Here is a 144,179-nt window from a genome sequence, read left to right as displayed (position 1 = left end):
GAAAACAATCTTTAGAATCCTATCTATATTTGTTGTTTGGTATCTAGGCATTATGTGTATGGTTTTTATTTGTACAACTTTGCTTAGTCATTCTATTTGGCACTATAATATATGGGTCAGGTTCAAGGGCCATGTGAGAAAACATGTAAGAAAACTTTCGGCGGTAAATAAAATTTTAAAATATGGGTTAGAAATTTTAGATTGAGCTGATTTTTTGTGAGGATGATCTCTATGATGGGAAGATCATCCAAAAAAAAAAAAATCAGCCCAATCTGAAACTTCTAACCCCATTAAAAGTGATTTAGAATGTGGACCGTCGATTTTTTTTCAATTTTTATCACTAATTTGTAAATCACTTTTGATGGATTTAGAGGTTTCTGATTGAGCTGATTTTTTGTGAGGATGATCTTCTCATCATAGTGACCATCCTTGCAAAAAATCAGCTCAATCCAAAACCTCTAACCCTTATTTTGAAAAACGAAAGTTTTCTTACATGTTTTCTCACATGGCCCTTGAACTTGACCCATAATATATATATATTGCTTTGATAAATTTGTTAGCCCTGCAATTTTGCTATTACTTATGATAAATTGACTGATTGAATGATTCTACAAAGTGAAAGTCGGTGAACTCCTCACTTCCAGTTGAAGCTTGTAGAAATGGAGTATTGTGGCATGACTAGGTAGTTAACCTGAACTCAATTCAGAAACTGTGGTGTTGTCTTGTATTTAAGTCAATTCCTACACTAAGATGAAGATACGCAGATGGAAAGTTCCTTCTTATTTCTATTTCTTTATTTAGGACTGTCTGCTCGACCTCCTGATTTGTTTTTTTCCCTACTTTTCAGGTACCCACCATTCGATGCAACTTCAAATCGGCACAAATAACAATTAATATTGGTTGTAAGTTTGTACATTTTTGTCAAGTTGTGTTATATGAAGATCTAAAAGAATGTGGTCTTAGGTAGTAGAATGCATGAACCTTAAACTGAATATATAACTTCATATTCAATTGAACTGCAAATCTAGATCAGCTTTGATGAGCACACTTGGGACAACATATCTTCATCAACAAAGCAATTGATTTCCAATCTCCTAACTGTGGATCCTCATAGGCGACCAACTGCACAAGAGGTAGGGTATGATTACTTCCTGAGTAAAATATACAAAATAAAGACTCAAAAGTCCGATAAAGTGTACAACACGCTTCATTTGGATTACTTAAAAATATTCAAGGAATAAGACAAACATAAATGAATCATCAACTTAGAAATCTCAATTGATTATTTGACTGACCATGTTTTAAGTCTACTTATATGTTTTACAACTCAGAGTAGTACTTGTAACAATATGGTAATGAATTCTGTCTGCAAACAGTTCCTCCTGTATCCTTGGGTCATAGGGGATTTAGCAAAGCAGGACCTCATGGATGTTGAAATCGTTTCTCAACTGCAGAGTTCCAATGCTCGTCGTAAATTCCGTACTACAGTTTTCTTGAGAACAAAAAAGCTAAAGACTCTGCTTGGCCCCCATGACCTTACTCCCCGAGGAATTCGAAAAGTTGAGGATGCATTTCAAGAAAATGTGAGTTAACTCCCTCGTTACACTTTTCCATTCTTCCTCAGGTTCTTGTATCATATGTAGACCAAACCTTGGTGTTTAGGTAAGGCACCAAATCTCAAGTTTCTTATTATAATTATCAAAATCTTGTAAATGCTATCAGTTTGTATAAGTTTTAGGTTTTATTTAAAATTTACAGTTTAAAACTATTTTATATTCTTATTCAATTACTAAGATTTGTACTTGTTTGTTATAGATTTTGGCAATGCTAACCAATGATGAGAAATATGTATGTTATGCTCAAGAAATGGCATTAGGTGAGTTGCAGTATTACCTTATCACTTTTAATTTGTTGACCTTTCATATGTTCTATTTCCCATGGTAAATTTTGAAGGAATTTGTGTAATATGCATCAATTCCTTGAAATTGTAAATTTTACATGTATGCATTTAATATCATATATTTACAAGAAAATTTGGGCATATGTGTTTGTACTTGGTTCATGTGTTGGATGCATTTTGGATAGATGTGTACTCATAGCTTGATGAGTCTACACTAACACTTTATTTGATTTGCATATATGTTTCTCTATTGAAAATTACTACTCTAGTAGGAATCGATTTGCATTACAACCTTACGCTCACATATCAGATTTTTTATATGACTTCTATAGTATTTGTTTAGAAGTTGATTATGTTCCTATGAATTTTTACTGATTGCAGGTAGTGCATTATAGTATTCATAATTAAATATAGGAGTACAACAATGTCGAAGCACCTCATTTGTATAGTTGATTTTTTTGTTTCTTAATTTTATTTTCTTTGTTTACAATGTTAGTGTTTTAATTAGTAGTTGGTTTGTCACTATAAGAACGAACCCTTGTATATTTTATAATGTGAATATTGTGTTTTATTCTAATTATGGTATGATAATTAATTGAAGTATAATAAGTAAAATGTGGGGTGCCAATAGTAGCTCTTTTTCTTAATATAATTGTAGGTTATATTTTGGAACGAGAATTTTAATAAAATTTTTTACCACATTAGAGGCGGTTTTGAACCGCCTAAAATAAAATTTATTTTAAAAAAATAGTTATTAGGGACGGTTTTCAAACTGCCTTTAAAATATAAACGTTTTCCTTAAAAACATTAATTAGAGGCGATTTTAAAAATCGCCCTTATTAGAGGCGATTTTCAAACAGCCTCTAATAATATATATAAAAACCGTCCTTAAATCATATTCTTTAGAGGCAGTTTTAAAACCGCCATTAAATTTTTATTATTAGAGGTGGTTTTTAAACCGCCTCTAAAAATATAAAAATCGCCCTTAAATCATATTTAGAGGAGGTTTTAAAATCGCCCTTACTTAGCCGCTAAAAGGAATTTGCGACACCACTATAGTAGGCGGTTTAACTAAACCGCCCTTTTATATATTGGAGGCGGTTTTCATGAAAATAGTGGTAGTTTAAAACTGCCTCTAAAAATCATATATTTTGTAGTGAGAAGAAATGTTTTAAGGGGAGAGTATCAATTTTGGTTTGTTCATACAACAGATAGAGAGTCATATCTTTTTTGTTGGGATTTGTCTTCTTCGTTTTTTAATTTTTATTTTGTTGGTGGATTCTATTTCAAAAAATGTGAGTCATAGTCTAGTCATCTAGAAGTATTAAGATCAAGGTCGAAGGTTAAGCATGATGCACAAGGATTATTCAAGTTATTTGAGTTTATGATTAGAATGGTAAGTGACTTTGAGGCCAATATACCTTATGCGATTTAGAAATGATTTTAAAAATGGAAGGTTCAAAAGTGTTATAAATTTGAAAAAGAATTTGGATTTATCATAATTTTGATCAATCGAGATGAGCTTCAAACTGATGGATTGATAAATTTCTCTGATTAATTGTAGTGTGGTAAAAATCGATAGATTGATTCATTCTTCTGATTGATCGATGAACAATATTCGGAAAATACTACATTCCTTCAATTAAAAGGATGAGATTATTAGGAAAATATTTCTTGCCATATTATGTTTTCAAAACTGTGAACCATTGTTTTGTCATCTAAAAGCATTGAAGAACAAGGGCAAAGGTCACGCACGATGCTTAAGGATTATTCAAGCCATTCAATTTCTTGATTAGGATGGTAAATGACTTAAAGACCAATATTTCTTAGGTAATTTAAAAATGGTTTTAAAATCGAAGGTTCAAAATTGGAAAAAATAAATTTTTATCTATCACAATTTTGATCGATCAGATGTTTAGATTAGATTGATCGAAATGACTTTGAAAAAGATCAATGAATTTTTCGATCGATCAAAGTGTGGTAAAAATTGATCGATTGATACATTCTTCCAATCAATCTGTAAATATTGTTGTACGTTTTTCTAAAACTCCGGACTTTAGCCTGTAAATTGGACTTTCTGTATTTAAGTTTACCAAACTCAATAGATCATAGACGCGAAATTCATTAAAAGTAAGTGGTTGAAAACCTAGCTAGCAACCACTTTCAAATCTAGATTTTTATTTTCATTTAAGAGTGTATGAGAAATCAGATCAGACAAGCTTGTACAAAAGGTTTGCTCATGGAATGGAGTGTTGTTGTTGATCCGTGAATTTAGAAAGATTATGGTTACTCGTGGAATCGAGTGTTTATGTTGATTTGTGATTTTGGACTGTTCATGATTTGCTCGTGGAATCGAGTATTGTTGTTGTAGTTCGTGGATTTGGATCGTAAATTGATCAAGACTATATTTACGATTCATGGATTAAGATCGTGAATTTACAAAAGGCGTGTGAAAGTAAGAAAGTGGTAGATTGTGAATTCGAGTCTATCACTCGTCCAAGCATAGGTAACTTTTGTAAGCTCAATTACTTCTATAGTGGATATCGTTCTATAACGAGGCGTCATAGGTTTTCCCAGAAGAATTTGCCAAATAAAAATCTGGTGTCTTGATTGCGTGAATTGCATGATTACTTTTTTGTTAAGTAGGTTAGCTAAATTAATTAAAATCAAATTCCTAAATCACCCAAGAGTCATTTATTAAACTGAGTAAATAAGTGCTGAAAGACTATAATTACTGAAACTGTATAAACGCTGAATTTAAATGTTAAGAATGTTGTATGTTTACCTGTTTGAATTGTGCTAAATTGATTCAAATTAAGCATTGTAATCACAGAATGTTGTTTGTTAGTTACTGCTGAAAACTGATAAAATAATTATAGTACCCTTTTCAATCACAATATATTATATTTGACTGTTTTAACTGTTAATTCACATCACCCATAATAAAATAACATAAATGTAAAAGATAATATGTTTTTATATTCTAAATTACGTACACAATTCATTGTACACAAATTTTAAATTACAAAATAATAACTTTCTCATCCAAATTTAAATCTGTTCATACAACAGGCACGATCTTCCTTCTTGTAATAACAGTTGGAGCATCCCATCCTCTTATTTCAAAAATGAAAGAACTTAATTTTTTATGAAAATGAAAGATGGGTAATTATAAAAGCACCCCATGAATTAATAAGGGCAACTCACACCATAGCTAATTTTTTTTTCTTATGTGGGTTAAATTTTTTGGAATTAGCCAATTTTTGGTGAGGATGATTTATATGGTCTGGAGATCATCCTAACCAAAACTCAGCCCATTCTGAAACTTCTAACCACATCAAAATTGGTTTTTAAAAAAAAAAAGGATGATTTATGGTTCTTGAACATGTTTTGATGGGGTTAGAAGTTTCGGGATGGACTGATTTTTGGTGAAGATGATCTCCTCATTGTAGAGATCATCCTCATAAAAAATCAACTCATTCCAAAAATTTTAACCCATATAAGACAAAATAATTCAATTATGGTGTGGGTTACCTTATTAATTTGTAGGGTGCTTATATCATTATCCATGGAACATAAAAGGTAATATCCTTTTAAGTATAAGGCATATTTGTCCATGTTGAAAAAGACCGGTGCTTACCGCTTTAGCGAAATAATTAAGTGACTCAACTTCACTTAATTTTTTTCACTTATTTTTCAACCATAAATGTTGAAAATATGGAGTAAATAAACATACTAATCTGACAAAAAGTGTTAAAATTTTTTTTCCAGCATTAAGTGCTGAAAATAAGCACAAACAAATAACCCCTCAGTAAGAAGAATAAACTTGTGAAGTTTTATCTTTCATTATCGATTTTATTTTTCAAAGTGAATTTGAGTTAGAAAGAAATCTAACTTTTGTTATGAGAATATTGTTAGGCCTCCTTCTGCTGTCTCGGTAGAGTTTTTTTTACCAACTTTGGTAGTAAATGAATAAAACTATAGTAGAGGTATTGCCTTTGATTATTCAACACTCCTAAGAATGTTGGTCTTCGATGGTTGCATGTATATGTATAAGATCTCGTTCAACATCTAATGGTTGGGAACCAAAATTTGTCATATATAGGTTAAACCTTTCGGATTGAGCTAAGTTTTTGTGAGGATGATCTCTATGGTAAGGAGATCATCCTCACAAAAAATTAGCCCGATCTGAAACTTCTAACCCCCATCAAAAGTGGTTTACAAGTTGAAGAATTGTAGATCATTAATTTTTATTATTAATTTGTAAACCACTTTTGAAGGGGTTAGAAATTTGAAAATGACTTGAATTTTTTGTGTAGGTGATCTCCTCACCATAGTGACCATCCTCACAAAAAATCAACCCAATTCGAAACCATTAACTCCATGTGCGACAAATTTTAACTCCCTTTTTTATAGATGTATAATAATAAATACAACTATAGAGTCCACTTTACTACAATTTTATGGGGAATAAGTGTTCTATAAGCATTAGTGTTGTGAAGTATAAACCTCCTATCAAATTATAATTTTTGTAGGGGCATACTTTATTGTTTTTACACTTCACCCTCTTTAATTTTACTATATTTCCTTTTTACTATTTTAATTCACTTTATTATTTTTCGTCTTTTACCCCAAAATTTTTTTAATAATCCGTTTCCAACTTCATTGTTTTCTTAACCCCAAAGAGAATGCTTGTGGCTATCTACGACAGAACTCTAGTATATATAATACAAGGCACTTTTAGGGTGAATATCGAATTCGACATTCAAAATACTAAATTCATGTAGCTAATCAAAATTGTTCTTCAAATGAAGAATATTAGAAGGATGCACAATTTGAAGGTTCGAATGTAGTGGGAGAAAAATCTTAAAAGAGAGAATAAATAAAGTGGATTGAAAGAGTAACAATGGATATAAACGTCCACAGATTTAAACCTAAGCTTTTTTTGTGAAAGACTTTGATGATGACAATGAATTGAACTTATCATACATATGTCTTACGCCAAATATTTGAGGGTGGCTACATGAATCTTGTTCCTCCATTTAATTTTGTTGAGAGTCAGGAGTTATAATTGAAACTAAACTTATATCCATCAAAATGATAAATTCACACGAAAGAAAAGAAAAGAAAAGATAGAAACAACAATAAAGGAAAGAATCAATTTAAAAGACAGGCATTTTGATAATCTTTAGATCTTTATTGTGTGGCCAATCCATGACTATTACAAAAGATTAAAAAGTGCCATCTGAGAAAGCTCAAGGTTCTTAAATTTGGTTGTTAAATTTTTTAGTGGTTGAATGGATGAAAAAAGCAAATTATGCGTTTGATTGCTTGCACTTTTACATTTATGTCGCAATGAATCTGCCTTTAGCTTTTTCATTGATGCCCTCTCCATCACATGTAAATCAGTCCAAATGACTCAAAAGCATCTTTTTATGTGGTCTCAAATGTTTTCTTTTACTCTGTGGGTTATATGATTTTTCTCAAAGATATCAAATCACCAAAAGAAAAAAAAAATTCATTATATGTAAGAAATTCAACTAAAATTAAAAGGATTTAAGTAAAAAGAATATGAATCAAATAATCCACCAAGAAAACTAATTTAAAATTTAATTGAAAATTTTTAATTTTATAAACATCATCTTTAAAATCTTACTTAAAAAAAATAATGAAAGTTATAAAATAATATTAATTAACATAGAAAGCTCCCGAGGAGATGTTGAACTTTTCCACAAGGTTTGGTACCTATGAGACCACCTAAACAGCAAAATTCTTGGAGGATAGGGGATGAGAGATTCTTCCACATGGAAGCTAATATGATAAGCCACATCATCTGCACACATGTCATCTTTCAGTCAGTATTAAAGGAGAATTCAAATGTATGTCAAACAAATGTTCGGCTAAGATTGAAGAATAAATGGATCCCTAGGAAATCTCTACTTATCTCTAAGAAGTCCTTCTTTCTGCCCATGTTGTTTTTTATTTCCTAGGGATCTGTGCAATATCTCCCTATTTCAATGATATGTTTGATGATGTGCCTAAAATGTGGTTTGAAGCTATAGTTTTCCCAATGAAAATACTGGCCTCCAAGCAGAGTTGAGAATCTCCACTAAACAAATGGCTGAGATTAGAGGATGCTCCCTAGAGATTCTCCAAGGGAATTGATCATTGGACAATAGAGTATAATCTTTAGGAAACCTTTACTCCTCTTATCTCAACCCTAAGATTGATGTTAAGTATCAAACATAGTTTGAGCCAAAAAATAGATCTTATCTGAATTGAAATTTTACTCAACTGGTCAGACTGGGGTCCAATTCAGGTTTAGAATTCAAAAAATTAGTACATAATGAATAAATGAAAAATATAATATTCAATAAATTAAATCTTTTTAAGTAACAAAATATCCTTTGAAAAAACCAATTTTCAAAATTTAAATTTATGTAAAAGTCATACAATTTATTTTTATTTTTTGTAATTTTTATTTGAGAACTAAAAATGCTAAAAATAAAATAAAATAAAATCCTTGGATTTTTTTATTTAGTTAAGATTTAAAATATTTTATTTATTTATTTAAAGTTTCTTAAAAAAATCGAAACAATTTAGTAAATTTAAAAAATTTATTTATTAATAAAATTTTAAGTTTTAGTTTTATTAGATTTCTATATTTATTTGATAATAAAATATTTCAATACAAATCTAAAATAATTAATTTCCATATTTAACTAATTTGTAACAATAGATAAATCGCTAGAGATTTTTTATTTAGTTAAAGATTAAAGAATTTTTTTATATTTATTTAAAAATCTCTAAAAATAAAAATAATTTAGAAATGTAATAAATAAAATATGAAAATTTACTTTTTGTAGGTTTTTATATTTATTTAATAATAAAAATTTAATACAAATCTAAAATAAATATTTTCTTGATTTTTTAAGATTTAACTGAGTTTTAGTAGGTTTCTACATTTATTTGATAGTAAAAAATTTAGAATACTGATATTCTAACTCAACCTGACAGAATAACTCAAAAAATCACTAATGTGGCATATGCAAGAAATATTGTAGATTTTTTTCTTCGGGATACACAACCTCATATGTTTTATGGGGATGTGCAATTGTGTATCTTGAGAGAAAAAATTTCCTGTTTTTGCACATGCCACGTCAGTGAGTTTTTGAGTTAGTCTCTTAGAATTGAGTTAAAATATTATTACACAAAATTTAATATAAATCTAAAATAACTAACAATTTTTTAGCTTGGAAATTTTAAAATTCAATCTCGTTGAATTTTTTTTTTTTTTTTTTGAAATTATGAAAATTCGTCCTTCACTAAGGACCGTTTGAATGATTCAACCATTGATTTAATAATATAAAAAAAAAAACCTGGCCATTCTTAAAATAACAACGGTTCTTATAGATCGGACCGATATATATTAAAATCCCAGTGGGACCTGGTCAAACCGTCAATTTTATCCAGTTTTTAAAACAATGGATACTATTCGAATATGACTTTTCTAGTCTCAACAGTCAACCAATAATTGAGGAGGCTCTCAATCAAACAGACGGATGAGATCAGAGGTAAAACATAGATTTCCTAGAGATATGTACTATCCTTTTGGAGACTAATAATAAAAATTTTAGGGATACAATTTTCAAACTGACGTTTGAGGTGGGAGAGTGCTCTTAGAGATGCCCAAGTATAGGATCCCTAGAAGACCCATTATAAGAAATCCACGTCTTTCCTCTTACTGATATATGGAGAGAAGCCCATATTATTAATTCTTAAAAGAAAAGAATCAAAGGAAGACTTTTAATGAAAAAAAAAAGTAGAACAAGTAGAGAGAAAGAAAGAAACCTGGCTTCCTTGGTGTGGAAAAATCTTCCTTAGAAAGAAAATAATTAGTGAAGAAGAAAGAAGAGTTGTGATATTATCAATGAATCGTTCTAACACAACCACAATGTAATACTAACTCACAATTCTAAATCCAAAATCCAAAACTAAATTTAAAAATGAGACAAGAAGCATGCATGCAAACTCATCTGAGATGCGGTGTGTCAAACAGTGTGGTGTGAACCAGAAGTGCTGTGCTCTCCATTCTAATGATCATGATCTCCTTGGGAGAAGGACCTGTACTTGGCTTTTGAGTTCTTATGTGTTTAAATAGATGAATAGTTGTTCTGAATTTGATGTGGAGAGAGAAAGAGAGAGAATGAAAACCAATGAGAGCGAATGAGTTGATTTTAGTGATCTACACTTGTTTTCCCATCATGGTAGAAGCTTTGCACTTTTTGTGAGAGTTCAGAAACGAAAAATAAAGAACTTGAGGTGTTGGAAAAATACTACAAACAATATTCATGGATCTAGGATTTGATCTTGAACAAAACAACTAATCGAATCGAAAGGCAATAAATATCAAATATTTGGATTCGCTTTTCTGATAATCCACAAAGAACACTTTGATCTTGATCTGCGAAGAATAGGCGTATTACCCTAACTCTGCCTACACTTTTGGTGATGGAACCTATATCTCAATAATAGAACAATTTGTATGTAGAGAAGGGGGGAGGGGGAGGGGACGACCGCCTATTTATAAAAGAGGATACTAGATTTTCTACCCATCGTAGAATTCTAGTATTAGGTGAATACCACTTAAATTTTGATAAGATGTTCACTAACCCATCATATTTGATGTTGGTAATTAATGCCAGACCACAAACATGATTTCCAACTTTTACCCTTAATGTTTTAAACAAATTATAATCTAGTATTTATATAAAATTTGTATATGTGAAAGGGTCACAAAATAATTTTCATAATGAAAATAATAATAATAATTCCAACAATCTCTCACTTGGCCTTTACATATACCTTTTGTTTAAAAATGATTATCTGGATTGTTACCTTTTGAATAATCGAGTGCACTCTTTTGAAAAATAGTTATTCAAAAAAATTCAGATAATTTTTAACTGTCACTTTCATTCAAAGATGCCACTAATGATGGATCATGGATGTAACAAAGTGCTCATTTGTCGGCCCTAAGACAGTTCCATAGTCTCAAAACTAGTACCATCAATGAATTTAAGAATTTACCTTTACGTGAACTTTCTTTGTGGTATTAGGGCAATGTACACTCCTCAATGTAGTCTGTATGTACATTCCCTAGGTGTCCAGTTTTATACTCATTGCATGTCATTCTAATATCTTACTAGCAACCAACCATGTGATATTTCATCATCTTTCTATCTATAATGAAGACTTCATCAACGTTATGCTAAGTCACGTCTAGTCTAAGCCTTTTTAAAACTTTACGAGTACATCTACTTACAGGCAAAGATAACATGTGTATACAATAATGCATAAATAATAACTAGTCATAATTAATTTCTTTAAGCAATAATAAATAGTCTATCAAGTATAAATAAATCAAAACAAACATAAAATAAACTCAACACTTAAATAACATGAACAAATGACATGATAACTCCCATACGAGTTACATGTTCCTTAAAAAATTTTGGTGGAAGTCATTTTGTCAAGGACGACCACCTATTTATAAAAGAGAATACTAGATTTTCTACTCATCGTAGAATTCTAGTATTAGGTGAATACCACTTAAATTTTGATAGGATGTTCACTAACCCATCATATTTGATATTGATAACCAATGCCAGACCATAAACATGATTTCCAACTTTTGTTAGGGAGGCCATGGATTCATATTGCAGGGGCAGTACTGTCTTTTCTACACCAAAAGGTCAAGTTCATAATGGGAAAAGACATGATATCAATTTTAGTAGAGAACCTAATCCCAACGGGCCTAACTCCGGATGTGCCATTCATAGATGTGGAAATAACAAAAGATAAGGCAACATATCATTCTTACTAGTTCACTGCTGTCAACCAGGTTGAAAAGAGCAAGAGCAGAACTATCAAAAGCAAATCTGATTATTGGACGAATAATGAAAAAAATCGGATACTGACCCAAGTAGGGTTTAGGGCCAGGAGGAAAGGGCAGAACCACCTCAATCGTTGCAGGCAAGCATACTCCTTACTTTGGCCTCGATTTTAAAACCACAAAGAAATATATTACTGATATGAATGACAAGAAAAGAGAACTCTGGTTAAGGTTTACCACATCAGTATCAGCTTTCCAAGATCGCAAGTCAAACCTGACAACCTATCTGAACAAATGCCACAAAAGCTAGTAAGGAATCCAAAAACTATAACTCTCAGACAAAAGTATGTGCAAAAAACTTCAATTCTATTAATCCACCCATAAATCAATGTTAAAATAATATGAAAACACATCAAACCATGAAGGCCTTGGCGTGATTTTAGAAATAAACGAAGCACATTCTACAATTTAAAAATAAACAACAAGTTTTGTTAAAAAAATTTAAATATACATTTTCGAAATCTATGGTTACTAATAAAAATCAAGAGTCTCTTACAAAGTTGTCGTTGTTGGACACGATGGGATAACTTGGAAATCAAGAATCGACAGTGCAGAACTTCGAAGTTTGGTAAACTTGGGTGCCAACGATCGGGTTGGTTACGAAACCCTCGATGAAGGTGTTATTCTTCCTTCTATGACGATGAACGACTCTTCCCCTAATTGGATAAGACTCCAAGTGGGTAGTATCAAACCTACTCGCTGTTTTTGATGAGAAACCAATAGAAAGAAAGGAAAGTAAAGGTCAAATAGGGTGAAAACATGAAGCTCGACGACTTTTCCTTCTTCATCGACGATCAACATGGACTTGATTGCGATGGATCTCGATGGGAATGGGTTAAAACCCTTGAGTTGGAAATGGGTTGGTTCTTTGTGAGTTGGAGAAGAGAAAATGAAATAAAATGATGACTTAGGTCTTTTTATAAAGAACTGGAAGGTATTTTTATATTTTTTTTCTTTCGTTTATATTTGTGGTGGTAACTTGACCATTCGAACTCAGAAAATGACAAATGAGTATTTCATTTTGAATAATTTTTCGTTGCGGACCTAATGGTATCGTCGAATTTTCTTAATTCTCATTCTAACGAAATTTCACTTTTTTGATCCCACTCAACACAAAATTCAAGGATTTTATAACTTTTTCATCTGAATTCGAATTCGAACTTGCTTACAGGTTAAAGTATATATTTCGACATTTTTGAATCCAATGGTGGGATCAATTTCTGTTAGAAATGAACATAACCAAATTTAAGTATTTTACCCTAAGTCTCTCTTTCAAAAATTTTCTCGAAATATCACCATTTGATTTCTTCAAGATACGAGTTAAAAACTCAGGGTATTACAATCATTTCAGTTCGTCCAACAACGAGCTTTATTTTTTTTTTATTTTGAAGTTTCTTAACAACGTTCTTGAATCCATCAAATGTATCTAATTTTTCCTTGAAGAATGCAACCAAACAAAATCTAGAGTAGTCATCTACCATTATTAGAAAATGTCTCTCGTCTTTTATAATTTTAACTTTTATGGGATCCATAAGATCCATGTGAAGTAATGCTAGAGGATTTCAGGTAGTTAAAGTATTTATCTTTTTGTGGGTACTACGAAATTATTTACGAATTGAAAGCGCCCTCTATCCGCGGGGTGCGCAGATCCGCTTTTGACCCTTGAGGTTTGGGAGTCGCCACCTAGTTATTGTGGTCTAGGAACCAAACTGACTCTAAAATGGATAAAAACTAATCTACTACAGAAAATCCGAATCCGAGGATCATGTTACGGGGTTGGAAGGTGTTAGGCATGCCGGTCTCTACTTATTCCAAATATAACTACATCGCTAATGACAAAACCTAGATTAAAAAATAATGAAAAACCTTACCTTCGATCTGCAAAAGTACTATTCCCTCAGATCTGGTAAAAACAGCTCCTTGTACCGTACTCCTTACTTTGTTCTGTCTTCGGATCTGATTTCTGATCTCCGAGGTAAGGTATCTCCTTCTTGAATCTGGATGCTTTGAATTTGTTGTGGATTTTTGGGGTATTTTTGAAAGGTTTCTAGGTATTTTTTATGCTAAAATCGAAGTAGGGGTGTTAGGGAAGGAGTTGGGGATCCAAAATTAGGGTTTTGGGGAGGTTGTGGAGGCTTCTTCACCTACTTTTTCTAGGGTTTTTTCTTTGATACGAAAATAGGGTGTGGAGGCTCCTATTTATAAAGTTTTTAGAAGCATTAGGGTTTGATTAGGGTTTCTTTTAGAGTTTTAATTAGGGTTTTGACTTTGGTCTCATGAGATGGACTTAGTCTTTAGGGCTTTGACTTAGGGTTTTGACTTTAGTCTTATGAGATTGACTTGATTAGTTTAGATTAGGATTTTGATTTAGGGTTTTGACCTTAGTCTTATGAGATTGACTTGATTAGTTTAGATTAGGATTTTGATTTAGGGTTTTGACTTTAGTCTTATGAGATTGACTTTAATACTTGACTCTAGTCTTACTTAATTGACTTTAATTTTGACTTTAGTCTTATTTGATTGACTTTAATATCTTGACTTTAGTCTTGTTTGATTGACTTTAAATTTTTGGAGAACCCCCCTCTATTATATCTTTGATTCTTTGGACCCCCAAATGGAGGGGTCCTTAAAGAAATATCCCACGAACCCTCAACAATTTTGCCTGAGAGTCCGATTAATCGATTTTTTAGGTTCAAAATTTTAAATTAATTTCATTAATGTTTCATTTTAATTATTTAATGTTTTATTTATTAATTTCGAATTTTTTAATTATGAAAATTATGAAATTACCGTTTTACCCCCGAAGAGGACTTTTCACGTTTTAAGTCGGTTTTTAATGTTCCAGGATGTTTTGAAATCAGTTTTTCGTAAGGAATTCAATGGGAATGTTGGTTTTTGTCATTTATGAAATTTTTTATGTGAAATGGTCGTAAATTTTATGAGGGGTATTTTCGTAATTTTGTCAAATTTTGTGAAAATTGGCGAAATGATTTATTTGGTTTCGTTTTGTCATTTTATGTATTTGAACGGATTTTCCTAAGTGTAATGTAGGCTCTAAGGTTGTTTTGATGCTAGGGGTATTTTGATAATTTGGTCATTCGTGAAACTTCTTTTTGGTTTGCAGGATGATGATTTCTATGTTTCTGGGGTAGTATTTTCCTAGCGTAGCGTGGTTTCTAAGTTTTGTCAGTTCGAGATACCTCATCTGAATTTCTGAAACATATCTGGTAACAAAATAAAGCATTGGAATAGACATCCATCATTGGGAACCTTTGCGATCGGGTTGACGACTTGATTAATCAGGCGGATGCAAAAATGGGGTGTCTACAGATGCCCCTCTTTGGCAGAGGGTTGAAGCAAACTAGATAGCAAATCTATTTTGGTAGATAGTGCGATATCCGAATGCCAAAGCTAGTGACAGTTCATTTTGCAGTCTGATTTAACAATTCGTCGGGGCATTCGGATCATTGAGCGTAAAACTCTCCCCGAACTAGATAAATGTCAGGTCCTTGAGCGCGAGCTCTAACTGGCAGTGTCAGATCCTTGAATTTTTTAAAAAATTCTCCTTGACTGATGTAACAACTGTTCAAGTTTGTGGGCTTAAAATCTGAGATAGATTTCAAAGAGTTTTAGTTGGAAATGAGTCAAATCTGAGCATGAAGTAAATATAAACTGAGCATAATTCCAAAAGAACCCTTGGCGGTATCTGAGCATAATTCCGAGAAAGCCCTCAGCGGCAACTAAGCATAATTCAAAGAAAACCCTTGGCGGCATCTGAGCATAGTTCCGAGAAAGCCCTCGGCGGCAACTGAGCATAATTCCAAGAAAACCCTTGGCGGCATCTGAGCATAGTTCCGAGAAAACCCTCGGCGGTAACTGAGCATAGTTCTGAGAAAACCCTCGGCGGCATCTGAGCATAATTCCAAGAAAGCCCTTGGCGGCATCTGAGCATAGTTTCGAGAAAACCCTCGGCGGCATCTGAGCATAATTCCAAGAAAACCCTTGGCGGCATCTGAGCATAATTCCGAGAAAACCCCTCGGCGGCATCTTAGCATAATTCCAAGAAAACCCTTGGCGGTATCTGAGCATAATTCCAAGAAAACCCTTGGCGGTATCTAAGCATAATTCCGAGAAAACCCTTGGCGGTATCTGAGCATAATTCCGAGAAAACCCTTGGCGGCAACTGAGCATAATTCCAAGAAAGCCCTCGGCGGCATCTGAGCATAATTCCGAGAAAACCCTCGACGGCATCTGAGCATAATTCCAAGAAAACCCTCGGCGGCATCTAAGCATAATTCCGAGAAAGCCCTCGGCGGCAACTGAGCATAATTCCGAGAAAACCCTCGGCGGCATCTGAGCATAATTCCAAGAAAACCCTTGGCGGTATCTGAGCATAATTCCGAGAAAACCCTCGGTGGCATCTGAGCATAATTCCAAGAAAACCCTTGGCGGTATCTGAGCATAATTCCGAGAAAGCCCTCGGCGGCAACTGAGCATAATTCCAAGAAAACCCTTGGCGGCATCTGAGCATAATTCCAAGAAAACCCCTGACGGCATCTGAGCATAATTCCGAGAAAACCCTCGGCGGCATCTGAGCATAATTCCAATGTTATCAAAATAATTTGTTAATATTTGAAGTTTGAAGTTTCGACAATATAGGTTTCTAGGAAAAGCCAAGCTTGTTTTGCCGACCATCATGAGCATATTCATTTAAATTCATCATATAATATGACCGTGTAACTTGTATTTAAAGTTTTCAAATTATTGAAACTTTTAGTCTTCAATTATTTTGGGTGGCTCATACCCTTTCCTCTACTTTGCTCCATACATCACAGCTTGAGGGAATTGATGTAAATCATCATCTTAATTTACCAATAAGCATATTTGAACTAATGAATATATGGAGGTGTAGAGGATGCCCATTGTCAAACTTAGACATGGTGCAAAGTCTTGAGATCAACTCTAGGATGCTAAGCCTATCAAGAATAACCTACTCTGATACCAATTGAAAATTATGAACTTCATAACGTATCTAGTCCTAGAGGATGGATGAATAGAATAATTAAAATTTCTTTCGATTTATCCAATTTTAACTTAGATTGATTAATTTGACTATGTATTTTAAGTCATTCATCTAGCTTCGATTTTGCACTCATGTCTCTAATTTGCATTTCATAAAAATACACTTCAAAATTTAAACGTCCATTTTGTCATGTCATTCGATGACACATTCATATATGATTCATGTATTTGGCATTCATGGCATCTCATGACATTCAAGGATTCAAGTGTAAATTGCGGAATCATAAAACATGCACGAGACATAAGACTTATGATGATTCAACAATGTGCCTATATCCATACTCATGGCTAATCTCTATTTTGCAGTGCAATTGAAGTTCACTTAGAATCTAAACGTTCATGACATGACATACATAGCATAGTGTTCATTCATAGCATACATTCATCTAAGTGTAAACTCATAGAGGCATTTTCACAAACACGAGACAAACATTTTATAGAGGTTCGACAACTTGCTTACATCTACTTCCAAGGTCACCTTCGCAAGGGTCTTGGTGTTCACTATCAATGAGGTTTATCATTCATCTCGAACCTTTTACATAGAATTTTAATGCCTAGGCTTAATTCTAAAACTTTAAAATTGAGAGAAACACATCCTTTTGAAATGTGTGAATTTTTTTCTTCAGAAATTCACAAACCTCTACTCTTGTTAAGAATCATCGATTCTAACAAGAGCTCGATTTTTTAGGCTAAACCAAATCACCATGTACATATGTTTTTAAAAATAAAACCAAAATAATAAGGACTCACTCAACACAAGAGATTTGCCAATCAAGTTTTTAGATCTTCGAGTCCTTGAGTCCACGAGAGCTTTTCGACGGTCTGATGTTCTAATCACATCTTCAAATTCTTCGACTCTTCACGCTTTACTCATTCATTCAACATCGACTTCTTATTCCAATAGATGTGCCAATGTGTGCAAGGGTTGAGGGAATGTAAAGAAGGGATCAAATCAAAAGCAAGGCTTAGGTTGAATGTGGTTTCAACTAAGGTTTGGACCTTACAATGTGTAGAGAATATTCTCTAGAGGGAATAACAAAGAGGCAATCTTCTCTAGGGTTTTATCCAACCTTCTAATGAGCTTAAAAGTGAGTTTTAAAACCATTAGAGGGGTTTCCGGGTCCCAAGGGTAAAAAATATGACTGTTATACACTTGATGTCGGCGGCGCCTTGATGTTAACTTGATGGCACTGTGAAAATTACCAAAATGCCACTCTCGACCATTTTGGTTATAACTTTCTCTCGGAAGCTCTGATGAACAAATCGTTCAGAGATTTTGTAGATCTTATTTAATAGAAGGTTTCCAAATTGTCACCAAGGAGTGGGCTAGGGCATAAGTGGGTAAAATTACCAAAATACATTTTTTACCATTTTGGGTCAAAATGAGCTCTCGGGAAGTCTGATGATAAAACAGTTCGAAGGTGCAAGAGATTTTACCTATATAAGAACCTCAAATAATCACCAAGGGTGAATGATGGTCTTAGGGTGGTCAAATTTCTAATGTTTCCTTTTTGACCATTATTGATTCTCGAAAGATACGATGAATGAAAGGGTTGAGGAATGGGTTTACCAAAATAATATGGGTCGACCAAACAATCATATAAGTGTTGGGAAATGGTTTAGGTGGTCTCATTACCTTTTAGGCTTTGTGCGCAAATACTAAGGATTTTTGTCGAGATGCGTGAGGTTAAGCGACTTTACTAGAGTCTTCGTATGTTTTCAAATGCAGACCGATCTAACACTCGACATTAGTCTCAAGATTGATAAAATATGGAACTAACAAGATAATGGCTTGAGGAGGTTCAATGGGTTAAACAAATAATTATCTTCAAGTAAAGGTGTCAATTGAACTCATTGGCTAAACCACCAGCCTGATATGTCGTCTCGAACAAAGCAAGGGTTAACATTAGGGTCATGATATTGAGTGAGTAAAGGTAAAGACTAAGGTTGGCTTCAAAATATTTCAGATCATCAAATTTCGACTATGCTATGGCTTAATAATGTACTGCCCACTACTATAGGAAATAATTAAACACACACACACACACACACACACACACACACACACACATATATATATATAGGGTAGTGTTCCTTTGACAAAATCCTAAACAAAATTTTAGACAAAACATTTTATCTTATATGGACTAAAAGTTTTGGAATGGGCTGATTTTTTGTGAGGATAATCTCTATGATGATAAAATCATTCTCACAAAAAATCAACAAATTCTAAAATTTCTTACCCTAGTTTATAGATATATATATATATATGGATTAGGATCCGTATACACATAAAGGTACAACATGTTTTGTCTTATATGGGCAAAAATGCTTGAAATGGGCTGATTTTTTGTGAGGATGATCTCTATGGTGAGGAGATCATCCTTGCCAAAAAACAGCCTATTATGAAACTTCTAGCCCCATGTTTACAAGTTGAAAAAATTTAGACCGTCCAATTTTTGTAAATCACTTTTGATGGGGTTAGAAGTTTTGGAATGAGATGATTTTTAGCAAGGATGATCCCCTCACCATAGAGATCATCCTCACAAAAAATCAGCTTATTCCAAATCTTTTTAACCATATAAGACAAAAACGTTGTAGCTTTATGAGTAACTTTATGTGTTTATATATATATATATAGGGAAATGTTCAGCACCAAACATTTTGGCAAAATATTTAGGTTAGAAGTTTTGGAATTGGCTGATTTTTGGTGAGGATGATCTCTACGGTAAGGAGATCATCATCACCAGAAATTAGCCCATTCCAAAACTTCTAACCCCATCAAAAATGGTTTACAAAAAATGGTTGGTCCACGAATTTTCAACTTGTAAGCATGGGGTTAGAAGTTTTGTAGGACAAAAATGGTTGGCTAAAATGTTTGGTGCTGAACGGGACTCATATATATATATATATATATATGGGTCGGGTTCCGTAGACTCACATTACGACTCACATTGCGACACACCGTTTTGTCTTATATGGGCAAAAATGTTTGGAATGGGCTGATTTTTTGTGAGGATGATCTCTATGGTGAGGAGATCATCCTTGCCAAAAATCAGCTCATTATGAAACTTCTAACCCCATGTTTACAAGTTGAAAAATTTTAGACCGTCAAATTTTTGTAAATCAATTTTGATGGGGTTAGAAGCTTTGGAATGGGATGATTTTTTGCCAGGATGATCCCCTCATCACAGAGATCATCCTCACAAAAAATCAGCCCATTCCAAACATTTTTGCCCATATAAGACAAACGGTGTGTCGCAATGTGAGTCGTAACAGGGGTCGTAATAACGCTATCCTATATATATATATATATATATATATATATATATATATATATATATATATATATATATATATCAAAACTTAATTAAAATGAAAAGATATTGTATAACTAAAATTTGGCCAGATACCACTTTCAAATTTTGATTTGATAATCTTCACTCAAATCAAAATAAAATTATTTAAAAAAGTATATTTTTTTATTAAAAATATTGAATTTAACAATTTATTTTTAACCCCTCCAACTCATTAGGAATGGGTTAGGGATTGGTTGACTTAATCTAAAAAGGTTTATATGGTTGATCCAAGGTACAACTCACCTTTTTAGGATAGGCTCCGATTGTATCGGTTGAGGACAATCTGTTTAGGAAAAAACAAAATTAATGGATCGTGAAGATGAGTGTGCCTTTGTGGTCATTATTTGTTGGTCTTAAAATACAAGACTAATGTCAAGGGTTATGTCATTGGGTTGAAAACACAAAAGAGAGGGCTTCTCTAATTTTCTCCAAACCCAGAGGGGTATCTCAGAAATTATTCTTTTAAATTCCTAAAACCCTTCCAAAACCATACTATACTTGGTTGATTTCAGACCATATTTGGTTGATTTCAGAACACTAATTTTCCCATTTTTAGGAGGATTTGATTCAGAAACGCTTTGCAGGGACTATCCAATTTGGGAAATGCGTATTAACAAAGGCAAAAAAATTTCCATATTTGGAGGTAAAATTGATCGAAATTTGTCTGATTTGGATGTTCGGAATGGATTTTTGAAACCAAGTGGTTTCTGTGATTTAGTGGATTGGCGATTTGTTTCTGGGATTTTCGTGGGTTTTGGTTCAGATGGAAGAAGGGTCTTCTTATGTGAAGCTTACAAAGATTCAAGATGGGCCAGTGGAGGAGATTAAACCTGGAGAGCTTAATCAGTCTGTTAAGGTTCCTAAAATCTATCATTTTTCCGACTTTTTTTTTTCCTTAAATAATTTTCCCAATTTCGTGGGGTTTACGAATTTGTTAGACAGAATTTGTAATTGTCTATGTTTATTAGATCTATTTTAAACTTGTTTATTTTCAAGATATGGGTTTGAGATTTGTTTAGAATACCTGCATATGCATTTAGGGTTTCTTGTTCTGATTGCATTTATTTATGAGATCTGCTATTTTCACACCAACTTTTGCTAACGCCACAATAAAAGTGTGCAATTCTTTGGTGATTTACATAGGAATTGATGTGGCATTTGCAAAAGTTTGTGTGGCCATAGCAGCTTTCTTATTATTGTTGTTAACTATTGGATCAGCATCTTTTATTTTGTAATTTATTTGTAGTGTTGCTAGATAATGTTTTCGGTTGATTTAATTTGACCTCAACTGCTTAAATTTCTTGAGATGCTCTTGGATTTTATTGCTGATTATGTGTTTTATTGGGTAGTTGAAGTTTCCCAGTTGTTATGAGTGTGGTCAGCCCCTTCCCGAAGATTTTTTGTTCCCCAAAGATGAAGCTTGGACAACAGGGATTTTCGGTTGTGCTGAAGATACTGAGAGTTGTAAGAGTCTCACAACTTCTTTTTAATTTTCTGTAGAATTCTCTTTATAAATTGAATCTAGTTTTTAAGAATGGAAAATGCATAATTGGTAGTATGTCGGGTCGGAGCAATCTAATTAATTTGCTAGCATCGAGTACTATTGTCCGAGTAGCATATAACGGAACGATCTCTTATTTACATATTATTACATGCTTTTGTGTGTGACTAATATGAGTTATCTAACAGCTTCTCTCAGATTGAGAAAATGAATTTTAGTAAGGGATTGTATCCCCATCTTCCTTCATTGAGTTTTTCACTATATCATCATCATCCTCATCAGCAATAACTTTAACTTTATGTTACTTGTGGTAAGTTTAAGTTTGATTTCTATTGAACAAGTGGCTGGTGGACTTGAAGATTGATATGCTAGTTCCATCATAGGTTGATCCAATTAAATGAATGGAAAAAGAGGAGATGGATGACACTTCTATAACATAGATCTAGATGAGTTGTACAGCTGGGGATAGATGATGGTGCTTTGTTGCTTTGATACATCTCCATTGTGTATCAGACAATATCTTATTCTCTCTTCCAGACTATCTTATCAACTTGGGATTCATAATATTATGCTTTGAGAGGGTTCCAAGGCTTTGTGTTGAAACTGGCAAAGTCTCAAAATCCAATATTAGCATAGGGGATGCTTTGAGTCATATAGCTATTTTCCAACAAACTTGGGATGCATAATCATCAGCCTCTTATGCATATCTCAGACAACCATTGGGTGCTACCTTAAGGTCTAAAGTAGGCTTCAATTTTGTGGCGGGAAGGTTCAGTAGGAGATTGGCCCCTTGGAAGAGGATTTATCCCTACAAAGATTATAAACCATCGTCTTAGATGGTTTCTAGTATGTTCCCTTGTTTGTACCTCTGTTGGTCATCTCAACCACCTCTTAATAAGATATTTAGTTATATAAAAAAGAAAAAGCAAGAGGGGCCATGTCAGCCATCAATTGACGCAAATTGACAGGGCCATCTGTTAAATAAGTCAATTGTTATTAAATTTCTAGTCTATGTCATTTTTAGTCTTTTTCCTTATCTAAGACTGTGTAATGTTTTAAAGCCTAATTAGGGCTAATTAAATAACTTAACTTTAGTTTCCAAAATTCCAATTTGGTGTCAGAGCCAGGTTCTCTCGACCTCCATCACCCTCCTCCTTCATCTGCTACAAACATTATTAACTACCTCTTCCTTAAATCACCTTCACATCTCGTCTTCAATACCAATCACCGTACGCGGGTTCTTTCTCATTATACACCCTAATCGCATCATGCGATAGGGGATTGAAACCAGTTTGGAGTCTGCGATCAGGCTGTTTTTTTTTTCTTCTTCTCAGCAATACTGCTGTTAGTGATTGGTGATAACAGAAACATGATGCTTCTTAGTAGTGGTTGCTGAAGATCAACTAAACGACATCTATACAGAGCCTAACGACACAGCAGTTGCTGTTGTCAAGCTATTCTGAAGCCCACGATTACAGCAAAGTGCTGTTATGATCTCTGCGACCATAACAGAAGACTTACGACACAACAGTTGCCATTGGTAGGTTGTTTTGAAGCCTATGATTACTCCAGACTACTGTTATGATACCTTGCGACTCTAACAGAAGGGTGTTTGGACCTGTGATCACTGTTAAGATACAGTTTTGAAGTTTGCGACCATAACAGTTCTTTGGTTTGAGGCCTACGATCACTGCAGAGGTGCAGTTAGAAGTCTACCATCACTGCAGAGGTGCAATTGAGTGACTGTGATCATAGATAACCCTTTGTTTGAAGGCTACGATTACTTTAGACTTTGTTTTTTGGAAGTTGATATTACAATAGCCTTGGTGTTTGAGGGTTACAGCAGTCGCATAATTTTTTATTTGACCTCCCTTCAAACCAAAACACATATATTTTTTTTTTATGGCCTCCGAAATATCTTCGTCCTCGATCACTGGTGATATTGTTGGACCAGGAGGTCTTCCCTCTCATTCGACCGATTTTCCAGGTATCCAAATTACCACCGTGAAATTAGATGGTCCTTATTACATTCTTTGGGCCCGATCGGTTGAAATGTTTATTGGTGGAAAAGGGAAGATTGGGTATCTCATAGGGGCAGAGAAACAGCCGGTACCTACTGACATCGTTTATCCTCAAGGATTTGCTAATGACTCTATGATCCGTTCTTGGCTAGTTACATCTATGCAACCACACATTACAGCTGGTTTCATGTTCTCCACGACCGCAAAACAGATATGGGATTCTACAAAGAATCTCTATTCACAACGTCAAAACAATGTTAGGATTTTTAACATGGAGGGTGAGATCTCCTGTCTTTCGCAAGGTGACTCTTCAATCACCTCCTATATATCACAGCTACGTGCTAGATGGGAAGAGTTGACCTTTTACTCCTCCTCCTATGCTTGGAAAGACTCTGTTGATGAGGCATTATATGTGTCGATTCTGGATAAAAATCGAGTTTTTCAGTTCTTAGCTGGGCTCCGGGATGAGTTTGAGTATGCGAGAGTTCATTTATCGGGTATGGATCCTTTTTCGTCCCTACAGACTGCATATTCTTATGTTTTTGTTGATGAGAGTCGTCGCATAGCTGTTCAACCTCATTATTCAAGAAACCATTCAGCTATGCTTGCTCACCTACCTTCTCCACAGCCTCCTAATGGGTCTTTGTCTACTCGTCAGCGACTTAAGTGTGATCATTGTGGAAAGTTGGGTCACGTGAAGGCTCGTTGTTATGCACTTCATTGTCGTCCTAATCAACAACGTCAACAGTCTCAACGACCTTCAGCTCATGCAGTTTCTCAGCCAACTACTGATCTAGCACCCCCTGCAGCTACTATCACCTCTTCGGATTCGGTATCTCTATCCTAAGCCGAGCTTGACAAGTTCAGGAAATTCTTCAATCAAATGGAGACTTCATCTCATCCAGTCTCTACATTCGCTCACTCAGGTACCTTAGCATCTGCACACAGTGTTTCCACCACCTCCTCACCATGGATCATTGATTCTGGTGCCTCAGATAACATGACCGGCATGTTCTCCCTATTTAAAACCTATAGTACTTGTTCTGGTCATCGTAAAGTTTGCTTAGCTGATGGTTTGTTGTCTTCTATAGCTGATTAAGGTCATTTACCTATTACATCTTCTTTATCCTTGACTAACACACTACATGGTCCTCAACTTACCACTAACCTTATCTCTGTTAGTAACCTTACCAAAAATTTGAATTGTAGTGTAATTTTTTATCCGTCTCATTGTGTCTTTCAAGATCTGGGGTTGAAGAGGATGATTGGCACTGGACGTGAAGTGAATGGTTTGTATTTCTTGGACGTACCCGGTTCATTTAGTACTCATTCTACCTTTCAGCTTAGTAGTAGTAGTAGTAGTAGTTGTAATAAGACTCTTGTAATGCATTGGCATTTATGCCTAGGCCATATTTCATTTGGATATTTGAAACACATGTTCCCTACTTTATTTAATAATAACAATTTGCTTGATTTTTCTTGTGAAACTTGCCAATTAGCTAAACATGTGCGTTCTTCTTATCTTATTAGTATGAATACTACTGCATCTACTATCTATGACCTAATTCATTCTGATGTGTGGGGTCCTACCCCTATCACATCAACCCTTGGTTTTCGCTATTTTGTCTTGTTCATCGATGACCATAGTTGTACCACTTGGGTTTATCTTATGAAACACAAGAGTGAAGTTTATGGGATTTTCAAGCAATTTCTTGCTATAGTTCATACCCAGTTTGGTCATATCATCAAAACCTTCCGTTCTGATCATGGTAGTGAATATACCTATAGTGAGGTCTTAAAACTTTGTTTAGAGTCTGGCATTGAGTATCAAATGTCTAATGTTAAGATCCCTCAACAGAATGGTCGATCCGAACGTAAAAATCGTCATATTCTAGATTTAGTTCGTTCCTTCTCTATTGGCATAAATGTACCCCAATCCTATTGGACTAATGCAGTATTTACTACTGTCTACCTTATTAATCGAACCCCCTCCCGGATTCTTCCGTTTGCCATGCCTCTTTCTCAGCTCTATCCGGATCGTCCCCTTTTTCCACTTCCTCCACGTGTGTTTGGGTGCGTCTGTTTTGTTCAAATTCTTGATCAGAATCGTACTAAACTTGATCTTAAGGCCATAAAATGTATTTTTTGGGGGTATTCCTCTACCCAGAAAGGATACCGTTGTTACCACTCTTCTTCTCGACGGCATTTCATTTCTCGGGATGTTTCCTTTTTTAAGCATATCCCGTACTACAATGGGTCTATCGGTATTCAATCTGAGTGGTTTCCCCTAGATTCCTCTGTTGATCCATTCTCTTCCTTATTTATTCTTCCTATGCCTGTTCCTCCTCCTCCATCCACTATCACTTCATCACCTCTTTCATCGCAGGTTTACACTCGGCGTCCCCGCGATACTACCATCACTCCTATGCCAGACTAGCTCGTCTCCTCGCCTCCAACTTCGCCTCCATCTGTCCCTTGTGATGATCGTCTTATTGCCACTCGTAAGGGTAAGCGCACTTGTACTTATCCAATTTCTCATTATATATCTGATTCTGCTCTCTTACCCTCCTATCGGAGTTTTCTTGCTTCTGTATCCGTTGTTTCTATTCCTACTACTGTTGCAGATGCTATTATCCAACCTGAGTGGCGTGCAGCTATGATTGATGAACTGAATGCTCTTGAAAAGACTCAGATTTGGAAACTTGTTCCTTTTCCCCCTGGAAGGAAAACTGTGGGTTGTCACTGGGTCTTCACCCTTTAGCATAATTTAGATGGTACTATTACTTGTTATAAGACCCGTCTGGTGGTCAAGGGTTATACTCAGACTTATGAGATTGATTATCAGGAGACATTTGCTCCGGTTGCCAAGATGATCACCATTCATGTTCTACTTTCTGTTGCTGCTATCAAAGGCTGGCCTCTCTATCAGTTAGATGTCAAGAATGCGATTATCAATGGTGATCTTCAGGAAGAGGTTTATATGATCCAACCTCCTGCTTCTTCTACACATGTCTGTCGTCTTCGCCGTTCTCTCTGTGGCTTGAGACAATTTCCTCGCGCCTAGTCTAAGCGCTTTACTAAGGCTATGCATCAGTTTGGCTTACATCAGAGTTCTGCTGATCACACCCTTTTCTTGTATCATTGCCAGGGTAAAACTGTTGCTTTGATTATTTATGTTGATGATATTATTCTTACTGGAGATGATGTTGATGGTATTTCTAAGGTAAAAACTTACTTAGGTCGTCAGTTTGAGATTAAGGACCTTGGGCATTTTCGTTATTTTCTAGGTATTGAGGTTGCGCGGTCCCATTCCGGTATATTTATTTCTCAGCGAAAGTATGTCCTTGATTTACTCAGTGACTCATGTTAGCTTGGTTCTCGTCCCGCAGATACTCCTATTAAGTAAAATCATAGGTTGGCTGATTCTGAGGGGGAGTGTTTGTTAGATATTGGGCAGTATTAGCTACTTATCGGAAAATTGATCTACTTGTCTATGACTCGCCCAGACATTGCTTATGCAGTTAGTGTTGTAAGTTAGTTTATGCACTCGCCTCGAACATCTCATCTTACTGCAGTCTATCATATTCTTAGATATCTTAAGGGATGTCCTAGTCGAGGTATTTTGTTCAGTAATCATGGACATCTTCGTGTTGAGGCATGGATAGATGCAGATTATGCTGGTTCAGTGACTAATAGACGTTCTACTTTTGGGTACTGTACTAAAGTTAGTGGCAACTTGGTAACTTGGCGTAGTAAGAAGCAGGATGTGGTTTCTCGATCAAGTGCTGAGTCAGAATACAGAGCTATGGCACTTGGAGTGTGTGAGTTGTTGTGGCTCAAGATTTTACTAATAGATTTATGTCTTCCTGTGCCAGTCCCATTCTTACTTTATTGCGATAATAAATCAGCTATTAACATAGCAACAAATCCGGTTTAGTATGACAAAACAAAACATATCGAAGTTAATCATCATTTTATTAGAGAAAAGATTGTTTCTGGACAGATTTGTACTCCTTTTGTACCTATATCTCAGCAACTTGCTGATATCCTTACTAAAGGTGTTAGCAAAATTGCCTTTGAAGGTGTCCTATCCAAGTTGGGTGTTTTTGATATCCATGCACCAACTTGAGGGGGAGTGTTAAATAAGTCAGTTGTTATTAAGTTTCTAGTCTATGTCCTTTTTAGTGTTTTTCCTTATCTTAGACTGTGTAATGTTTTAAAGCCTAATTAGGGCTAATTAAATAACTTAACTTTAGTTTCCAAAATTCCAATTCCATCCTCAAATGAGGTTTCCAAGGCCCATCCAAAAAGCTTTCTCATTATTGATCAAACAAGCTAAAACCAAATTTGTTTATGCTTAATCTTAAGCATAGGTGAAGGTAAACGAAAACACAAGAAGCTAGAGTGTAGGAAGTTAGTGCTCAAACAAAAATAAATAAAGTTTACATGACTAAAGGTGACTAAGTTGGAGTTTATTTTAATTGTAGTTCAAGTTGGATTGTTAATTTGTTGAAAATGCAAAGTATACTTATCCATCCCATACAACAGTGCCAATCATTTGTGAAACCTCAAGCAATTACCTTAATTAATGTCTTCATCAACAAGAGGGTAACAATCAGGATTTGATGCCACCAAACATATTTAGTACCTAAACTGCAACCAGTGTCCCGAGCCACTCATGTAAGGTGATATGTTGGCCACGTTTGTATTCTCTTAAACATGCATAGGCGATGTGTTTAAGTTGGTTTGCAATACAACTCATCTAGCTGTACTCGTGCAGTGCAATTAATTGTATTTTGTTTGCAGCTCAGTATTCCAAACTGAAAATTAATCTTTATGATTTCTAGAAACAACTAAAGGTGCGATACATCAATATGAAAGCTGTTAAAACCCATTATGATAACAGTTACTTACGCCTCCCTCATCTTTTTTTATTAATACCCCCTCCCCTCCTCTTCCACAGAAGACCTCTATATAATTTTTTTTTTTGCTTTGCATTTGGAAAGAATATATTGATGCATTTCTCCCTCTTTTTGCAGTAAATTTGACTTTACAGGTCATCCATTAAAACCAAATTCCTTGTGTTTTATTTCTACAGGCTGGACTGGACTGTTTTGTCCTTGTGTTTTGTTTGGACGTAATGTTAACAACTTGGAGGGTGGCACCACTTGGACCCATCCTTGCATTTTTCATGCAATTCTTGTTGAGGGAGGCATTGCACTTGCCGCTGCAACAGCAATCTTCCACTGTATTAATCCGATTCTCATTGGTGAGGGTCTGTTGTTTGGTTGGTGCTTGTGTGGTATATGCACTGGTCTAAGCCGACAGTCATTGCAGAAGAAATATCATCTCAAGGTCATCTAGATTTCTCCATCTATATTTTCATTCCCAAATCTTGATTTTTTTTTCTTGAGTACAACTTTGAATTTTCAAAAGTAAATGTGTTGGTGTGAGCTCAAATTCATCTTATTTGGCTAGGTGTTCCTGTGCAAAATAAGAAATTTCTTATTAAGACAGGTAGTCCCTTTATCCAATGATGTGCCCCTCCCTTCGCAAGGACCAAAGTTGTCCCTGTCCAGAAGTGGTGGGAGGGCGCATGTTTGATATGATGTTATATCATCGTTTATGGGTGTATGTTAGCTGCAATCCTATGTTTTGTGTGTATTTTGTGTTTCCTGTCACATGATGGCCTTTCGTACACTCAGAAGTACATAGGGCATACATATATAAACTAGATTCGTGTTGCACGAAAGTGCCACTTAGCTAAGTGGTAAAGGTTTGAGGAGAGTTGATCCCATGACCTAGATTCAACTCCCGTTGAACCCATCTTCACCTCCATTAACTACTAATCCCTTGCTCACATAGCCCCCCAAAAAAAAAGAAATAGTGTCGCACAATGTTTGAGGACTCTGTCAGTACATGGGGTGCTTTTTCTGATTCAAGTGAAAACGATTTAGTCATCTGTGAGTTAAATATATCCACAAAGTAATCTTAGGTGAATTTGTCGAATGCATTTTTCCCTACTGAAGAGATATTGATCATGGGGCTTAGAATGTAGTCGGCATATCACTTACACTACTTATGTATATCATGGCTGAAGTATTTTAGGTCATAGATGTCTGGTTTCTGTTAAAAGGAACGTTTGCACTTTCAAATAAAACTAATTCCTCTTCTTTTCACCATATGAGATTAAATTAGATCATTCTAGCTTCAGGGCCACTATATCTCAAAGTAATGTCCCATTGGCACACATATAACTTACTAGTGGGTCGCCTCTATAATTTGCACAGACACTTACTGGTGTCAAAACATTTATAAGGAGTGCCATACATAGCTACTCTGGAATACTTTACACAGTCGCATTTCTATAGTAAGTAAATAATAGAATTAGATGGAAAATGATGGCGGGAGCCAAACTTAATTTTGATTGAAAGGCTTCTTTTAAGGTATTAGATTTTGATTTCATTCTCGATTTCGATCAGCCTCAAAATGGAAATATTTCCATGAACCTGGAAGTGATGGGAATGACGAAAATATTGAGTAATATTTTATTGAAATTGTAGAAAATGATTAAACCTCTGGGTAATATGTTCACGCATTCTTATATTTTTTATTGTTTAAATATGTTAAAAAAAAGTAAATTGCTGACATATCCAACTAATTAGAAAATGAACCATTATGTATGTGTGCTGCATATGAACATGCTAATATACTTAAAGAATACATCAAAATAATATGACATACATACCAAACTAATCCTAATTCATTTATACTAGTAAATGAATATTATGTTATTTTTTTAGTGGTTGTTAATATTATATGTATTACTAGTCCATCTTATAAGTAATTTATAAGTTTTTTTATTTTACTATATTCTATCAATAGTTTTAGAATATAATTTTTTGAACAAAGAATATTTTAATCAGGTTACTATTAATAGAAATATTTTCACCAAAATATTGCATTTTTTACATCTAAAATTTGTTTATTTAGGGGATAAACACAATTCATTTGCAAAATGAATAGTTATTTCCACCGAAATATATACAAAACCGTCAATTAAATATGGTGTCTGACCTTGTGCAAATGGAAATAATTTTGATGTGTTTCATAGAAATATATCAAAAAAAAATTTATGCTACGTCCTCATTGAAAAGTTGCCAATATATAGTAGTGTAGTCAAAGGACCACATAGCCAACTGTTTTTGGCTAAGGGAGAGAGTGGTAATCGCCACAAGTTGGACCCAGTGGGATATAAATGAGTGCAACGCGTGATTGACAAGGAATCAAGTAGCAAAGGTTTAGTGTGTCATAGCAAGTCAATCAATTTATTGACTTTGATGATCATTTGGTGTATGTTAGGAAGTTGGATATTGGGGGGGTTAGGGACTTCAATTCTCTAAAAAGTTGTGGGTTTGTTTTGAACTGGTAAATATGGAACTGTGCCACTTAACTACTTAGATTTTTGTGTTTGTTTTTGGCATTGTAAGGCTATTGTATTATTAATCAAATCAGATACCTGTTGGAAAAAATCTGCAGTTTTTTCAGAATTTTGTGACCAAGTGAGTCTATTTGAGCTACGATTTAAGTGGGTCCCATTCTTTATTTGAGGCGGGACCACTTGAAAACTTATTCATCTCATTGAAGAGATTAATTTCATTTCTTTAGTTGTTAAAAATCCATTTTGGGTGAATGAGAAATCGGCTCCAAACATCCCTTACTAACCATGATTTGGTGTATGTGGTTTGTAGAACTATTAGTTTATTAGTGAAACTCTTTAGGTCCACATCGGATAGGAATAAGAAATTTGTCTAGTTCTTGTATAGAACTTCTCATATCACTTAAGTGAATATGAGAGAGAGACTTGAATAAGTCCACACACGCGCATAAAGGGCCCATGGGCTCAAGAAGGATTTAAACCATTGGTTCAAAAAATCCTTAATGCGCATGCGGGCACACGATGCGGGCATAGGGAGGTGCAAATTTTGACAATTTGACTTCACGTTGGAGTGCACGACGGGCCCTTTTAGACACCTCTTGATTTCCATGAGTGCATGTTCATTCAGTTAGGACACAACATTATATCTTTTAGAACCTCCTGTTTTCAAGAGACACCATGTCTCTTAATATTCTATAAATAGGTCATTTCGACCTTAAGTTTTTCATTCAAAATTTTTTTTTTCTTCTCTGCTGTTTTAACTTGCTTGTATTATGATATCTCGTCTGCATTCTTTGAGAGTATAAACTTAGCGTTCGGTTTGCTAGATGTGTAGATTGAGTGCTGTCTCTACGCGTATGATCATTGTATCCTGGGAGACAATTGTTCATTGATCCGTGGGCACGAAATTGTGAGAACAAAATTGTCTTAAGGACATTGTTTTCAACACAAATCTCGATCAATCCTTATTTTGTTCACTCCTCGGGTATCTACCGGATAACAATACCACCATAGGTTTCATCTCTTTACTTAACAATTCTAAGATTTTGCTTCATCTTTGTGATTTTCTCCATGGGTTTTGACACAATGGCCAAAGAAAACATTTTGTTCCTGAGGGAGAGACACTCAAATGGGTGTTTTTTATTTAAAACATCCACAACCCAACGAATTCGAAACATGAGACATTACAATTTGTCTAGTGGTTGTGCTTATAATTTTCTGACTCGATTGATTATTGGTTCCATGTGCAGAACTCGCCGTGTCCCCCATGTTGCGTACATAGCTGCATGCACTGGTGTGCCTTGTGTCAGGAGCACAGGGAGATGGAAGCGCATATTTCCGAAAATGCTGTTGTGCCAATGACTGTCATCAATCCACCTCCTGTGCAGGAGATGACCTCAAGTACAAGCCAGAGCCAAGATTCTGCCCAGGCTATTTCTCTGCACCTAAATGCGCCACCCTAATCCAATTATCATTGCTAACTATAAGACTAATATCCTATTTTCCTCTAAAAACTTTATCCTGTGGTGCTGTTACTGAAAACTAAGGTAGGTAGGTGCCTTTGACTTGGGGCAGACTTAACTTAAATCTACAATATTATAACACTCTCAGCCACTTAAAAACATTTTGGTGATGAAGTAATAGAAATTACTGAAGTTTATCTTTTATCACAATTTTTTTTCTCAAGCTATGGCCAATCAAATGGATTGGATCCTCCTCTTTATTCTTTTTTATCACAATTCACAAAGGGGTCACTTCAAAGCATACTTCTAAAATTCATCTAAGGAGGTGATTTGGACCCAAAACTCGAAGGAACCAAGTTGTCAACTCAACTCAGAAAATCGTTAACTCATCTATTTGGACAAATCAACTTTAAAAATGCAGAGTTGATTCCAAGTGATCCACAAATGACGAAAATTTCTCTTTTGCCTACCCATATCCCGATGTGCAGAAACCAGTGGTAGTTTGAGTAAGTCTTGAATGAGTTCCTCGAAAGTTTGATGCAAATGAATGAATATTAGTTCGACATCTCTGAACTATATACCCTCATCAAAGTTATTAGACTATAGCAAATAATATTTGTGTATAGTGTAAATCATAAATATTTTATTATTTTAAAACTAGAAGGTGCTATGTCCAGAAGCACATTTATCATAAGGGCTTATTTATAATTTAAAATATTATTTAAAGGATTTTTGAAGATTACACTGTAAAAGGGATAACTCGGTAATTTGGAATACCAAGGAACTTATAGTTGCAATTTTCTTGGTTTTTGATGAAAATGACCTTTTGATTATATTACTTTTAAATGTTAAAAATGGGGGCATTTTTGAAATCCATGTTTTGGTGTCAAACCACTTCGAGTCTGCCTTCTCTCCTCTCCTTATAATAGTAAAGATATTAAAATCTATTTACAAATTTAAACATTTATTTAATAGGTTGAAACTCAAGAAAAAGTACTCAAACATGAAATCCAATTTTGTTAATAAAAAAAAAAAAAAAAATGATTCCTGCTTCATTTCCAATTCCAGTCGATTTCCATTTCTGATCATGGGAGAATTACATTTAATATTCAAACCAAATATAAGATCGGACAATGGGCAAGAATCAGATACTATAATCTGAACCAAACTCCCCCAATTTATTTATTTTTTGCATTAAGATTTCTTCTTTTTGTTTTCCTGATCCACAGATCTGAATTGAACTTAAAAACATCCAAGACTAAGATTATTTACTCTTCTTTATTCTGGTTCAGATATCTGAATTGGAATTAAAAATCGAGATGAAATACAGCAAACCAGAATTTAAAACCATGCGACAAATGGAACAGTTGGTCATATATTGGGTTATGTAAGCTAATAATCGCTTTGATGAATTCCCATCCCTGTGATCTTCACACGTTCCACCAGAAACTTAAAAAAGTGAAAATCTGCAATTAATGAATGGGTAAATAAAAGAGTAATTTAGATATGGCCCTCCAGTTTTTGGTAATTATTTGAGATACCCCTTGCCCCAAATTATTTTCAAACAATTGAGATACCACCCTTGATTACAGTCTTCTATGAGAGAGTAACCTTAATGCCCTCATCTTCTCTTGCCAAAATCTGTTGATTTTTCTCCTTAAAAAAAAAAAAAACTGACTTGAACATATGCAATCTATAGGGTAAAAACTCTTATTTATTGGGCAGCCATTGACCCCCCACCAGCCATCTTTAACTCTTGATTTATTTGGTGGAGTCATCTCTATATATATATACACTTCATTTAGAAGAAGAAATAGTAGAGAAAACCAAGTAATTATTCAAATCATCTGAAGAACAATGGATGATCTTGTCACCAAAACCCAAGGTTGAACACAAAAGGTTTTTTGGAGAAAAGTTCAAGGATTTTTGCAAAAACAATGAAGACACTTCTGTTAATCTCTCATAGAAGACCACGGTTAATGGGGGTATTGTCATCATTTTGAAAAGCCAGGAGGGCATGTCAAATATTCACCAAAAACTGGAGGGGTATATCTAAATTACCTAAAAGTAAAATAGTTTTGAAATAGAACAAGTCAAAGAAATCCCTTAATGAGTAATTAATGCAATCAAGAGAGCCTCTATACACAAGACATGAAAGCCAAGTATGAAGATGATGAAAAAGAAAACAAGTTCATACAAAAACCTATTCAGGGAACAGACAAGAAGAACCAGCAAGATTATAAAGAACCTTGATCCATCTTTCATAAGATACTGAGAAACAAAACGAAAGAAGTCACCATTACATTTAAAGCGCCATTGAAATCTCTAAAGGTCCCCTCAATTGAACTCTGCCGAGGATCACCAGCAAGTATAGATTCTAGCTCCTGTTGTCAAATCAGTACAAAGGGGTTTGCCATTTGCATCCACAAGCACTCCCATATCTGATGTTATCACAGGAACAACTCTTCCTATAGATACCATGAAATAAAAAATTGGACGAATTACTTAAGGACTTCAGAGAAAAGAGAAAGATAGAATGACATCGGACAAACTTATTGTAGGACTGGAAATGTGCCACCCAAAACAAAGTAATTCCAAAACAAAAATTATAAACTTGCATTGCCAACCAAGAAAGATTTTATAGAAATCATGACTACTAGAAAAACTAGAACATGTTTTTTGTGGGTGAAATGTATTTATCAAAAAGAAAGGGAAAAGATACAATAAGTCAAGGAGACCTGCCTACAAAAAATAAAAATAATTTTTTTTTTTTTTTTGAGGAGAGAGAGAGAGTGTGTGTGTGTGTGTGTGTGGAGTGGGGGGGAGGAGAAAATAGCAGGGGAAAAAAAACCTTTGTATAAAAGTACCCAGCACTGCCAATAACAGTAACCCATCTAAAAACAACCACCTTGAAAACATTAATGCCTTCATTTTATAAACAGCTTGAATAAAAAGGAGGAGTTTGATCTCAAAAATGACAGATCAAAGCATCCCCTCATTTCCTTCAAACACTATGTTGTTATGCTCCTGCCAGAGACCCTAGAGCAAAGAAAAGAGTGATGATAGTCTTCGAAGCATCCACCGTCTGGACGAGAAAGTCAAAATTTACCTTCAAAGAGTTTCTATCCTATAATTGATCTAGAAACCATCCTACGAAAAACCTCACTGAATATAGTGAAAAGATTTATTTTATTTTATCGGTAAGCCTGTTTTTAATGAGTTCAGTAACTCGGTGCGGGCAAGATTTGATCCCAGAACTCTAGTATCATCACCCAAAGACTTTACCAACTAAGCTAGTTGGGACCTGCAATAAAATGAAAAGAAATCCATGCCTTAATCTTCTAGAACTTCTAAAAAACCATGCAAGCATGCTATTACCAATGAAGAAAGAGGTGTAGGGAATCACTTATTGATCAACCTTCTCTATTCTAGAGCAAGTTCCATCTTTCCCAACAAGTTGACCAAAAAGTGATCCCCCCTCCTCCCAATATGCCTTAAGAGACCCTCTTTGTATGGTCTCCATTTGAACACCAGACCCCTTTGTTTTTTGGTGAGTAAATGTGTTTCCAACTTACGAGGAAAATTTTGTGTTTTTCATCCTTTTCAAAAAAAAAAAAACCCAAACCAATTTGTCTAGTTGTAATTCCACAATTTTGGGAATTGTAAATAAAGAAAAGTAAACTAAGTGATGAGGACATCAAAGCTTTATGTTTATTTGGTTTTCTGTTTTGAGCTTTTATTTTTATGTTTGGTGGGTTTATTTTCATGTTTTATTAGCTCATGATCTTAATATAATGTTTGGGTGTAATTTGGTAACTTTAGTATGTCTTTTATTTAAATTTATAAGGGTTAGAAATTTAGGAGAGATTAAGTTACGAAAATTAGAATTTTGCTAATTATTTAATTTAGTATTTTAGTTTTATTAGGATTCTTAGAGTGATTTTCTTTATATATAAATTGTATTAAGATTTATTGACGAAGTGTTTGGATGAATAAAGAAAGCAATTTCTTTCAATGAAGGTTCTCAATGTGATTTCTCCAATATTCTTGGTGTGATTCCAAGAAACCCTTGGTGTGATTCCAAGGTCCTATTCTTCTATCTCTTCTAATCATATTTCTCTTTTCTTGATTTTCTTTTAATTTTTTTATTCTTGAATTTTGAAACACTTTTCCCTCTACCCTTAATCATTTCCCCCATTCTTTTAATCATAATCCTTACCTTATAAACCTAAAACCCTAACTATAATTGCAAAATGCAATGATTAAACCTTGGAATGAGAGCTGATTACTGGGACTGATAAAACCTAGAATTGAGGAAATAACTCGTAGGTTAGTAATACTTAGCTAGTATGGTCGATTGACTAGGAGCTGACTTCAACCAAACCAAAGAGCTCCTGGGCCTGGGCTCTGACACTCAAGATTATGACTTTTGTTCCGCCCCTTGTCCCCGAAGATGGGTAATATGTTCTCATACAATGTTGCTCCAATCTGACCTAGCTGGCGAGCGATCCCAGTTCGCGGCAGAGAACAAGACAGCAAGCGAGCGTACCTTTGTTCGCTTCTTCTCCACCAAGCACGGAAGTTTAAGGATAACTGTAGGTCGGTGGCTACCTAAGGAAACTCCGATTCGATCCGCCCCCCGGCTGGGAGGCATCTACCTCATCCCGATCACAAGGAGAGGTTCACCATGATGGGGGGTACTTCTTTTTTTTGTTCCGTTCCTCCAAGAATGAAATGCCTTTTTATTTTTTGCGACATGCTCCCCATTATAGCCCAATCCCAAACCAAATTCTCTAACCTCAGTATTTCATCATCTTCCCGCTCGTCCTGCATCACTAGGATACTTCCCAGGGCGCTTTTAATTAGAGTCACTTCCCCATATAAAAAGATGTCTTCCAAGAACCCAAAGATCAATTCTCTCTCTCTCTCTCTCTCTCTCTCTCTCTCTCTCTCTCTATAACATATATATAAATATAATTGAGTTCAATACCGCTTTACTCTTGTAAGCTGCCACCAAGAGTAGACCAAGGTAGGTTGCCAGAAATGATACTACTTGACATCCCAACCGACTCTAGATTTAGGACCGACCCAACCTCAAGGACCTTACACTTACTAAGATTGATAGCGCCACCCAACATGACCTCAAAATAACACAAGAGATATCTAAAGAACCTAATCTAATCAATAGAAACGTCTAGCAAGACTAATATGTCATCCAGAAATTGTAAATGAGATATTATGTCACAACGCGACTTTTTATTCAGCTGGAAAATCCCAAACATAAAGAAGGATTGTGATCCTTGACTCATAAGCGGAAGCGATAAATATATTTTCATTGTTTATAATGACAACTTGTATCGAAACATCGCAATAAAATGCATTACAACTGACTATAAAATATAAGAAAATAAAAACAAACTTATAACAATATATTTGGATTTTGGATAGCTCTCATTTTCAAATTGAATAAAATTGATTACATTTCGTCATTTAGTAATAAGAATAAAAGAACTCAAGAAGCTAAATAGTCAATAATATATAAACTATTCATGATGCGAAGGTGGCCTACTTTAATTATCAAGTTCTAGTTCTAGATCTAGATAATTAAAGTGGATACTGCTTTAATAGTTTAATCATTGGATACTATGATCTTATGTTAGAATACATAAACTCAATATTTTGAAAAAATAAAGTAAAAATAAGATTTAAAGAGAATATATGGGAGTGAAAGAATAAAAGAAATAGCTTAGAAATAGTTGTAGGAGAAGATAAATTTAAAAAAAAAACTTGAATTTAATTCTGCAATATTCAAATCATTGCCCATTAGAGTAATATGCCATCGCATACTTTTGCATACCATTGCATAATGAACCAAAAATCCTTAATCACATATGCCATCATGGCATATGCAATTTACTCAGAAAATAGCACATGCGATCGCATTTGAAAACATTGGTCCTTCGCAATAAACCATGTCCTTTTCACACCCTTCAGGTTAAGGATGTAAGCCTTACTAGAGTTTGATCACAGTGCGATAGCTTCTTGAAAGCAGATCCTTCACATAGCACAGTTAATCTCCATTGCACAAAATTCACCTGAGAAGATGGTGTTTGTCTCATAGGAACCCCTAAATTTTCTGCCCCACATGAAACACAATCACAAGGCAACCTCTTTGGCTCTTCTTCTTTAGAGCATCGAAACCAGCCCTGTTCTCATCAACTTGAGAAGACAATAATTGTTTGAAATTTTGGATAGCAAATTCCATACATTCTCATTCAACCTTCCAGAATCACCATTGAATAGATCAGCTCCAACCCCTTCAACCTACTTAGACACCCTCAAATAACTCCTATTTTTATTTTGGCCACTCCCTACCAACTTAATCCTACTAGAAACTATTGTTCGGGTAGGCTTATCAACCAGATTTCGTCAAACATCCGCCAACATCATAATCAACCACATCATTTCCCTTTCAAGAAAAACCATGGCTCTTTCCCATTTCTTCACTTTCTCGCTAGTTTTTCAACCATCATTTTTTTTCCTTGAACTCTTTCTAGTTTATTGTGACATACATCTTCAACTGCAATCCAACAAGTTACTTGGCGACAAACCCTCAATCACCAGATAACCCCCTCTCTAAGCCATCCAAAAAAGGCTAACTAGAGAGGAGAAACTAGGACAAGGAAATACAAACTAACCAATGACAACAGAGAACTTTGACAGAGAGCCAGAATTTTCAACCGAAACAATGATTCAGGAAGGTGACGCTAGATCTTATTACTCCCATAAGATGATTTCAATTGACAAACTCCACAAAATCCCTTATACTCCGAGTTCAATGATTGCCACCTCTTTTTTCATAAGTGAATCTTCCAAATTTGTAGTTTGAATGGTAAAAAAATGGGATCACATAAATACACCCAAAACTGATCTAAGAAATCATGACATACAGATTGAAACGCTCAAACACAATGGATCTACTTCATCTTATTCTCTACATCGACCAAACTAATCGACCAAAAAGATGCCTGGCATGTAAAATTAATATAAAACATCATCATTGGTCATTGTCACTTTGGTATCTAGATTGTAGACAGGTACATTCAAAAGCATAAAACAAGTCATTATCAGATCATATACTACTTAGGATAACCTCTTGAGTGGGTCAGGAACAACGAAAATGTGGATTTTCATCCAACCATTCAATCAATCAAAGAAAAGAAATAGGTAACCTTGCCTCTTTTTACTAAAAGTAGGAACAATATTTAACTTTTGTACACACAAAAAAAAAAAAGGTCCAAACTCATAAGAATAATTACCCTAGAATCTGAAGATGGAACTAGCACCAATTTTGACCATCCGTACTCTATGACACAAAAGATATACCTGTTCAATTAAAGAAAACAATGGCAACATTATTACAGGAACAACAAAGCAGTACTAAGATATCAAAAATGAATTATTATTAATAATAACAAAGAGAGATTCTATGCCACAACAACTTTTGCTAATCTCACCCCAATTCATACGTAAATCACCCAAGAATTACACACATCTTGGGGTGGCATTAGCAAAAGCTGGTGTGGCAATAGAAGCTCTCATAACAAAACATGCATAGTCACTATCCTTGTTGCTTCCAATAATGGATGAAGAAAAAAAAGTAAAGTCTAGATATTACATTTCGTACCAGGTTCATTATCATTGAGTTTCCTTTCCCATTGTTGAAAATTAGGACTATCATGACCATGATCTCCAGAAAAGAAATTTTTCCTTGGTTTAGGAAACTTAGCTACTGTCACCTCAAGGCCATTCTCCCATATGCCTGTACCACTAATCTTCTCTTTTCCCAGCCTCTTCTTTCCCTTTGTTTGCGATATAAGAGGATCTACAAGTATTGGTTGTTCTATAGATTCATTCGTCTCAGAAGGAGAACCATCATTCTCATTCTTAAGCAACACCTTCCCCATTTGTGAAACCTTCTTTAACGTCTCTTCCATGTCACTCATTATAACCTTATATATCTCCTCTGATTTCCCTGCCATGTATGCCAGTTGAGTTGATCGTTGACAAAACATGCTAATTCTCATTGCTTCAGTTAGATTCTTATTAGGTGTACGAGGCTTACGTTTGTTGTATTTCATGACATCTTTCTCACTTTGAGTGAACAATTTATGATTATGTTGATCAGAGAAAATTGTAACTTTCCATGTTGTGGTTCCTCTAACATTTGTAACACGCATGCAAGCCTTGCAACCAGTCCTAAGCAGAGAACTACTTCTCTTGATTTTGCCTGAATCATCATTACTTGGCATCTTTTGATTAAACCCTTCGCATGTACATACAAATAGAGCACTTGAGACTTCTGGCCCACGCCGATCTCTATATGTAGATCTTATACGAATAGCATATCCTTTTTGTTGACCGTACTCTTCATAGAAAGTTCTTGCTTCTTCAAAAGAACCAAACATCATTCCTACACAAGGCTCTTTCATTTTATCATACTCTACCAGCTCACTATTGGTTACCCCATATTTCTCAACCTGAACTGAATTTCCAAAACTGTCCACACATGTTGTATCCATGTCATCAACCAGGCCTACAATTCAATGAGGAAAAAAAATTAAGAGCGACACACCATAAAAAAGAATCTTAAAATATTGAATGCTTTCTGAGTCTAGGAATCGGAGATTAATCAAATTCAAAGTCTTAAGCAACTTAAGTAATCCTTACATACAGTTGGACGATATTATAAAATACCAGCCAAGTAGAAGAAGAATTTCACATCACATTCACATAAGTGCAACCATTTTGAAGTAACTTCATTCCAAAGATTTTAGACTAAATCAGTATGTCGGTAGTGCATGACATAAAGAATACCGACAAAAAGTCCAAAACAGCAAGAAACAAGAAAATAAAGACATTTATCAAACCATTACCAAACTTTTCTTCCCAAAATTGAAACTTATCCCCAACTAATTATGAGAGATGCAAAACGAATAGAGCTCAATCTCACTGTGTTTTGTCAAAAATTGGTTGGGAACGAAACCCAACAATTACGTTATTAATGAACATTTGTAGACTCCAATTCATATGAGATAACAATCCAACTCAATTAAGGACAAAAGTTTTTGGAATGAATCTGTGTGAATCAACATTGGTCTCCAATTGGAGGGAATTTCTATCAATCTAAACAATTTCAAAAACAGAAAAAAAAAAAAAATCAAAATCATGTCGAAATTGAAATTAAGCTGATAAGTATTTACGAGATCAATCTAACTCAAAATGAGATTTTTAAAAATAAAATAATAATAATAAATATTAAAATTGCAAAAGATCAAGTGTTTATCTGAAGTGACCTAGAAAAATCACAATCATGCCAAGAAACAAAATGTGGAATTACACCTAAATTATAAAATAAAAATAAAATACACCCTAAAAAAGTTTGAAATCGAACACAGTCAATTAAGGGAACGAAAGCTATTCCTCAAAATAAATTACTACTGAGTTCTATAGCTTCTGATTCGATCGATCATGAGAGAGAGAGAGAGAGATACTCTGTTCTTCGTTCTCTTTTCTTCTCTCTGAGACAGATATAGAGCTCTTGAATGGAGTAAAAATGGCGTTAATTTGTCCTCTGGTTTCGTCGGGAAAGAGGAAGGAGGGTTTTTTTTTTTTGTGTGTAAAGATAATTATTTGACACGGCTTATCGTTTAATATTCGACACGGCTTCTACACGGCAAATTTTTTAGACGTACTTGAGAGAGAAAAAACAAAAGAGACACCCATACGACTACGGTGTGTTGCCCTTATTAATCCACGAGGTGCTTTTATAATTAGACATACGTCAAACATCAAATGACTTTCAAAAGATAAAAATAGAAAGTAAAAATTGGGGTGCCAATAAAAGTTCTTTCTTCTTCTTCAACACCAATACGACTACGGTGTGGGTTTTCTTTGTTAATCCATGAGGTGCTTTTATAATTACCCATACATCAAACATCGAATGACTTTCGAAAGATAAAAATAAAGGGTACAAGTTAGGGTGCCAATAAAAATTCTTTCTTCTTCTTCAACACCACTATGACTACAATGTGGGTTACCCTTGTTAATCCACGAGGTGCTTTTATAATTACCCATACGTAAAACATTGACTGACTTTCAAAAGATAAAAATAGAGAGTAAAAGTTGGGGTGCCAATAGAAATTCTTTCTTCTTCTTCAACACCAATATGACTACTATGTGGGTTGCCCTTATTAATCCACAAGGTGCTTTTATAATTATCCATACGTCAAACATCGAATGACTTTCAAAAAATAAAAATAGAGAGTAAAAGTTGGGGTGCCAATATAAATTATTTCTTCTTCTTCAACACCAATACAACTACAGTGTGGGTTGCCCTTATTAATCCACGAGGTGCTTTTATAATTATCCATACGTCAAACATCGAATGATTTTCAAAAGATAAAAATAGAGAGTAAAAGTTGGGGTGCCAATAGAATTTTTTATTTTTTTTCTTTTTTTTTAATCTAGAATTAGGATTTTATATAACCTAATCCTAATTGTAAATAACTGTTGAAGTTGCCAGTTGTTTGAATGTGTTATAATGGTTAGTAAGGTTGAAACAAACTTTATGCTTGAAGAATGTGTTTTAATCTTTAAATAGCATGTGATAAGTAATTTAAAAATATAATAAATAAAAGTTGGGGTGCCGAAATAACAATTCTCCATTAAAGAAAATAAAAACAAAGGAAAATATATATATATTGAATCAATGTTATTATGTTGGGCATAATGACATTTGAACTGCACAAGGATCGTATAAACCAAGGAATAATTAGAGCCATGAAATAATCGACCACACACATGTTAAAGAAGTCTTGTTACACAATATACCAGCAATATTAGCCAAGTGCCAGAGCTATATATCCTCTTTGCATTGTAGTAAAATAATTCTCAAGTGGGAAAACTAGTTTGGAGGATTGATAACACATATAAAATCCTCAATCTCTTAGAGATTTGAACTTTGTTGATGAATACCTCAATGTTTTTGCTATTTGAATGGTCAAGCTAGTTTTTCGATCAACTTAGGATTGTTCCTTCATTTCTGTATAGTTTCACAGCTAAATCACATTTCTTTTTATTTTCCATTCTATTGGCGCCCTAATTGTTGCCCTTATAAAATCAGCATTTTTCCTAAGCTCAAGGAAATGGGATGTTCATTTCATACTTCAAGAGCAAATTATGCCTCCAAACTTCGAATCTTTTATATGTCAAAAGTCTCTAACACTTCAACAAGTCTTGGGAAACGATCTCAAATTAAGGATAGTACTTCAAATCTGACTTGACCATAATCACCCCATCACTACTCCCACATGCCACCACCTAACCCATTACATTCTTCTCAAAACACTCTACAAATTATCTCCATACCACTCCCCCCACCCCCCACCCCACCCCTTCTCGTTAATCAACTCACTTGACGCATACACATGCATACCATTTTGCCATGTGTCACCATATTCGTCACCTTTTTAAAATCAAAATACTTACCCCCCTTACATAATTATTCTTCCAACCAACACTCACATCCCTTAGACTCATCTAACACTCAACCCATATAGGTTGAGAAATCCAACCTATATGAGTCAAGTAATCAATTTCAACTCCTTTTTATCAAGTTTACCCTCCCCTAACCACAAATTTCCTATACCTCGTTCACAAATCCCAAGTCATTTACCATCATTTTCTATTTTCACCCCATTATATCCTTAAAAAGTCCTTAAAAATCTATAAAAATTTACCACTCTCTCACAAATCCCTCAATACTTGAATCTCATCTCTCAAGCTTCTCAACTCTCAATCTCTCTCTCACCCATCTCAATCCCTCTAAAGAATCTTTCAATTCACAATTTTGATATCCACAACTATCAATCCTAAAGTCCATCCCTCTCAAATCTTCACATTACAAACATCTCAATCCCTACACTAGAACAACTTCTATTTTCATCATTAAAGTCCCAACACTTCAAGATAAAGATCAAAAGGACCCCTTCAAGGATTAAGAAGAAAATAAAAAATAAAAAAAGAAAAGAAAAGGAATCTAAAACTTTCAAGGTAGGTTTAAAGTAAGATTTTCATTTTAATTCTCCCTTTCTTCCCTTTTCATATCTTTCTCCTATCCTTCCTGTCATTTTCTTAATTTTGGTTTTAGAAGGTCATAGGATGCAATAAGTACCCTCCCCTACCTCCGATAAATCGAACTTCGATTCGATTGAAAGTGTAAGGATTGTAATCACTTTTAAAAGAAAAATCATTTTGAACCCTCAAACTCTTTGTGCACACACCACAAAATTTGTTTTGAAGCTAAAGGTGATTGGACCCTTCTTCATCCAATAAGAGTGGGCCCACAATTGCAAAGTCAACATTTTTCAAAGCTTGTTCCTTCAAGATAAAAATATAGAAGGGTCTCTGTAACACCCCGAGTTTTCGATTCGTATCTCAAGAAAAAAATAAATAGTGGAATTTTGAGAAAATCCTGAAAGTGGGACTTAGGGTAAAACTGTAGGACCTTGTTCTGATCATTTTTAATGAAATTTGATCTTACCAGTGGATTCAAAATGATCGAAAAACATACTTTAGCCTATAAACATGTTCAAATGCGAGTCCGAATATAAAAGTTACAAAATCCTCGATTATCGGGTCTGTAGATACGTGGATTTCGTCATTACGACGGTCACATCTACTATGGTTTGGAGTCGCCACCATTCATGTTATAAGTGGGTGTGAATGGTCACCCGATTGACATTTTTTTTTTTTAAATGACATTTTTGGCATTAGTGACTCGCGATGGATAAGGAACTAATCGAACCTAGGGATTTGGGCAAACGGCTCGGTTGGAGAAAATGGAAGGTGTTAGGCACCCTTTTCTCCCCGCCACGTGGCGGTAACCTCAAATAACTCGGTCATTTTGATTTAAAATAAATAATAAAAAAATACCACGTGGATGCATTTGTACCTTAGATAGGGGTTTGCTTTCGGCTCGATCATAGGATCATCTCATTGATGGAGATAACCCTTGTAGATTTAAGCCTTAAGGACTATTCATTTAAAACAAAATGAAAAAGAAGAAGGGGATATTAGAAAATGGAGGAGGAGAGGATAGAGAGAGAGGGGGGGTGTACTTCGAACCCACCTTGAAGCTTTAAGGTCACTCCTTTTTTTTTTTTTTTTTTCTTCTTCTTCTATGCTTCTTAAATCATTTTGAATCCTTAGTGGAATGTAAGAGAGTGTGTATCTTTTTAGAAGATTATTGTGAGAGTATGAGAGTAGAGAAGAGATGAGTAGAGATTAGATTTCTTTTTTTTCTAGTAAGACTTGATAACCATTTTTCGAAGGAGGGGAGGGGTATTTATAGGTGTTGGGAGGATGTTTTGGGGTATAATGGGGTTAAAGGTTAGGAGAATGGGTAATGACATTCTTTTTTAAAGATGAGGGTATGAAATTTGGAGTGAAATTGAAGGTAGTTTTGTAAAGAATAAAAATAGGTGAGGTTTTGATCCAAATGGTTTGAATCCTACCCAAATTCATTTGGGTAGAGTGTTTGGTAGGGTGAGATGAGTGATGGTTGATGGGAGAGTGGGGATGTAAGGTGTTAGGTGTTTGATTGAGTGTTGGATTGATGAAAGGGATAAGGTGTTTAGATTTGGAGGGATAGGTAGTGTAAGAGATTGGTTGGTCAGATTTTGGGAGAATAAAGGAGAGAATGACATGTGGCATATGTGATGAGAGAGTGGTGATGAGATTGGTTGATTGGTTGATGGTGGTTGTTTGATTAGAGATAGAGGTATGGGTTAGTTAGTTGATGATGAGGGGAGTATGGGTTGAGGTGATTTCATTGGAGTGTTTTAAGAAAAGTGATGGGTGTAGATATGGGTTGTGATGTGGGTGGTTGATGATAGGTTAGGGGGTGTAGGGTATGGGTTGTGATGTGGGTGGTTGTTGATGTTAGAGAATGGAGATAGGTTAGGTTAGGGTAGGGTATGGGTTGAGGTGATTTTAGAGGGAAGTGATGTGGGTTAGATGGCTTGTTTAGAGAATGGTGATGGGGGTAGGTGATTAGATGAGGGAGGTGAAGGGTGGTGATGACATGTGTCATCTTTTGATGTTTGAGAAGATGATTGGTTGATGTGGGTAGTGGTTAATGGGTTAGGGTTGTGTGTTGGATAATGAATTGGGTATGGATAGTGGTTTGTGGATTTATAATATATTGGGCTTGGGCTTTTAAAGGGTTGTAGGTTATTTTGGCTTAGATAAAGTTTGTTTGTGGGTTGGATTTTTTAAGATGGGTTCACTTTAGGATTTAGGTGATATGAGATCAATTTTAAGTTAAGGGTAAGGTGGGAAATTGGTTTTTGTAGATTTGAGGGTCCATGGGTCTTGAATAGGTTTAGGGTGTTTGCGAATTCGGAGGTAGGGCGATGGAAGGTAGATGAAGGGTAGGCATCCCAAGTCTCACATTTTTCCATTTTTTATCTTTTTTTATTTTTAGAATTTATTAGATTGACTAAAATGCCACATGCTGGCGAATCGGGTTTTTTGGGTCCGTTGAAGGATTTTATCGATTTTTTGGATGTAAGCGTGGAGCGGTAAAGGTTGGGATAACATAGGATGGGTCCGATCCCTTTGATGGGTCCCTTAGACCATTGGGTGGTCTTAGGGGCCTTGGTTCAATTAAATTGCCACTTTTCAGCGTTTTGGGCCTTAGAGGCCCGTTGGCCTATTTTGTTGGAAAATCAACATTTTGCATGGAGTGGGGTAGATGTGAGCTTGCCGGGTCCCTTTGGTGGACCTAATAACCTGTTGAAAGGTTTTATAGGCTTTGATTTTTGACGAAAGTGTCATACTTCGATAATTGGGCCATCGAGGCCCGTTGGCCAAATTATTGGAAAAACACTGTTTTTGGGCCCTTTCGAGTGAGGGCCCGTTCAAATTGGGGGGTCTACAAGGTCGGACTAGGTTAAAATAGTAATTTTTTGCTAGAGCAAGAATTATTAAGATTCGATTATACCATTGGGTTCATAACGAAAAATTATTGAACATGGACTATTTATTTGTTATTTTTGGAGTATAGAAAGTCGAATTATCGTCAAAAATGAAAATGACGTTAATTTTAGGGGTCACCTCAGGGTAAAAATGTAAATTTTTGTTAGAGATAAAATTTATAGAAATTTTCCATACCATTAGATCCGGAACGAAAAATTTGATAAAATAGAGTATCCATTTGTTAGTTTTGGAGTCCGAACGGTCAAGTTATCATCGATTGAAACAATAGCCAAAATACCGATTTCATCCTGAGACTTTATATAAATTAAAAAAAAATTATTTTTTTTTCACTATTCATCTTCCCCAACCCGTCCAACACCAGCCATGTTTTTTTTTTTTAAATTTGTTTTTATCCTGATCTTCCAACTCCGATTCGTCGCGAACCGTTCACCGTCGACGTCCGACGCAGAAGGGAGAAACGTCCGCAGCCTCGTTCTCTATAAAATCCACCTAAATTCCTTCCATTTTCTCATCTTTTTCACCCTCTATCGTCAAAAATCAGTCGTATTTTTATATAGGAATTTTGTAACTTCGACCTCGGATTTCATCTGTTTCGGGGTCAACCGTCTTCCGCCGCAGAAGGGAGAAAGGACGATGGCATTGAGATCTTCGAAACCACCGGGTCATATTAAAAAATCAGCCGCTTCAAAATCCAATCCGTCTCGATTTTCGCACATGTACTTCAATTTCGTTGCCTAGTGATTGTAAGGAACTCTCAATTTCTATTAGTAATCGTAGATCAATTTCTATTAGTAATCGTAGATTGTGAAAATTGCATTTAGGTTTTTATTAAAAATTTATGGTGAGTTTAAAAAAAATATAGAATTCCATCGGTTATTTCAAATTCATGTCAGAATTTGCATATTTGATATGTTTAATTATATTTTTTTTACAAATTATACGTGGCTAGGATATTTCAACGGGCTATTTCAGTCAATTGGGTCCTGTGCACCGCTTGGACCCCGTTTTGATCTGAGTGTTATACTTTTTTCAATATTATTGATAAAAATGAATTTCATAATTGGAAAAAAATGATTTAATATTTAATGAACTCAAATTGAGTTGATGAATATCAAAAAGTGAATATTTTGTTTGAAAGATTAAAAATGGTAAAAATCGAAAAAAGGGAAAAATGGTGTGAAACGGTAAAATATCAGAGTCATACCCGAGGGGTGATGTCTGCATTTTACATTGTTATGTTGTGTGTAGGTTGGTGAATGGATATCTAGGGATAATATTACTGGTTACATCTTTATTTACTTTCTGTTAGCGTGAGGCGTTGTTTACTTTTTCGTTCTGTTATTTATTTTAAGCCATGTGGCCACAGTTGCATGGTAGGAAACTGGATATCCATTCTCAACCTTGTATTGTTAATTTCTCTTTTATTTTTAAATAAAAATAATATATATATATATATATATATATATATATATATATATATATATATATATATATGTAGCTACTTTGTGAGCTGTTAAAGAGTCTGTGAATGCCTGAAGGGATAGTACGTCATATCATCCGGAGTGGTGTACTATCCTGGGATGTACGATAGGGACCACCAAGCTCATACGTGGTATAGGACGCGTATGAGAGTGGAGTCACAACTGAAATCCGGATTTATTCTTCTCTATATTTACCAGTGAACTTGTAATGTAAAGGTAGTCGTATACGAATGATTTGTATATTTGGGAATCACATGCACGCCTGATAGGCATAGACGAAGATGATTAGTCAGTGATCACTAACAATCTATAGTAGTTGAATGTTTTGACACATCAAAAAAAGACCCATTGTTTACAGTCACGTCAAACGGCCAGCCTGAGCCAGATAAATGGTCCCACAAGTATGGTAAACAGCGACCAGCCAAAAAATTAGGAACTACTATGTCCTGACTGGGAGCAATCTAGTCGTGAATCCCAACTCTCTAATTCCACTACTCCACCATTGTGTATTATGTATATGTTGCCTTATTTTGATATATAAACTGAAATGCATGTTTAATGTTTCCATTTAATCAATTAGATTTGTATAAAAAGATCTAATGTGAGTTTTAAAATGTTTAGTTGCTAATCATTGGCTATATATACCAGTTAATTGTAGTTTCTTCTATAAAACTTTGCATATTTTAAAATGATTTAGTATGTTTATTCGTTCATGTTAGGAGAGGTTATTGGCAGAAATTGTTTGATTCCCTACTGGATAACCATTGTTACTCACATTTTCCTTCTCCATTTTTTTAGTTTCAGATTCGAAGCTTGGCGAGGCAGGTATAGAGCACGAGTGAGAATCATCTGGTGGGTCAGATATACAGTTAGAGTTCGTCACTTGGTGAGTATTGAGGTTATAGTCCCTAGTGGTGTCGATTGTCTAAAAGTAATAGATTTTGTTCTGAAGGTTAGGACTTTTGTTAGAGTGAGAAATATTTGTATAATCCTGTATTCTGGTTATTCTTCCGCACTTTGATCTTTCGTACGTTATTAGATGTATATAGGCTTCCACTAGTATTATATTTTGTATTTATATATGCAGGATTGTATGTTGTTTATTAGGTGCAGGTTGAATCAACTTGGAATGCTAACATAAACGGAGGAGACCATGCCGAAATTTTGAAGTGCCACTTACTATCTCGAGATCTGACATAGGGATTTGTGTTAGCATTTGGCGGGGCACCACAATCTCTTTTCTTAATGAGATGACCTTCACAATTTAAGCCAACATTAAAGTCCCTTATATTTAAGGGTACAAAATCCTTGTTTTCCTGATTTTATTTCATTTTTATATTTTCTTAAAATGATCAATTTTTAAGATTATCACCCAACGTGGAGGAAATAATGTGCCTAACACCTCCCTTATTATCTAAAATGGACCCTCTTACATATATCTTAGGTGGACCAACACCCTTATCTGTATAAGAGTCACTGCAAATAAAAATAAATTTTTGACATTATTTTTCGGATGCCCATTCACACCCTTTTCTAAAAAAGAATGGTGATTACTCCAAATCCAAGTAGTAAAGATCTTTAGAAACAACAAACCCATGTCTACAGTTAAATTTCATAAAGGAATAAAAGAGAAAATTACTATAGGCAATTCTTAAGTTACATTTATATAATAGTGTATTATAATTGCAATTAATCATAAATGAGTATCCCTCCATACTATCCCATCAAACAGATATTCATATTTGATAACAACATATACTAAAAGCGACCATGTATTATCAAATCATTTACATATTGTCCCTACAATAATAATTAAGTAGCATCACTATCTTGAAACAATAACAAAAACCGAGTTATCAAATAATTCCACCACTTTGTAATTGAAAAAATAAGAACTACGCACAATCCTCAACTGGAGAACCAAAGCATGGCCTTGCCCTAATTGGATTTCCAATAAGGAAGCTATAACCTAATATGTGTTTCTCGATCATCTACTAATTCCATCAACTTATCATAAATTTTCTCCTCCTTATGCACATATGGTTGATTTCTTTGAAGAATATCATTTTTTTCCTTATGGATTTTATTTTCTTATTTCATGGTAACTGCAATTTTTTTAACTACTTCATTTATTTTCTCATCATCCAAGGAAAATATTTACTCTCCTTTTGGATGTAAGAGGTTGTAGACTTTTTAGGCACTTTAGAAGTTATTTCATGCGGAGTTGTTGGACAAGTTTGCTTACCATTCACATCATTGACGTTTTGTAACACAACAAACTTATGTACTACCATTTAATCAATATCATCAATGATATTCCTACCTTCATCATTGTCACTATAATGTTCACTTTTTGTAACCTATCGACATATTTTCCCACTTGCAGTATCATCCTAACATGTAGCTCTATCATTCGCATAGAGTTTTACAATATTTCATAGTCATGGATAGGTGCAGTCATCCATTTCTTTGTGACGCAATGGAAGCGTATAAATCAATAGATTCGATAGGTTGTGTTCAATAGAACACTCAAAATCAATATGAATTAATAAATTCAATTGATAAATAAATAATAGCTTGAAAGAAAATAAAACATAAAGTTAAAAAATAATTAAAAGATAAAAGATAACTGAATTGATTTTTGAATTTAGAACTCCTTATATAGATAACTCCATCATAACAACTTAGAATCCTATTAAAATATTAAAATTTAATATTTCTAACATATCTATAATATAATATTAACTTTCTAATTCTATTAGAACTCAAATTGGACACTACTAAGTGTTTCTAATTATAGCCTAAATAATAAAAATAAATTTAGAACAAATTAAAAATTAACAAGATATTGTATTCCTAATATAACTATGAAATAAAAATTCTACTCGAAGTAGAAATAGAAATAGAAATCATAATAAAACTCTAACTAGGATTATAGATGTCCTACATCAGACCCTCTTTGTTTGAGAAAACTCATCCCCGAGTTTGGTGTAAGAGTAAAAAAATCATATTCCAAAAAATAAAGATAGAGGTCTTTTATGTTGAATGTCGGGGATATGTGTATATCATCAAACAAATCTATCACATAAGCGTTATCATTTATTTTCTTCAAAATACGAAGAGGCCCAATTTTCTTTAGCTTAGTCTTGTTGTAAGTTCCAACAGGGAAACGATCTTTACTAAGATAAGCCATGACTAAGTATAAGATAAACCATGATTAAGTATCCTTATTCATAGCTTTAAATCGTCTATGCTTATCAACATTTGTTTTGTACTTTTCATTAGAAACTTCAAAATTCTTCTTCACTTGTCCATGGAACTTGTGAAGGTTCTCAATCATATCATTCACTACTATATTGGAGTTGGGGTGAGAAAGAAGTTGTACCAAGTCTAAAGTATGATTAGGCACTTTGGAATAGACAATGTAGAATGGTGTGTAGCCCGTAAAACAATTAGGGACTGAATTATAAGTGAGTTTAGCTTGTGCAAGGGTCAAGTCCCACTGGCTTGGTTTATCACGAAAAAGACACCCAATCAAGTTTTTAAGAGTGCATTTCACAACTTCTGTTTGTCCGTCCGTTTGAGGATGGGCGATACTTGAAAACTTAAGTTCAATTTTTTATCTAATCCATAAAATCTTCCAAACTAACTCAAAAGCTTAAAGTCACGATCAAGTCAACTTCACAAAAGAAGAGATTGGCTATATTTATCCATCGTGAGTCATATGGCAACAACAACAAAGGTGGAATTGTTGCCTCATTGTGTTCAAGGTACTCCAAGTACAAAATCTATTAAAAAATCTTCCCAAGGGCTATTAGGGATTGGTAAAGGTATGTACAAACCAGTGTTTTGTGTTTGTCATTTCCTTTTTGGCATATAAGGCATTGATAGACAACATCTTTCTTGGGGGACTGCCAAAAGTACTGTTCTTCCACAAGTACAATGGTCTTGTCCCCTCTAAAGTGTCTCGAGAGTCTGCCACCATGTAACTCTTTGATAAGATGTGACAAATGGAACCATTGGGAATACATAACCTTATTCCTTTGAAGAGAAACCCATATTGAACCACAAAATCTGAAGTACCTTATTGTCCCAAGTTGTATTTTTCCCACATAACTTGGAATTCTGAATCGTCAATGTAGAGTTCTTTGAGGAAGTTGAAGCCTATCATATTCTCCTTATAGTAATGAGAAAATAATTTTTATTTTGTGAGGCATGAGAAGGACTACGACTTAGTGTATCAACAACTTTATTATTGAGGCAATATTTGTATTGAATAGTGAAGTTAAACTCCTAAATCAAGGTGATCCATGAAGAATGCATGCGGGTGGTCGAACTTTGATTTTGGATGAATTTCAAAGCCTGGTAGTCTGAATAAATCACACATTCATTTTGGATTAAGTAATTCCTCTATTTTCTAAGAGCACGAACAATGGCATAGAATTCGAGTTCATATGTACTTCACTTTTGTCTTGTTTTCGTTAGCTTCTCACTTAGGAATTCAATAGACTTTTTTTCTTAAGATAAAATAGCTCCTACTCCATGTATGAAAGCATCTCAATGGACTTCAAATAGTTTGTTAAAGCAAGGAAGTGTCAAAATAGGGGTGAAGTAAGTTTAGCCTTTAAGAGATGAAAGCTAACTTCGGTATCATTAGTCTAAGTAAATTTTTTGTTCTTTCATGTGTCAATTAAAAGTGTTGCGATAAAGCTAAAGTCCTTAATGAAACGCCGATAGAAGAATGATAACCCATGAAGACTTTAAGCTTTAGAGGCTAATTTTGAAGAAGGTCAATCCTTTATGACTGTAATTTTCATTTCATCCACGTGTATGCCCTCTTTGAAGACCATGTAACCCAAAATAAATACTAAAGACGTCAAAAAGTGGTATTTTTTCAAGTTGATGTAAAGATAGTTAGCTTTAAGAGCCTAAAAAATAGTTTGTAAATGTAGAAGGTGCTCCGAATTAGATTTGGGATAGATTAAGATATCATTAAAATAGACCACAACGAACTTACCAATGAAGGATTGTAGTACTTAGTTCATAAGGCACATAAAAGTGTTAAACGCATTTGATAAATTAAACAGCATAACTAGCCATTCATACAAACCATCCTTGGTCTTGAAGGTCATTTTCTTTTCATCTCTTGGTCAAATCTATAATTGATGGTAGCCACTTTTCAAGTCAAATTTGGAGAAGATGGTTGAACCCATTACATGTCAAACATGTCATCAAGTCTTAGAATTGAAAAGTGATACCTTATAGTAATTTTGTTCACCGCATGACTATCAATACACATTCTTTATATACCATGCTTTTGAGATACCAATAAGGTAGGAACTGCACATGGACTAAGACTTGGTTGAATGAGACCCTTAGAAAGTAAGTCTTCCACTTGTTCCTTTAATATGTGATGTTCTTTTAGACTCATCCTATAATGGGGTAAATTTAGGAAACTTGCTCCGGGTACCAAATCGAATAGGTAATGTATGTTTCTCATGCAAAACAATGAATTTGAAAAGTCCAGAGGAAGAACACAAGAAAATTTTGCATGGAAGGGTTGTACTTGAGTAGGAGAGTCCTGATTGGAAGGTTGCACTATCATCGCGAATACTTGGTTGTTTTCTTTAAGTCCTCATTGATGTTGGTAGAAAGAAAACATGTTCTCTTCTCTTTAACTAGGTGGAAAGCCTTGGGCTTGGCATAGGAAGGATGTAAGTTTACTTTGACACCATTATGTATGAAAGAATATGTATTGGCTTTTCCTTGATAGGTGACATCATTATCATGAAGCCAAGGCCTTCCCAAGAGGATGTGGCATGTTCGCATTGGGACAATGTCACAGATAACCTCATCTTTATATTGTCCAATGCCAAAAGAAAGAGAGCATTGTCTTGTCACATTCTTCTTGCATTTATCGTCCATCCAACCTACCTAATAAGGTGTATGGTGTTGCATAGTGGGTAGCTTGAGTGCAACGACTTTGTAACTTGAAATTATATTTTTCGAACTTCCACTATCTATAATTAATTGGTAAAACTTGCTTTGCACCTTGCATGTAGTTCAAAAAAGATTATGTCAAATTGAAGTATTAATATGTTGTACCAATAATAAGTTGCGAATAATACAACTTAGATGTTCACCTTCGTCCTCCTCATAAGCCTTAAAAATGTTAGTCGCATCATTATTAACATAGGGGTCATCTTTGTCATTTTAATAATTAGTTTCAGCTACTAATATGTGCTTCCTCCTACACATTTCGGAGGTATGGCCTATTTTCCTATACTTAAAACACCTATTTTACTTTGGGTGTGCATAGGGATTAGGTTGGTGGGGTTTAAGAGATGGAAGTTGGAGTTTGAGAGGTGGAAACATGGTTGTTGTTGTCATAAGGGGGTTGACTATGGGATGGATAAAATTGATAAGATGGGGAGGGAGATTGTGGAAAGTTAGACCTCTGATTGTTGGTATAAGAAGGATGAGAAAAAGTACGAAAATCAAGCATACAAAATTCTGTCTTTAGGGCATTATTTATGACTACATGTAAGCTTGTGTATTGATACGTGATCAATTTCTCTTAAATTCTTCTACTCAACCCATTAATGAAAAACTTTGAGGACACCCTTAAATTGTTTACTCTTCTTATTATCTTTAAGGCGATGGAGAAATGGAGTTTTAAAAATTAGTTGAGAAATTTCTCCAAATATTTCTTTCTCCTTAGGAGATTCTATGATTTCTTCTATTTGAACTTTGTCTTTCTTTGGGATATCATATTCTTTGTCAATAGGCTAGACCTTATTGTCCACCTTCTTTCCTGATCTTAAGATGTGGATAGCTTGGACAAAATCTTGTTGAATTCTTGAATGGCTTCTTACCTCTTATTGACCTTTCGATCCTTGAAAATCGTAGGTTGACCTCTAGGATTGGAAATAATTTGACTGGGGAATTGCCTTTTCTCTCTACTTCCAAGGGAAAGAGCTAATTGATCCAACTAAACTTTCATCTTAGCTATGCACTGAGCAGTAACCTGATTAATCTGATTTTGATTTTGGTTAGTCTGCTATTGAGTTTGGAGGAGTTGTTATTACTGCTTCACTAACTTTGCCATCATAGATTCTAAAGATGACTGTTGTTGGTCAGATAAATTGTAATTGGGCATGGAATCTAAAATTATGGCTTTATATTCAATAGATTGTCAAGATTGATATGAAACTTGTGAAACAATGGCTTAGTTCATGGAAGGACTAGTTTGTTTAGGATAACTTCTATTGTAACCTAGCAGATCACTAGATTGAATAGGTTTGTTTTATTTGTATGAAAAATTCAGATAAAACTTATTACTTGGATGATACGTTTGCCATACGAATTTTGATTGGACTTTCAAAAAGCATTATAGTTATTAACAACATTGGCCTATTCGACCTTAACATATGAAAAGTTAGGACAACATTCAACCAAATGGTCGTTGTCATTGTACAAGACACATAAAAAAGTTTACTCTACTGAAACTTGCAAAATTGAACGAAAATTATAATGAAGGTTGGATGTTGAGATGCTAAAAGTATCTAGTTTCTTTGTAAGACTGTGCATACCACTCACTAGACTGGATATAACATTTTTGATATCAAGATCTACTTTCATCTCGTACATTCCTGACTTTTTAATAAGATCTTCTCTAGCGAACTTTCCATTATTAATACTCCAATTTTGAGCACTTTTGGGTAGTTCAACTAAAAATCATATGCTTGGTTGGGAATTTGATTCATGAATTGACCTTTATGCATTGACTCAACTAAGGTATGTTGATTCATTGATAATCCCTGGTAGAAGTATTGTACTAACTGTGTTTTATCAATGCCATGGTGTGTGCATTTGACTAACAAATCATTGAATCTTTCACAAATTTGAGAAAATTCTTCATCTAGACACCTTCTAAAATTCCTAATTACATCTTTTATTTTTTCAATTTTGGCCACTGGGTAAAATTTGACCATGTATTTTTTGGATAGAATATTTCTTGAATTTATGGAATTGAAAACTAGGGAGTTCAACCACGTAGCTGCATGATCTTCCAAGGATACTGGAAATAGTACGAGATTAACACTCTCCTTATCTAAATTCTGATTTCTAGAGATTTGGCATATGGTCAAGAATTGATTGGGGTGGTTGAACGATTGTTCACGTTCTAAATCATGAAATTTAGGGAGCATATTTATGGTGACTACCCTAATTTCAAATTTAAGTGCATTGTTTAATGGAAACACAATGCACGTAGGTGGGGTAGAAGTAGGACTGAAGAGCTCATTGAGAATTCACTCTTGATCACCCATCATGTTTAATAATGGTTTCTTACAGATTCTACTGATGGTACGTTCGATCTTAGGATCCAATGGTTCTAATGTGTTACTCTTAAATCATCTACCAAGTATGCAATTCATAGAATATTTCAAACACTCACAAAAGAAAAATTGTACAACTAACCTTCCAACTCGATTCTATCAAATCAAATTTAGATCATTCGGATCTCCAGATCAAAGGTGGCGCATAATGCATAAGGAAGGACACTCTTAAATCACATTCCTTTCTCGAATAGATTGAGTCTATCCCCTTAAAAGGGCAAGATCTTACTAAATGTCAAATATGATCAAAAAATGCAATCAGCACAACTTGAAACAGATTTCTCCTATTGAGCTCGTGGGCCCTATAATTAAGTCTAATTGATTTTTAATTAGTTTGATTAGATGACTATTTAATTGATTCTCCTAATTAGAATAAGGAATTGGTAATGACCCCCAATCTTTATTTTATAGTGTCATCCCTAGAAGAGGGGTGCTCTTTACTAAACCTAATAAAGTTAGGCCTATAGCCAAAATCCAAATTCGAATATGAAAAATCTGATATTATTTGAAATTTTTGAATATCAAATTTGGATTCGAATAATTTTGAATATCCAATAATATTTCGGATAGGAATTCAGATATTGATAAATTCTATTTGATAATATCCAATTTGAAATCGAAAATAAATAAATATGATTTTATTTTTATTTTAAAATAAATGAATTTTTTTCTTTAGGGTTAGAAGTTCTCTCGAACAGATTACAGACTTACGTTTCGAGTTTTAAGACACATATCTCAACCCCTCATTGCCTACAACGACCTCAACGACTCAGCCCTTCATCACCTCACAACCTCAGCCTCTCGTGGTCACGACCTTACCTTTGGTAACGACGTTGGAATCTCTTTTTCTCTTTCTCTGAAAGTTCTTCGAGACTTCTTCTTCTTCTCCCTCTCCAAATTGATTTCTTCTCTCTTAACAACCTCAACGGCTCATCCCCTTATCACCTCACGACCTCACTTCATCCTTGCGACTGTAGTCCCTCAAAGTCACGGCCTCACCCTGAGTACCGACATTAGAATCGTTCCCTCCCTCTATTTGAAAACTCTTAGCGATTTTGCCCAAGTTAAACTTCTTATTTTCTTCTCTCTCTCCAAATCGATTTCCTCGTCTTTGATTTCTTTGCTGAACTTGCAATTTATATTTCATTAATCTTCTTTTCATTATTAAATATATTTTCTTTGCATTGCTTCTGTTTGTTTTTTTGGTAGAATTCCAGCTCTAATTTGTTTTTTTGAATAAAATTTTCATTTTTAGGATGATTATATCCCTTTAATTCTGTGAACTATTGTACAATTCAGTAGGTTTTATGTTTAATTTTATCCAAAGAACAAAAAATTCTCATATTTAATTTGGTAGGATTGTTTTGTTGTTTAAAACCCAAGATTTGAGGATTGCTTAGAAGTGTAAATCTTCATCTTTGATGCATGTTTTTACATTTTTAAATAATTTTTTTAGACTAGTCTTAGATGCTAAAAAAATATAGATTTTATGAATTATTTTGTTATAACAAAAAATTAGATTTTGGGACTGGTTTAACGCTATAAAAATATATTTTTGGAGTTGTTGTGATGATGTAAAAGATTTTGATTTTTGAGACTAAGTTATTTTTTTGCTACTTCTAGTGTTAAAAAACTATTTTTAGGGACTGATTTAGTGTCATAAAAATTAATTTTTGGAGCTATTCTAATAGTATAAAAAATTAGATCTTTGGGGATTGAGTTTCATACTATAAAAATCAGATTTTTATGACTGTTTTGATGGGGATAAACTCATATTTTTAAGATTATTTTGATGGTGTAAAAATCAATTTTGGAGACTATTTTATTGGTATAAAAACTCATATTTTTGTATTGTTTTGTGTTGTTTTATAATTTTTTAAACTTTATTTTAATTGAGTAGTTATGGATGATTCGAAATATTTATATTGGGGTTGTAATTTGAAAAGGGTGTTTGATAATATGCCAAGACTAAGTAAATTACAATTTTAGGTGGGGGTATTTTATTTTTGAGTTTTTATCCCCTTTGTTGAATATTATTATCTTTTATTCGATAATTCAATTAGTAATCCAAATATCTAAGTATGATATACATGTTGTTGGTATTTTGTAGGTTATAAAGAAAATGTCTAATCAATTAGCTAATTTAACTTCTAGTATTGCATCTACCCTTTTCTCCTATGATTGGTGATGATTGTAATGATGATAAACATATAAATAATATGATTCCATTAATCGATACTATAGATAAAACATCCTTAGAAACTAAAAGTTAGAAAAATAGGTCAAAAGTATGGTTAGAATTTGATTAAAAGATATTGGGGGACGGGAGGATTCAAGTAATTTGTGTATATCGTAAAAGGACATTTGACGGTTCTAGTTCAAAAGGAACTACATATTTGATGAATCACATAAATACATGTATGAGAAGATCAAATAAAGATGTCAAATAACAGTTGTTGTCTGTTACATAATCTAGTAAAGAACCTACAAAATTGACAAATTGAAAATATGATCCTGAGACAAGTAAAATAGATTTTGCGTAAATGATTGTGAAGTATGATTATTCCTTCAATATGAATGAGCATAAGTATTTTTAGTTATTCGTCAATGGTGTTAATCCTATGGTCAAGTTTTATTCCAGAAATACAAGACGGACTGATTTAATAAAATTTATAACGAAATGAAAATTGGGTTATAAGATTTGCTTGATCAACTGCCTTCTCGATATAGTCTCACAATAAATCTATGGACATCTGATCATCAAGAACTCAATTATTCTTACCTGACTTGCTATTACATAGACAATGATTAGAGATTGAATAAGAAAATCATATCTTTTAAATTAATTCAAGGTTCACATTTTGGAAAAATTTTGAGTGGATTTATCAAATCAAAAGTATTGGATTAAAATATTAATAAAAAGACATTTTCAATCACAGTAGATAATCAATCTAAGAATGATGTAATAGCAAAAGACCTCAAAGATAGGTTATGCTCTAAAGAGTTGCTAGTATTTAATGATGACTTATTTCATACAAGATGTAGTACTCACATTCTAAACTTAATTATTCAAAATAGGTTAAAAAGATTAATAAAATTTTGAATAAGATTCGAGAAAGTGTAAAGTTCGTAAAATCTTCCGCATCTAGAGGTCAAAAATTTGCAAGTGCATTGGCCCATACTAGGTTGACTGGAAAGGAGTATCCAGGGATGTGCCAAACAGATGGAATTCTATCTATTTGATACTTGACAGTGCTTTAGTCGTACATTCAACAAATGAATGATTAGCGGAGTTGGCTCCCCATTACAAATGTTTACTATCTTCAGAAGAATGGGAAGCGGGGAGAGTTATTTGTGACTATTTGAGAGTATTTTATTATAATACTCTTCACTTCTCAAGAGTTAAATATCCAACGACTAATTTATATTTTAAAAGTGTATGTTATATTTATAATAACATCATTTAGTGACTTGTCTCTGAACATGATTATGTACATCAAATGACTTTCAAAATGATTGAAAATTTTGACAAATATTGAAATAATAGCAACTTGTTGATGAGCATTGGTGTGGTCCTTGATCCATGTTGTAAAATGGAATTCATTGAGTTTGTGTTTTCTAGGATTTATGGGAAAAATGCTAACATGCATATCAATAAAGTTGAGAAATCAATGAATAAATTATATTTCAAGGATGTTATTTCAGATAATTCTTCTATTAATTTAGCTAGTGATTCGATTGGAGATAGTTTGAGAATAATGGATGATAGAAGTTCTATTATTGAGAACTCAAGGATACAAGAAGAATTCAAGAAATGTATCCAAAAATATTCTCAAAATTTACAGCAAGTTCCAAAGACAGAGTTGGATAAATACTTAGATGAAGACTTATTTCCACTAAGTGAAGATAAAAAGAGTTTTGATATATTACTTTGGTGGAAAAGTAATGGTTCAAAGTTTATCACACTTATAAGGATGGCTTGTGACATCTTGGTAGTTCCAGTATCTACGGTAGCATCGAAATCAATATTTAGTAGTAGAGGTAAAATAATCATTGATTCTCGTTCTACGTTGAGTCCCGAAGTTATGGATGCTTTAGTTTGTGTAAAAGATTAGTTATCATCCTTTAAGGGCAAATAATACAATTGTTATATTTTATTATGCATATCCTTCCTACTATTTTTTTTTTTTTGTAAATGCTATCAATTTGGTTGACTGAGTTTACGTCGTTATGGATCCATATGAACTTTTAGTTTTAGTATTTTTAAAGTTTGAATATTATGTGTTTTTTAATTTAAGGGTGTTTCAATATGGTTATAACATTTAAACAATATACTTTTGATAGTAGTTGACGAATTGATTGGTGAAGAAAATATCATTCAAGTGTTGATTATGATATTTTTTTCTTATGTTATGCATTAATTATTAATTTGTTGTTTACTTTTCTGTATCATTAAAGAAATGTTCGTTATTCATTATTTTGTTTGATCTTGTTTTAGATTTTGATACTAATGAGCTTATAAAGGTCGTCCTCTCCAAATTCTATGAATGTTTTAACAATAAATGAAAATAAGGTTGGTTCCTCTGATGTTGGAGTGATGATAGCAACAATTGATATTTCACAAGGGAATGGGCCCATCTGTGAAGAGACTATATGTTCAAGGGAAAGAGATAAATGGTGCAAGAATTAATGCTAGTTTCGTCCACCAGGTATATACCTCTCCCCTTTGTGTTGTCCTTTTCAGTTTTTAATTTATGTTGTACATGTTAATTTTTCACATTTTTTCACTCAATGCTCATATTATTTATTGTAGAGGATGTTGATGGTAGAGCTACAGAGGTTGCCCTGGAGTGGTCAGTTGCCTTTAGTTCTCCTTTTACATTTGTCACTACTCTAGAACATGAGTACAAGAGTGACATTTTTGGGGAACAAGGTGAGTTCATTTGTGTCCAAATTTTTTTTTTTTTGCCTCTATGCTAATACATACTCATCTGATTATTGCCCATTCAACTTGTAGGTATTTTATTTGGGGCTGTGCATGGAATTGTGGAGTCTTTGTTCAGAAGATATATTGAGAATGGAATGAGCGAAGAGCTAGCTTACAAGAACACTGTTGAGAGCATCACATGAACCATATCAAAAACCATCTCGACTGAGGTTTCATTTCCTTCCCTCTGTATCTTGTTTCGCCAATTGTGGGGACAAGTTCTTATGGTAGATTTGTAGTTTTGTTCATTCTAACAAGGCATGTTAGCTATATAAAACTCTTTGTCAAAGGATGATAAAAAAGAATTCCAGGCAATGTACAATGCCTCATATTATCCTTGTATGGATATCCTGTATGAGTGTTATGAGGATGTGGCTAGCAGGAGTGAGATTCGAAACGTTATTTTGGTTGGGCGTCGATTTTATGTATGTTCATTCCCTTATCCCTCACTACATCTTTTTTTTCAAATGATATAGACTTCGATTACATCCATTATCCTTGGCTACTTTGAAGCTTATGACCTTTTAGTGTTCTATTATTGTCTTCAAGGTCATTCCTTCAATTTCGAGTTAAAGTAAAATGGAGTTGGTGACATATTATGTGTGTTCTTTTCCTAACAAGAAAAAGATGGTCTGCAATCTTTTCCAATGGGTAAGATTGATCAAACGCGGATGTGGAAAGTTAGTGAGCGAATTCGATCAACATGGCCAGCTAATGATTTGGGTCCATTATGTCCTTTCACTGTTGGAGTTTACGTAGTGTTAATGATGGCTCAGGCAAGATTCCCTTCTTTCAGGAAGATTAATTCTTAACAATGGTTTAATTGTGCTTATTTTTTTTAGTTGACTTTGTCATGTTAACATGCCTAATAACTCAGATTAAGATATTGAGGAAGAAGGGGCATTCACACTCGGAGATCATCAATGAAGGTGTGATCAAGCCGGTGGATTCTTTGAATCCCTTCATGCATGCACATAGAGTATCTTTCATGGTTGATAACTATTCCACAACAACACAATTGGGATCAAGGAAGTGGGCCCCATGCTTTGATTACATTCTCACCCAGCAAGTCTTGGTAGCCATTGACAAATGCTCTTATCAACCAAGACCTCATAGGCAACTTCTTTTCTAGCCCTGTTCATGGAGCTATTGAAGTGTGCACTCAGCTGAGGTCGATAATTGACATATCAGTGCCACCAAATGTAGATTTCGTACGCCTTGAGCTTCACCAATTAAGCAATTAGTCATCAATGAGAGCCAGCAACATCTTTTTTCTAGAGATGATCAATAACAGGCGTGGGAACATCCTTATTAGAGAGCTCTGTAAGTTATTATATTTCTTGTATGGGTATGTTTCTTATTGAATGGTTGTTTTTATAGTGATGATGATTGGGTATTATAAGTATTTATTGCTAAGGTACTTTTTCTAAAACAATCTACATGGTGTTGAGGGTCATCATTCATGCATATCCATCTCAGTACAGTGTAGCAGCAAAATAATGGTGAAGCATGGCTACATTTATTTATTAAAATCTATAATGTAGATGCACAATATAGGGTGGTGTTAGAAAAAGTTGGTGTGGCAATAGAATTTCTCTAAATAAAATTTGGATAATTTTTTAATAGCAAATAAATTTTGGATAGTTTTCGAATTCGATTTGTAACCGGATTCGAATCGAATAATATCGGATATCACAAATCAAATTCAAATCGAATAATATTGGATATTCGATAATTTATTCAGATACGAATTCAAATATTGGCTAGAGATAACTGATCGGATTCGAATTCGAATTCAAATATTACTAATTTTTTCAGATTTGAAATCAGATACAACATTATCCAATTTGATACCCATCTGTTGACAACCCTATATTAACTAATTCAAGTGTGTGCAAAGTGAAAAATAACAAACAAAGACAAGGAGTAGCCCACTAGCAATGAGAGGTATGGGTGTTTCAAATTTACCGCCCGTGCTAGACGGGTTGAGTCAACTTAGGCCACAAACTCCAAATTTGTGTGCGGACCTAAGGAGCTGTAACGGTATCTTTTAACCATCATCCTTCCCTAGTTTATTATAATTCAAGCTTTTTTGGATAATTAATGAACTAATGAAAGTTTTACAACGTTCTTAAAACAGATAGATCTAAAATAGAAAATAAATATAACTAAAATAAATAAAAACTCCACAAGATAAGATAAATCTTGAATCTAATGGATTGAACTTGATCTTCCTGTCCAAAAATTATCCAACATACACAAGAAATAGAGTATCAAAACTAAACAAAACAGAAAAGAAAAAATAAAAACTGAACCTACTACTACAATCCAGAAGTAAAACAAGGAATTCTGTTAAATTTTGAAAATTCAAATCTCTAGATTCAATTTGGCGTAGTGAACAATGCACTGCATCACATTAAAACCTAGGGATACACGTTTAAAATTTTCACACAGATCTTAGTTTGTTTCCCTGATTGCAACGAACATTAATTTTTTTGATTTTCTGAAGAAAAAAAAATTGGATCGATAGAAAACAAAAATAGAATTTAAATAAAAAGAAAAAGAAAAATTAACTTCAACCAACTTAGAACAACTACACCTTTTCCCGACAACGGCATCAAAATTCTGATGTTTTCGTTCTAACCGAAAATTAATATTTATATGTTCTCCTTAGCTTGTGGGCAAGTGAGGGTTCGAACCATAGATAAATAGGGGATGTTACCAAGTTAGCAATAAATGAAGTTAATCTAAGTTGCAATTTAAACCTATTTTTGTATTTTTGTAAAACAAAATGAAGAGTAAAATGTTGCTGGAAATTAAAACAGTAGAAGAGGAAATTATACTAAGTAAACAAAAGATAAACATCTATTAGTGATTAGAGTAACCTATGATCAATACATAATTTTGTATTTAAATTTATCCTTCTTTGCACTCAACCACAAGGGCTTAGTGTGAGCTCCTTAAGTTGGAAGATAAGGTAACAAGCTTTTGATAAAACACTTTAGTTAGGACTCCTTTACTTACTAATGTGTGAAGTCCCTACCACCAAATATCTAATTTCAGCATGGTCTATCTTGATCTCATCTAAGTTAAACATATAATGTGTAGAGATTCAACTAAAGCTTTGATCCATTAGAGTTGGATAAAACCTTGAAGTGAATCCTATAAACATTATAAAGAACATGGAAGGATAAAAATATATACAAAATTAAAGCTTACTTCTAGACTTCATCTTCTTACTAATGGAAGGAATCTAGCATATGGTCATGACAATGATACAAAAGAAATAAAGATAAACAACACTTGTATTCATGATAACCAAGATACACTATCTCTTTGAGAAATTATAAAAATTGTTGAATTAAAAACCTAACTAAAAAATAAAAATTACAGAGAAAATGTCAAAGGCATTGGGAGAGAAGAAGAGAAGAGACAAGAGCCTAAGAGACTCTTTCTAAATTGAGAAAATAATCATTTATAGACTTGAGGTATTCTCGAATGATCCAAATATAGTCGTCATCACTCTTACGTATAATCTCACGTGTGAAACAAATAAGAGAAGTTCTAGGGCAATCCAACTGAGGTGGACTGCGCAACATTGAGAATCCACTGCGTTGCAGTGCTCTCGAAAGCTTTGGATTTCATCTTTTGACTGGATATTTGTTTTGACCTTCTGATTACAGTGCATTCTTGGTTAAGTGATGTAGAATTCATTTAGATGAGTTGATTATTGACCTATACAGTGAACATACTCGATCAATTTTTTGATATTTATAATTATTTTGTGCAATTAAGCCTACTTAACATGATATAACATGAAATGTGATAAATGGAGGCTTAGCATAATTATTTATCCAAAATAATGAAATAAGGATGAAAATAGAGATAAATGTCTGGGAAAAGTGTGGATAATTTATTGTTTTGAGACATTGATCATTACATTGAAAACTTGCATATGTTTCAATTGCTTTAGAATGATTTTAAATTCATATTTAGGAGATTGTTAGTTTGAGATAGTTGTTTCTCTACTAAGTAACTCCTCTATTACTCACCCTACCACTTCAGTTACAGACCCTCCCTCAATCAAGGAGTCCCTCGAGGAACCTTTATAAGAGTTCCAGTTTGTAGGAGTTATAAACGATCGGCGTCCACACTTTTAGGCGAGCATTGGAATTATTTCTACTAGTCCAATTATAAGTTTAAGTTTAGGGTCTTTTGCTTCATTTTTCAGTATGAGAATAGAATTTTGATGTTAGTGTGAGGATTCTCGTATATTGGCAAATGACGCCATTACTTTCTACTATTATAGTTTCAGTTATTATTTGAGTACTCATGCGATCAAATACTTTTTGGGTATATTGACATGTTTATAGTTTAATTTTACTATATTTTTGCTGCTATTTTATCATCTTAATCTTATGTTGACTATTTATGTTATTATTATCTATGGAGTGTGTTATTTAGTACCTTAGATTTTAGCACAGGATCATGGGGATTCATATTAGAATTTGGGGATACTACAAAAAATATAAAGATGCATTTGCATTAGAAAACCCTTACCGTATTACAAGAAGAAAATGGACTTATATAGGAATGCCCATAAAATAGGAAAAGATAGAAATACCCTTACATACTCTAAGATATTCTAATATCCCCCCCCTCAAATTCATATGCGGTAGCAAGAAGCATAGAGAGTTTGTTAAGAGAAAACGAAAATGTTGAATGGTGTGAGATTTCGTAAAGAAATCGACCAATTGCAATGATGATGAAATGAAGGGCAAGGTGGTGATGCGATGCTGGATGATAATTAAGATGACAATCAATCTTTATATCTTTGGTATGCTCATGAAACACAAAGTTGTGGGCAATCTAGATTGCACTCCTTTTATCACAATACATAGGGATCGAAAATAACGACCCCCATATCGAAATACAACTAACATAACCAAACTATCTTAAAAGTAGTGGAGGCCATAATATGATACTCAACCTCTGTGAAGTAACGAGAAACGATAGACTACTTCTTACTCTTCCAAGAAATGAGAGAGTCACCTAGAAAAACACATAAGCCAATGGTGAAATTGCAATAGGAGATATCACCAGCCCAATCAGTATTAAAGTAAGCTAGAAGCTCCAGAGCATAAATGGGGAAAAATAATAAATTTGATGCAGAGAACCCCAAAGATAGAGAAGAATGCGAACACCTATTGCCTAATGTACAGTAATAGGAAATGAAACAAACTGACTAACAAAGTGGACAGCATATGTAATATCTGGCCTAGTGATGGTGAAATAGAAAGTCAAGTCAGGCAGATGAGTACTATCAGAAGAGGTATATCATTGAGCTCAAGATGAGTCTCAATAATACGAGATTCAATCTTACGAACGAGTTCAATGATGTCAGCAGTATACTTGGACTAAGAGAGAAGATAGCCTTTAGGGGAAGGGGATACCTCAATACTAATAAAATAGCAAAGGGGCCCTAAATCCTTCATCTCAAATTGATGGTTCAACTAAAGCTTCAACTAAGCAATTCCATCAGAATCATCACATATAATGATCATATCATCAATGTATAAAAAGAAAAAGGATGTGGCCAACAAAGGTGGAGCGAACAAATAGTGTAATCATGATCGTTAGAGCAGAAGTCAAATAAACCCACGACTGTAGAGAATTTCTCAAACCAGGTTCAAGGGACTTGTTTGAGACCATATAAGGTATTCCTATGTTTACATACCTCACTAGAACTATAGAACACGCCAGGAGGGGGTCAGGTAAACTTTCCCAATGAGATCCCTATTTAGAAAGGTATTCTTGACATCGAGTTAGGAAAGAGCCTACTGAGGAATAGATGCAACTATAATGAGAGTGTGAACACTGGTCATATTTGTTACAAGAGCAAACGTCTCCTCATAATCAAACCCATACTGCTGAGTGAAACCCTTTGTAATTAGGTGAACCTTGTACCACTCAACATAACCATCAAACTTAGTTTTGATTTTGTAAATCCAACGAGAACTAATAGTATGCTTGCTAGCTGGAAATGGCACTATATCCCAAGTTCTTATCTGATGTAGAGCAAAAAGTTCTTCATCTATAGCCTGTTTCCAAAAGGGATCAAAATTAACCTCCTTATAGGAGGTTGGCTCATAAAGATTGCGAATAGATTCTAAAAAAACATCAAAGTAATAAGAGTTAGAAAATCCTGATTTCTGTGAAGGCCTATGAATGCGTTGAGGATATCTTAGAGGAGTAGGAGCCTTAGTCTCAAGAGCTGCATATTAATCCGAGAGGAGGGATGAGGATTATTAGGATATACAAAAAACAATTGTAAAAGGAGGTGGTATGAAAGTAGAACATTTAGGAGGTAACATGTCATCATCGCCAGGAAAAAAGATCAATGTAAGTGAGATTGGATTTAGTGAGACTATGAGAACTATTAAGAATAGAGAAGAAATGAACATGTTATAAAAACACGACATAATGAGATACATTTAACTTATGAGTAGTAGGATCAAAGCAATGATATCCCTTATGGCCTTCACTATAACCTAGAAAGATGCAAATAGCGAATCGAGCAAAGATTTTAGTACGTTCAATGTGGGATTTAAGAACAAAACAATTGCAAACAAGAGTAATCTAGAACCGTACTATACATCCTTTCAAATAGAGAAATGTTAGAGGTGGGAGCAATATAAATTCTATTGATTAAGTTAACAACAGTGATAATTACTTTACCCCAAAACATACTATGAACAATGACGAAGAAAAGAAGAGAACGAGCAGTCTCAACAATGTGTCTGTGTTTGCATTCAACCATACCATTATACTCGGGAGTATCAGTGAAAGAAACTTGATAGATAGTCTCATCAAAGTCAAAAAGATTAAAAAAGTCACCAGGAGTGTATTCCCCACCTAAGTCACACCGAAAGCATTTATAGTGGTTTTGTATTGTGTTAAGTGTTAAAAAGTGTGTATTTTCCTATTATTTTACAAAGCACTTAATCATGTTTTTTAACCTAGAACTACGATTTCTTTATAAAATCATATATAATAGTTAATTCATCATAATTTATATTTTACTGATTAAATTACATGTATTTTCACGGATTTCGGAGATTTAATTATATGTCTATTTTTTTCAAGAAAAACAAATAGGAATTGAAGAATCTAAGAGTAAGAAAATTACTAAAGTTAAAGTTCAAGATCACAGTCAAAGTCAAAGCACGGTCCAAGAGATTTGATGATTTCAGATTGATAGAATCAAATTCTAAATCTACCATATCATACCCATTTGCCCATGATTTTTGACTCATTTATTAAAATAAGATGAGATTTTAGGATTAACAAATTGATTTAGTGGAGAATAAATTCTTAATTTACGTTGCAAAGCTAATTCGAACTTCAAAATAATCAAAAATATGTAACAAGTCAGAGACTTCAAATCTATCACGTTCTACAATTTTGGGCGTAACTTTTGACTCAATTATTAAAACACAACAAGGTTAGTGAGGTTCAAACTCTAATTGAAAGGAAAAAATAATTTTATTTCATGTAAAAGATCAAATTAAGATGAAAAAAAGTAAAAATGTGTCGTCAAAGCAATCCTACTTTTTTGTTTATAAAAAGACATTAACTCTCTAAGTTTTTAAGTTCTCTCTTGGTTTACTCTCCTCCTAGTCTCTTCTTCTTATTATTTTTTTTAATTTTAGGTTTTAGTTATTATTTTCTACAAATTGAAAGACAAGTATTTGTTCAAGATTTATTTCAAAGATAAATAAAAGATAAATTATTTTTCATCTATTTATTTATTGATTTTCTAAACACTACAAAATATGAGGTATTTAGAGGCGGTTTTAAACTGCCATTAATTTCGACTAAACCGCCTCCAATATATTTAAGGGTGGTTTAGTCAAACCGCCCACTATAGTGGCGTCGCTAATTCCTTTTAGTAGCCAACTAAAGGCGATTTTAAAACCGCCTCTCAATAATGATTTAAGGGCGTTTTTTATATTTTTAGAGGCTATTTGAAAACCACCTCTAAAGAATATGATTTAACGGCGGTTCTTATATTTTAGAGGCTATTTGAAAACCGCCTCTAATAATAATAATTTAAGGGTAGTTTTAAAACCACCTCTAAAGACTATGATTTAAAGGCGGTTCTTATACTTTAGAGGCAGTTTAAAAACCGCCCTTAATAATAAATTTAGTTTAAAAAAAGCAACATTAGAGGTAGTTCAAAACTGCCTCTAATGTTGTATTAAAAATTTAATAAAATATTCATTCCAAAATAAATTCTACAATTATATAAAGAAAAAGAGTTGCTATTGACACCCCAAATTTCACTTATCACATGTTTATAAAAATATGCCACCACAACCTGTAAATGAATATTTTACCAAACATGTTTATGATTCCTCAAAGATGACAGACCTGAGTTCCATCATACATATTTGATGACAATAGTATTATTTTATTACGGATAATAATAATATTAGTAAACAAATAAATAAATTGTAATTAAATGGTACAGAAAATCAACTTACATGAATATGAACTTTCCATCAATGTTTAAGGATATACTTCCAGTATATTTACATGAAATTAAAAATAGCTTTTATTTGCAAGATCAAAGAAATATGGGAAAAAAAATACTAAGATAGCAACTCCACATTAGGATAAATGGAAGTAGAAGCTTGCAATAGATTGGATGGTTACATCAACAACCAAGACCATATGGTCACCAATATCATAGTGAAACAGTACTCGAGACTAGAAGCACCAATTTGAAGAGAAGCCTCAACAGCTAAATCATCATACGGTGAAGTGACATGAAGTATTGGTTGGGTTTGGGGTGGAGTAAACAAGGGTTTACTGTTTTCTGCACGAGGTGGACATTATACTCCAAAAGACTGTCAATATTGAACAGAATCAATCGTTAGTGCTCACTGAATCATGGTGAGAAAATAAAATGCTACACTTTGATGCCTATGATACCCACTTATGACATGGATATAAGGTTGATATGATGAAACATAGCATCTACACTTAAAATTGGTATGACTGATGCAGGATCAACAGAAGAGTATTCTTGAGGCATTATGGAGGATTGTTGGTAAAAAAGCACAAATGCATTTTTAACATCCATTTCTTTACGATGGAGATGTTTTCAATCTGTTTTACCAAGTGAGATAAATGGGGTGTAAAGTGCATGTGAGTTTTCAAGGCCCATCAAGGTGCTTGCCTACTAAGTTGGTAAAATTTGTGAGTGTTGATACCACAAGCAGGGATCAAAACCTACCTTCACCTAGTTGGAATCGAATCAAACTTTGGGCCGTAATTCTACAACATAGAAGAGTTTAGAGTGAAAAATATGTTAAGAGAAATAATTTAATTTAATTGACACAAAAATCTAGGAAACAATAATTTTTAAACAAATAACTGCAACACTTGATTTTTAAACAATGGAAAGTAATGGAATCTCACTAGAGATCAATTGTATCGGCTGGTACTTCACTATATCAAATTCTATCAACCATGATTCAACTGTGTTAGAAAATCTCTTGCCTTATAATGTACTGCAACAAATTTCTCATGTACTAGTCGTTTATGCAAGACCATGCACATAGATCTTGGAAAAACAACTCAACATCAAATAAAAAACTTCCTAAAAATCTTATTTGAAGAAGAAAAGACTGCTCATACTTACAAGATTGTCAGGTTTGGAATATCCCCAAGATGATCCGGCATCACTCCAGTAAAATTACAATTCCTCAATACTCTACAACCCAATCCAATTTATGTTGATTTAAATTGTTAAAAAGTATTCAACTCACGGTGTTCTTAAATTTTTCATGGTACTTAGCGGTGGGAACTCTGTTAAATTTATGTCACTAATCCTCCTGCATATAGAATTTCCACCAAGTATTTACTACTCCTTGAATCGCTTAATCAAAGATCACCAATTAAACAAAGAGAGAAATACAAAATGGTATAATAAAATTGAAAAATTACTAAAATGGCACACTATTTATTTTAATTCCTAAAACAGAAAATTACCGTTTTTGGAATTAATTTTTTTAACCAAAATAATAAAATTTTGAAATTATTATTATTTTTTCTATTCTATAAAATAATAAATACTTTCCATATTTTAGTTTCAGTAAAACAATTAAAAAAATGTTCTCTGTTAATTTTACTCTTTAAAAAAAAATCTATGGAGATTTGAAACTGAAATTAAAGTCTCATGTAATAATTGGCGCACAAAAAGCATCTCACCGATTAGAAGTCCACGATAAGAGAATCTAGGCTGATCAACAATGCTCCATGGGGCCAGATGAACTTCAATTATTCTGGTTGTAAAATTGAAATGGCACAATTGGCTAAATGTCTGCAAGATTACATACCAACATCTTTTTTGTAAGATAAGATATCTGGTTCCTAAAGCAGCAAATAAGAAAAGCATATACTGAAATGGTTATCTTTGTTTGGTTTTTCAATGTGAGTTTAAAAAATAATTCAATTGTAATACAAGTAAAAGAAAGGAACCTGCAAACCATACAAGGCCCCATGAACCATCTGTGCACACCATGTTAACTAATCACAAAGCTTGATTGATCATGCAACCTATACATCCATTGAACTTTTAAATGAAAGTTGAGCATACAGTGTACGTGAGATAAGAATAAAATAGGAAATATGAATTATAAAGGAAAAATACTTTGCATAGCAAGATTTATGTGGTTTAGCAGTGGTTACGTCTATGAGATAAAAATAATTCACTTACTCAAAGAAAGAAATTATTATCCGTGATTTCTCCCTACTCCTCTCTTAGATTTTTCAAACATAAACACTAATTTTTTTTTTCGACAAACCCAAAATTCTCTTAGATTTTCCAAACCTAAATTCTAATTTTAAGTAAATAAAATTAGTGAATGTTTGATAATAAGTAAAAGTTGGGGTGCCAAAAGAAGCTCTCTCATTTTAGTTTTTGCTATATTTCTATTTTTTGGGTTTAGGATTTTACATAAGCCTAATCATAATTGTAAACAACTATTGAAATTTTTTGAACTAAGTGTTATAATGTTTTGTAATGTTGAGATCATAATTTGAGTCAAACCTTTGTAATGGATCTTTGTTTCTCATAATAGAATAGGTCATGTTACATAGTAGTATTATTAATTGAGATTTAAATAAAGACTAGGATTAAGATTTGAAAAGAGATAAATTTGAATTGGAGTTTCTTATCCTTATGTTGCTCAAGAGTTTAGCATTCATCATGTAGTCTTTGTCCTCCCTAAAAGCTATACTTCCATGACTTGTGAAGGATTTTATTGTTTACATAAAGAAATCAAGCCAATGGTAAACTCATAAATTCTAAACATAGCATACTTGTCAGGAAGACAGTCTTGTCGACAAGTGCTACTAATATACCAAGCAATCCTGATAAAACAATGAAATAAAACCTTGTTAATGGATAGCAAGTGAAGTTGGGTTCAAAAGGGTTTGAACAGGTTGTTTACTACAACACCCATTGTTCTTTCTTTTGTTTTTTTTTCAATCTCAGACACTTTTGAGTTAGTGCTTCAATGAAAAAACATCAGTTCAAAACCTAAATCAACTCACTTTGATGTTGTGTAGAAATCTCAGCTTATGAAATAAGATACGAGATGACAAATTCCTATTGAAAAATAAAAATCGAGCACACAGAATAGTTCCACTAAAACATTCTCATAGCAACCAAATTAGCAAGTCTTCTGCATGTTTTACGTAGGAAATGATAAACTGGAACAAAACAGGGGAAAAATGTGGATACCACGAAGATCACTACAAAGATGAGTTGGTCTCATTAGTATTATACAGTGCATTCACCAAAATCATATAAATGTACTCAATGAAACATATTTGATAGTTCAATTCATTATATGTTGTAATAAAAAATGCAAGGAACGTTGATGAAGAATTATACAAATTAGAGTGATGGGCATTGAATAACAAAAAAATAGGAAAAAAAATATACGAGATACATCTGCAATCTCGAAAATGTCACGTGTTATTTAGTTCTTGTTGTTATTTAGCATTTCCAACTTTTGAATAAAGAGCTTGTGTGGTTTTAAAAAGATAAATTAAATTCACCAGTTTATTCCATACCTGAGCTATAATCACTGCCAACTTTCTTTTCTACTTTATCAATAAAGCCAATAGATGTCCTGCATTTGCTAAACAGAGAATCTTCATCCACGTGGCCATTATACACAACTTCCCATAAGCTCTTCCTTGAAAAAAATTTCCCCTAGAACCAAAAACTTTTCTATCTTCCCAAATATCAATCTGGGTAGAAGACATGTAAAAAATGCAACCATAAATGACACAGGAAGGAATGTCCTTTGGAATGTACTCAATAGAAATTATTAGTATTCTAAAGATAAAAAAAAGGAACAAAGAAGGGCCTTGCAAAAAAACAAATATAAGAAATAAAAGCCTTGTTGGGGATTGTCGATGAAAGCATGCAAAGGAGGGATTCCTATTGGTTTTTCCCAATTGAATCACCAACGAATACTCCTTCGATGGCCCCAACTTTCAGGAGTAACTCACTTGATATTTCCCCCACTAGCGTGGTGACGTCATCTCTGCAGGATTTAAGAGGAGATGCCCGATACCAAGCTGGCACAATTGGTTTTAATGAACTAATTTAGCGACGGATCTATCCGTCGATATAAGTCAATTTTCTAGTAATGTACTCAATCCAATATGCCAGCTACCTCAACTTCTAAAGCAAGGTGATCAAATAAAGTATTTGATGGGACCTACAATTTGGTTTTGTGTGCAAAAAAAGTAATAAATGAAGACACGAGAATTTCGAAATGGAGAATTTGAAGCCATTATCGAAGTCACAAGCACTATACCATATGATGTATATGCAGAGAAAAATTGAAGCAACATAAGCAAGAAGCCATACCCAATTTTTGTACACTGCCCAATTGTGCCACTTGTCAAATTCGGGATAATCTGGAGTCCGCATCATTCTCTGATCTTGTAATTTCAAGTATATGCAAGTTTCATGAGTTTAACTATGAATGAATAAATTAAAAATATGTCCAATCCAGCTAATATGAATATGCTAATATGCTTAAAAAGCATAAAAATTAGATGTGATATACAAATAATTAAGTAATCATACTTTGTTGATGCTAACAAACGAATAGTATGTGTAGTTGTAAGTCCTTTCTTACAATAGGTCTGTCACTTTCCAAATATTTAAGGGTTACACATCAACTTGGGAAAAAAGTTCCCGGTAAATCAGAAACTATGGAGCAAAGGTTCTCGCAATTAAGGGAAATAATTTAATGATATTTACCGAAAAATAAAATATAACGAAAGAGCATGCTAAGAATGTCATTTAGAATACTCACAAATATTGACAAGATGTGTTGGAAACAAAGTTGTCATCTAAGTGTCAGCTCTTTAATCCGAAACACTATTCTCAATAGATTTTCATTGTTCAAAAACTACACCACCAAGTGATCTATGGTTTACTTAAAATTTCACTAAATCAGCTGCACATAGTAATTGAAATAAAAAAATTTATGGATTCATTCTTGTTTTTTCAGTTGGGTGCTGCATTTATTGGGTTGTGTTCATTTTCTTTGATATGTTACTACATTTGAGTACGATGATTGGATTAGATCCTTAGATGCATTTATCTTCGAAGCTTTTTTCAATTTCCTTTTTTTTTTTGTGATTATTTAAACATACCCGTCTACTTTAAGGTGAATGAACCACCAAGGGGTGAATTGGATTCATTCTAAATTTCAGGACCCATTAGTTTGAACATTCCATCGCTTAATTATTACAAATGCTAGTAATGAACAATCCAACTAGAAATATAAGAAATAGAAGCACAAAAGTTATTCCTACTCGTACTAGAAAAGCAAAACAAGAGTTACTTCAATCTAGGACAGTAATAACAAATAAGTTTTTCTTCAAACATATATAACCATCACAGAACATTTTACCTTAATTTGGAAATTTCCTACTCATCTTAGCTACATAATGGGTTCAACTATTTTTTTATTTTTTATTTTACATAAATAATCCTGTTGATGTTACATAAACAGTCCCAAAATTAATTACAATCAATGTTTGTGAACCAAAGAAAGCAGTCGATCATAAACGCAAAATCAAATGCTCAACAAACTTTACTTAATTTGATCGGGCCTCGTCAGGTGCACCATTCATCCTCTCGAACTAGGGAGGAGGGTACGAAAAACATCGAGACATCATTGATATTGGAAACCAAGACTTCGATCTCCCTAGTACTTTTGAAAAAAGTCAAAAACGCCTTGTGAATAACAATTAAAAATTGTTAAAATGTTGAAAATCGTCTGCAAATAGGTAAGTTGGGTAGGGAATAATTGTTGATGCATTGCAACCCATCATAGAGGTTGTTTATTCATAAAAAAATAATTTGAAAAACAGATTCTTGGATTCAAACTTTCGAATCAAACAAAACTCAATCAAAGAGCTAAAGTTTATAATTAAGAGATTGAAGAAAACTAGGGTTTCTGTCTAAGGTCTTATAAATTTGAAATTCTTTAACAGATCTTCCTTCAATATCTTCTCTTTCACTTTAATCGTTTTATAAATCAGAAAAGGAAGGTGAGATCCATCGACTGCTCCAATTCTTCTTCTTTCGGTATGTCCTCTTTGGCAAGTTGACTTCTCAAAATCAAGATGACAAAGATGGGAGAAATGAAAATTATTAAGGCTTGAGATCGAGACAAAGAGAAGAGAAGAGATAAGGTGAAGCCATCTCCGTCGTCGTCGTTGAGTGGAGAAGACAACGAATCTAGAGTTTGGGGTTAGGGCTTATAGAAAAGAAGATGTGAGAAGAGAAGAAATATGAGTTATCATCGCAATAGAGAGGAAGAGGCTTAGGGTTTGAGTTAGGAAAAACGAGGGTAAAGGTTTTCGTTGACGGTTTCGCAAAAATCGCCTATGCTAATCATTCCTTTGGAGGCGTTTTACCAAAAACCGCCACTATTTTTCGATCATTTGAGGCATTTCTCACCAAATGCCACTGATTTAATCTGTTGGGAAGAACTTAAATGTGGCGCCCTGCCAAACACTAACACAAATCCCCATGTCAGATCTCGAGGTACTAGGTGACACCTCGAAATTTCGGCATGGTCTCCTTTGTTTATGCTAGCATTCCAAGGCGTTCAACCTACACCTGATAAACGACATACAATCCTACATATATATATACAAAATATAATACTAGCGGAAGCCTAGATACGTCTAATAACGTACGAAATATCAGAGTGCGGAAGAAGAAGTTTATATACATGATTATACAGGAATTCCTCACTCTAACAAAATTCCTAACGCTCAAAATCAAAATCTATATTACTCTCAGACAAATCGACACCACTAGGGGTAATAACCCCAATACTCACCAAGTGACGAACTCTGACTGTCTATCTGACCCACTAGATGATTCTTACTCGTGCTCTATGCCCGCCTCGCCAACTATAGGCTCTGAAGCTAAAAAATATAAAGGAACGGGTGAGTAACAATGGTTACCCAATAAGGAAACAAACAATTTCTGTTAATAACCCCTCTTAACATGAACGAATAAACATACTGAATCATTTTAAAATATACAAAATATTTACAGAAGAAACTACGATTAACTGGTACATATAGCCAAAGATGAGCAACTAAACATTTTAAAACTGACATTACATCAATCAGCAGTACTCACTATAGCATTTTCTTTATATACAAATCTAATTGACCAAATAGAAATATTAAACATGCATTTCATTTTATATATCAAAGTGAGGCAACAGATACATAATACACAATGGTGGAGTATTGGAATTAGAGAGTTAGGATTCACGACTGGATTGCTCTCAGTCGGGACATGATGTTACAATTCTTCTCTGACTTTTAGTTCCTGATTTTGTGGTTAGTCGCTGTTTACCACGCTTGGTTGACCATTTACCCGGCTTAGGCTGGCCGTTTGACGTGACCGTAAGCAATGGGTCTCTTTTCGATGTGTCAGAACGTTCGACTACTATAGATTGTTAGTGATCATTGACTAATCATCTTAGTCTATGCCTATCAGGCGTGCATGTGATTCCCAAATATACAAACCATTCGTATACGACCACCTTTACATTACAAGTTCACTGATAAAGATAGAGAGGAATAACCCGGATTCCAGTTGTGACTCCACTCTCATACGCGTCCCATACCACGTATGAGCTTGGTGGTCCCTACCATACATCCCAGGATAGTACACCACTCCGGATGATATGACGCACTATCCCTTCAGGCATTCACAAACTCTTTAACAGCTCACAAAATAACTACAAATATATATTATTTTCATTTGAAAATAAAAAAGAAATTAACAATACAAGATTGAGAATGGATATCCAGTTTTCTATCATGCAAGTGTGGCCACCCGGCCTAAAATAAATAATAAAACGGAAACGTAAACAGCGCCTCGCGCTAACAGAAAGTAAATAAACATGCAACCAGTAATATTATCCCTGGATACCCGTTCACTAACCTACACACAACACAACAATGTAAAATGCAAACATCACCCCTCGGGTGTGACTCTGACATTTTACCGTTTTCATACCCTTTTTCCCCTTTTCTGATTTTTTTACAGTTTTCAATTTCTTCAATAAAATATTCATTTTCTGATATTCATCAACTCAATATGAGTTCATTGAATATTAAATCACATTTTTTCAACTATAGAATTTATTTTTATCAATAATATTGAAAAAGAATATAAATTTTATATCAAAACGGGGTCCGAGCAACGCACAAGACCCAATTGATGGAAATAACCCGTTAAAATACCCTACCCACGTATAATTTGTTAAAAATATAATTAAACATATCAAACATGCAATTTCTGACGTGAATTTTTTTAATAACAAAAGAATTCTATATTTTAGAAATACATTAAAAATTTTTGATAAAATCTTAAATGCAATTTTCACAATCTACGATTACTAATAGAAATTGAAAGTTTCTTACAATCACTAGGCGACGGAATTGAAGCAAATAGTACGGAAATCGAGATAACTCGTACTTCAAGATGACTAATTTTTGAAACTGGCCTGGTGGTTTCGAAGATCTCGATGTCATCGTCTTTTCTCCCTTCTGCGGAGGAGGACGGTTTGACCCCGAAACGGATGAAATCCGAGGTCGAAGTTTCGAAATCCCCGTATATACGTACGACTGATTTTTGACGATACGGGGTGATAAAGATGAGAAAACGGAAGAAATTTAGGTGGGTTATGTAGAGAATGAGGCTGCGGACGTTTCTCCCTTCTGCGTCGGACGTCGACGGTGAACGGTTCACCACGAATCGGCGTTGGAAGATCAGGAGAAAAACAAATTTTTTTTAAAAGAAAAACGTGGCTGATTTTTGAACGGGTTGGGGAAGATGAATAGTGAAAAGAAAGTAAAAAAAAATTATTTATATAAGGTCTCGGGACGAAATTGGTATTTTGGCTATTGTTTCGATTGACGATAACTTGATCGTCCGGACTCCAAAAATGACGAATGAATACTCTATTTCGCCTAATTTTTTATTCCGGATCTAATGGTATAGTCAATTTCTATAAATTCTATCTCTAACAAAAATTTACATTTTTGGCCTGAGGTGACCCCTAAAATTGATGTCGTTTTCATTTTTGACGATAATTCGACTTTCTGATCTCAAAAAATGACAAATAAATAGTCTATGTTTAATAATTTTTTGTTATGAATCCAATGGTTTAATCGAATCTTAATAATTCTTACTCTAACAAAAAGTTACTATTTTAGCCTGGTCCGACCCGATAATCGAGGATTTTGCAACTTTTATATTCGGACTCGCATTTGAGCTTGCTTACAGGCTAAAGTATGTTTTTCAATCATTTTGAATCCAATGATGAGGTCAGATTTCATTAAAAATGATTAGAAACATCCTAAAGTTTTACCCCTAAGTCCCACTTTCAAGATTTTCTAAAAATTCCACTGTTTTTTTTCTCGAGATACGAATTGAACATTCGGGATTTTACATTAATGTAAAACCTCCATTGATGTTGCTGTATAGGTAGCGCTTCACTAAATCATCCAAAAAAAAACCTCTAAAAACTCCTTATTTTATAGTGAGAATGAGACTTGGCTAATATCTCAATCTAGGGAGATTGATGAAGTTAAGATGTTTAATTATTTTTAATTTCTATTTTTAGAAAGAAAATACTTAAAAATAAATTATTTTAAATTAATTATTCTGGATGGAATCAGTTTCCTTAGATGTTTTCCAATTCATATTTTTTTAGTTAATTTATTTAGTTTGTAGTTTAGTCTTCAAAATCACATCTTTTTTCCTTTGAATTTTTAAAATATGGAATATTAGTTTCCCAATCCTAAGTGGAACAACTCTACTTTCTAATTTAAAGTAAGCTTTTAATTTTATACTTTGTTCTTGTCCTATCAGAGACATCCTTACATGACGAACATGTTACATTTTAACAAAAACACAACAAAAAAAAATTCATAACGATGCTTCATAAGATACACCCAACATTAGTGAGTATAATCATCAATGAAAGAAATATAATATTTGGACCTTTTTTTAGTAGTGATAGGGACAAGTCCCCGAACATTAAAGTGAACCAAATCAAATGGATCATGAGAAATTGAAGTATTTTTCTTAAAAGATAAAGTAGATAACTTAGCAAGTTTGCAACCACTACAATTTGAAATATCATGAGTTTACAAATTTTCAAAGATACCAATGGAAGCTAAATATTTCAACCAAGTATACCCTCTTTGATATCATGTTATTTAAATAGAAAAAAAAAGATACATTTGCACTAGAAATCCCTTACCCTATTACAAGAAGAAAATAGACTTATATAGGAATGCCCATAAAATAAGAAAATATAGAAATATGATTTGCACTAGAAAAACCTTTGTAGATGTCAATTTTGTGATAAATCGACCTTCATCACAATTTCATCATTAAATCCATAAAATAATAGAAAAAATATAGAAATTAGATAACAAGAGGATTTTTTATGTGGTTCAACAAACATGCCTATGTCCTCGGGCTTGAGGAACCATTTCACTATAAATTAAGTTTATTACATGACCCCCTCTCCTTGGTCTCCTTTCTTTTTTCCTTCCCCCCCCCCCTTCCTCCTCTCATCCTTTATTCTTTTACAATAGCCTCAAGGCCTTTAAATAGAAAAATTCTAAAAAGAATCATAATGTTAATTAAATTATAATTGACAATATTATCCCTTATCTAAATTAATAATTACATAAAAGGAAAATAATTCTTTTAAATTGTGATTCTTCCTTAATAAAATAGAGTCCTCTCCAAATGATGTCACATATCTTCCATCTAGACCGTTCATTTACATCATTAACACGTATCTTGAGTTAGATTAAATTTACAAAAAATAAGGTTGGGGATCAAGAATTTTACTAGTTCAAAAATTAGATATGATGCTCACTCAGGTCAAAAGTTTTTCTCGAAAACAGATCTCGAGACTTCAATCTCCATTTTTTAAAAGGGACTATGTAGAGGGATAAAATCGTCTCTTATCTATATCGTTCATTCACACCATCAACACATATCCCGAGGTAGACATGTAGCATCATTTGGAGATGATTTTATATTATTAGGGAAGAATTCTAATGTAAGGGGATTATTCTCCTTTTATGTAATTATTAATTTGGATAAGGGATAATAGGATCAATTACAATTTAATTAGGATTATGATTCTTTTTAGGATTTTTTTATTTAAAAGCCTTGAGGTCAATATAAAAGAATGAGGGAGGAGAAGAGGAAGGGGGGAGGAGACCGAAGTGAGGAAGTCATGTAATAAACACAATTAATAGTAAAACGGCTCCTCGGGCCTATGGACGTAGGTGTGTTTGCCGAATCACATAAAAAAATATTGTGTTTTCTCTTTTCCATATTTTTTGTATCACAAAATTGACCTTTACACCCTTATCCTAGTGTCGCAAAGTAATCATCGTCTCTATATCTTTTTCACACACACACACACACACACATTAAATAACATAAATTATTGAAGTTATATTTATACATACAAAAGTTGTCGTATCAAAGAATTAAGTTGTTCGAATCAAGTATTTCCTTGACATATGAATCACCAACGATTAGTGAAATTCGACATAATTGTTTCATACATCAATTCCTTGTACGGTAGTTATGTCATAGTAAAAACAAGAAGAAAATTTTATTTTATTTTGTTAAGATTCATCTATTATTGCATATATGTAATCACATAATTATAAACATACTACAAATTCATTATCAACCAATCATACGGACTTTAGATTAAATATTAAAAAGTTAAACACAAATATATCCTTTTATCATATCACAAAATCAATGTATTACAGATTGGAACTAAATTAAAAATATCAAGTCAAAAAGACATGTAAAAATTTAATAAAATAAAGTAGTATCTTTTGCTAACCACGATAATAATAAAAATAATGTCACTATATTATTATGGCATTAAAGAAATTGTAATTGTAAACCCACCCTATCCTAAATAAATTACCCACCACGAGATTCCATGAACCTCTTTAAACTTCATTTTAATCCACTATATGGTGGACATGTGATCAATATTTATTAATCCAATAAAAATCTCATTGTTAGAAGACTATAAGAACAATTTATAAATCACGAACATCCGTAATGGTTCACACCTATCGAGGTCATGGAAGGTACTCAATATGTTGATGCATGATATTATATAAGTATCTTTGTTTGTGTTCTGCGTCATTTCGTATTTTTTCAAATCAATTTTTATATTATTACTCATTACACTAAATATTGTATGAACTTTGGTATCACCCATTTTTGCATTCTTTTCACAATTATACTTGTCGTAAAAGAGGGGGCAAATTCACTTGAACTCTTTTGACGTCATCTAGGACTCTATTCGATAGGTTTTTCAACTGGATTAATTTAAGTATTTGGTGTTAACCTTACATTCACATTATCATTATATGCATACAAATCATTGAGAGAAACATGACTACCTTGCATGAATAGAAAAAAAAATCGTGTTTGGAATCATACATTGTCTCCCAATTGCAATAGTGCCATCAAATATTTGGTTTAGTTCATTTCCCTACTCTAATACCTTAGTTTGACATTGATTGACATGTTTATTTAATTGATAAAAAATACAAATCATAATTAGAAGAATTTTTTTGTATTTAACTCATCTAACTTTAATTACCATATGAAAATAAAAATATTACCTTAATGTAAAACTTCCATTGTGAAGCAGTTGCACTGAAGGATTTTATTTCTAAATTTCATCCTAGTCAAGATTTATTTATGAGATTCTTCCACACCTTCCATAGATCCTTCAAGTAATCCCAACGATGTTTATATTGTTTTTCAGTGTAAGACTTCTTTAAATATAGTTATAAAATACTTATTTTCTTCTGAGGTTATACCCCCCTTATTTACCATATTTTCGAACTACTTTAACGTAACAATTCCCAAAAAATTTATGTATCATTGAATCCCAATAAGCCTTTTCTGGTGGTTGACTAGATGTTATCATGATAAAAGTACAATTTTAATATATAAAAAATGAGGCTTAAATCTAGTCATGGCATAAAAATGAAGGAAAAGAAATCACACAAAAATGTACTTTTTTTCATTGGTATATAATATACTTTCTATTACATAATCCATCATTATTGCTTTTTTACATAAAAAATTTTGTTTATTCAAAATTATACAAATATTTTTGAGTCAATGAATCATATTTTTTAGATTTTGTTAAATCCAACACTTTCGTACTTGTGTGGATTTTGGGCGTCCATATATACACACATCCATGTAGCATAGCCTTTAATAGAGACTTCTACACCTGTGTTGAATTTTGAACACCTATTATGTACCTTTTTAATTTTTTTTTGCTTGACCATTTTGGGGACACCATCACATAGAGATCACGATGCATTTAAAAATATATATATTTGATATCTCATTGTACCCAAGTGCTCTGACGTTCATTGTATCCACTTTGTAAGGGAGAGCATGGATCTGCCAAACCCAATTCACTAAACATAAAAAAAAAAAAGAAAATAAAAAATGTAAAAAAAGAACTAGATTTAAGAATACCTTAAAAAGTTAAACTCTGATTTTATATTTACCTGTATAAAATACAAATCGTCTAATAACATACTTTAAAGAAATATGCACATTCTTTTGAATAAGAAAATTGAGTAGTCAGTGAGTTGGGCAATTGATAGGACTATCGTTGTCCTTCCCATAAAAATCAATTTATATAACTTTTCGTGACTTGTGGGGCAAGTAAAGGATCAAACCTAAGAGAAAGGAGGTAGTTACCAAGCTAAAGAAATGAAATTGATCTTAAACAATATTAAAATCTGTTTTTGTGTTTTGTGTAACCAAAATGAAAGTAGAAATTGCTAGAAAATAAAGTAATGAAAATTAAATTAAGAATAAGAAAAGAATACTATTAGTGATTAAAGTTACATAGGGCTTGTATTTAAAATCACATATAAGTTTTATCCTTCTTTTAACTCACTCCAAGGGCTTGATGTGAGCTCATTGGGTTGGAAGCTTGAATAACACATGAGTTAGGGCTCCTTCACTCACTAATGTGTAAAGTCCCTACTACCAATTATCTAGATTAAACATTTTTATCTTAATCTAATCTAAGCATAAAAGGTGTAGGGATTCATCTAAATCTTTTGATCCATTTGAATTGGACAAAGTCTTGAAGAGAATCCAATAATCATATAAAAAAAGTATGGGAGGATAAAGAATAAAAATACAATAATAAACGTTTGCTTCTAGACTTCCTCCTTTCACAAGTGGAGGGAGTCTAGCTCATGGTCATTGCAAGGAAATAAGGAGAAGCAGTAAAACTAGAACTTGTATTCATTGAGTTATCAAGGTACACTATGTTCTTCTTAAATAATTACAAAAACTTGAAAAAATGGAAACTATCCTAAAATGAAAAATTACAAGAGAAAATGTCAAGAGCATTAGAGGAGAGAAGAGAGAAAGAGGGAGGGTGAAAGTCATTTTCCTTTTAGAACATTGAATGTTTATAATTGCCATTGCTATTACGTATATGATCACATGCGAAGTACACTCGAGGAATTTTAGGGTGCTCCATTCGAGGTCTGCCGTACCACGGTTGGGTTGAAAGCATTGGTCTCGAAATTTGGCCAAGATGCATATTTGGTCCTCTAGATTGAAATACAATGTGCAGTCTCTGATTTCGAGATCCAATTTGATAGTTTAATCTTTGATCTGCAGAGTGAACACACGTAATTAGGGTTTTTCAAAAAATGCAATTTATTATGTACAATTAAGCCTAATTAACATACAAAAATATGCAATATGATATTTTAAGGCTAAACATGATTATTAACTTAATATGGAGAAAAAAAAAAGAATAAAAAATCGAGATAAATGCCTGGTAAAAGTGTTGATAAATCAGTGTTTTGAGACATTGATTATAAATTGATCAAACATCTAGCATGGTTTAAGAAGAAGAATTAAAGAATAATCAATACAAAGAAAAAAGTTAAAGAAGAAAAAAAAGAAAGGTGGAATATTTTAAATTGTTGAATGAAAATCATTTTCCCAACTATTTATCATGGCAATCTTACAAACCATAGATATGAGATTAGAATAAATTAGGTGTGAGATTGGTTGATATCAAAGTATATGTACGAGTGGTTGACCATTTATCCAGCTCAGGCTAGCCGTTTGACGTGATCGTAAGTAATGGGTCTCTTTTCGATGTGTCAGAACGTTCGACTACTACAGATTATTAGTGATCACTGACTAATCATCTTCGTCTATGCCTATTAGGTATGCATGTAATTCCCAAATATACAAACCATTCGTATACGACCACCTTCACATTACAAGTTCACTAGTAAAGATAGAGAGGAATAACCCAGATTCCAGTTGTGACTCCACTCTCATATGCACCCCATACCACGTATGAGCTTGGTGGTCCCTACCGTACATCTTAAGATAGTACACTACTCCGGATGATATGACGCACTATCCCTTCAAGCATTCACAGACTCTTTAACAACTCACAAAATAACTACATATATATAATTTTCATTTGAAAATAAAAGAGAAATTAACAATACAAGGTTGAGAATGGATATCCAGTTTCTTACCATGCAAATGTGGTCATCCGACCTAAAATAAATAACTGAACGGAAAAGTAAACAGCGTCTCGTGTTAACAGAAAATAAATAAATATGCAACCAGTAGCATTATCCCTAGATATCCGTTCATTAACCTATACACAATACAACAACGTAAAATGCAGACATCACCCCTCGGGTGTGACTCTGACATTTTACCGTTTCATGCCCTTTTTCCATTTTTTTATTTTTACAATTTTCAATCTCTCAAATAAAATATTCATTTTCTGATATTTATCAATTCAATATGAGTTCATTGAATATTAAATCATATTTTCCAATTATGGAATTCATTTTTATCAATAATATTGAAAAAATACAAAATTTATATCAAAACGGGGTCCGAGCAGTGCACAGACCCAACTGATGAAAATAACCCGTTGAAATATCCTACCCACATAATTTGTTATAAAATACAATTAAACATATCAAATATGCAAGTTCTGACGTGAATTTGAAATAACCAATTGAATTCTATATTTTTGGAAACTCACCATAAATTTTTAATAAAATCCTAAATGCAATTTTCACAATCTACGATTACTAATAGAAATTGAGAATTTCTTATAGTCTCTAGGCAATAGGATCGAAGCGCATACGCGAAAATCGAGACAAATAACACAAAAATTGAGGTGGCTCGTACTTCGAGATGATTGATTTTCAAACCTAACCTGGTGATTTCGAAGATCTCGACGTCGTCGTCCTTTCTCCCTTCTACAACGGATGACGATTTGATCTCGAAATGGATGAAATCCAAGGTCGAAGTTTCGAAATTCCCATATATAAATATGGTTGTTTTTGACGATATGGGGTGAAAAAGAAAGTGAAATGGAAAGAGGTTGGGTGGGTTTTGTAGAGAACACGGTTGCGGATGTTTCTCCCTTCTACATCAGTAGTCGATGGCGAGCGGTTCGCGATGAATCTGAGTTGGAACGTTGAAGAAAAAAATAATTAAAAAAAAAAAAAACCGTTGGCAGGTTTTTTTTTTATGGGTTGGGGATGAAGATGATAAAAAAATTATTTATATAAATTTTGGGATGAAATTGATATTTTGCCCATTGTTTCGATCGACGATAACTTGACCGTCTGAACTCCAAAAGTGACAAATAAATATTTTTATTTCACCTAATTTTTCGTTCTAGATCTAATGGTATGGTCAATTTCTATAAATTCTATCTCTAACAACAATTTACATTTTGACCTGAGGTGACCCCTAAAATTGACGTCATTTTCGTTTTTGACGATAATTCAATTTTCTGTGCTTCAAAAATGACAAATAAATAGTCCATATTCAATAATTTTTCATTACGAACCTAATGGTATAATCAAATCTTAATAATTCTTGCTCTAGCAAAAAGTCACTATTTTAGCCTAGTTCGACTCGGTAATCGAGGATTTTGTAACCTTTATGTTCGGACTCGCATTTGAGCGTGCTTACAGGCTAAAGTATGTTTTTCAATCATTTTGAATCCAATGGTGGTCAGATTTTATAAAAAATGATCAGAAACAACCTAAAATTTTACCCATAAATCCCACTTTCAAGATTTTATCAAAAGTCTATTATTTATTTTTTCTTGAGATACGAGTCAAAAACTCGGGGTTTTACACTAACTCGGTGAACCTCAAACCCTCGATTTTTCTAAAAAAATTCAATGGATCTTCTAGTACTCTAAAAATCATATTTTGTTTTTTATGTTTAAAGGCTAAAGGTTAAAAAAGATAAGATCTTAAACTTAAATAAAACAATAAAAATCTTTATCTTAGAGTTGAAGATGATTGGGTTGAGGAGAAAATAAGCTACTGGTTGAAGATGAGGTACTTAGGTCATTTATCTTTTATATTAGTCTCTTAGAAAATACCTAGGTCAAAAGGGGCATGTCGTCACAAAAGGATATCTTTCTAATATTTACCAAAATGTGGAGGGGTGTGTCCAAATCACCTTTCTTTTTTTGTTTTGTTTTGTTTGATTGTCTAAGTTGAGGTTCACCGGGTTACTGTCATTTCTTCCTATACAAAAAAAAGAAAGGTGATTTCGACACACCCCTCCATCTTTTGGTTAATATTAGAGTAAGATCCCTTTCTGATTTCAAATTGATGAGATACCCCTTTTGACCTGGGTATTTTCTAAGAGACTAATATAAAAGATAAATGACCTAAGTACATCATCTTCAACCATCAACTTATTTTCTCTTCAAACCTATCATCTTCAATTCTAGGGTAAAGATTTTTATTGTTTTATTCAAGTTTAAGATCTTATCTTCTTTAACCTTAAAACATCAAAAACAAAAAATGATATTTAGAACAGTAGAAGATACATTGAATTTTTTTTAGAAAAATCGAGTGTTTCACAAAAGAATGAACATGAGATAGAACTTAAAATTAATATCCCTAAGGTTTAATAACTTGGAGATTGGAGAATTTTTAACTTTTATCCCCTAACTTAAATTATTCTATCTTTTTAACTTTTTAGAACTAAAGAACCAGATAGAATTTTGAACAATAATGGATTTTTTTATAGAAAAATCAAGAATTTCTATTAAATATTGAAGATGATGGATTATAAATAATTTACTTTAGAGATTAACAAGTTTAAAATGATTATTTTTCTAAGAGAAAAGTTACATGACTTTGACTTAGGCCTGAGAGTCATCTCATCAATTTTAGAATATAAGGTTATCTTTGATATTGACCAAAATATAGAGGGGTATGTCAAAATCACCTTTAAAAAGTTGAAACATCATATAGGCCTGCTGACCCCATCCCTGACAGTACCAGTACGTACAACAAGAGGTTATAGTCTCTTTCTGTTAACTTTGGGCCCACAAACCCTAACCCTAAAAAATGTGTCTAGATGAATAGGTATCCCTTCATTGTAAAAAGTCCATGAAGCCCATGGGCCTGGAGATCTAAACTGAACTTTGATTAGTGACATTCTAGCTATTAATCTACTTCTCAAGAAAGAAAAATATAAAAAGGGTGACCTTGAGCTGGAACCTCATCCCATACACTTTCACGTCAAGAAGTGTCATTTGGGGTCATTCCAACATTATTCAAAATAAAATTCTGACAGATTAGAACGAGTGGGCCTAAAATGGTCTTTTACGTGGCATTTGTTTTTTCAGTTGTTTGCTGTCCAGATTTCCGGGAGTGAAGTAGCAAAGTTTTTCTCGAGATGTTGGATCGAATTTGGGTCCACCAAAGTTTTGTCTTAGAATAATTCTGGAGTGTAGTACCAGATAACCCATCCTACGGTAGAGAGAGTCGTTTCGAGTTGAACTAAGGTGAGAATCAAATCAGGTCTTTAAAAATTACAAGAATTCCAAAGTTCTTCCACGTCTCCTTCTTTTTCTTCTTTCTTCAATCCTTCCAGTTGCTTTCCCAGCTTTTATTCTGTCTCTCTCTTTTCGGTTCAATCGCTTTTCTAAGCAATAATCAGACGAAAAGCTTCGCTGGGTTCCTGCAAAATCACTTCTTTTGATCATTTTTCTTGGTTTGATGGCTTAATTGCATCAACCCCTTTGATGGGTCGCAGGTAATTCTGTTACTTAAGCCTTCTTCACCTGTTTCTTAGGTATTTTTCTTAAATATTTATGTTTGTTTCCTATTCGGTGCTACAGGGTTTTCCAAATTGGTTTTTCTTCTTGATATTAGCGGCTTTGTTTGGATTTTTCTTTCTTAAACTTACAATTAAAAAATTTCTGGAGTTACTTATCTCTTTATATTTTTATTTATTTATAGTGCTTTCAGATTATTTGTGATTTCTTGGCTTCTAGTGCTTTTTGAATCATGAGAAAGAGAGGGTCTTATTGTTTTTGTTGAATAAAGAAAACCCATTTATTCTTTTATTTTTGTTTACATGATGGGTTTCTGGGCTCTTGATTCATTTAGAGCTTTTGGGGACACAAAAATTGCCACTAATGTCAATCCTAGTCTTGGAAAGCTACTGTGTAGTTTGTTTTTTATACCATTTTTTTCCCCAATATTTCTTGAAGTTGATTTTGAAATTTGTTTCCTTAAAAAAATATGGATTTGATTAGTATATGGATGTGGGCTAAAAGCTTGAGTAATGTAGCATTATTCGGCTAACTATTGTTAAATGTTTTCTATGAAGTCGGGATTTTTTTCTTCTCTTGGATGTTGAAATCTACTAGTTGGATGTTATATTGGTATGTTAAACCGTGATAAATAATAGAATGCTCATTTATTATGACCAATGGCGCTTTGATAGCCTTGACCGAAGACATGGTTCATGGTAGAGTTTAATAGAGTAGGGTTTGTGTTTTGCTGACCCCAATAATCAGAAAATGGTGTAGAAGGTGATGATGAAGCAGTTTTTTTGTGAATTTGGGTTACAATGTACTCGTGTTGTGACAAGCCAAACATGATTTATGACATTGTTATCAAACACTTGTAGGAACCGGGGATTTGTTTTTTCTGCATTCCTTGGAAGATGGTTTCAAATATTTATTTGTTATTAAAAACACATGTACCATGTAAATAAGGTTCTAAACAAGTTTTAATACTTAAATTTAGACCTTTCGCCCAATATGATTCATACCCCGAAGTATCGTTTCAGTGCATTACCTGAATGAGATGTCTCAGCTGAGGTGAATAGATTTGAACCAAACCTACATGCTCACGTAAGAACCTATGTCATACGATTTTTTATTTTTATTTTTATTTTTTTTAAATTTGATGAGTACCTAGATCATGCAAATTGCAAGTTGCAAGTTGCAACTGTTCTTATCAGTTGTAGCCAGTAAGTTCTTAGAGTATTCATTTTTTGGTTGTCCTAGCTTCTTTAGCTCTGTGCAGATTCACATACTTTTCACTGATTCTTAAATTTGTTTAGCCACTTTTATGACTTGTTGACTGTTATTTCAGGTAGTTCAATAATCTTTTTTGAAGATTTTTTTTAATGATTTATCATCGTCATTATTATTAATTAATTATCTTCTTCTTCTTTTTTTTCGGGGGGGGGGGGGGGGGGGGGGGGGGAGCTATCCCCTGTCTCAAGTACTATATATGATTTTAGGTGTACCAGATGCTTCTAACTCTATTATCTGAAAAAAAAAAAAAAATTTCTCACTATACAATACTGGCTCCTTTTTTCTCTTTCAGCTATTTGCCTTGCCTACTCAAATGATCACCTTAGGGAATGGATTGGCAATATTTGCTTGGTTTGAGTGTTCATGAAAGATGTCCAGCAGACAAAAGGCTTCAAATCCTCTCAACATATTTAAATGGTGTGGGCATGGGGAATCATCGTCAACCAGAACGTTGCTTAATGATGTGCCTCCTGAGATTGAGTTGTCTGACTACCAAAGATTGCCAAGTTCTGGTAGCGAGAGCCCTTCTGGGCTTCTCAATGGTGAGGATTTGAAGGTAGAACCAATCGCTGATTTGGATCTCTTCTTTGAAAGGCTGTATAACTACTACTGTGAGAAAGGGCTTTGGTGCATTATCATTAAGTGGATAGTCGAACTCCTGAGCTTGGGGTTCACCATATGCTTTTCGGGTTTTTTCCTATTATTTGTCGATTGGAATGGTTTGCGCAAAGTGAAGTGCGGGATCGATGCAGTTGAGTCCGGGATTAAACCCTGTGATCTGGCTAAGGAGGTTCTTTACCCGCACCCATTGACTCCTCTCACACTTTCCAAAGTTATCATTGTTGGGTATCTAGGAATATTTTCTATATATTGGGTTTTCTGCTTTTTGAGGTTTTTTGCACAATTGAAGGATACCTTGGAGATTCGTCACTTCTATTATAATAGGTAAGTCTGAAGCTGTGATCTAAAACTGAATGGGAAAAAACTTTGAAGCCGGGCGCCCGCTTCAAAATTCTGGTAGAACTCTCTTCTTTGGATTACACTCCAAGGAGGTGTCCCAAATATTGATGAAAAAGTAGGAATGTGAAATAAATACAAAAGGCCCATGTGTCATTTTGCGAATAGGGTTCTACCAAAATTTTGAAGTGGGCTACCCGCTTCAAAGTCTATTGAATAGGCCTTGATTGTGATATTGAGGTACACTAAGTATATTATTGGTTTATGTTTATGCAGTCTTAATTTTACGGATCACGAAATTCAAACCACTCAGTGGGCATCCATTCTTGAAAAGGTTGTTCAAATACAAGGGTCACAACGGCTTTGTGTGGTGAAAGATCTATCTACACATGATGTTGTAATGCGAATAATGCGTAAGGAGAATTACTTGATTGGAATGCTCAATAAGGGTGTTCTTGCTTTTCCTATATTCCACTGGATACCTGGAACTGGTCCTGTGGTCAACTCTGGGACAAATGGAAGGAAAAATCATCTGATTCTAACAAAGACCCTTGAATGGACTTTAAATTGGTGCATACTGCAGAGCATGTTTGACAGGTATTTAAATTTCAATTAATTTTAGTGTCTTTATTTATATGAATTGGACATGTGGACTGAATTATGGATGATGTTTTAATTTTCCTCTTCGAAACAGTGAATCCATACGTGAAAGCATGCTATGATATCTTTCCTTGGTTATTAGAGAAACACCTAACCAAGTTATTTTAACACTAGAGTTTGCCCGTGCCTACGTGTCACAGGCATCCTCTTTGGGGTTAAAGGGGTAAGAGAGGAAAGATAGTAAAGTTAGGGGACTATAAAGTTAGAGGGGGTATTATTGAAAAAGATGAAGGGGGGAGAAGAGGGAAGACTATAAGTTGAAGGGGGAGAAGAGGAAAGGTGGGGTAGTGTGGACCCCACTCACTATAGCAGGAGGGACGTTTATTCCTCACAAAAGTGTAGCGGAGTGGGACCCACAGTTTTTAAATTATAGATAGTAATCTTCTTCAGGAGATACCTTTGTAATTCACGTGCTTAAGCTACTTTATTCTTAAATTCAACTAGAGTGCAAATATCTGCATTAATGTATGTGGACACAGGAACTTGTACAAAACATGAATCATGGATTTACAAATGAATATCCTTTTTGAAATGTTCAGTTTGTTCTACTGGCCAGTCAATCTACTCTTTCTTTAGTTACCCATGGTAGATGGGTCCTTCCTTTAGGTGTGATTAAATTCAGATGAAGGCATTTAGTCAAAGAAGTTTAACAAGTATACTGAGGGAATTATATTGAGTTGGCATGAAATAATTATCTCTTTACTGCTACACATATATTCAGAAATTACTTAAAAAAGAAGTAAAAGTTCTAGTTATTTGTGTGCTGATCTGAGTATTCTGCTTCTTCAGTAACTTCTCTATCAGGATGGAATTTATTTCTAATCCTTCTTCATTAAAGAAGCGGCTTATGGTAGTTGGCCTCGGGATGCTTCTCCTATCACCGTTTCTTGTAATATTTATGTTGGTATATCTTTTCCTAAGGCATGCTGAGCAGTTCTATAATCATCCAAGCACAGCATCATCTCGACGGTGGTCTAACTTATCAAAGTGGATATTTAGGGAATTCAATGAGGTATTTTATTTATTTATTAATTATTTTATTTTATTTCATTTACTTCAATCTCAGTTCTTATTTAACTACAGCATTTTCTATGATGATAGGTATTTATCGGTGCTATCTCTTCTGTTATTCCTTTATGTTTTTTTATGTCAATATGATTACCATTCTGTCTGACAGTTCTTATCCTTGATTTGCTTCATCCTTTAGCCTAGAAGAACAGTGGTTTTCAAGCAATTATTTACAACAGCCCTGATACTGCTTATAGAAATTCCCACGTACTGTTTTTTAGACACCTACTGACATGAATGAACTTTGGTTACGCAGAAAGGAATGCTAGTGATCTATACAATGGTGGCATTTACATTAATTAATTTGATGCAGAGAGGGAAAAACGCTGTCGTACAGCAAGAAGAATGGGTCGGGAAATTAAATTGTGAAATCTAGTCTTGGTAAAACCTCCTGCTATTTCATAAGAAACCCCAAACTCTTCATAGAGGAAGCTGAACCTTAAAAGCAAAATTTATTTAAAAGTTGGAAAGTTTTCTTACAGCATTTCCATAACAATTAGTTTTAGGGTCAGAAAACTAATCTCAGCTGCTCATCTAAAGCATCCAAATTATAATAATGACTAAAATGCACCTAAATCACTCACTAACTATAGGTTAACTCTAAACAAAGTTTGATCCCAAGACTAATATAATTTTGTAATGTGTGTAGGAATTTTTTTTTATACATCTTGGAAGTTTCTTCTCATAGCATCTATTGTTCCTCAAATGAGAGTACTTGAGTGAAAAATTATTGGCACCCCTGGTATTTCCTTTCTTTGATGAATTTTGCTACTATTTATTTCGTACTCGACAACGATCCTATTGCCGGTGAAGTAAACAAAGATGAAGCACGATCTTATTTCTTTTATACTTCCTTCCGCTTTCGACCTTCCCTAGGTAGATCTACGAAGCAGCTTTTTCAACTTAAGTGAATAGATCCCTTATTTCCTATTGTAGTGGTTCCCTAGTTATCCATGTCATTTTCTTCAAAAGAATGTGTCTTGATGCCATCACAACTTACCATACATAGCCAAGACGAACCCCTTTCCCCGGCAAAAGCAAGAAACATCGCGATACGCACAAGAATTTCAATTAAATTAGCTTAGATATATCCTTTCTTTCAAGTGCGGCTCTATGCAAAGGTTATTAGGCCACCTATGTTATGGTTATGCAAGGGTTTAGTGAACAACTCTTCTAGCTTGACTCAACCCGCTCGAAGATCGTTGATGTGCCACCCACAATCCCCTACGCTGGGATAACCACCTCTTTTCTGGGTCTGATTAGATCCAATGCATGGGTTGATCTTTCTGTATCCGGCCGAGGGGCAGAACCTAACATCGGGCAGGAAATAAAGTCAAAGAAGCACTTCTTCTTATGCCGAGAGATTTGAGACACAATTTTATTTTTTGGGGGTAAGTATAGAATTTATTGTAGAATAAAAGGAGAAAATACAAGTAAACCCCCAAGACTAGGGAGGATTACAAGAAGAACAAACCCCTAACCTCCAAGAGTGGTGAAATAACCATAAATAACCAAAAAACACAATCAAAAGAGTGTTAATCTCCCTCCTGCATTAAAAAACCCCATGAAAGCGTATCCATAAAATACAGTTGTCTACAATTTATAGAAAGCCTTGATAACTTGAACTTAAGAGATTTAATCTTGCGAATAATGTCTTATCATCCTTCTATTTTTCTTTGAAGACCTTGTAATTCTTTTTCCTCTAGAGACCTTAGCAAATACAAACAAAAGGAATCTCTTAAGAGCTAGACCCCTAGGACCTCTAGGGGGAAAAACAAAGATGGACCTACCTCAAAAGTCCTTCAATATTGACCTAGGAAGAACCCAAATTGATTTAAGGAATTAGTGAGTGTGATTGGGAGACTTTTAATTATAATTCTGAGTTGTACGAGTTTGTGACGCTCTGACTCCCCATTACTATCACTTTCTTGTCTACTTTTTGTTTCTTTGTTTCTTTGTTTCTCCGTTTCTCCATTCAACACTCTTAATGCTTCCTTCCAACATCAGCCTTGGACCAGATCCATTGTCCTACATTATGAATTTAGAACATTTCACTGAAAGGGCTTCTAATTTTTCAAGTTCTAGATTTTAGTGTCATGTATCTGATTGGAATGCAATTTTCACATGCTTATTGGCAAAATTGACATAAGAACTCAGAAAATATACTTGACCTTGAATTGGTTTTTTGTTCAATATGTGTCATTCAGTACAGCCATAATATAGAATCATTCACTAATTTAATTGTAGACAACACCACATTCTTCTGTGTTTTCCCTCCTTGGTTCTTAACTATTCCAAAGCTAGATGCCTTCTGCAATAAATGGCAGACAGGGTTTTCTATGGAAGCTTGTGCCTTTTCTGATTTGGAAAGAAAGGTGTAGACACCCCAATTTGAACGGACCCTCACTCGAAAGGGCCCAAAAACAGTGTTTTTCCGATAAACTTGGCCAACGGGCATCGAAGGCCCGAATCATCGAAATATGGCATCTTTGTCTAAATCAAAGCCCCTAAAACCTCTCAACGGGTTATTGAGCCCACCAAAAGGACTCGGCATGCTCCCATTTACCCCGCTCCACTCAAAACACCGATTTTTCGATAAGATAGGCCAACGAGCCTCTAAGGCCCAAAACATTAAAAAATGGCAGTTTTGATTGAATCGAGGCCCCTAAGACCACCCAATGGTCTAAGGGACCCATCAAAGGGACCAGACTCATCTTACGTTGTCCCAACCTTCACCGCTCCACGCTTGCATCCAAAAAATCGATAAAATTCTCCAACGGGCCTAAAAGGCCTAAATTGCTAACACGTGGCATTTTTGATCAAATCAATGATTTCAAAAATCTAAAAAAATTAAAAAATTAAAAAATGTGAGACTTGGGATACCTACTCCTCCTCTACTTCCACCGCTCCGCCTCCGAAATCCACAAACACTTTAAGCCCATTCAAAGCCTATAAACCTGTAATTATCCTAAAATCAATTTCCACCTTACACCCTAACCTAAAATTAATCCCATATCACCTAAACCCTAAAACCTACCCACCCTCAAAATCCAATCCAAAATAAACCCTACTCAATTCAAAACAATCTACAACCCTCCTAAAACCCAAGCCTAACACTAAAAGCCCACAAGACACTATCCATGTCCAATCCACCCTTAGTCTACAACCCATAATCCATCAACTACTACCCACATCAACCAATCACAATCTTCACACCAAAAGATGACACATGTTATCATCCCCTTTCACCTCCCTCATCTAATCACCTACCCCCATCATCATTCTCTAAACAATCCATCTAACCCACATAACTTCCCTCCAAAATCACCTCAATCCATACCCTACCCTAACCTAACCTATCCCCATTCTCTAACATCATCAACCACCCACATCACAACCCATACCCTACACACCCTAACCTATCATCATTCTCTTACACCATCAACCACCCACATCACAACCCATATCTCTATCCATCACTTTCCTTAAAACATTCCAATAAAATCACCTCAATACATACCCTCCTCATCATCAACTAACTAACCCATACCCTATTCTCTAATCAAACAACCACTATCAACCAATCACCCAATCTCATCACCTCACTCTCTCATCGCATTTTCCACATGTCATCATCCTCTTAATCCTCCCAAAAACCAATCTACCAACCCCTTACATAACCTATTCTCCTAAATCTACACACCTCACCTCTTCAACCAACCTAACACTCATTCTCCAAACAACTCCTTTACACCCCCATTCCTCCCACCAACCATCACTCATCTCACCCTACCAAACACTCTATCCAAATGGAGTTAGGTAGGATCCAAACCATTTGGATCAAAACCTCACCCATTTTCATTCATTACAAAACTACCCTCAATCCCACTCCAAATTTCATACCCCCGTCTTTAAAAAAGGAATGCCATTACCCATTCTCCTAACCTTTCACCCCATTATACCCCTAAGCACCCCCCAAACATCTATAAATACCCCCTCCTCTTCCCAAAAATGGTTACCCACAATCACTAAGAAAAATCTTACCAATTCTCACTCACTAATCCTCCCTAAGTCTCACAAAAAAAAAAATCACATACTACACTCATCTCTCTCATCATCTCTTCTCTATTCCTTCAATCATACAAGAGTTGTATTTTCTTAACTCACTAAGGACTCAAGAAGACTCAAAGAAGAAAAAGGAAGGAAAGAAAATAAAAGAAAATATTGAAGCATCAAGGTGGGTTCGAAGTACACCCCCCCTCTCTCTAACTTTCTCTTCCTCCCTCTTCTATTATCCCCTCTCCTCTTCACTTTGTTCAAATGGACTCAGGATGAATGGACCTCAAGGCTAAGGATTTATTAGGATCTTCTCCTTCAATGAGATGATCCTATGTCGAGCCGAAGGCAAACCCCTATCTAAGGTACAAATGCACCCACGTGGCGCTTTATTTTTCACTTTTTTAAAATCAAAATGATCGAGTTCTTTAAGGTTACCGCCACTTGGCAGGGAGAAAAGGGTGCCTAACCCCTTCCCTTTTTCTCCAACCAAGCCGCTTACCCGAATCTCAAAGTTTGATTACCCCTTATCCATCGTGAGTCACTAAAATGCCAAAAATGTCATTTTTTGGAAAATGTACATCGGGTGACCATTCACACCTACTTACAACATGAATGGTGGCGACTCCAATTCCTACTAGAGGTGGTTGTCGTTATAACGAAATCCACGTATCTACAGCTCTAACACCATCAACCACCCACATCACAACCCATATCTCTATCCATCACTTTCCTTAAAACACTCCAATAAAATCACCTCAACCCATACCCCCCTCATCATCAACTAACTAACCCATACCCTATTCTCTAATCAAACAACCACCATCAACCAATCACTAAATCTCATCACCTCACTCTCATCACATTTACCACATGTCATCATCCTCTTAATCCTCCAAAAAACCAATCTACCAACCTCTTACATAACCCATTCTCCTAAATCTAAACACCTCACCTTTTCAACCAACCTAACACTCCCTTCTCTAAACAACTCCCTTACACCCACATTCCTCCCGTCAGCCATCATTCATTTCATCCCACCAAAAAGGGGATGATGACTTGTGTCATTTTTTGGTGTGAAGATTGTGATTGGTTGATGTGGGTAGTAGTTGATGGATTATGGGTTGTGGATTAAGGGTGGATTGGACATGGATAGTGTCTTGTGGGCTTTTAGTGTTGGGCTTAGGTTTTAGGAGGGTTGTAGATTATTTTGGATTGGATAGGGTTTGTTTTGGATTGGATTTTGAGGGTGGGTAGGTTTTAGGGTTTAGGTGATATGGGATTAATTTTAGGTTAGGGTGTAAGGTGGAACTTGATTTTTGGATAATTACAGGTTTATGGGCTTTGAATGGACTTAAAGTGTTCGTGGATTTCGGAGGTGGAGCGGTGGAAGTAGGTATCCCAAGTCTCACATTTTTTAATTTATTAGTTTTTTGGGATTTTTGAAATCATTGATTTGATAAAAAATGCCACGTGTTGGCAATTTGGGCCTTTTAGGCCCGTTGGAGAATTTTATCGATTTTTTGGATGCAAGCGTGGAGCGGTGAAGGGTGGGACAACGTAGGATGAGTCCATTCCCTTTGATGGGTCCCTTAGACCATTGGGTGGTCTTAGGGGCCTCGATTCAATCAAAACTGCCATTTTTTAATGTTTTATGCCTTAGAGGCCCGTTGGCCTATCTTGTCGAAAAATTGGTGTTTTGAGTGGAGCTGGGTAGATGGGAGTATGCCGAGTCCTTTTGGTGGGCTCAATAATCCGTTGAGAGGTTTTATGGCTTTGATTTTGGCAAAGATGCCATATTTTAATGATTCGGGTCTTCGAGGCCCGTTGGCCAAGTTTATCGGAAAAACACTATTTTTGGGCCCTTTCGAGTGAGGGCTCGTTCAAATTGGGGTGTCTACAAAAGGTACCGGAGATTTTTGAAGGGAAGGAGTAGTTTCCGTACGAAGTAATTATTAGTATCTTGGATTTTATTTTTTTTTTCTGTTGTAAGCTGTTTAGGGAGTTTAGAGGGTTTTTTTTTTCACTTATTATCAATCACCTCTTTAGATGGGTTTTGATTTGTGATAGTAGTAGCTAATCTTTCGCTTTATTCTCTTTGGGGTGGGATAAATTAAAAACAAGAGCAAAAGCACGTCTGTTTCAATGGATGTGTTTGTCCAAGTGTGCTTCAAGTGAGTGACAGTTTCAGCGAACTGCTATAGTGTCTGGAGAATACAATTGGTGATGGTGGTGGTGGTCAGGGGCAGAGCTTGGATTTTTGTCAATGGGCTAAGTATTAACAATAGTTGACTAATAGTCTTGGTTTCTTTTTATGCTAATGTTGGACTCATTACTAGAGTGCTTCAGGTGAGTGACAGTTGCAGTGAACTGCTATAATGTCCGGAGAATACAATTGGTGGTGGTCAGGGGCGAAGCCAAGATTTTTTGTCAATGGGCTAAGTATTAACAGTAGTCAACTGATAATCTTGGCTTCTTTTTATGCTAATGTTGGACTCGTTACTGCAAACAATAAGAAAGAATACAACGTTTATAACAATAAAATAAAAAGATTAAATTTGTTTTTTCTTGGATTTCATTAACCCTCAATACATAAAAGATACACAAAAAGATAACTTGTATGAATATGTCTTTACATCTATTGACATTTATCTCATTTATAAAAGAGGATTCCTAAAAAGTAGTCATTTCTCAATTCTTTTTTGAAGGTTCACTAGGTCAACCCATATACTTTCAAAAGGCCAATATTGAGTTCTGAAACATTGATTTTTGTGCATTAACTTCAGTCACAGGATCAATTTCTTATAGAGTAGGCTACTCTCCTTGGAAGATGCCTCGAGGTCTCTTTCTATGGGTCGACGGGTTCAAGTATAGGTTAGGTATTGAGGTGGAAGAATTAGAAGTCGAGGGTTTGGAATCCCCAAAGGAGGTAGAGAGAGTGGAAGTTAATGGGGTTAAAAAGTCAATCAAAGTAGGAACCCAGGTGGAAGAGGCTTGGTTTCAGTTGCCGAAAAATGGGGTGGAGGAGGACTGGTATCAGGCGGTGGAAGAGGAGAGCCAGATAGAGATATTTGACATTAACAAGTTTGGCCGTTGTTTATCAATTCCAGCGGGAGGATGCGTACGTAGGAAGCTGCAACATTCCTTGTTGTCGAAGTTACCTTCCTATAATGGTACAGGTGGCAAATGTTTTAATTGCTTGAAATCATTTCGTTCGGCGCTGGTAAAGACTCGGTTGATAGAACTACTGGGCAAAGCAGCAAGAAATCTGAGATACATGAAGTGGCTTCGTGTGAGTGGGGTTTTGGAACGAACCAAGCCCAAATTTACGGGCTTGGGGTAGTCAAAGTTAGGGGCCCATTACAATGAGGAGTGGCCGAATAGTTTTGAAGCCCATAACGTGGTTGGAGTTGGGCTGGGTAGCGAGGTCCATATTTCCAAGGAAGGCTTCACTAGTAGTGCGGCCCAGCATTTCGTTGCTGACGGGATGGGTAAGAAGCCAGTCTCCATAGATCCAGGCCCAAGTAGGCTTAGCAGGCCAAATGGGAGGATTCACAAAGCAAGCCCAGTGGGAATAAGTAATGGCGCTGGACTGAAGTCGAAGAAAGCCCAAAAGTTGTTAAAAGGGTATTTAGAACTTTCAAGAAGGTCCAACAGTAGCAAACATTCCTTCGAAGTTCTGCGGTCTGCTTCTACTGTTTCGAAAACCTTTGAGAATGGCGAGACAACCGACAATTCTTTGGATAGAGAGAATGATCCGGAGGTAGGGATGGGGTTTGAAGCCGTAGAGAGCTTAGCTCCAACGGGGAAGGAGCACGGTTATTCAGGTAAGGAGGTAAATGGGTTTGAACAAGTCTTAACTGTAGATGCAGTTTCAGGAGGGATGGTCTCGAGGGAGTTCTACGACGAACCAGCGACTGATTTTAATTGGCAGGAAGAGTGTATGTACAGTACCCGCAAATAGAGAGTTTGACTTGAGTGTATTCTGCAGTCCTTATCTTCGTTGCAAACTCTGATACATGTGGGAGTGAGAAATATGGGGGGGCAATTCATGGCCCGAATGAAAGCGATGAGGTGGGGATCGGGCAGAGGGGACTTTAAATTTCAATTTCTTGTTGGATACAGGAGAGCCGTGGGTTCCAAGTTTGTGTATTTCCTTGGCTCATATGAGTCGCATTAGTGGGACAGTGCGTGAGAACAGCAGATCAATACCAGGTCAGAGAGACAAGTCTATTGTTGTCCACCAAGACACAAGGCGTGAGGATCAACCGAGTTGGGATTTCCGAACACTAATGGATGACAATGATAAGGACTCTTCGAGGTATTTACAAGGAGAAGAAAACCCCTATACAATACCAATTGGTCCAACGCTGTCAGACAGAATGGGGATTGGCAGCGAAGAGTACCACACTCAGTTAGGGACTTTGACAGAACAGATATTAGCTAATATATTGGAAGTTGGACTGAAGGTGGGGATGTCAATCAGGAATGAAGGTCAAATGTCCCAGCTTCTGGTTAATGTGGCACTGAAAACCACTAAGGGAGTGGAGCTTTGTATGCAGAAGGTGGTGGGGCAATGGCCGCTCTCGGGGAGGGTCCCCTCAGATAGTGAGGGAATAAGGATGTCGCCAAGAGATCGCTTTCAGTATGAATTTTCAAGGTTAAAGATCTCAAGATACTTATTGGGCGGTGACAAAATGGTCAAAGAGAGGAACAAAAGACTTAAGAAGGAAATCATTCAGTTGAAGAGATCCGTGGAGGAGTTCCCGTTAGCAATCACTTCAGGGAAGAGGGCCGGTAGGCGCTTAGCAAGTTCTAATGTCGATTAGAATTTTCTCGTGGAATGTTAGGGGGTTGAATGCGGCTACGAAAAAAGCAAATATCAAAGTCACGCTTCATCATCAAAAGCCCCACTTGGTGGTTTTGCAAGAATCTAAATTAGAAAAAGTAGATGACAGAGTGATCCTGGAGATTTGGGGGATTCGGTCAGTAGGGTGGTGTGTGCTTCCTTCTTGAGGGGCCTCGGGTGGTATCATCCTTTTGTGGAATAAGAAGTCAGTGATAGTGGAAGATGAGCTCATTGGGGCCTTTTCGGTGTCAATTCTATGTAGGATGATTGGAGAGAATTTTACTTGGGTGTTCTTAGGAATTTATGGACCGACGTTAGAAAGAGAACGAGTTCAATTTTGGGAAGAGCTAGATGATATTAAGGGGCGTTGGGATAAACCGTGGGTGGTGGGGGGTGACTTCAATGTTATCCAGTTTTCTTTCGATAAGAGTGGGGGATTGAGAATCACCCCAAAAATGCTTAGGTTCTCAAAGCTTGTGGAGCGGAATGAGTTGATTGATCTCCCGCTTTGTGGGGGAAGATTCACTTCGTCAAACAATCAGGAGATTCTGAATCTTATCAGATTAGATCGTTTTCTAGTTTCGATGGATTGGGAAGATTATTTTGGAAGAATAATACAGGAAAAGTGGCCGAATCCTGCTTCTGATCACTCTCCTATCTCTTTGGTGGCCGAGGCGTCAAGTAATCAGCCCACTCCTTTTAGATTTGAGAATATGTGGTTAGAGCACCAAGGTTTCAGGGAGATGATACATGCTTGGTGGAATGAGCTCGCGGTTGAAGGAAAGCCAGGGACAGTGTTGAGGCTAAAACTGAAGGCTATAAAAGATAAACTGAAAACTTGGAATAAGGAGTCCTTTGGGTCCGTGAAAGAATTGAAAAGCGTTGCGTGTCGAAAGTACAAGAGCTTGAGGGAAAGGAGGAAAATGGGTGTTTGGGGGTTGAAGAGAGATCACGACGTGCGAACCTTAAAGTTGAGTATCAAAGATTATCTACCATGGAGGAAATATGTTGGAAACAGAAATCGAAAGTCCAGTGGCTTAAGGAGGGAGACAAAAACACTTCTTTCTTTCACCGTATGGCGAACTTCAATAATAGGGTCAACTTCATTTCGAAGCTTAAAATCAAGGACTCATGGAAGGTGGGTGAGGAAGAGGTGTACGAGGGGGTAGTACAATTTTACAACAACCTGTATACGGAGGAGCATGTGGTCAGGCCCACGTTAGACTCTTTACATTTCGACGACATCTCCCTAGAACAACAGAGTTGGCTTGAGAGACCGTTTGAGACAGAAAAAGGGTGGGGAGTGGTGAGCAGTTTAGCTAGCAATAAGGCACCGAGGCCGGATGGTTTCTCTCTAGGTTTCTTTAAAGTTTGTTGGGAAACTATGAGAGAAGATCTGATGGCAACTATGGAGGATTTTTACAGGGAAGGTTTCTTAGATCTGGGTTCTAATTGTACTTTCCTGGCTTTGATCCCTAAAGTGTCGAGTACGGAAGACATCACGGATCTAAGACCGATCAGCTTGGTGAGTTCAGTCTATAAGATCATTTCTAAGGTCTTGGCCTCTAGGTTCAAGATTGTGTTAAACACTATCATTGGGCCGGCTCAAGGGGCTTTTGTGACAGGGAGACAAATTTTGGACGGGGTTCTTATAGCAAATGAATGTATTGATTCGCGTAGAAAAAAAAATATTTCGGGACTAGTCTGCAAAGTTGATCTAGAGAAAGCTTATGATCACGTGAATTGGAATCTGGTGAAATATCTTTTGAGGAGGATGGGATTTGGGGAAAGGTGGGTTCGATGGGTCATGAAATGCATTTCTACTTCTACTTTTTCGATCTTGATTAATGGATCTCCAATTGGGTACTTTAGAAGTACTAGGGGTCTTCGCCAAGGAGATCCGTTGTTGCCTTTCTTGTTCGTGATAGTCATGGAAGCTTTGGGTTGGATGCTGTCTAAGGCGGTGGTTGAAGGGGAGCTTACAGGTTTTACGACTGGCGTGGGTAACCTCATGATTTCTCATATTAAGTTTGCTGATGACACTTTAATTTTTTAGAGTACTCGCCAAGACAATTGAGCTTCTTAAGTAGCATTCTTGGGTGTTTTGAGGCGATATATGGTATCCCGGTGAATCTTCGCAAAAGCAAGCTGTTTGCGGTAGGCGTAGAGGAAGGGGTGGAGGTAGCGGCGGTTTCGATCGGGTTCCAGATGGGGGTTCTTCCGACCACATATTTGGGACTACCCTTGGGAATGGCCTACACAAGCAAAGATATCTGGGAGCCAGTGATTGAAAGAATGCGGAAGAGGTTAAGCACTTGGAAAGCTAAGCTTTTGTGTAAAGGAGGGAAGATAACACTCATCAAAAGTGCTCTAGCTAGTATTCCAATTTACACCCTTTCGCTTTTCTCATTGCCAAGAAGAGTGGAAGCGCAATTACAAAGAATTTGTTGTGACTTTCTGTGGCATGGTAAAGACGGGTTGAGGAAACACCATTGGGTGAGTTGGAGCAAGTTATGTTTACCTAAGAAAAATGGGGGTTTGGGTTTTCGTAATTTCGGTTCTATGAATTGTGCTTTGCTGGGAAAATGGCTTTGGAGGTTTGGGGAAGAGGGGGAGAGTCTTTGGAAGAAGGTAATTGTAGATAAATATGGGGTGAAGGAGAATGGGTGGGAGAGTGGACCGGCTAGAGGTGCGATGGGGTGTGGGGTGTGGAAGGTATTCTGAAAAGAATTCCGAATTTCAAGAAAAGAGTGAAGTTTAAGGTTGGGAATGGGAATAAGGTGAGGTTCTGGGAGGATTGGTGGTGTGGGAATGGGGTCCCCTTAGGGAGTTCTCGGATCTTTTTGAGTTGTCTTTGAAAAAGAATTAAGCAATCTCGGATTACAAGACTTTTGAGAACGGTACGACAAATTGGGATTTTGGGTTTAGAAGAACTTTTAATGATTGGGAGGTAGATATGTTAGGAAGGTTAATTGGTGTGGTGGAGAGCAGTTATAGGCACAACTCGGCGGAAGACAAGAGATTGTGGGAAGGAACTAGGGAAGGAAGGTTCACGGTTAAATCTTTGTACGGCGGTATTGCCCCAAGGAGCGCAACAAGCTTCCCTCATTCAGTGGTCTGGGGTGGTATGTTACCCCCTAAGATATCTTGTTTCCTTTGGTTGGCGGCTCTAGGGAGACTCGCAACAGTGGATCAGTTAATAAAAAGAGGCTTTATTTTTCCGAATCAGTGTTGTTTATGCGGTTCTCAGGCGGAAACAGTGGATCATCTTTTCATTCATTGCCGGGTGGCTTATCACGTTTGGTCACATTTTATGTCGCTATTTGGCGTAGTAGGTTGTTTTCCTTGATCAATAAAGTCGACCTTGGAAGCTTGGTTGTCGTGGGGAGGTTCTTTCTCGTTATCTAAGCGGATTCTTTGGTTCTTGGCTCCATCCGCAATCTGCTGGGGCATTTGGAAAGAACGCAACCAGTGTATTTTTGAAGGGAAAAGTTCCACGTTGGAAAATCTAGTTCTTTCTATCTTGGAGTTTATGTTCTCCTGGAGTAAACTTTACAAGGAATTCAATGGGAGCTTCTTTGACGATTTTGTCGTGAGATGGGATAGGATGTGTTCCTTGGCGCGAGAGTAACTATTGGTCGTGTGTCTTTGTATCTTTGTTGTATCTCGCTCACTTTGTTTTCCCTTTCTCTCTTTGTACTGGGAGGGTCTTCTCGACCCCCTTGCTTTATTTTCTCTCAATAAAATTATCTTTATCGATCAAAAAACAAAAAAAAATTCTTATATTTGCATCGATGGGCTTTGGAGCACCTTAACAATTAGGAAGTGATGGATTTCTATGCAAAACAAGATATTTATCTTATAATAACAAGTTATAATGTCGGGAAGTGTTTGAATCACTTGTCCAAAATTTACTGACTTCAATTCTATTAGTTGACTCTGAAATTTGCCAAGTTGACCCGTAAAATTCCTACTTGAAATTACCAACTCATGGGAAAAATTACATGTTCCAAAAAATTTACCAAATCACAATTTTTCACTGTTGTGGTAAATATTTGTATTATTTATATATATATATATATATATATATATATATATAAAATAAAATAAAAAACATTTTACTTTTACACCTAAAAGCCCTCAATACCTCCATCCCTGTGACAGTTAAAAATTTTGAAGCATATTTCTTGGTGGAAAAGAGTTAAAAAACACTTTCCTTACTAAGTTAGTCAGGGAAGTTTCCTGACCACATCACCTTGTGACATCTAAAAACATTATCTGATGCCACATGGATGTGGTAGACAGAATTCTAAGAACTTGGAAAAAGAAATTAAAGAAAAAGTTATTTTTTACTGTTGGAAGTTTAACGTTAAATTTTGGAGTTAGGTAGCCATCCATTTTCAACACCTGGATCAAGCTCAAATATTTATTTATTTATTTATTGAAAATAAGTTTTTCCATGAAATCTAGAAGGCTTTGGTGTTAGATTGCCAAAGTGGTAATTCATGCGGGCCCAATCTTACTAAGTTAGTCAGGCTAGTCTGACTCAGAAGAATTTTGGTGCTATAGAGGTCGAAGAAAAGAGCATTTAGTTTTTACTCAAAACCTCTTTAAGGGGACATGTCATCACTTTGAACACGGGTGATATCTCTAATATCGACCAAAACTTGGGGGCATACCTAAATGACCCTTTTTTTCAAAGTTCAGTGGGGCTATAGCCCCCACTCACCCCTATGTGGCACCCTCCGTGGTGGTGGTGACTATGATTGGAAAGAACAGTGGCAGTGACTAGAGAGAAAGATAAGTTCTTAGAGAGAACTGAGAGTTGAGACCGATAATTACATTTCTTGGGAGTCAAGTCAGAATGAAGAACCAAAACCCACTAAATTCCAATTCTGATCTCCAAGTTCCGTATCCCAGTAGAAAACCATAGTTTAATTTATGTGTCATTTTGAAAGAAATTGAAAGGCAAGGCCTGAAGCATCAAAATAATAATTGTCTGGCTCAACAAGCCAGCAGATCTCTTGGCTTGCTCAAAACATATTGGTCCCACCTCCTTATAGATGGTATATCTCCATAAGCATCATTGTTTATATCAAAGAGCATATTAAAATTAATGATCTTCAGAGATGTTGATTTATTTTGCTAGAGTTGACGTCAAGATTCTTGAGTTTACTGTTTACATATTAATTTATATGTGTTTCTTTACATCATTTCATTTGTGTATTTCAGGTTGACCATTTGTTCAAGCACCGGATTAACAGCAGTGTGGTTCACGCCGCTAATTATCTAAAGCAATTCCCCTCTCCTATTATTTCTATAATTGCCAAGTTTATCTCTTTCGTTTCTGGTGGCTTCGCTGCTATTCTGATCATCATTGCATTCCTGGAAGAATCTCTACTAGAGGGCCATGTAATAATCCTTCCGTGTTTTGATAAATATAGAAAAGTTCCTGGGCCTTTCTTTATTTGACAGAATTTTTATCTAAAATATTTGTAGATATTTGGTCGCAACTTGTTTTGGTATGCTGCTGTTTTCGGAACTGTTACGGCTATTAGCCGAGCTTTAGTGACAGATGAGCTTCAAGTCCTTGAGCCAGAAGGGGCGATGTCACTTGTAGTGCAACATACACACTATATGCCAAAGAGATGGCGTGGTAAGGAAAATACTGATCTGGTTAGGGCAGAGTTTGAGACCTTATTTCAGGTAACACCTACTTAGTCGTTACTTCTTTAATTTGAAGTTGCCCTGCAGTTATTTGTATGGTAATTACTCTTCTTCCGGCTTTGTGCATAAATATGTGGGTATTTAGAAATACCCCCTATTAAATTGGTGATATTAGGTTTAACCCCCTTGACCATAAGTCAAGGTTACTTTTTCTTGAGGATTTAAGGGTGAAATTTTGGATTTTATCAAAATGCTCTTCAAATATTTAAATTATTAAATCAAAATTTAGAAAAATCAATATTTCACTGTTAAATCATTTAGAAAAAGCAACCTTGATCTATATCGATCAAAAAAAAAAAAAAAAAAGCAACCTTGACTTTAAGACAGGGGGTAAACCTTTTTGCATTTTGCAAGGGGCTAAACCTAATATCACCAACTTAAGAGGGGGGTGTTTCTAAAATACCTTAAATATTTCTATTGTAAAATTAACCACTTGTGTTTCTCAACCTAGTTCCCTTTTTGGGTCCAAAAGTGGATGTTATTGTTTAGTACAAAACACTTATGCATACTAGCTGTGATTGAGTGACCATGATGCCCCTTACATAAGACCACTGTTAAAGATATTTTGCTATGTTTGAATCCGTTATAAATGTAGTTTTGAGATTCTCTTTCATATCCAGCATGATTACAGTTCTAGTTAATCATGGAATGGGAGACAAAAGCAAGTAATGAGCCCCTTACACCTATTCTCTTTAAATTGTCCAAAATTGGAAAATCAGACACCCACTTATCCTTTGAAACAGAATACCTAGTTGCCTAGGGATCCAACGTTGACAGAAGCATTGTTAATGAGCAAACTGGTAAAAGTTATACATTTCCACATCACAAATGTTTCCACAATAGAATACAACAAAACTAGACCAACAATCTGTCATGAAAGCCTAGATCATTAGAGGCCTAACCTCCTCAGGATTAGGCTGTATTTTTTTTTTTTCTTTATAAATAGATGATTGGCAGTATTGCTAATTGAATGAAAGATATATACTGTCTTGGTGCTTATGATCTTAAATTGTGGGTAATGCAGTATACCGGGATGATTTTACTGGAGGAGATGGCCTCGATTTTCCTCACCCCATACTTGCTTTTATTTGTTGTACCTAAGGTATTATCCCACATGATTGTTTAAGCAAGTAAACTTATAGCTCTATTTTTCTCATCCATGTATAGCAGCCCCTGACGTAAGTTACATAAATTTTGTAGCGGGTGGATGAAATTTTGCAGTTCATTTCAGACTTCACAGTGGATATTGAAGGTGTGGGCCATGTTTGCAGGTTAATATAATCCCAGCCCTTCAGAATTGTGCATAGTTGGCATCACCATAATCGATTGCATAAATGCAGTGTTTGCCTGCATTTCTCATTGAAATTTTTTGACTCTTGATATTTTTTCTAATGCAGCTTAAGTGTTTTTGACTTTGAAAGCCATGGAAACAGCAATTATGGCTCACCATCTAATGCACCCCGAACCCGAAGGAGCTCGCAGGGAAAAATGGAGAAATCATTCTTGAGGTATGCCAATAACCTTACAGTTTTTATTTTATTTTATGAGAGCTGATATTGGCACTCCAACTTTTTCTTATTATACCTCAATTAAAAATAAAGAAAATAAGTGAATGATTGAGAATAAGTAAAAGTTGGGGTACCAATTGTAGAGATCTCGTTTTTTTTCCTAGATTTATAATTTTTGGGTTTAGGATTTTATATGAGCCTAATCATAATTGTAAACAATTACTGAAATTGTGTGAACTAGCATTATAATATTTTGTAATAATTTTAACAAAACCTTTGTAATGTTTGAAGAGAGTGTTTTAATCTTTAATTGAGGGTGGTAAATAATTTAAGAAATTGGGCTGTGATAAGTAAAAGTTGGGGAGCCAATAGCAGCTCTCTTTTTTTTACTTTTTTTTTTTTAATCCATTCTATTTGGGGGTCAGCACTGTGAATCCTGTTCCACCATTCAATTCTATCGACTGGCTAGGATTAATGTGAAAGGATTTGGCTGAAGCTTTCCACCATCCCCAACCTCAAATCATCCTTCATCTGGGTTTGGTAAATTTCTCACTTTTGGGGAATTGCATGCAAAACATGAATTGAAATAAACTCATATTAGCCGTGGACCCACATGTAAACCACCTTATATGACTATATAAGTGTAATTCTTCTTATTGATCTGCAGTTTCCAGAGCAACTACCCTACATGGGAGCCAAATGCTCAAGGAAAGCAATTCCTATCCAACCTTCGTGCGTTCAGGGAGCAAAACTTGCATGGAAGAACCCAACAGATACCTTCACATCCAATGCCACATCAATTGACTCCAACTTTGAGAAGCAGACGCAACATGCACAGCTTTATCTCGGGGGATATGCTCAACATGGGCTGCATTCCCATGACCAGCTACCAAATGGGTTCTCTATGGTTGATCGATACTGATCAAAAGAATTACCCATATTTGCTCGATTGGTATTACACCTCTCAGCGGTCACCCCATACAGACGTTCCAAAACAAGGCCTAACTTTGCTGTCTCGAGTGGCTGAAGATGAGGAACCTACCAGAGATTTTTGGATGCCATTTAACAACAGTTCACAAACAAGACCAATATTTGAAGAAAAGTGGGGGTTCCCCTCCAAGGATCGACTACAAAGTCATTTGGAAACATCTACCTCGAGTCCTATATTCCGAGAAAATGTTCTTCACCATCACAATTCAGTTGATCAAGATCGTCATAATCAGAGCCATTGGTGGGCACGAAGTGGTGCACATTCTGCAGGGCCAGGGCCCCATGCAAGTTTTATTGAGCCTCCAAGTTTTGACCATCATCACATTAATGAAAACATGTATGATAACTCTTCGGTTAAAAGTACAGAGGAACAAGGCTTGGATTGGAGGAATTCTTCTCACACATTATCTAGGACGTTTTACATGGATGACGGTGAACTAGATGGAGAGATTAATCTCCCTTTCGATAATATTTATTGCAAGCGTTCAGAAAACCTCAGTACCAGACCAGATTCCATGCCATGAGCAGTGGCTTATAAATTGCAGCAAAATCTTTATAAAAACTTGTTCTGATAATCTTGTCTGCAGGATATGTTTATGATTCCCGCCTTGGGAGTTTGGAGTGGAATTTATTTGGGTTATGGAGATGGTCTGTGATGTTTGTTCTGCTTGCAAAGAGGAATCTGAATCTTGGTATTCTTTGTTGTATATAAATTTCATAACGAGGATAGATTCTAAATGGGCATGTGGCAATGCCAAGGATACAAGAAGTTACCATGAATATGTTGCAATTTTAAACACATAAATCAATTGCCTCAAATTTCATTTGACTAACTGTTGATGAGGTCCTCTGTTTCTCATTATTGCAAGTGACCACAACGAACACGATGAAAAGTTGTAAATGGTGCACAATGCTACTAAGAAAGATTTGCTCGAAAATGTAGTAGTTCTAATAGGTGGTAAATTAAAATTAGAATTATTAGGGGTGTACATTGGATTGGGTAAATTTGAGAACCGAGCCAATCCGAGCCTTTTGGATTGGATTGGTACGGATTGAGCATGGTTTGGTTCGGGTGCGGATCGTAAAAAAAAAATTCTGATTGGTTTGGTTCGGTTTTGGATTAGGGGTATAATAGAATTGAACTAATCCGAGAATCAAACCAATTTTTATATCTATTATAATATATATATATATATATATATATATAGAAAGAGAGAGAGAGAGAGAGAGAGAGAGAGGTTCAAAGGCCCTAAAAGAAACCAAGTTTCGTTCCAAGTTTTTGAGTACGTTAGATCTGGTCACATCCGACGATGTGGATGTTTCTTACGGTTTTAAAGTAAAAAATATTTTGTAATTACAAAAAGCCCTCTATTCAAATCTATTTAAAAAAAATCTCTAAACGAAACTCTCTTCTTCTCCAAGACTCTAAACCAAGTTACAGAACCTCTCTGTAACCTATTCGAAACTCAAATGAAACCCTTTCCCTCCCATCTCTCCCTCTCTCTCTCTCTCTCTCAAGTTATAGCTCGAACGACCCGACACCATCGCTGTCTCTCTCTCTTTCAAGTTAAGTTTGATCAAAACCAACGATTCTTGTCATCGTTGCCGTCACACTCTCAACCCTCGTCTTCTTCACGCACTCTCGCCGTCGTCATCTCTCTCTCTCAAGTTCAAACTATTCTTAGGTATTTCTTTCACTCTCGATTCTTAGGAAAATAACTGATGGAGGAAAACAATTGAGTTTTTGTTTGGATTGTAGTTGTTGAACTTGAAAGATAATGGTGATGGCGACGATTGAAAATTGACTGAAAGAGGAAAATATATTAGTTTGGAGCTTTAAATTGGAGAAATAGTCAGAATTAATTATGGATTTTTAATGTTTAAAAAAAGTTTGAATTTTTCAAGTGATCTAGAGTTTGGTTCATCAATTTGGAGTAAACCCTAATTATAATTTCCCTTGGAATTACAAGGGAAGATATTGTGGTCTGGTTATGCTCTTAGTTGTGAATTATTACAGTAGAAGGCAAGTTTGAATCTTCCCTTTCTCATCTTTTTAATATTTTTTTAGTGAAGTTTTTTGCTGATTAGGGTTAATAATTAGAATTTGGTATCTTATGATCCTGGGAAAGTGGGAGTTGGAGTTGCTTTAACTATCACAATTGAATTTGAAGTTGGACTTAAAAACTGATTGAATCACAGAAGCAAAACTATCTTTGTTGCTTAGTTTTGGAATGCTTGCTTTCATTTCCATGATTCACAAAAATTCTAATCTTTGGATGGTAAGGAAACAATTTGAAATTTTCAGCTTTTGGGTATGTTTATTGTTTCATACTTTTGCATTTTAATAGTGACCACTGGGCTATACTTCATTTTGGCGGATTTCATCTCAAGATGGGATAGATTTTTTGTCTTTCCTACTACGTGGCCTAAGTTCTCTTTAAAAACATAGCAGGAACAATTTTTTTCCTTTATCTAACATACTGAAGCCCTTCCACCAATTGTCTTAGATTTGAGTTGTAAAACCCCAAGTTTCGATTCGTATCTCGAGAAAAAAATAAATAGTGAAAATTTACGAAAATTCTGAAAGTGGGAATTAGGATAAAAATTTAGGATGTATCTGATTATTTTTACTGGAATCTGACCTCACCATTATATTCAAAATGATCGAAAAACATATTTTAGCCTGTAAGCACGCTCAAATGCGCGTCCAAACAGAAAAATTATAAAATTCTTGATTACCGAGTTGAACCAGGCTAAAATAATGAATTTTTTCTAAAGTAAGAATTGTTAAGATTCGATCATACCATTGGGTTTGTAATAAAAAATTATAGAAAATGGACTATTTACTTGTCAATTTTGGAGTCCAAAAATTCGAATTATTATCAAAAATGAAAATGACATCAATTTTAGGGTCCCATCGAGCTAAAAATGTAAATTTTTGTTAGAGACAGAATTTGTAGAAATTGACCACCATTAGATCCAAAACGAAATATTGTACAAAATAGAGTATTTACTTATTACTTTTAGAGCACGAATGGTCAAGTTATCGTCGAACGAAACAATAGGTAAAATATCGAAATTGTCCCAAAATTTTATATAAATAAATTTGTTTTACTATTCATCTTCGTTTTAAAAAAACCCAAAACTAGCTAACAGATTTTTTTTTTTTTAATTATTTTTTTTCAAATTTTCAAACGTAGATCCGTCGTTAGCTTCTGTCGTAGAAAGGAAAAAGGTCCGCAGCCTCGACATCTACAAAACCCACCCAATTTCTTTTCGTTTCATCTTCTCTTTTACTTCGTATCATCAAAAATCAACCATATATATACAGGGGTTTTGTAACTTCGACCTCGAATTTCGCCTATTTCGGGGTCAAATCGTCCTCCGTAGCAAAAGGGAGAAATGACGACTGTGTCGAGATCTTCAAAACTACCAGTCAAATTCAAAAATCAACCGTCTCGAAGTCCGATCCACATTGATTTATATGCCGACCATCTCGATTTTTACGCATACACTTCAATCCTTTCGCACAAAGATAGTAAGGACTCTCAATCTCTATCGGTAACCGTAGATTTATGAAAATTGCATTTAGGATTTTATCGAAAATTTATTCTATATTTTTAAAATATAGAATTCTTTTTCATTGTTTCAAATTCACACAAGAACTTGCATATTTGATATGTTTAATTGTATTTTATAACAAATTATACGTGGGTAGTGTAGACATCCCAATTTGAACCGGCCTCCACTCGAAAGGGCCCAAAAATATCGAATTGCCAATAAAATTAGTCGACAGGCCTAAAAGGCCTAATTCATCAAAATGCAACACTTTAATCGAGCCAAAGGCCCCTAAGATCCCCTAACTAGTAGACCCATAAAAAAAGACTTGACTTACCCCCACCTTCACCGCTCCACTTTCGAAATTAAAAACACCCGATTTTCAATAAAATTCACTAATAGGCCTAAAAATCCCGATTTGCCAACACGTAGCATTTTGATCAATTAAATGTTTTAAAAAACCCTCAAAAAATGAATAAAATTAAAAAAATGAGACTTGGGATACCCACCACTTCCCATAACCTTCACCGCTCCGCTCCCGAATAAAAAATACCCTAAACTCCCTTAAGGCCCATAAACCTTTATCCCTCCTAAATCAATCTCTCACCTCCTTTCTCCTAACCTAAGTTAACCCCCTTTTACCTAAACCCTAAAACCTACCTACCATCAAAAATTCAATCCAAAATAACCCAAAACAATTCCTAAAATCTAAAATCTTTTCTAAAACCCAAGACCAACACTACTAAGCCCAAACCCATATCCAATGCATATTCAACCCATAACCTTAACCCACAAACCACCACCCACATCAAACCAATCATCACTTTTTCATAAAAAATGACATATGTTATCACCCTATCTCACCTCCCTCATCAAACCACCAACTCCCATCACATTTCTCTAAAAAATTAATTACCCCATTATTTTTTCTCTAAAAAATCACATCAACTCACACCTCCCCCTAGCTTACCCTCATTACTCCCTATTAATCAACCATCACCTTCCCCTAATATACAATTATCATTACCTACAAACTCATCTTTACAACCTAAATTTACACGTCTTCTCTCAAATCAACCACTCCTTCTCTCCCATCAATTCATCTAAACCTCTAACCTCCACACATCTTGCCACATGTCACCATCTCCCTCACCCTCCCAACCACCCTCTTACACCTTTTATGCTCTTAAACCAAATACCATTCAATCACAATCACTATTTTAAACACCCATCATCTCATCTCACCAAACACTCCATCCAAATGGGTTGGGTAGGATCCAAACCATTTGGGTAAAAAATCACCCATTTACCTTCATTAGACAACTACCCACATCCTAACTTTAAATTTCATACCACCACCTTCAAAAGTCATGTCATTCTCCACTCTCCCAACATTTCAACCCATTATATCCCTAAAGTATCCTCTAAATCCTTATAAATACCCCTTCATCGCTTAAAAAAACACTTCCAAGTCTCATAAGAAAAATCATTTTCTCTCACTATCATACTCATCCCTCTAATCTCAACTCTCAACTCTCAATTCACCTCAGCTCTTAACCCTCAATACTCAACTCTCAATTTTCTCTCAACTTTCAACTCCCTCAAGCAAGTCAAGAAAATTCAAAGGAGACTTATCTTTTGAAGAAAACCAAAGAAAGTCAAGAAGAACAAGGTGGGCTTTGGACAAGGATCACTCCTCTCTCTCCCCTTCAATTTTCCATCTTCTTCTTACACTCATATTCTCTACATTTTTGCACACACACCATAATGGTTTAAGTCATCGAAGGGCTCCTTTTTCGATAAGGGTGCCCTTAATGGCTTGAACCAACATCAAAGTTCCTCAAACTTGAAGACACACATCGGATCTTTTCGATTCCTTTTTATTTTATTTTTATTTTCAAAAATGGATCGAATCCGATGTTACCACCAACAGTAGATGGAGTAGGGTGCATAACACTTTCCCTACTCCATAAAATGGACCCCCTTATCTTGAATCAAAAGTTGGACCAAATAAGCCATATCCGTACGAGAGTTACTAAAATGCCAAAAATGACATATTCTTCAAAAAATGCAATCTATGTGACCATTCACACCCTTTTCCAAAGTGAATGGTGGTAACTCCAAAATCCTCTCAAAGTGATAGATATATTCAAAAATAAATAAATCACGTGTCCATATGTCAGATATTTTATCGGGTTATTTCTGTCAGTTAGGTTCTGTGCACCTCTCGGACCCCATTTTGATATAAGTTTTGTATTTTTCAATGTTATTGTTAAAAATGAATTTTACAGTTGGAAAAGTGATTTAATATTCAATGAACTCATATTGAGTTTATGAATATTAGAAATTGGATATTTTATTTGAGATTAAAAACTGTAAAAATCGAAAAAAAGGAAAAAGGTTATGAAACGGTAAAATGTTAAAGTCACACCCGAGGGGTGATGTCTGCATTTTATATTGTTGTGTTGTGTGTAGGTTGGTGAATGGATATTTGGGGATAATGTTACTGGTTGCATGTTTATTTACTTTTTGTTAGCGCGAGGTGTTATTTACGTTTCCATTCCGTTATTTATTTTAGGCTGGATGACCACAATTGCATGGTAAAAAATTGGATATCCATTCTCAATCTTGTATTGTTAATTTCTATTTTATTTTCAAATGAAAAAAATATATATGTAATTATTTTGTGGGCTGTTAAAGAGTCTGTGGATGCTTGAAGGGATAGTGCGTCATATCATCCAAAGTGGTATACTATCTTGGGATGTACAGTAGGGACCACTGAGCTCATACGTGGTATGGGACGCGTATGAGAATGAAGTCACAATTGGAATTCAGGTTTATTCCTCTCTATCTTTATCAATGAACTTGTAATGTAAAGGTGGTCATATACGAATGGTTTGTATATTTAGGAATCACATGCACGCTTGATAGGCATAGACGAAGATGATTAGTCAGTAATCACTAATAATCTATAGTAGTCGAACGTTCTGACACATCGAAAAGAGAGGCATTGCTCACAGTTATGTCAAACGACTAGCCTGAGGCTGATAAATGGTTAACTAAGTGTATAAGTACAGTCATCGAGCACAAAATCAGGAACTAGAAGTTAGTAAAGAATATGAAATATCATGTCCCGACTGAGAACGATCCAGCCGTGAATCCCAACTCTCTAATTCCACTACTTCACCATTGTATATTATGTATTTATTGCCTTATTTTGATATATAAAATGAAATACATGTTTAATGTTTCCATTTGATAAATTAGATTTGTATAAAAAAAATATTATAGTGAGTACTATTGATTAATGTAATGTCAGTTTTAAAATATTTAGTTACTTATCCTTGGCTATATGTTCAGTTTATCGTAGTTTCTTCTGTAAAATTTTATATTGTTAAAATGATTCAGTATGCTTATTCGTTCATGTTAGGAGGGGTTATAGGCAAAAATTATTTGTTTCTTTACTAGATAACTATTGTTACTCACAATTTTCTTCCTATTTTTTTTAGTTTCAAAGGCTGCAATTAGCGAGGCGGGAGTAAAAGTTGCGAGTGGAGACCATCTGATGGGTCAGATAGATGACTAGAGTCCATTACTTCGTGAGTACTGAGATTATTACCCCTAGTAGTGTCCATTAAACCAGGAGTATTATAGATTTTGTATTGAGCGTTAGGACTTTTGTTAGAGTGAGGATTTTCAGAGTAATCATATATATTATTTATAATTTCACACTCTGATTTATCTTACATGGCTAGATGTATATAGGTCTTCCGCTGTTATTCTGTTCTTATATATATATATACAGGATATTGTCGATTTTGTTTATCAGGTGAAATAGGTTGAACGCCTTGGCATGCTAACATAAACAGATGAGACCATACCAAAATTTCGAGGTACCACCTAGTACCTCGAGATTTGACATGGCACTTTGTGTTAGCATTTGGCGAGGCGCTACATGAGTAATTAAATCATGGCATTGTTTATATTTGAATAGTCTTTTAGTAAATCAAACTTCATAATATATGAGATTTTAGTTTTATGCTTCATAATATTTTTTTAGTGATATATTGATTGTTGTTAGGCTTAAGAATCATTTGTAGTTTATTGGTCTTTTACCAGTTGTACCAATCAATCATAGATAAAATTAGTGTTGATAAAGATGAATGAATGCCTATTGATGACATTGTGGGATCGTCGATAATCGAAGTAGATAATGGTGAATATATTGATTGTCAGAGTCATAACAAAGACATTGAAGATCTAAAAACACCATATGTAAGAATGTTATTTGACTCAAGTGAAGAAGCTCAAAAGTATTATGAGGATTATGGACGTCGACAAGGATTTTGGATTTGAATTTGAACCACTACTAAGTTACGACGGGGTTCAAATGAGTTGACTAGAATAACATACGTTTACTCACATCAAGGTAAATTTAAACCAAAGAAGGTAGAAGAAGAAAATGAAATCGAGAAAAAAAAGAAGTTATTCCATTGTTAAATGTGGAAACAAGGCAATCATACGTATTTTAAACAACAAATGAACCACTAAATGGAAAATATCGATTTTTAAGGATGATCATTATCACAAGGTAGTTACACCAACTAGAAGAATGAAGATGAAGTCAAACCGAATCATGCCAAAAGCAGCTAAGAATTTAGTCAAAGCATTCCATAGAGAAAACATGTCAGTTGGGAATGTGTCAACAATTTTGGGTGAGGACATGATCGATTTTAATAACAGAGATTCTTACAACCATTTCAGAGATGTTACACACATGAAGCTAGAAGGGGGTAATGCATAATCAGTATTGAACTATTTCAAGAGAAACAAGCCAAAAATTTATAATTTTTTTGTGATACAATACAATGATGAATGCATGGTAGTTAACTTTTTTTGGGTTGATTCTCGATCACGAATGACATATGAATATTTTAAGGATATGGTGTTATTTGACACAACTTATCAGATAAACAAGTATGTCATTCGTCCCATTTACTGGATTAATCATCACCTTCAATCAATACAATTTGAGGGTGTTCTTTTACAAGATGAAATAAAGGTAACATTCATATGATTGTTTGAGACTTGACTAGAAACAATGGGGGGACGTTATCCAATATCCATAATCACATACCAAGATTTGGCAATAGGGAATGCAATTGCCAAAATATTTTTCGACAACCGTCATCGTCTTTGTATTTAGCATATCGAGAAGAAGTTCGTTGAGAAATTGTCTTATATATATTCTCAAGATACTAATTTCAAAGATAAAATGAGAAATTGTATATGGTCGACATACACGATTGAAGACTTTGAAAAGCAATGGAAGTCAGTGATCGTGAAAAATAGATTGGAACACAATGAATGGCTTTGATAATTATTTGAAATAAGGGACTCGTGGGTGCCTGTCTATAATTACCAAATATTTTTTGCTGGTATGAATACCATTGGTCATAGTGAAAGTATCAATGTCGTTTTCGATGGGTTCATTACTTCAAGGTCAAATCTCATCAAATTTATTGTTAAGTATGAGCAAGCATTGCAAAGGAATGTAGGTGTAGAGAGTTAGGAAGATTTCATTTCAGAGCATAAGTTTCGATGTATTAGTAAGGGTGAGTTACTTTTAAAGCATGTGACAAAATTATACACCAAAAATGTGTTTGAAAAATTTAAGCAAGAATGGGTCAAAGTGATTCAATTTATAATTGAAGAAGAATGAGAAATCGATAATGGATATCAATTGTATGTGATGAAAAGTAAATATAATGCACCTGAAAAGTTCATGGTGAAATTTAATTTGAAAACATACAAGGGTATCTGTGAATGCAAAAAAAATTTGAATTTCTTGGAATAATTTGTCAACATTTGCTAAAGGTTTTTACTCATCATAACATTGATATTATACCATCCTACTATATTCTCGGAAGATAGAAACAAGAAACCAACTATAAATTCAGAATCATGAGTTCACATACAATGGACAATGAGAATGAACAATCGGATGCAATGAAAATTAACTACCTATGTCAACAAGCTACTAAATTGACTTGTATTGCACGAACTTCAATCGATGGATACAAAATCTTCTTGGATGACTTAAATGAAACATTTAAAAAAATTGGAGAAATGAAACTTACAATTGATGCATCTGATAATAGAGATAAGACAAACAATAATGACCAAATGGATTTGTTACTTTTGGATCCAAATGCCTCATAAACAAAAGGTAAGAAGAATAATGAGAAGGAAAAATAAAAGGTTCAGTATCTTGGTAGATTGAAAAGTAGTGTTGAGTTGGCCCAACAGAAAAAAAAAGGAAGTGTGCATTTTGTCAAAAACTCGGGCATAACAAGCAGATTTGTCTTGAAAATCCAAACAAAAAGTAGATTGTATCTATCGAAGATAATTAAATTTATGTTTATAAGATAATACGCATTTATATTTATTGAAATATGACGTCAGGTTTTTTTTTCCTTCTTTATTATTTTTAGTAAATGAAGAAGTACAAGATTTAGACCAAGAAACTGATTACAATTATGATGCATTACCGTTGGGGTAGGACGTCGTTACTACATGACCATAACAGTAAAGGGGCTGCAGTAGTGATAATGAACAATAGAGACCAAATTTCAAAAAAAAAAAAATTGGAGTGAATGGATATATATTACTCAATTTTAAAGTAGTCTTAAGTGATTGATTGCCAAGCCTTTCTTGGGATTTTCTAATATGGTTCTGTTGATGATGTACATCTCTTTGCTTACTGGTTTGTAATTCACTTATAATTTATTTCTTAAATCGTTGTATATTGGCATTGATGTTACATATGCTAATTATTTGCAGGTTCTATTTTTGTCTCTCGTACAAAGATGATCCAAAATCTCAAGAGAAATTCTTTTACTACCTTGCTAGACTGAAGTCAAAAGCAATCCTGCGGAACTTTGGGTCTGTTTCTTCTTTATTAAATAGAGAATTAGCCAAAAAGATATCTCTCGCATTGGGGTAGAATAATTATTTTTCTAAAGGACTTGATGAAATTCTTTGCATTCTTCTTGTAAGTATAATTTCTTGTTTGTTTTTTGTGTTATTTTTGAGATTAAGCCTTTATTTCTGAATTATTCATAATTGCTTCAGGTAAGTTTAAGGGAGAATTCTCCTATACTTAGGGCCAAAGCATTACGTGCGGTAAGCAGAAACTCTTTATTCTTCTAAATATTCTGCCAAGTATGTCTTGGAGATGACTTTTTTTATTACTTTGTTCGAGTTACCTCACCACATTTATTTTTCAATGAAAACAGGTTAGTATAATTGTGGAAGCTGATCTTGAGATTTTATGTGAAAAACATGTTCAATCTGTTGTTGAAAGTAGATTTTTTTTATTTTGCTATCTCTGTACGAGAAGTTGTTTTGGAACTTGTTGGTAGGCATATTGCTTCACATCCCGATGTTGGTTTGAAGGTATTTGAAAGTACACTTCTGCTTGATCTTGTCAATGTGGATGATTGTTTTTTTAATTACATTCTCATTCCTTTCCCATGAATTTCTAGTATTTTAAAAAAGTTGTTGAGGGAGTAAAGGATACTGGAGTTAGTGTGCGCAAACGAGCTATCAAAATCATTCGAGACATGTGCACTTCTAATACTAATTTTTCAGAATTTACAAGTGCCTGTAGCGAGATCATTTCTCACATCAGCGATGAAGAATTTAGTGTACAGGTCTATTCGAAAAGTTCTTATTATAGTATTGTTAGATTCAGCTTTGCTCTCGTAAAATTTACACAAGTCCTTTATTGAATGATCTGATCTTGACCCCCATTTTGTTGAACATGCAACTTGAGGCCCAAAACACCCTTAAAAGCAGTGATTTCAAAGTAAATAGGGTGTTTTGAGAATGACATACCATGTCAAATATCGACCCCTTAACTTACTACTTTTATTGTTGTTGTTTTGAATTTGCAGACAATGATGTTTTGCTAGATTGACAGAATCTAGACTTGAAAGAGCCTTGATAGTGATGTAGAATTTTACAGACACATGGGGGGGTGTATCTCTGGACATTGTAATTACACCAATTTTTCTTCTGTAAATGCATAAGAAGATGGTTAGATGCACACCTGACCTGATACATGTGTCCATCCTCATAAACGGAAATTTGTGCACGCCAGTTTACATGCTTGATTTATACTTGCCTGCACTAAATTACTTAATTTGTAAATTGTATTTTTTTTCCTATTTAAGTTCGTTATTCATTTTCAAGATAATGGAATTACAACTTAGCAAAAATAATAATGGTATGTCGGCCTTTATCTTTGTACTCTCAAGTTATAGAGAAATGACTTGAAATTGTGTTTTTGGATGGTTTGGATTATGACTTGGTGTGCCAATGGATTTTCCAAATGAGTATCTCTTTTCTTCAACAGTTACAGGTCAAAACACGATTTCAAGATTATAATCAGAATCTCTATAAAAATTCACTCCAAGTTTATATTTAATCACCAGATTGTTATTAAACAAGTGTACATAGATTTTGGATTTTGAAAATCAGTTTCTATAATCATATTTTAACAATTAAATATCAAAATCATCTGTAGTTTTTCTTGCATTCAGAATATGAATGTAAATTAGTCTTCAAGAAAATAAGTGTTTACTCCTTGTAGATTCAAACTTTTTTCCTCTAAAGGAAAAAAATCAAATAGATGCCCTCTTTTGATTATACAAAGTGTCTAATTATTTGTTGTTCACATTTAAGTTTAAAACTAGCATGCCAGTCATAATTTATCAAATGAAGCCAAGTAGATGAAAGTTTTTCAGTGATTTAATATAGTTTATGGTTTTCTCAAAATGATGCACTAAAAGGGATTCTGATTTTCCTTCTCCATTTCTAAGTAAATTAATACACACAATAAGAACCAAAAGATTTTTCTTTGGATTAACTCCAACATTTACATCTAAAGTATCACAAAAAATATCATATCTCTGAAATTAACCATACTTTGTATTTTAAATATAACTAGCAACAAACAAACTTCTGTTCAATAAATTTGTACATCATTAACACAATCATAAACACGGTAAAAAGAAAAATTATGTAAAGCAATGGAAATTCGCAGTTATGGGATCTCTTTATTAGCCTTTCTTCAAGAATTTGTGACTTCATCTCTTGTCCTTGACTTTCTTCAGGGAATTGTGTTGGGTTTCCATAGTGAAGTTGATTGTAAACCAATAAATGCCTCTCGACTTCTTCAAATATCCCAAACGCTTTAAAACAATTATCCCTATATACACGTTGTATAAATCCTAGGTCTACGCCCAACAAAAATGACATAAAACTTTGTCATCCTAAATACCTGTAAAAATAGAATATTTCAAATAAATGACTAATCAAATAAATAAAATTGAAACTTAAATAAACAAAGTCTAGCGAAATCCAAGTGGAGCATAAACAATGATACATATTATATGCCTTGAGATTCACACCTACAAACCCCCATAAACATGTGCAATTATGTATCCAATAATATTTTTTTTTTTTAAAGAAAGATTTATGGTTCTAACGCATGCTACATCAAGAGAGTATTTTGAGTATGTCATGCGGGGGAGTCAGAAATCATTACTCTACATAAAATGAATGTGTTACTTAGTACACCCTCAAGTTTTTGTGAAAATTATGGATTCCAACCCTCATCTTGAACTTGACATACCCTTGACTTCGATTTGTGGGTCTCTAATTGATAACATGGAGGGACCACCACTCCATTCCTTGAGCCAGTAAGATTGATATATGGGGAAAAACATCAAAAGAAATAGGTTTAAAATCAGTTGCTAGCATTGATGGAATTTCACTTTCATTATAAGAGACGCACCGAGGTTTGTTAGGGATAGAGGGAAAAGAGCCCTAGCTATAGTAGTTCCATAGGATTCAATCAAGATGGAAGAAAGTATAAATAGTGATTCATTTGATAAAAAATGGAATAAAAAAATCAAGGAAAACTGTCACTCATTCTTAAGATCAGCATTATTATGATCAAAGAGTTAGTGGAAAAGGTATCAATCTATTCCTAGTTTCTAATTCTGCAGTTATATATCAAGGACTAGAAACTCCACATTCGGGACAATCCCCAAGAACATCTCATCTGTAATGAATATAAAAGGTGGTCTAATCGAACCAATATGACTTGTATGAGCATAAATTGATACCTATAGATAATTCTTCGATTATCATAGAGATGTACGAATCTCGATAATCACCTTTTAGATAAAAGAATAGTAGCATCATTCACAATGACCATCCTCGAGAAATCAGTAGATAAATCCCGAAGATACCCCAAAGAAGACCAAAAGAGGACATGCATTGGTTAACCTCGAGAACCTAGAAATATTCTAGAGAAGTGAAAGAGCAATGAGCACCATCCTTGAACCTGAGAGTAGTGGTCATGAGTCGTGTGCAAAACATCAACTACAAAAAAGCCTAGTTGCACCTAAACCTTAAGTCCCATAATGCTACAATCCTAACCATCCATTCGCATTTTCTCTTATGATGAATATTGCAATGGACAACAATTCTGGATTTTGATCAACCACAATTATGACTAATTGGATGGTTACCGGTGAGGGTTAAATCAAATGAATGTGCTGATTCCAACCCTCTTTCTTTTTTCCTTAGAAGTATTTTTCTTTCTTTTTCTCAACTTGATTCTTCTAACTCCCAACAAAGGCACTTTACCTTCCATTATTTTTTCAAAAAATATGAGTTTTGACTCGTTTCCCCATTTAAAGATAACAAGATCAATTTTTTGCCACCTAATTTTACACAAAATAACCTAATTGTGTTCAAATTACAGATAGAATCAAAGCAATTGACTACAGTTGATCACAATCGACATCAAGTATCACATAATTCACATAGATTTTGACCTAAAATATATATCAAGATACAGAGTAGGCAACCCTAGCCAAAGATGGAAGGACACCTAGCATCTGGGACATCTATACTCACAAGGGTACTCAACACCACTAACAAAATTTCAACAACTAGCCATAGGTTGAATGAGCAATAAGAGAAGATGGACGGACACCCAGCATCTGAGACATCTATACTCACAAAGGTACTCAACACCACCAACAAGATACAGAATAGGCAACCCTAGCCAAATTGAAAAAGTTTAATTTCAACAACTACAATAAAGAAAAACCCCAATTGTTTTCCTCTATCAGTTATTTTCCTCAAATTGAAAAAGGAGAAAAAAAATGAACTTGAGAGTGCATGAAAAAGATGAGGGTTGAAAGAGAGAGACTGCGATGGCTCCGAATCGTTCGAACTAAGGGCCTGTAATTTGAGAGAGAGAGACGACGACGACGACGAGAGTGCTTAAAGAAAACAAGGGTTGAGAGTGTGACGGCAATGATGGCTCCGAATCTTTTGAACAGACGATGATGGGAATCGTTCGAATAGAAGATGACGAGAATCGTTCGAACAGACGATGGCGAGAATCTTTGGTTTTGTTCGAACTTAACTTGAGAGAGAGACAGAGAGAGAAAGAGAGAGAAAGATGACGATGTCATCAGGTCGTTCGAGCTATAACTTGAGAAACAAAGAGAGATGGAGAGATGGGAGGGGGAGGGTTTCGTTTGAGTTTCAAATAGGTTACAGAGAGGTTCTATAACTTGGTTTAGTCTTAGATAAGAAGAGAGTTTCGTTTAAGAATTGTTTAAATAATAATTGATTTGAACAAGGGCCTTTTTGTAATTACAAACATTTTTAATTTTAAATCATAAGACACATCCACACCGTCGGATGTGACTAGATCTAATGGACTAAAAAACTTGGAACGAAACTTGATTTCGTTTAGGGCCTCTGAACAACTCCATATATATATATATATATTTAAAAATAAAATTATTTCTTAGTTTCATTCTTCTATTCTCTATTTCTCTATTTCTCTCTTCATCAAGTCTGAAGAAAGCCTAGTCGTCGTTCGTTTCCCTCACTCATCTCGTCACTCACAACCTCGCCACCTCGTCAAAAAACGAAGAGCTAACCCCCCTATCTCTCTCGCTCTCTCAACTATGTTAGTGTGTTAAAGGTAACTCATCAAAGTCTTCAACTTCATTTCTTCTATTTTTTTTAATAAAAAAATTCATAAAAAATGTGTTCCCTTACTTTTAATCACAAAGCAACAAGCAACATTTGGTTTTAAAAATGAATTTAATCTTCTATCATCCTTTACAAAGCTAGTGTTAAAATATTTTTATTTTCTAATTTTTTTCATCATTTTTAGTTTTAATGTGTTATGTGTGATATTTTGTTTATGTTGAAATAATAAGTATGTTGATGCTTTGTTTATGCATGTTATGTGTTATGCGTGATGCTTTGTTTAATATTTATTTTGCTTAGTTTTAAGTTTTAACTATTTTAATTTTACTATTGAAAATAATAAGTATGAGAACAGAGAACCAATTTGAACCAATCCTAACCAAGATTGGTTTGGATTGGTTCGATTCTATAGGGTAATTGGATTGGTTCGATTCCAAATTTGTAGAACTGATCATGTTTGGTTCGATTCCAATGTTGCCAAAATTCGAACCAATCCGAACCATGTGCACCCCCAAGAATAATGCTAAAGTTACCTCAAGATCAAATCTCACTTCGCACGCCCTGGCATGAAAGTGTATGAGAACCATAGATGATTTCCTTGAGATATGATTGAAAAAAATTTATGATTCCTATCCACTTTCACGTCAAGATGTAAGATATGAGGTCCAATCTTGAGGTCACTCCAGCATGACTATTAAAATGAAGTTCATTCTATGACAAAGGAAAATGCCAAAAAGAGAGTTTTTTAGTTTATGGGGTGGAAATATTATGAGAGAGAAACAGTATAAACTTTTGAGAGCTTCTATGAATGGCAGAATTTTTACTTATAACACACTACTCTAGGGATAAATCATCATCATGGTTTATTTTTCAAAAGGATGGTGTATAATAAGTGAAGTTGGTGTGTCAAATAGAAATCTCTCTTTTTCCACCATGATGAGAAAAATAATTTTATTGGGAGGTTGGAGAAATTTTAGGAAAATCATTCTGCTGTCACTTTTCCTTGAATCTTAACTAAATTTGATAAATTCAAAATATTTAAGTATGTATATGATTGTGAGGAGAAAATTGATGAAAATATTTTTTTCGAGCAAATGTGATTTGCAGTTGTATTATTGAGGAATATTGGAAAAATTAATTTAGGAAAATGATTTCTCATCTCATGTTACTTATTATTATCCCTACTTCCACAACTTCTCCTTCTAGATTCTCTATGTAGAGGTGATTTTTGTGATTACCTCGAGATTCTCGAACTCCCGATCAGATGATCTGAAACTCGTTGAGATCTTTCTTGTCCTTACTCCACAGAGCTTTCAATGCATAAGTTAGTTTTAGAGAAGTTTTTAGCAGAGTTTCTAAGTTAGAATTGCTTACCTTTAGTGTGAGGATTCTCCTTTATTTATAAAAGGAAAATCCTTTCTCTCCAAGTTTCCCTTTTTATCTACTTCTAATTTGGGATGAGAATCATATGAGATTTCCCTCCAATTGAGGTCTCGACCTCACAATAGGCCTCTTTACATCATAGGTCATGTGAGGAAAAATAAAGTTTGAAAAATGTTAAGGGCTTGTTGTATCTACTAAATATAATCGAGAGGCCTATGAAAATGGTATTATTTTTCCTCGGGACTAGCAAAATCTAGGTTTCGGGTGTGTTAAGTACCTAAAAATGTATTTTTCATTTATTTTATAGAGTACTTAATTGTATTTTCTAGCTTAAAAGGTACAATTTTTTCATAAAATCATGCATAATAGTTAATTCATCATAAGTTACATTTTACTGACTAAATTATATATATTATTACATATTTCGATGGTTAAATTATATATCCATTTCTTGTAAGTAAAATAGATGAAAATTGAATAATCAAATAATGAAAAAATACCAAAGTCAAAACATGGTCTAAGATATTAGATGGTTCCAAATTGACATAATCAAGTTTTAAATCTGTCACGTCATGTCACTTTTCTCATACTTTTGACTCACTTATCAAAATAAGACAAGATTTAGAGTTAGGAAATTGATTCAAAGGAGAACAAATTCATAATTCATGAAGCAAAGCTCATTCGAACTTCGAATTAGTCAAAAATACATAACAAGTCAAATACTCCAAATCTGTCATGTTTTACCATTTTGGACGTAACTTTTAACTCAATTATCAAAATGGGGTAATGTCAGTGGGATTAAAACTCTAATTGAGAGGAGAACATATTTCTATTTCTCATAGAAGATTAAATTCAGATAAAAAAATAGTAAAAATATGTTGTCAAAGCAATCCTAGTTTATATTTATAAAAAGACATTTACTCTCTAGTTTTTGCATCTCCCTCTCTTTCTCTTCGATCTTTCTCCTCTCCTAATCTCTTTTTATATTTTAGTTTATTTTTCTACAATTGGAAGACACATTATTTAATTTAATTCAAAAAATTAATAAAAATTAAATATGATTTTTATTTTATGTTATTTATTGATTTCTAGAAGGAATCTTGACTAATCTCCTAATATATGGACATTGATGAAGACAAGGTTATTATTTATTTTTTAGTTTATTCTTTTAGTTCTTGATGTTTTCATTGTTAAAATAGATTTCTCTTCCAAATATTGTTTCTTAAGTATTATAGATTTATTTGTCTTTATCCCTCATTTCAAGTGTAATCCGTTATTATTAGGGAGAACCCATTATATCGAATACTCGTTGTGATGTAGGATTATTGGGTGATACAACTATTAAAAATAATGAAATATTAGTCAATTCTTAGATTTATAAAAAAAAATTATTATTAAAATTTTCAAATTAAGAGTTTTTGTCAATTTCTTGATTTAAGTTATCCAAAGAGAACTTGAAAATGAATTTATTTAAATTAATAAACCTTAGTAGATTCAGTTTCCTTAGATGTTTTTCAATTCATATATTTTTAGTTAATTTAATTAGTTTTTAATTTAATATAAATTCAAACATTTTTTTTTCTAAAATCTGCAATATTAATTCCCAAGCCTCGGTGAAACGACCTTATTTGCCAATCTAAAGTAAGTTTTTAATTTTAATTTTAATTTTATATTTTATGATTGTCCTTTTTAGAGACATCTTTACACGATGAACATGTACTACTACGAATCTCATCATTACTACCTCGGGTCCGATTGCAACAGATAGATTGATATCTCCTATTAGGGCCATCAGGCTTTTTTTAACCCATAGATACTGACCTCAGCTTGCTCCAGTTCTCTGATCATTCCAGTATGCTCGATTGCTAAGAGGAATATGATGTCTACTATACTCCCAACATCAATAAGTATCTTCTTAAGATCTACCGGTGTGAAGATTAGAACATCGTTGTGTGAATTTGTTATTCCCTTCCAATTTCCTAAGTAAAACTGTCATTTTGTTTCCCCAAATCGATTTAGGCACCCAAGCCACGATTGCCCCCTTTAAAACTTGGTGAACTTCCCTCTCATGCTGTGACTTCCTCACTTTAAACTGATAAGAAATTTATACTATCCTGTTAGAGTCAAATTCCCTAACGATTGTGTTAACTCATCTCCGAGCCCATTCCTCTAATATAGGATGACATTTCAAAAGCGACAAAAGTAAGTCTCATCCCATAGGCTCTTCGGTCGTAATTGCCATATACCTTTTGAGATTACCTTAGTCAATCACTCACAATATGGTTTCCCCAGTCTACTTTGGTAGTTTGGGGGATGAGGAATGAAGCTATGACCGTTATTGATATGTTTAAATATCTCAAAAGGTTTTTCGATTAGGGGTGTAAGGATACTTCTTGAATTCTAAGAGTTCTGACTTGTAGCCTCTCTGACCCTCTTCTCGCCCGACCCATTCTACTCATTTTTTTCTCTACCCCCACTTTCTATCTTGGCCAATGTCACCATATTTACTGTCGATACTATTTTTCAAGCTCTACACTTTAGGGTTTCCTTTAGGGTGATGTATTTCTTAGTTGCTACAGACAGATCTTCTAACCTTTCTTGCAGGTCGATGATCAACTCCTCATGCAACATTGTGCCTAGTATAATTGCTTTAACATAGGCAAGAATCACCATGTTATCATCAAGGTTCTTTACCAAAATCAACTGGATGTAGAACCGAGCTGTAAAAACACATGATTTCTTTTTCTTCATGTCTCATGTGGAACAACATGTTGACTTTGACTTTCCTCCACATGTTATAAATGTATCGGACCATGAAAAACTCTTCCAATTGTTGGAAGTTTTGACCGACCCTTGTGGCAGGCCTTGGAATCACAAGATAACTCCTGATCGCAAGATGGATGGATCTTGCATGTGAATGCGTTATTCCCCTAATAAAGGACCGTCAAGTTCTTGTAGTGCATAACATGCTCAACATGGTCTTTTGTTCTTTCAAAGGAATTGAACTTGGGCATATGAAATTTCCTTGATGGCTTAGAATTTTGAATTGCATCTATGAATGGTGATATTCTCAAATCCTTGACGATTGAATGAGCGAGGCGATCGACGTGCCTTCCTCTAATAGTGGCATCCTCTCTACACCTTAACAGATATTTCACCTCCCCCCAAAGTTAATGAGTTGGGTGACATGTTTTGTTCGTTATTGACCTGATTTCCTTCAAATCAAATTTTAGGGTCATAATTCCTAGTTCGATATCTAGCATCATCGTTCGTTGTCCCCTTTGTCATCTGGTGCTTATACTTTCTGTTGTCACAATTGCTCATTCACCTTTCTAAGGGCTAGAATTTCCTCTGATTGCCATTCTAGACTCTACTACAATTCAACATTCATCTGTGTTAGTAGACGTTAGACATTATGCATGTTATTCTGATCTCTCTACACATCCTGGGCTGTAGAGGCTTGGTCTCCTACTACCATCTATGTTGCCCCCTTTATTTCAGCTCTTGTTGCACCCTTCAGGGTGTTGTTCCTAGTGTTCGCCATGTGTATGTCATGTTCCTTGTTCTGTTTCCATGGACGACACCAATTATAAAGTTATTTTTGTGATTACCTCAAGATTCTTGAACTCCCGATTGGATAACCTGAAACTCCTTGAGATCTTCTATATTTTCTATTCCACAGAGCCTCCGATGCCTAAGTTAGTTCTAGAGAAATTTTTAGCAAAGTTTTTAAGTTAGAATTGTGTACCTTTAGTGTGGCGATCCTTCTTTATTTATAGAAGGAGAACTATTCCTCTCCACATTTTCCTTTTTATTTCATTTTAATTTGGGATGAGAATCATGTGAGATTTCCTTATATAGAGTCCTTTCTAATTTATGTCGCCCAAATCCTGAAAATTCAGGAATTGGAACTTTTTCTGTTTACACAACTCTGTTTCCCCAACTTCCATCCAAGCCTCTTCTCTCGGTGAATCACCCAAGTGATGTCAATATACAAGTTGGAATATTGTCCCCTGTGGAACCTCTCGTCTTCTATTGACATGCGTCGTTATCCTAGAGGTTAGAGATTTTATCCCTTCATAATAAGTAAGGATAAAAGATAGTTTCCTATGTGAGAAAGCTTTAATCCACCAACTTTGAAACAATATTAAGATTGAAGATGTAAAATGGATTTGTGGCCTTGAAGCACCTCAAAAAATTGTGGGTCTTTTGGTGAAGTAAAATTGCTTTTCAAATCATTATTTGTTGGACATTTTGGTCATTAAATAAAAACCTAAAAATATTATGGGGTGTTTCTGGTCAATAACTTATATATCATGGACACTTCCATAAAAATAAAATAAATAAAATAAAAACTCTTTTTTTTTTCATATTCATGTAGTTTTGATTTGCACATCTTTGGTTTCTAACCTATTTTGAATTCTGACTTGTGTGAGAATCTTCAAGGGACTTTTACCAAATGATAATTTGATTCTAACACTTTTTTTAAGAAAGAGCTTAAAGCCACTATTGAGAAGCTGAATCAAATACAACCTTAATATTCAAAATAAACTTTTACAATTTGTCAAAAACGAAGAAAACTTGTACTAGAACACATCACTTACATAATATTAATTGGAGCACATGCAAATTAAAAAAAAAAAAAAAACACCATTAAAATTTGGAGTTGTATAGTTCGGGAAGTTAACAAAAGTAGAGTATAGACCAAACTAGAGAAATAATCCAACATTATGAAAGTAAAGCCAAATAATATCATATAAACTAATATGAATTTTTAGAATATATCATTCATCATGTTTTGAAATTCACCTGGGGAATTTTTTAGCCCAAATGGCATTACGATCCATTCATAATGTCCAAAAGGGACGGTGAATGTAGTTTTGTATCTATCATTATCTTTTATTTGTATTTGCCAGAATCCTGATTTTAAATCGAATTTTGAAAAGATATTTACTTCTATTAGGCGATCAATAAGGTCTTGTTTATTTGGGACAGGGTATCTTATTGATTGTAATACTTTGTTAAGAGGTTTGTAATTTATTACAAGTCTAGGGACTCCTCTTTCTATTTCAGCTGCATTTTCAACATAAAAGACAGCACAGCTCCAAGGTGATTTTGATTTTCTTATTAATTTTTTATTGAGTAAATCTTGGACTTCTTCTTTAAATAATTCTATATATCTAGAATTCATCTAGATTGGCCTTGCTTTTGTAGGAATATCTTTTTCATCAAAACTAGGAATATAAGGTAATGATACTTGATGAGACTTTCTATACCAAAATGCATTAGGAACATCAGAACAACAGTTTTTTATTAGTGTTTGTTCGAATTGCTTTATTTTTATTTATAATCTGTTTCCAGTAATATTGTAAAACCCCAAATTTTCAATTCGTATCTCGAGGAAAAAAATAAATAATGGAATTTTAAGAAAATCTTGAAAGTGGGACTTAGGGGTAAAACTTTAGGATGTTTCTGATCATTTTTAATAGAATCTAACCTCACCATTTGATTTAAAATGATCGAAAAATATAGTTTAGCCTGTAACCACGCTCAAGTGCGAATCCGAATATAAAAATTGCAAATCCTCGATTATCGAGTCGGACCAGGCCAAAATAGTGAATTTTTGCTAGAACAAGAATTATTAAGATTCGATTACCCCCATTGGATTCCTAACGAAAAATTATTGAAGATGGACTATTTATTTGTCATTTTTGAAGATCAGGAAGTCGAATTATCGTCAAAAACGAAAACGACATCAAGTTTAGGGGTCACCTCAGGCCAAAAATGTAAATTTTTTATGGAGACATAATTTGTAGAAATTGACTATATCATTAGATCTGGAACTAAAAATTAGACGAAATAGAGTATTCATTTGTCAGTTTTGGAGTCCGGATGATCAAGTTATCATCGATCAAAACAATTGATAAAATACCGAATTCGTCCCAAATTTTATATAAATAAAAATTTTAATTTTTTTTTTATAATAAACTCGTCTTCTCCAACCGTCCAAGAGCCAATGAAAATAAAAACAAAAAAATTCGTTTTTCTTCGAAATTCAACCGTAGATTTACGACAAATGGCTCGCCGTCGACGATCGACGAAGAAGGGAGAAATGTCCGCAGCTACGTTCTCTACAAAACCCACCCAACTTCTTTTCATTTCACTTTCTTTTTCATCCAATATCGTCAAAAATCAGCCGTATTTGTATACGAAAATTTTGAAACTTTGACCTCGGATTTCGTCCGTTTCGGGGTCAAACCGTCTTCCGACGCAGAAGGGAGAAACATCCGCAGCCTCATTCTCTACATAACCCACCCAAATTCCTTCCATTTTCTCGTCTTTTTCACCCCGTATAGTCAAAAATCAGCCGTATTTTTATACGTGAATTTCGAAAACTTCGACCTCGAATTTCATCGGTTTCGGGGTCAAACTATCCTCCATCGTAGAAGGGAGAAAGGACGACGGCGTCGAGATCTTCAAAACCACCGGCCAGATTCAAAAATCAGCCACTTCAAAGTTTGGTCCGTCTCGATTTTCGTGCCGATCGTCTCGATTTCTGTGCACGTGTTTCGATCCTTTTGCCTAAACATTGTAAGGAATTCTCAATTTCTATTAGTAATCGTAAATTGTGAAAATTACATTTAGGATTTTATAAAAAAATTTCGATGTATTTCCAAAATATAGAATTCTTTTGTTATTTAAAAATTCACGCCAGAAATTGCATGTTTGATATGTTTAATTGTATTTTTAACAAATTATACGTCGGTAGGGTATTTTAACGGGTTATTTCCATCAATTGGGTCTTGTGCACTACTTGGACCCCGTTTTGATATAAAATTTGTATTCTTTTTTATATTATTGATAGAAATAAATTCTATAGTTGAAAAATGTGATTTAATATTCATTGAACTCATATTGAGTTGATAAATATCAGAAAATGGATATTTTATGAAGAGATTGAAAACTATAAAAATTGGAAAAAGGGAAAAAGGGTATGAAACGGTAAAATGTCAGAGTCACACCCGAGGGGTGATGACTGCATTTTACGTTGTTGTGTTGTGTGCAGGTTGGTGAACAGATATCCAGGGATAATATTGTTGGTTGCATGTTTATTTAAATTTCTGTTAGCGCGAGGTGCTGTTTGCATTTCCGTTATGTTATTTATTTTAGGCCGGGTGGCCACACTTGCATGGTAGGAAACTGGATATCTATTCTCAACCTTGTATTGTTAATTTCCTTTTTACTTTCAAATGAAAATAATCTATATATGTAGCTATTTTGTGAGCTGTTAAAGAGTTTGTGAATACCTGAAGGGATAGTGCGTCATATCATCTGGAGTGGTGTACTATTCTGGGATGTACGGTAGGGACCACCAAGCTCATACGTGGTATGGGACGCGTATGAGAATGAAGTCACAACTGGAATCCGGGTTTATTCCTCTCTATCTTTACCAATGAACTTGTACTGTAAAGGTGGTCGTATACGAATGGTTTGTATATTTGGGAATCACATGTACGCCTGATAGGCATAGACGAAGATGATTAGTCAGTGATCACTAACAATCTATAGTAGTCGAACGTTCTGACACATCGAAAAGAGACTCATTGCTTATGGTCACGTCAAACGGCCAGCCTGAGCCGGATAAATGGTCAACCAAACGTGGTAAACAGCGACCAGCAACAAAATCAGGAACTAAAAGCCAGAGAAGAATTGTAACATCATATCCCGACTGGGAGCGATCCAGTCGTGAATCCCAACTCTCTAATTTCAATACTCCACCATTGTGTATTATGTATCTGTTGCTTATTTTGATATATAAAATGAAATCCATGTTTATTGTTTTCATCTGATCAATTAGATTTGTATAAGAAGAGAATGTTATAGTGAGTACTACTGATGGATGTAATGTGAATTTTAAAATGTTTAGTTGTTCATCCCTGGCTATATGTACCAGTTAATCGTAGTTTCTTTTGAAAAATTTTGTATATTTTAAAATGATTTAGTATGATTATTCGTTCATGTTAGAAGAGGTTATTGGCAGAAATTGTGTTATTCCTTACTGGGTAACCATTGTTACTCACCCTTTCCTTCTCCATTTTTTTTAGTTTCAGATGTGAAGCTTGCGAGGCAGGTATAAAGCATGAGTGAGAATCATCTGGTGGGTCAGATAGACAGCCAGAGTTCATCACTTGGTGAGTATTGGGGTTACACCCCCTATTGGTGTCGATTATTCCAAGAGTATTATAGATGTTGTTTTGAGTGTTAGGATTTCTGTTAGAGTGAGGAATTTTGTATAATCCTGTATTTTTGTTATTCTTCCGCACTCTGATCTTTCGTACGTTATTAGACGTCTATAAGCTTCCGCTAGTATTATATCTTGTATATGTATGCAGGATTGTATGTCGTTTATCAGGTTCAGGTTAAACGCCTTGGAATACTAACATAAACAGAGGAGACCATGACGAAATTTCGAGGTGTCACCTAGTACCTCAAGGTCTTACATGGGGATTTGTGTTAGTATTCGGCGGGGCGCCACAAATATCTTGTCTTATTTTTTGAAATTCCTTTTCTTGATTTATTAAGACAAGTTGGTTTTCTTTATATCTGATAAGGTTTATTAATATATCTACTTGTCCATTGGTTGGGGGAGTTATGAAATTAAAGAGTAATTCTGTATTGTCTATTATACAGAAGATTCCTTCATGGGTCATTATAAATGGTTGTATTTGGTTTAAAAAGGGGTTTCCTAATATTGCTTCTTGTTGTAAGTTGGGAACTATAAGGAAAGGTACAGGGATACAAGTTTGGTGTTTACAGACATAAGAATCTACAATTTTATATTTAATTGTCATTTGTTTTCCATTGGCTGTTATTAAGGACGTGTTGGTGGGTTCGCAATAAGATATAGGAATTAATCCTTCTTGTATACAATTCAAGTTGGCTCCAGAATCTATTAAAGCTATGAATTTTTTCGAAATTTTTTATTTCTTATTGTTATAGTAGTGTATCATTTTTTATATTTGTAGTGAGTAATCGTATTGAGAAATTCATTGGTTTTTATTTATGTATCTGATAATTTTTTTAATTCTGGTGGAATGTTTGATATTTGCAATTCTGATATCTGTTCTTTTAAGGAATTAATTTCTTCTTTTAATTGGATGATCTGGTGTTGTAGGTTAGAAAGAGTAAGGTTTGATGTGGATTCTTTTGATCCTATTTTATTTACCCTTGAGTAGATATTTTTTAGAGAGTATGCTTGAAATAGACTAGATACATTCTATTTTTTCTCAAGATCTGGTTTATTTTTCAATTCTTGATTTTTTATATTTTCCATTATTTGAATTAAATGTTGATTTCTTTGTTCTTTATTTGGAATTTCGTCTAGTATTTTTAGCATGAGTTTTTCGTTTTCGGTTAAGACATTTATTTGAAGCATATTTATAGAACTGGAGTTAGATGAAATGGAGTCAAGATGCCATGGGCATCCACATTCATTATTTGAAGAAGAACAATCTTCTTCTCTGTCAGAAGAAGAAGATAAATGTAATTCATTTATTTTCTTTTTAAAAGTTCGCAAGTGACATTTATTTGCCTTATGACCAGGTTTTCCGCATTTATAGCAAATAATAGGTTTAGAGTCCTTTTCTATTTTTTCTCTTGGCAGACTGGTTTTTCCTTTTGCAGATTTTCTATAGAATGTTTGGGTGTTCTTGATTGAATTGCTTTTAAACCTTGTAGATTTATTAGGTCTTCTACTTATTTTTTGGGATGGAGCTCTAAACATTTCTTTTCCGAATTGATAACAGAAATATCCTAATTCTCTTCTAGATTTTTGTTTTTCTATTTGTTTTTTAAGTTTTAGTTCTGAACAAAGTTTTAGTCCAACCATATTAACTCTTTGGATTAGCATTCCGAATGAGTATAATCGATAGTCTATAGTGTCTGTATCATTGTTTTTTAGACTTTTTCTTACTTTGTCTGCAAATAATTTAGGTAAACCTGATACAAATTTTTCTTTCCAGAATACATCATCACATCCGGAGTTTAAATAATATAATTTAGATAAATAGACATCTTTATACCATCTGAAATCAGTTAATGTTGGGCATTTTAGACTCATAAGTATTTCTCTGTCTTTTTGTCCCATTTCGTCTATTCTGCCGTTAAAGTGTAAAAAGATAGTTGATATAAGAGTTAGGAATCCATCAGGCTGGGGTTTTCCTTTATCGTCTAATTCTGGGTCTCCATTTTCATTTAATTTTACATGTTTTATTATTTCATCTCTTTCAGTTTGACTTAGCATATTATGCCACCATCCATATAATTGTCCGGTAAACCCACCTGCAACCGCTAGGGTCATATGTTCTACAGACAAATTGTATCTATGGCAAGCGTTTCCAAAGACTATCATTTGAGATATAGTATTCATGATTTGATAATCTGTTTGTCCATCTATATTCCATTCATATATTTCATTTCCATTATAATGTTTAGTAGGATTTATTTTTTTTTCAAATTAGAGATCAACAGGTGTTGGTCTTCTATAATAATTTTTATTTTTATGATAGTAATTTGGCCTAGAATAAGACGTTCTGGGATTTTTAAATCTTTTTAATTTATTTATTTGAATTAAAAATTGCTTATTCAAAAATCAAAATTCAAAAGATTTTACCATACCAAGATTGGGGAGAATCCTTCTGGACCTGCAGATATGTTAAATCTCCATCCAATCAACAGATTCCCTATACTTATTGGGATTATCAGAATGCCTAGGAATAAGTCCTACTCATCCAAAACATCAAAGGTTCTCATTCATGGTTCATCCAATTCTGTCAGAATTTTAATAAATAAATTCCTTATTGGTTCTTTAATCAATGGTGGATCAATTTCTGAAATCCTTCCCTTTGAACAAATTGCTCTCCTTGAGGAATTTGTTAAAAATAACAAATTCAAAATTGAAGATTTAAACTATCAAAATATGATGTTCTTCACTCATACCAGATATCCTTGGATACTCAGATGGAATCATTCAAAAGAAATATTTGATAGCTTCCCCATTTTTTTCAAAAATGTTTATGTCAAATGGTGGGATAAGTATGACCAAACTAAAGCAGCAGAAGCTTCTTCCACAAAAAACTCTCCTCTAAAGATTTCACAAACAAACTTCTCTTCTTTACCAAAAGCTCCTAAACCATCTGCTAGAACATATGCTCATGCAGCTGCCTCAACAACGGTTACTCCAACAACATCTCCAGCAAAAGTCTCAGCTCAAGATTTCTTAATAGCAATTGAACAAATGCAAAAGATCTTTAAGGAACTCAAAAGTCTCAAAGATACTATGTCAAGCCGTGGTTCTGTTACTGCAAAATCTTCTTCATTAAACAGCCCACACAAATCTTTCGAAGACGATGACGAGGAAGCAGAACAATTATTCTAAATCAATATTGGTATAACTGAACTATTGTAATATGTATAATACAAGCGTGTAATATGTATAATACGGGTGTGCTATACTATCATCAAAAGCCTTTTCTGGAGCAGTCAACAAGTCAAAAGGAAGAATGAATTATTAGGCACTTGAAAAAGTGAAATGATATCGTGCACTGAGCACCAGCTAAAGTAAAAGATGTCGGTATGCCAATTGTCTGTATATGGTCAGTCAGTCAGTCAAATTTTATCTTTATTTTGTCAGTCTGTCAGTCAAATTCTATACCTATCCTTCTAGCCTTTGCCACGTGTACCCTTTATTTGGCACTCACATGCCAAGAAAAACTGTCGGTCGAATTAAATCTTATCTCTTTTAACCATATACCGCTATCCCATCTATCCCATCTCCTTTAAAAAAGTTTCGATCATATCCATATATGGGTCGGTCGAATTAAATCCGATCTGATCTCTTTGAAAAAGTTTGGATCTATCCTTCTTTTCTGATCCTCCTATAAATTGAGGAAGTAATCAATCTTGGGGGCATTCGAAAATTCTCATACCTCCATCTCCTACCACTCTTCGTCCATTCTCCGACCACTCTCCGACCAATATCTGACCAGAGAGCAACTATTATAGACATTTTGGTCATTAAATAAAAACCTAAAAATATTCTGGGGTGTTTCTGGTCAATAACTTATATATCATGGACACTTCCATAAAAATAAAATAAATAAAATAAAAACTCTTTTTTTTTCATATTCGTGTAGTTTTGATTTGCACATCTTTGGTTTCTAACCTATTTTGAATTCTGACTTGTGTGAGAATCTTCAAGGGACTTTGACCAAATGATAATTTGATTCTGACACTTTTTTTAAGAAAGAGCTTAAAGCCACTATTGAGAAGCTGAACCAAATACAACCTTAATATTCAAAATAAACTTTTACAATTTGTCAAAAACGAAGAAAACTTGTACTAGAACACATCACTTATATAATATTAATTGGAGCACATGCAAATAATAAAAAAAAACACCATTAAAATTTGGAGTTGTATAGTTCGGGAAGCTAACAAGAGTAGAGTGTAGACCAAACCAGAGAAATAATCCAACATTATGAAAGTAAAGCCAAATAATATCATGTCCAACAATATTTCCTTTTTCAACAAATTCATCATTTGAATTTACAATAAGTTTAGAAATAAACTGCTTGGATTGTTGTGGACATTCTTCAGTGATTACAATTGCAAAAATAGTTTATTCTGCATTATACATTCTACGTAAGTGAATTTCTTTTGATTTGCACATAGAAGGAAAGACAAGTAGTTTTCCAATAGAGATTAACAAGATTAGTTTCGTTCTTATGTTTAACATAGTTTTGTATTCAAATCTAGAGCTTGAGAAGTGATTGTAGCTTGCATGTGGGAACTCCATGACACTAATTTGGACTCTAAATAAATTGCATAACCACCTAATGACCTGTGATCATCTAGGGACCTGGCCCAATTGGAATCTGAGTAGGATAAAAGTTACATAGAATTATATCGTCTTATAAAAAGATCTTAGAAGTAGGGACAAAACTACATGGAGACTAGAGGGCCAGTCGCCCAAAAAAAATATCAATTTTTTTAATTATATATATATAGGTCTATTTATCTGCTTCTACAACCAACATGTCTATTCTATCTCACATTTTCTCTATTATTTTTTCTGGTATTCTTTAGGAATCAATTTCCTTTGTTTTTTAAAAATCAAAACCAAGCAAATTGAACTCTAGAATCTTTATCAATTCATTCAATCTCTCAATTGCTTTGTGAGAATGGTTAGTATTTGGTGATGTTGGAGATTGATATCTATCAATTTGTTTTATTCTCCTAAAATTAAAAAGAATAGTACATTTTTCTCATTTACTCAATCTATTTTTAAAATTTCATTCGTTGTGACTTGTAACATTAATTCTTGACTAGTAAATTTAGGTTAGACTAGTAAACGAAAAGGAAAAAAATTATGAATATTTGTTAGTTTTATTTGAAATTAGGATTTTTGATTTCTTTTTTACATTTTACATTGATTGATTATAATATTTATTTTCTCATCAAGAAATTAGGTGAATATTTTTGTTTGTTTCTATTATAGCATAATTAAAAATTTATGGTAGTAGTAATATAATTTTGAATTCTTAAAAATAAGTTTCTTACTTTCGAGCATCAAATGATGAAAATTTTGGATCTTTAGTTCTTTGTTGATTTTCAAATTTTGTAATATTATTATATAAACTATTATAATGAGAGAAGGCGGTGTAGAATGGTTTGACACAAAATTTGAAAGCCAAAAATGCCCCCACCTTAACATATGAACTTAATATAATCAAGGTCATTTTGATTAAAAATAGAGAAAATTGCAATCATATGTTCTTAAGATCATGTTGGTTAGTTTTCAAAATTATAAAAATATATTATTTTACTATGTAATCTTAAAAATCACTTTTAATTAATATTTTAAATTATAAATGAGCCATTGAGAGGTTTTGACAGTTTTGGCATCGCTACCTTTGATACAACAATTTTAACCTTAGTTCTTCTTTTACAGTAAGAATTTACATAATTATTTTTAATTTTATTTTATAGTACAAGTTCTGTCGCTACAAATGAAACTCTTTGGGTCAACCTCTGCATAGAAAATTATGTCTTTAAAACATTTTGAGTTGGACAAGTATCGGTAGCAAGCAAATATTTCATTATACTTTGGATTTTGTACATGACATAAATAGTAGAGATAAGCCCATATTAGATAATGAGTTTCGACTAGTCTTACTGACATAGTTAGGAAAAAAAAGCGTCTTATTAAAGCTCGTCCACTTTCAAAAAGACCTTGAGATTCATAAAACAAATCATTGAGATTCATAACAAATCTCAATGTCTATTTAATAATGAATGAGGTTTAGTAAGGTCTTTTTCCTTGACTATCTTATCAAGGAAAGGGTTTCTCTTTGATAATTTAATCATGTTTCCCATCTTGTTGGCTATTTGATTTTTATCATTGAGTTTTAATTTTAAATATTTTTAATTTTTAAATTTGGGAGTTTATCATTTTGAAAAATCATAATATCTATGGTCATGTTGTTGGCAATTGATTTTACATGAGTCGGATCCACATGGTACGAGTCAATTAGTCAAACCTAGACCCAAAGCCCAATATCGGATTCGGTTTGACCCGTCCAATGCCATAGGATCCGAAATCCTACTTCGCTTCTCGTAAGGTTAGGGTCAAATTCTCAGTGAAGGTCTGTAGGGTTTAACACTGTGTTTGGATTGAGGGAAGGGAAGGGAAAAGAAAATATGCTATTTTCTCTTCCTTTCTCCTGTTTGGATTGTTAAGTGAGGAGGGAAGAGAAACAAAATGAAGGGAAGAGAGGGGAAAAACTCAAAATTTTTGTTCCCCCAAAAATAGAGAGAGAGAGGAGGGAAGGGAAAAGACCATATTTTCTATTTCAAAATTGTCCAAAATTTTTAAAAGAAATAGCTATTGACAGGCCGTTTATTACTACTTACACCCCAAGTAATAAAAGAGATTTCAGAAACCCTAGAGGTGTACAGATTACAGAACGAAGGAGGCCGAACTCGAACTCGAGTAGGAGACGACCTCTCTCTCTCATTCTTCTGATTTTCTTCTAGAGATTTTGAAGTTCTGATTCTTTACCTTATTGGATATATGGGTTTTTTTTATATTTTCAGGGGACTGCAGATGCTGTGGGAAGATGCTTATGGGTATTGGAAGAGCATCCCGTAATTGAGTTTCTAGTCCTTCCTGGTCACCATCTCTATAGTGGAGCAGATATCACGGTTGCTGCTGTTTCTGCTACAGAGAATCGAGATCCATGTTTCAGGTTTCTAAAAGTAAATTCTGAAAATCAAGTTCTTGAATTCAGAGAGAAGCCAGAGGAGGAACCACTGAATCCTACTGTAAGTTTCCCACTTTGTTCTCTGATGTAATGTGTCCTATTTTATGTTTAGTCTCCTATTCTCTTTTTAGCTTTTGTTTCTGTTAATTGGAGTGTTGATAAAGCGAAGGAGGAGTACGTACATAACACATAATTGGGACTTTTAATTTGTTGACAAAAAACAGAGGAAATTAAA

General features: G+C 34.3%; 4 protein-coding genes and 1 pseudogene across 7 annotated transcripts in view; 4 read left to right on the top strand and 1 right to left on the bottom strand.

Annotated features, from left to right (window-relative positions):
• The first annotated feature begins 20,854 nt into the window (after window positions 1–20,854).
• LOC147391249 (cell number regulator 6-like) lies at window positions 20,855–32,926 on the top strand. Its single transcript, XM_086417278.1, has 4 exons — window positions 20,855–21,149; window positions 21,643–21,757; window positions 28,914–29,170; window positions 32,504–32,926. The coding sequence occupies exons 1-4, from the start codon at window positions 21,057–21,059 to the stop codon at window positions 32,714–32,716; spliced, it is 678 nt and encodes a 225-aa protein (XP_086273404.1). The 5' UTR covers window positions 20,855–21,056; the 3' UTR covers window positions 32,717–32,926.
• A 1,942-nt stretch (window positions 32,927–34,868) lies between these two features.
• Window positions 34,869–42,455, bottom strand: LOC147391248 (uncharacterized). 4 transcript variants are annotated; one of them, XM_086417276.1, is made up of 4 exons: window positions 42,215–42,455; window positions 40,404–41,312; window positions 40,036–40,102; window positions 34,869–35,184 (listed from the first exon to the last, which is right to left on the bottom strand). In XM_086417276.1, the coding sequence occupies exons 2-3, from the start codon at window positions 41,296–41,298 to the stop codon at window positions 40,083–40,085; spliced, it is 915 nt and encodes a 304-aa protein (XP_086273402.1). In that variant the 5' UTR covers window positions 41,299–41,312; window positions 42,215–42,455; the 3' UTR covers window positions 34,869–35,184; window positions 40,036–40,082. The 4 variants fall into 4 exon arrangements, with proteins under 4 accessions (XP_086273402.1, XP_086273401.1, XP_086273400.1 ...); XM_086417275.1 differs by having other exon boundaries at window positions 42,218–42,455; XM_086417274.1 differs by having other exon boundaries at window positions 42,271–42,452.
• Window positions 42,456–62,287: 19,832 nt separating this feature from the next.
• LOC147391247 (ketol-acid reductoisomerase, chloroplastic-like) lies at window positions 62,288–63,890 on the top strand (annotated as a pseudogene).
• A 26,331-nt stretch (window positions 63,891–90,221) lies between these two features.
• LOC147391246 (autophagy-related protein 9-like) lies at window positions 90,222–112,420 on the top strand. The gene is made up of 10 exons (XM_086457289.1): window positions 90,222–90,475; window positions 92,065–92,717; window positions 93,006–93,326; window positions 94,179–94,401; window positions 108,595–108,774; window positions 108,862–109,068; window positions 110,114–110,191; window positions 110,290–110,360; window positions 110,487–110,597; window positions 111,265–112,420. The coding sequence occupies exons 2-10, from the start codon at window positions 92,143–92,145 to the stop codon at window positions 112,109–112,111; spliced, it is 2,613 nt and encodes an 870-aa protein (XP_086313415.1). The 5' UTR covers window positions 90,222–90,475; window positions 92,065–92,142; the 3' UTR covers window positions 112,112–112,420.
• Window positions 112,421–143,520: 31,100 nt separating this feature from the next.
• The window catches only part of LOC147391245 (ribosome biogenesis protein BRX1 homolog 2-like), a 9,236-nt gene continuing 8,577 nt past the window's right edge, over window positions 143,521–144,179 (top strand). The window contains exons 1-2 of the mRNA XM_086458515.1: window positions 143,521–143,673; window positions 143,778–144,005. The gene's annotated coding sequence lies outside the window, so the exon portion shown is untranslated. The remainder of the gene's footprint in view (window positions 143,674–143,777; window positions 144,006–144,179) is intronic.

This window comes from Akebia trifoliata, chromosome 11 (assembly GCF_017979445.1).
Source record: "Akebia trifoliata isolate Shusen 1 chromosome 11, ASM1797944v1, whole genome shotgun sequence".
Taxonomy (NCBI): Eukaryota; Viridiplantae; Streptophyta; class Magnoliopsida; order Ranunculales; family Lardizabalaceae; genus Akebia; species Akebia trifoliata.
The sequence above is the reverse complement of the archived record's forward strand: the minus strand, read 5'-3'. Positions and strand labels throughout refer to the sequence as shown.

What these genes read in the sequence shown, in the direction of transcription:
- LOC147391246 (XM_086457289.1), top strand. Translation starts at nt 92,143, where the DNA reads ATGTCCAGCAGACAAAAGGCTTCAAATCCTCTCAACATATTTAAATGG. An exon ending in CTGCAGAGCATGTTTGACAG is followed by an intron (nt 93,327 to 94,178) that starts GTATTTAAATTT and finishes CTGCTTCTTCAG; the next exon opens with TAACTTCTCTATCAGGATGG. An exon ending in TTTTATTTGTTGTACCTAAG is followed by an intron (nt 110,192 to 110,289) that starts GTATTATCCCAC and finishes TAAATTTTGTAG; the next exon opens with CGGGTGGATGAAATTTTGCA.
- LOC147391249 (XM_086417278.1), top strand. Translation starts at nt 21,057, where the DNA reads ATGGAAGAAGGGTCTTCTTATGTGAAGCTTACAAAGATTCAAGATGGG. An exon ending in AGCTTAATCAGTCTGTTAAG is followed by an intron (nt 21,150 to 21,642) that starts GTTCCTAAAATC and finishes TTTATTGGGTAG; the next exon opens with TTGAAGTTTCCCAGTTGTTA. An exon ending in TGCTGAAGATACTGAGAGTT is followed by an intron (nt 21,758 to 28,913) that starts GTAAGAGTCTCA and finishes TTATTTCTACAG; the next exon opens with GCTGGACTGGACTGTTTTGT.
- LOC147391248 (XM_086417276.1), bottom strand. Translation starts at nt 41,298, where the DNA reads ATGGATACAACATGTGTGGACAGTTTTGGAAATTCAGTTCAGGTTGAG. An exon ending in ACTCAATGATAATGAACCTG is followed by an intron (nt 40,103 to 40,403) that starts GTACGAAATGTA and finishes TTAATTGAACAG; the next exon opens with GTATATCTTTTGTGTCATAG.